At 43.0% G+C, this 142,370-nt stretch overlaps 7 protein-coding genes across 13 annotated transcripts; 2 read left to right on the forward strand and 5 right to left on the reverse strand.

Annotated features, from left to right (window-relative positions):
* Positions 1–1,380: 1,380 nt before the first annotated feature.
* Positions 1,381–44,808, forward strand: LOC131445267 (regulator of G-protein signaling 6-like). 4 transcript variants are annotated; one of them, XM_058616222.1, is made up of 17 exons: positions 1,381–1,804; positions 4,723–4,818; positions 25,569–25,668; positions 26,316–26,366; positions 26,476–26,582; positions 27,883–27,934; positions 28,464–28,528; positions 29,608–29,684; positions 30,404–30,485; positions 31,059–31,133; positions 31,970–32,068; positions 32,232–32,404; positions 32,557–32,682; positions 32,840–33,026; positions 33,570–33,659; positions 43,549–43,605; positions 43,856–44,808. In XM_058616222.1, exons 2-17 carry the CDS (start codon positions 4,735–4,737, stop codon positions 43,904–43,906), a joined length of 1,476 nt encoding a protein of 491 aa, XP_058472205.1. In that variant the 5' UTR covers positions 1,381–1,804; positions 4,723–4,734; the 3' UTR covers positions 43,907–44,808. The 4 variants fall into 4 exon arrangements, with proteins under 4 accessions (XP_058472205.1, XP_058472206.1, XP_058472203.1 ...); XM_058616220.1 differs by having other exon boundaries at positions 1,382–1,804; positions 43,546–43,605; XM_058616221.1 differs by having other exon boundaries at positions 1,803–1,894; positions 43,546–43,605.
* A 1,657-nt stretch (positions 44,809–46,465) lies between these two features.
* On the reverse strand, positions 46,466–64,215 carry LOC131445269 (zinc finger protein DPF3-like). 2 transcript variants are annotated; one of them, XM_058616224.1, is made up of 11 exons: positions 64,117–64,215; positions 56,754–56,914; positions 55,431–55,538; positions 53,534–53,640; positions 52,975–53,070; positions 52,383–52,443; positions 52,037–52,078; positions 51,478–51,618; positions 50,527–50,640; positions 49,641–50,442; positions 46,466–48,500 (listed from the first exon to the last, which is right to left on the reverse strand). In XM_058616224.1, the coding sequence occupies exons 1-10, from the start codon at positions 64,146–64,148 to the stop codon at positions 50,282–50,284; spliced, it is 1,023 nt and encodes a 340-aa protein (XP_058472207.1). In that variant the 5' UTR covers positions 64,149–64,215; the 3' UTR covers positions 46,466–48,500; positions 49,641–50,281. The 2 variants fall into 2 exon arrangements, with proteins under 2 accessions (XP_058472207.1, XP_058472209.1); XM_058616226.1 differs by lacking the exon at positions 52,037–52,078.
* A 469-nt stretch (positions 64,216–64,684) lies between these two features.
* LOC131445266 (zinc finger FYVE domain-containing protein 1-like) lies at positions 64,685–74,474 on the reverse strand. Of its 2 annotated transcripts, none has more exons than XM_058616219.1 (12): positions 74,324–74,474; positions 73,025–73,540; positions 72,041–72,545; positions 71,015–71,229; positions 70,673–70,779; positions 70,459–70,567; positions 70,259–70,356; positions 69,959–70,076; positions 69,231–69,401; positions 68,859–69,039; positions 68,641–68,754; positions 64,685–66,974 (listed from the first exon to the last, which is right to left on the reverse strand). In XM_058616219.1, the coding sequence occupies exons 2-12, from the start codon at positions 73,532–73,534 to the stop codon at positions 66,742–66,744; spliced, it is 2,361 nt and encodes a 786-aa protein (XP_058472202.1). In that variant the 5' UTR covers positions 73,535–73,540; positions 74,324–74,474; the 3' UTR covers positions 64,685–66,741. The 2 variants fall into 2 exon arrangements, with proteins under 2 accessions (XP_058472202.1, XP_058472201.1); XM_058616218.1 differs by having other exon boundaries at positions 74,134–74,470.
* A 511-nt stretch (positions 74,475–74,985) lies between these two features.
* Positions 74,986–76,455, reverse strand: LOC131444932 (rho-related GTP-binding protein RhoV-like). The gene is made up of 3 exons (XM_058615652.1): positions 76,173–76,455; positions 76,026–76,084; positions 74,986–75,936 (listed from the first exon to the last, which is right to left on the reverse strand). The coding sequence occupies exons 1-3, from the start codon at positions 76,336–76,338 to the stop codon at positions 75,484–75,486; spliced, it is 678 nt and encodes a 225-aa protein (XP_058471635.1). The 5' UTR covers positions 76,339–76,455; the 3' UTR covers positions 74,986–75,483.
* Positions 76,456–86,090: 9,635 nt separating this feature from the next.
* On the reverse strand, positions 86,091–87,642 carry LOC131444892 (glutathione-specific gamma-glutamylcyclotransferase 1-like). The gene is made up of 3 exons (XM_058615595.1): positions 87,338–87,642; positions 87,200–87,235; positions 86,091–86,764 (listed from the first exon to the last, which is right to left on the reverse strand). Exons 1-3 carry the CDS (start codon positions 87,470–87,472, stop codon positions 86,348–86,350), a joined length of 588 nt encoding a protein of 195 aa, XP_058471578.1. The 5' UTR covers positions 87,473–87,642; the 3' UTR covers positions 86,091–86,347.
* Positions 87,643–89,078: 1,436 nt separating this feature from the next.
* LOC131444579 (delta-like protein 4) lies at positions 89,079–128,031 on the reverse strand. Its single transcript, XM_058615053.1, has 21 exons — positions 127,859–128,031; positions 121,024–121,114; positions 120,850–120,918; positions 120,075–120,108; positions 119,945–120,009; positions 119,784–119,857; positions 119,570–119,656; positions 119,377–119,481; positions 119,220–119,300; positions 118,926–119,069; positions 118,618–118,809; positions 95,548–95,802; positions 95,204–95,261; positions 94,502–94,765; positions 93,294–93,354; positions 92,510–92,640; positions 92,203–92,372; positions 91,708–91,927; positions 90,862–91,612; positions 90,632–90,740; positions 89,079–90,542 (listed from the first exon to the last, which is right to left on the reverse strand). Exons 1-21 carry the CDS (start codon positions 128,000–128,002, stop codon positions 90,537–90,539), a joined length of 3,111 nt encoding a protein of 1,036 aa, XP_058471036.1. The 5' UTR covers positions 128,003–128,031; the 3' UTR covers positions 89,079–90,536.
* Positions 122,664–137,534, forward strand: LOC131444580 (RAS guanyl-releasing protein 1-like). 2 transcript variants are annotated; one of them, XM_058615054.1, is made up of 17 exons: positions 122,664–124,101; positions 124,712–124,887; positions 129,024–129,129; positions 130,347–130,409; positions 130,512–130,643; positions 130,934–131,087; positions 131,227–131,400; positions 132,203–132,319; positions 132,408–132,683; positions 133,116–133,196; positions 134,073–134,177; positions 134,258–134,367; positions 134,812–134,956; positions 135,084–135,120; positions 135,539–135,694; positions 136,045–136,370; positions 136,481–137,534. In XM_058615054.1, exons 1-17 carry the CDS (start codon positions 123,965–123,967, stop codon positions 136,616–136,618), a joined length of 2,433 nt encoding a protein of 810 aa, XP_058471037.1. In that variant the 5' UTR covers positions 122,664–123,964; the 3' UTR covers positions 136,619–137,534. The 2 variants fall into 2 exon arrangements, with proteins under 2 accessions (XP_058471037.1, XP_058471038.1); XM_058615055.1 differs by having other exon boundaries at positions 124,715–124,887.
* Positions 137,535–142,370: the final 4,836 nt, after the last annotated feature.

A 142,370-nucleotide genomic window follows, 5' to 3' on the forward strand; every position in this document is an offset into this window, starting at 1 on the left:
TATGGCAGCTGTAAGTAAAATAGTAATTGTATAAAACATACACAGTCCTGCTCTCATTCTGCTGAGAGACGTGTCGGCCAAGCAGCGAGCGCGGGCCTCCGGATTGTTTCACACTCTAAGAGGCACGCCACTCACATGGCCGTGTGACCTCGGTTTCCCTTGGTTACCACATTTTAACAGAGGGAAGCAGTTTTGAGTCGCTCAAAAAAAAAAATTGAATTGTTTTTGCCCGAGGAGAAAAAATACAAGTGAGGAAATGGTGCTTTCATTAATGAGAATCAGGCTTTTATTTGTTTTTGGCTTAATTCAAATTTCTGTGTGTGTGTGTGTGTGATGATAAATATTTGAATTCTTTTTTTTCAAAAACAATGAAAGGGAAGTCTGCTTAGAGGACAACATGCGGCTGTGAGAGGATGAAGGTTCTCTGACGAGTGGTGAACTGGTTCTGTCATCACAAACACTGTGTGTGTGTGTGTGTGTGTGTGTTCATGCTGCATGCATGCATGCATTCACAAATTGGCCTTGTCTTGTTTTTCTGTAGTATCTTCCTCGGGGGCTTTTGGGATCTCATTTACTGCAGGAAAAAAAAAAAAAAAAACTTGCTTCGTCTGTGTTGCCATTTAAGCTTCAATGGTCCCAGAGTCTCCACGAGCAGAGAGGAGAGAGAGGGAGAGAGAGAGAGAGAGAGAGCATAGGCATGCACGAGTGGCTGCTGCATGTTTGCCCTCCTCAAATACCACACAGGGAAATATTCAAAGATTCATTACGATGACAAATAACGGCCCGAGAAATACAAATAGTTGAGTTGTGGCGGTGTAATGTGTGAACTGTGGATCAGGGAGACAAGCTACGAGAGAGAGAGAGAGAGAGAGAGAGAGAGAGAGAGAGAGAGAGAGAGAGAGAGAGAGAGAGAGAGCAGCCTCTTGCTCACAAAGCCTTGAATGGAAGTTGACGACGGCTCAGAGAGTGTAATATACTGTGTATTTATAGTCTGTGCGTGTGTGTATGTGTGTGTGTGTGTGTGCTCAGTAGCAGTAACTTGTTTTTAAATTAGCATTTCATTATCCCTCTAATGAAATGTTTCTTATTTTCAGCATCAGTGGGCGCTGCTGCAGTGTGCATCTCTCTCTCTCTCTCTCTCTCTCTGTCCTCCTTTCCTCTTCACTGTGCACTCACAGCTCCCTCTATCTCTCTCTCACACACACACACACACATCCTCTCTGTGCCTGTCTTACTCCTCCTTCTATTTTCCTCTTTATGTTCTCTCTAATTCCTCCATCCCTACTCCTTTCCCAACTTGATCTACCTCTCTCTCTCTCTCTCTCACTCCCCCACCCCTCTCCCTCCCTCCCTCCCTCTCTCTCTCTCTCTGTCTCACACACACTCTCTCCCCACTCTTTTGCTCTCACTCAGACTGAAGCACATGCAGACAGAGGGAGAGGTGGGATGAACGAGGTGCGCACATGTGAGGATCTCCTGAACTGCTGTTGCAAGGCAGGACTGCTGAAGAGAAGAGAAGAAGAGGAGGAGAGGAGGAGGAGGAGGAGGAACAGAGGAATACTGCAGTGACCTGACAGACTCTTTCTCTTTCTCTCTCTGTGCTCCACTGCTTTTCATCCCCCTGTCTTCTTCTTCTTCTTCTTCTTCTTCATCATCCCCTCCTCTACCTCTCCCCCCCCACCCCCTTTTTTGCCAATTACACCATGAACCTGCCTGCTGCTTGTTGCTAAGGGGGAGCCAGCTGGGGGAGCAGAGTGGACCGGCCGTTATTTTTTATTTTATTTTTTGTGTGTGTGTTTCTAAGGTAATGAAGGCCTCAGTGATGACAACCAAAAAAACCGTCAGGTGTCACAGATGTTTGTGCCGCACTCTGCTGCTCTGCTGCCTGCTGAGAGTGAGATTCACATTCTCAGTGTGACTCTGGGTGTGTGTGTGTGTGTGTGTGTGTGTGTGTGTGTGTGTGTGGGGAGCATGCCTTGCTTTGTGTGTGTGTGAACTCTTTGCCAGTTTATTCTGTCTGTTTTAGTTGAATGGGAGCTGGTGCACTTGTTTATTTGGGCCATTGCAGCGTGTATGTGTGTGTGTTTGTGTGTGTGTGTGTGTGTGTGTGTGTGTGTTTGTGCAGTCTCTTCACCTCATAAATTGACATTTGCAGTGTGTGCGTGACGACACGCCGGTCGTCAAGCACACACTGTCCACACTCTGAACTGCTTCACTCTGACACACACACACACGCACACTTTCATGGACAGGGCCATGAGGGGAGAGGAGGTTGTTTTCTAAGACTATAGACCTGTGGCCACTCTATTGTTTCACTTAAAGCCGGTGGTGCTATGTAATCCATGTAGAGCAGTGGCCGTGTGTGGACACAGTGACAAAGATGAGCTGTCTTATGTGCTCAGACTCTCTGCACTTTGCGGTGGCAACAACAAACAGCGAGCCAGGTGGATGATTACTTATTCACCCGCTCGCGCATGCTCGTCGCCATGTGGCGCAAATAGATTTGAGTGTGTGTTCATTCAAACTTGCAACATCGCAGTGCTGCAATTATGTAATTCCCCGCTATTCCCTGCCCTTTGGCGAGATGCAGTGTTACTAATTCATGTATGAAGATTTCATACTGTGCCAGCCTCCTTGTCAAACTCCATCCTCTCTGCCCTCAGAAGCTTCCGTTGTTCTTCCTCAAACACATGTTATCTTTAAAAGTGAATATCGAGGCCCACCGAGCCGTGGCAGCTTTATCCTCCTTACTTTTATAAGTACCAGAACTTATGAACGTGTTGAAGTGTGTAATCCACAGGCCTCACACCCCCTCTTTCCTCCACGCGATTAAAGGCCTAACAAATGCTTTAACCCATTTTATTACACATTGGAACCCCTTAATGGCAAAGGGAAGACAGAACTAAAGGGGGGGGGGGATGCACAGCCAGGAGAAAGTGACGAGGACTGTAAACAAATCCTTTAACAGCAGCTCTTAAAGTATGACGCCGGGCATTAATGTGCCGAGTGCGAGCAGATCAGAGACGGCCATTATATGATTGCAGTTAATGGAGTCGGCATAAAAAAATAAAAAACACAGAGCAAACATAACGTGGCCAGCGGCGCGGTGACCACAGTTAAACCATCACGGCTCAGTGTTTCTGAACATCCGCTTTTATTTGTTAAGGAAGATGAGTCATCGTCAGCCTCGCTGCAGTGATATCCCAATGTTTGTTTTTCTTATTTATTTCTTTTTTAAGTAGCTGTCGTCAGATGAAGGAAACACACAACTCATCACTTATCAAGTGATTTTAAACACTTTCTTTTAGTATTCACTGTTTAGAACGCCTTAGGACAGGCACGTCCAATCATGGCCCTCGGTCAGCATCACTTTTATAATGTATTATAGAGTATTATCAGGGTCAGAGTAGGACAGAGTAATCGGCCCCAGTCACGTGTCCCTAGTGAGGCTGGTAAGGAGTTGTTATTATTATGTTATTTGACTTTGGTTCACGCCTCCGATTCCTGCCTCCAATTCCCGCCTCTGATTCTGATTCCCGGCTCCGATTCTGATTCCCGGCTCCAATTCCCGTCTCCGGTTCCCGTCTCCGATTCCAATTCCCATCTCCGATTCCCGGCTTCGGTTCCTGGCTCCGATTCCCGGCTTCGGTTCCCGGCTCCGATTCCCGGCTCTGGTTCTGATTCCCGGCTCCAATTCCCGTCTCTGGTTCCCGTCTCCAATTCCCATCTCCGATTCCCGGCTCCGGTTCCTGCCTCCGGTTCCTGCCTCCGATTCCAATCTCCGATTCTGATTCCCGGCTCTGGTTCCCGCCTCCGATTCTGATTCCCGGCTCTGGTTCTGATTCCCGGCTCCAATTCCCGTCTCTGGTTCCCGTCTCCAATTCCCATCTCCGATTCCCGGCTCCGGTTCCTGCCTCCGGTTCCTGCCTCCGATTCCAATCTCCGATTCTGATTCCCGGCTCTGGTTCCCGCCTCCGATTCTGATTCCCGGCTCCAATTCCCATCTCCGATTCCCGGCGCTGATTCCCTCCTCTGATACCCGCCTCTGCTAGTTCCTGTCAGCTGTGCCAGGCAGCGTGTGAATGGATTATGAAAGATGAGTGATGGTGAACGGCAAATCTTTAGTGTAAAGCAGCTCAGAGTAGTCGTCAAGACTAAAAAAAGGCGCTATATACTGTAAATATGGACCATTTACCTCTGTTAAATTATATTCGTATGACATTAATTGTCACTTCAGCAGCAAAATGAAAACAATTCAGACGGTTAAAACCAGAGCTTGTTCTATTATTTCATGTAGAAAAATTAACTCACTGGCAGCTTCTAATATATAAGTGTATATTCCAAATGCCAACACACAGAATTTGACCACACGGCTGTTGTCGCCCGGAAACTCGTTGCGCGTTATTGTAAATTGCATCAAACAAAACACAATTAAATTGTCGTGAAACAGACTTAACATCATGTGCATGAGTGGTTACACACTACACAGCAGTGACATACGGTATAATCACTACGTACATTCATGTTTATGATTCAACATTATAGCTAAATGTTGAAATTGCATCCCTTTACCCTGCCTGGGTTCTTTTATCTGCTGCCTCCTTATGGCAGCATAGAAAGGAGACAACGCTGGCTCATGTTTATCAAATTGTCATTTCATGTTCTTCCACTGTCCACAGTGCATGTTGGGTGTTTATGCAGCTCCTCTTGTTTCTTCACCAGGACTGACCGACAATGGCAGAGGGCTCCAGAGACCAGGGAGGCGTGGGCACCACTGATCCTGAGGAGGACTCCCCCAATATGATCGTCTACAGAAAGGCAAGTCTGAGTCTCTGTGTGTGTGTGTGTGTGTCACTGGGGAATAATTTGCTTTTGTGTAACGACCCGCAGACTCCAGCTCCACTGCTCTGTAAACAGTGTGTCTCGACTACAACACACATTTTTCACTGTCAAAATTAAAACTAGTCGTGCACAACTTTTAAATATAAACCAAAGTTTATACACACGGTATATACACAGGTTATAAAGGGTGTGCAATATAGAGTGTCTTATATTCTTTTTTCAGCACAACCTAGGAAATCTGATTAAAAAAAAATCATTTTCACTGAGCAAAAAGTACTCAAAATGTTTAAAATCGGATTAAATTTGTGAAATACGTCGCAGTTCAAAGTTCGCTCGGCTCGTTTTTATGAACAAAAAGAGAAGAAAAACTATTTTATATTTTGTGACTTCTGCACAATTATCGCTACTTTATATCACGACTAAAAATGCGATATAAAATGAATCATAACTTAAATGAATCATAACAATGTGACCTATAAACACACGCCCCCAGGATTTCCATATAAGGAGTTGCGTACTCAGGGTTAAGAAGCTTAAAAATAACTTGTTTTTTACTATTAAAAACACTCCAATGATCAGAATAGTTGACCGTTAGTTTAGTAATTGATGAATCGTCAGAAGTAGGTGACGGCAGCGTCACAGTGAGACAAAGACGCACCACGAAAAGTCTCTGCAGTGATATCTATGGCTCCACCCACTCCTGCACTGCTGCTGTTTACACCATAACGGAATGTTCCGGTTCCCCTCTGTGAAGTCACTCAGAAAGTATAATTCGTGTAATTTAAAAAGCCAGCGAACAAATAGCTAGTTCCCGGTCTCCTTCAATAGCACATGACGTCAGTTTTGTACGTGCTGTATGTTCCCGTTGAGAAGAAAATAGACAAAGGGGCCCATTATGAGTGGACACCGGTGTGATTGACAGCTGCTGTCGTCCAATAAGTGCCTGGATGCAGGTGATGCCACTTAATGATGGCAGTTCAGATTCTTATATAGGTGATGTTACAACCTGTTACCACTTGCAGCCCCATAATCACGCTACAGTTTGTGCTATCTGGAAAATTCCGGCGGTTTCTGAAAGCGGAGAAGTTGCACGTCAAAGTTATTTCACTCGCGATGTCGCAAGAAGCCGGCGAATCGGCGTCTTTGTCGCCAGTGAGAAGAGAGTTGGGAAAAATACGCCTGTACATAGTTTCCATTTTCGAGACATAAACTCAAACAAATGTTGTTTTTAAATATGTTTTATACTGTTCACGTAAAATCTGGTGTTCATTTTGTTTTTCTTAATTTCAAATTGTTGATACACCATTTTAGCATGCGGTAAGTTGTAAATACCTGCCAGACATTGACAGTTGTTCTGGAAAAATGGGCAAAAAGCACTCAGTGACGGGACATTTTTCCTGCAATTTCATGGTTATAATAAGTCTTAGAGTCTAGACGGACATTTTGAGGCCATGGACAATCACCAAAAAGTACGCACTGCAGCTTTAAGTGTCACTGAGCTCGTCATTCAACAATGATGACTACACTGAACTTTCAGTCGTCCTCTACTTGGAGATTCAGAACCCTCTTCTTACCGCCATCTGATCACCATCATCCTGCAGTGTCAGAATAAGCTCTAAATCCCTTCAATGGGGTTTTATTTATTTATTTATTTTGGGGGGGGGGGCAGCGAAGGGGGTCCTCTCAGTGTCAAGGGTGATTACCTTGTATCCATGGCACCTCACTTTGATCGGAGTGGGCTGAGCGGCATCGGTGGCTAATTATGTGGATGTTCATCTGGGAGGAAGTGGCTGATTCTCCGGGGCTATAGGATTTGGAGCAGCCAATGAGGTGCTTATTACTCCTCAGCCTACGAATAGATTGTTATTTCTCCCGCCAGCGCTGTGACAGCCCACTTACAAGGCACAAAAAAGCTTCCACTGATCCGCCGGTAGTCACTGTTACTGCGGCTCCTAGCTCGAGATAAAAACGATAAAATAAAAAGATAAAATATGTCCGTTGTTAACTTGTCTTGCAAAGCGGCGACGAAGTGAGTGTCACGCGTCGGCACGAGGCAGCACAAGAGGCAACAAACCAGCAACAAACCACAGGTGTGGGGTAAATACAGACCCTGTTAGAGCAGCACCTGGCATCTCCAGTCACTCACTGCCTCCGCCAGGGATCCGGAAATGATAATCAATTATGAAATCACCATTCTTTCTCTCTCTGAAGCGCAGATTTCATGACAGATGTCACACCGAATGTCTGAACGATCGTGGTCTATAGGTTACTGTATTCATTATTTATGCAGCCGCAGTATAGGACGTATCAGCGGGTTCCTGTGTGGATTCTCTTCTGTGTTTTTCCCGAGTCGCGGTTACGTAACGCCTCACATGCCTGGAGGCCACACATTTAAGAGGCTCATTTTTGCTTGTCAGGCTGCTGCCGTAGGGAATATTCATCATTTCATGTTTTAGTCATACAAAGTGACAACAAACAGACGACTTAAGAGGCTGACGGGATGTTTCTGCGCTTCCTGCTTTGAGACCGGGCTTTGAAGTGTTTGAGGAAGAAAGCTGCAGATGCAGAGGTTTTTGTTGTTGTTGTTATTGTTGTTATTAGTTTGTGAGCGGGAAATAAGTATTTGTCTTTAGCTGGCTTCACCTCTGAGTTAGACGTGAGCCTGTCAGGCCATCTGTGCCGCAGGTGCACCCATGCTAGATTGCGGTGGGAATAATACACAACTCCTTATATGGACATCCTGGGAGTGTGTGTTTATAGGTCACACATTCAGGCTTTAAAAGTGTGTGTGTGAGTATGTGTGTGTGTGTGTGTGTGTATGGGGGGGTTGTTGAGTCAAAGTTATTTTTAGTCACGATATGAAGTAGCAATAATTGTGCGGAAGTCACAAAATAATGCGTTTGTCTTTTCTTTTTGTTCATAAAAAGCCAAGCAAATTTTTGAACTGTGACGTATTTCACAAATTTCACAAATTCAATCCGATTTTAAACATTTCGAGTTTATATAGAAAGACATTTGTCATCAGTTTGCCTGGGTTGTGCTGTAAGACGCTCTATAGAGCACATTCTTATAGCTCTGTACATGAAATGCTCCGTGTTCTCAGGGTTAACTGCCAATCGAGATCACGTTCTCTGCCCTTTTAAAATAACTTGTACAGTTTGGAATGAAAACTAGTGAACAATTTATACAGATTTGTGATTTCAAATGTTTTTAACCGGAGAGGGCTGACATTAATAACCAACAAAAGAAAAGCAAGCCTGAAAATCGTTTACGCCGAAAATGGAAAGAAGTTCAGAAGTTCAAATCATCCGCTTTCTAGTCCAATCGATACACTTATTGGATCTCTGATAAGAAGATTTACTCAAATCATCTGCACAGTTTCAGCTCTCTTCATTTAAACTGGAGCCTGAGCTCTGCAGAATGACTGAGAACCGTGGCTGCTTATACGGCACCTGAAGATGCAAACAAGGCGAAACAATAGAGAGACGCTGGAGCCTTAAGGGCAGAGCAAACATGGCCTCTGGACTTGGTGGGTGGGCAGCTTGGCACAGCGTGAAGGTGATGCTTGTAGAGAGAGAGAGAGAGGGAGGGAGAGAGAGAGAGAGAGAGAGAGGGAGAGAGGGGCAGATGGCCACAAATATGCTCAGTCACCTGGGAAAACAATGGCAGCTCCTTCCCAAAGGCATGAGCCGCCCCCTGTCAGCTGGACGACCTCAGCGTCTTACAAGAGCAGCTCCGGTGAAGTCAAGTCTTAGAAATGCATTCGAGGTCCACTATGCGTCTATTATGTGTCTCTGATGGACTAAGTTAGTGTGTGGGTGGTTTGACAAAGGTGGACGTGGTGTCTGGAGCCATTAGAGAGGGCGGAGTTGTCTGCAGGTGCCGCGCTGCCATCGTCTTCCGTCTCGCTGCTCCCGTGAAATAATAAAAGCGGCACGTCTAGCTGCCTCAAGAACTTTTGAACTCTGTTCCAAGAGAAGTGGGTCGTGCAGTTATGAATGAGTACACATTCTTAGTGTTGTTGTGATGCAAACCAAGTGGTTTTAGTTATTCTGCTTTGGAACGAGAGACTTTCTGCATGTTCTCCCCGTGTGCACGTGGGTTTTCTCCGGGTTTTCTTCCTCCCACTGTCCAAAAACATGCAATATGGCAATCAGGTAAAATTGGACACTCTAAATTGACCATAGGTGCGATGGACTGGGGAACTTCTGGTGATGTGTGCCAGGGGAACTGGAACACGATGTCCTTTTTTAAATACACAATCTATGGGTAAAGCTGGACCGAGACTTACCTGAGCTGTGACAGAAACAGTCCCTCTACCTTTTTATTCTTTAGTTTGTTTGTATAACTCTTGGCAGGTGGGTGCTCTGCTGCTGCTGCTGCTGCTGCTGCTGCTGCTGCTGCAGTCACCTTACACTTTCATCCAGATGTTTTATTTTTTATTTTTTTTGCAGCCATTGGTGGATAAATATTAATAACGAGCCAAGAAGGAAAGTTGTGCTGGCACGCCATTAGCACAGAGTACAGTTTTGTTGACAATTGCGAGCGTGTTATTTATTGAGCTCGATGCACTCCAAGGATTTTCTCTGCTTGTACTTGGATGTAAATGTGCTGTTTCTCTAAAAGCTCCATCTGTGCAGCGAATCGCTGCAGGAAATCCACGCGCTTAGCCAAGCTGAGAACGTGGCTCCAGGGAGCGAGTGTCAGTTTGTCACTTGACCAGTCCAACACGCTGGTCCAGACTGTCTACTCGCTAACTACTATTGGATGGATTTCATTTATGGTAATTACATGATGAATCCTCCTGACGTTTTCCTCTTTCCCTGCATTTGAGGTCATTTGGTCCCCTTTGTTTTGTTGTTAAGTTCTACTCTGTCGCGAGTGTTTCATTAAATAAGTCCTGCGAGGTGAGTCCATGACACTTTGTTACATCAGTGGCTGCAACGGGATTTGTATTTCCTCTCGCCTCATGATAAAATTGTTGCCACCTTGTTGCTAGTGGAAAGGTGGTTGGCATCCGTACTGTCCTTTCATCTCTTCTCAGTTCCACCTTTTCTGTGCTCCATTGTTGTTGTTTTAATTACATTCCCCAGTTTATTTCTCTCTCTCTCTCTCTCTCTCTCTCTCTCGCTTCTCACTGATTAATAATTGAGGTTCATTTCAAGCATTCCATGTTTGGAAATACAGTATATGTGGACCGCTATCCCCCATCTTTTATTCATATCATCACTTGGTATTTTTTTTTTAAGGAGAAAAGAACACAGGATACAACTTTTTTCCAGACTGGATCAATGGATGTTGAATCTAAGGAGAATTACTGTCGGCGTCCACTTTAATCACCCACACCATTTGTATTAGTGACTGTCTGATGTTTTGGGCGATTAAGAAACAGGAAACAAGGAGTTGAAATATGTACAGAATTACACTGAAATTGTGGTCCTGCAGTTGTGCTGGTCAAAAGAAATCCCGTCTGCCCGTCTTCTCGCTGCTGTCCATGAGTCACACTCTGTTCTCTCTCTCTCTCTCTGAAGGGCCACAGAGGCTCACGGTTCACAGTATCTCTCCTCTTTTATAACCAGCCTCCGTCCGAAAGTGTCCATGGGCTACTATCCTCGGTTTCCCCTGTGCACTTAAGATAGCGCCGCTCAGCCGAGCGCTCTGGATATCACCCCGGCAGCTGCCGGTGCTTTATCACGTATGACTGTTTTAACACGGTCTCCACTTGCAGCCGGGGAGCTGTTATCGGAGGCGCTGGTATGGGCTGAACTGTCAGGGTCACGCTGGAGCTGGTGTGACTGTATTCTAAGTGCCAGTGTGGGTTGCTTTCCCAGTCAGGTCAATAAGCTAAAACAACAGAAACAGTGCGAAACTCCATCTCTTATATAACCAACACTGGTCTGTCTTTTTTTTTTTTTTTTTTCCTTTCTTTTTCTCCCCCCCCAGTTAAGCAGAAGAAACCAACACTGGAAAATCCTGGAAAACCAGGCAAACATAAATCATAATGGGATAATAATTCGCAGTGTTTTGGCAGGCAGAGCAGTGTGTTGACAGGATAATTCACCTCATCCACGGAGAATCACTGTGACTGCAATAAAAGGCTTTTTTTCTCCAGAGAGTAAAAATCCTTCCTGTGCCAGTGCATCTCCTGCTCCCCCCCCCCTGTCTGTTTGCACATTGCTGACACTATGCCCTTAAAGGAGCATATTCAATATAGCAGCCAGTGTTTCCGTACTTCTTATTAAGTCTATGCATGCATGCATGCACAGGGCGATGTTAATAGTGAGCTTGGAGGAGAGGAGGGAAATTGGCCGGCAGCATTGTGTCCAAATTGTAAATACCGTGGAAAGCCCCCTACTTACTGCTTACTGCAAAGATTTTTTTGGAAGTGCACGCATGAAACCTTCAATACCTCCTACTCTACTCTAAAAAAACATCAGAAATGTACAGTATGTATTTGAAATTGGGCCAAATGGAAATCCCACGGACAGTCTTTGGGGCTGATGAATAAACAGTTCAGTCCAGCCTCACTAGCAGTTGTTGGGGATGCTAATGAAGAATAAACTCTCGCATCTCGTGTGCTCGAAATGCTAATGGCTCATTGGAACCGGCTCTGACATTGGTTTGTTGAAAGCCGCTGGTGCCCGGGGGCCTGAGGGCGACTCTGTGACATGTTTGACAGCAGTGATACGCCGGGCAAACCTCAGGCCTGTGGGAGTGCTGACACAGTGAATTAGTGGAAATTGGAATATAACAGAGACAACAAGCGTCCGTGGTCCCCACATGGCTCTGCCACATATTTCTTTTTAGTTTTTGCGAGCTTGGAAAGTGATTAAAAGGAGATTAGAATGTGAATCCCAAAATATGACGTTGACCCTTTAACACCGAGCGTATCGCAAAATGCCTCCGTTTGCGCTATCGGATGAAATCCAACGGTTTCCGAAAGCTGAGAAGTTGCATGTCAAAAGCCCACGTGTGGTTATTACTGTAATTTCACTCATGCTGAAAAAAAAACGCCTGTTACATGCAATAGTTTCCATTTTTTGGCCTGTATTTGGACATTGAGACAATAACTTGTTATGTAAATGTTATTCTAAATATGTTTTATACTGTTCAAATTTCAAATTTAACACACAAAATATAGAGTCCGTGTACAGCTACAGTCTGATGTTTTACTTTTCCTTATTTTGAATTGTTAATACACTATTTTAACATACAGTAAATTGGAAATAACTGCCAGATATTGAAAGTTATTCTGGAACAATGGGCAAAAGCACTTAACTCACAGGACAATTTTCTGGCCTAGGCGTTAAAGGGTTAAATAATGAAAGTAAAATGGCTGAATATTGTTATATAGATACTCATACTGGATCTCAGGCTTGACACATACAGAGCTGAGAAGTCAGCACTGCTTTGAGTTGTCCAGACGGAGACTTTGCTTGTTCAGGAGCGACGTTGCCAAGTCTGAACACTGAGACATGTCGGAGCCCGACAGGTGACATCTGCTGACGTCTGCGGTTCTCCGTGGAATCTATTGATGTGGGATTCGGCCCAAAAATCCACAAGGTAGTCAATTAAAGTTACATCAGCAGCTGTGCCGAATGCGGCGCCACCGATTTGAAAGAAATGTGCTGCTATGAGGAGGAAGTTGTGTGGCGTTTGTGTTACTTGTGCAGCGGAAATCTGCCAACACCACATTGACATATTTCTATCCCGTGAGGTTGATTTGCTTTAAAGTTAGGTTTTACATCCAGCACTTAGAATAGCATTAGCATATAGTGATCATTTAGAGCTCTGTCTACGGGTGTGTCATTACAAATTCACATTATTGATCGGGAAAATATGAATGATAGACACAGCTTTTGCCATTATAAAGCGATGTATCTAAAATAAATGATATATAAGACAGAAATATCTTGAGCAGCTTATTAAATGCCCATTAAATGTGCAGAGATGATGGATTAACTTTGCGATTGAATTCCTCAAGGGTGCAGCAACATGCAAAGCTGATGACCGTCACTCATGAGAACAGCTGACCAGATCATTTATGCTCTTACTCGGTTACGCTGATGAAAATGTCATGGTTGGTTCATCTGTCAACAAATATTTATTAAAAAAAGTTATTCTCAGGATCAAATTCGGAAAAGAGTGGGTGAATTTACCGTAATGTGTGCAAACTGTGACTTTTAAACACAAACAAAGGCCCATTCACTTCAGTTATTGTCACACAAAAAGCTTCAGACGTGAATTCCACAGCTCAGAAAATGCTCAAAATGAGTGTTCAGTGGGTCTTTTTTAGGTTTTAGAATAAAGCATTGTGAATTTAGCTCAGTGCGGCACCACTGTTCCTCTTTTACAACCGTATTCTTCCAAGGTTCTGACGTTTTGACTTGTTCAAACGTCTCCCCGTGCTGGCACAGAATGCTTTCAGTGTGCTGAATGGAGCTGATAAAGTATAATTGCAAATGAACAAAAGCTGCACACATACTCGCCCGATTTACACCATTTTTCCGACTTTCTTTGAATGCTTCATTAGCTCTTTCTCTGCTCGGAGACTTGGAAGCTTGCTTGCTCAGAGTGGGAAGAAATTAAAAAGAAGAATCAAGTCTCACTCAGAGCATAATACAATTACTACAGCTTGTCATACAATGAGGACCGTAAATGAAATATGGTGATCAACAACACTTCCCTCGCAAATGTACTGCCGGCACTTTGTGCTGCTTACATATGATGTTTAACCCTTAGAACATGGAGCATTTCGGCTGCTTCTTTCCATAACTATGTCTTATATAGAGCTGCAACTAACAATTATTTGGTCCATAAAATGTCAGAAAAAATGTCGATCAGTGTTTGTCAAACAACTCAAATGCCTTGTTTTGTCCACAAACCAGAATGATTCGGTTTTTAATGATTTCTTAGTTATCTGGAGAAAATAAATGACGAATATATTCACATTTAAGAGGCTGAAACAATCAGAAATCTTGCTTTAATCATGAAAAAAAAGCTTCAAACCGACTTTCACCAACTATATAAACACACCTGAGCAAAATGTACTCAAAATGTTTAAGATCACAGTTCAAAGTTCACTCGGGTTGTTTTTATAGAAAAAAGGAAGAAAAAAAAAGGCTCTATTTTGTGACTTCTGCACAAATATTGCTACTTTATATCCCTACTAAAAATTTTATATAAAATGAATCATATCTATGACTCAACAACACAGAAGAAGGCGCAAAAACCCCTTGCATTTTTTTAAAACCTGAATATGTGACCAATAAACACCCGCCCCCCCCCCCAGGATGTCCATATAAGGAGTTGTGTATTATTACCATGGGTGCACCTGCGGCACAGATCCGTGCTGCATGAGCACTAAGGGTTAAATATGGAAATGAGTCTGATGAAGAGGAGGAAGAGGGGGGGGAGAGAAAGTGTCTGTCGCTGGAGTGTTGTTACCCCTCTGTAACCCCTCTGTGGTTTTGAGACTGAAGCAGAGATGAGTCACCCAGGTCCCGAATGTTAATCGCCCCGGTCAGCCAGACGATAGAGCCCTCAGGGGGCAGATCAGACCATCTGGCTCCACTCCAGAACGTGAACCTCGTCCCTAAACCGCATCCCCACTCTGGATTCATTTCTGAGCACCCCTGACTTTATTACTGTATCCCTTGTGACGTCTTTGGTTAAGCTTATTACGTTGCACACTTTCACGACACTCAGAAATGGATTGGACCAAATGTCTGCTGCCGTCAAAGAGGTCTGCAGAGCCCATTTGTCAAAATGATGTTGCCGTCCTCTGGCACGCAGGGAGATTTCAAACTGGATTTGGGGTGTTTAGGAGATTGCACGATTTGACGTTACGTGAGTGGGTCAGATAATCACTGGCAGATTTTCTTATTTCTGCCTCTTCAGCTTGAAAATAATAGAATTGTCCTTGTGGGAGACCTTGCCTTGTGCCGACACCCATTTCCACTCCAATTGGTCCATCAATAACTCATATGGTAGAGGCCAAATCCATAACAAAGCCATGATTACTTTCATCAGACTGAGTGGGCGAAAAACCTGAGCAATGGAAAATGCTCAACCTGTGTTGTTGTACTGTCATTCTGAGCTTGCTGCACGACAGTTACACCTGCTTTTACAGCATATTTATTTCTTTTTTGCACTTTCAGATTTCTGGAGAACACGCAGCACACAAAAGAGTCCCCTAAATCCGTATCCTATATCTTTAACTGGAGTGGGAAACATTAAATCATCCCCTCCATCCTCCTGGGCAACCTACACGTTTCAGGCAACATGAGCTTAATCCATTTACACACCTCCAAATACATCCAGCACTGAATCTGACGCCACTGTGTTTGTTTTAAATGGAAACCGGTCCTCGTCAACGGAAAAGAGAATAGGAAGGGAGTGCCCAAGCTTTTAAGCTCGTAATAATCATCAGAATCGACTGAGCCAAGGCCAGAGGGGAGAGCGAGACGGGCAGCGGTGATGCTGTGATAGGGTGGTAACACGAGACAGTGCTTACACGGTTTTTTCCCTGTTCTCTAACGTGACACAGCGAGGAGTGAATGCACATTCATAGATGTGGGACTCTCTTTTCCACAGAGGGGGCGGTGGCTCGGAATAGTGCAGTGAGAGAAGGGTTTGTGAAGTAAAGCTGGTGCTGGTGCTGGGCCTTGGAATCATTAAAGAGGACTAAAACCAGACTTTTAGATCACATGTAAACATGTTTGTCCAAGTGAAATCTTTTGGACTTTTTGGACCCATTCTACGCTCTGTCAGTTTTCACAGTTGGATATTTTTTAAGTTGATTGATGGTTGGAAGCGAGAATGGCTTAAGAATAATCTTAACAACTAGCCGCATGCCTGTAAACATTCCCTTGAGGAGTTAATGGTCTCCATTGCAGTTTTAGGTCTTCTTCAATAGAACATGATGTCAATTTTGTAAATTATGTTTCCATTTACAGCTGCGCGGGTGGTGTAGTGGTTAGCACTCTTGCCTTTGCAGCAAGAAAACCCGGGTTTGAGCCCCGGGTTGGAACAAGGGAACTTTCTGCATAGAGTTTGTATGTTCTCCCCGTGTGTGTGTGTGGGTTTTCTCCGGGTTCTCCAGCTTCATCCCACAGTCCAAAAACAAGGATTAGGTCAACTGGACACTCTAAATTGACCATAGATGTGGTAGAAAATGGATGGCAGTTGATATCAGACAATAGAAGTTTGTTTGCATTCACTTTATAAACTGTCTCTTATATCATTCACCTTCATTTACATTAAAAAACACACTGCAAAATTAACTCGCAGTTAAAGCAAAGCCATGACTTGCAACTCTTTGCTCTTGTTGTGTCTATCCAGAGGGAGAACATATGGTAAATATTGCAAAATAACATATTTTAAAAAAAGCATTTATCATAAACGTTTCGCACATCATGATCCATTAATCATTAATGCACTTAAATAAGAAGAGAAGTCCATTAGCACATGTTAACTCTTTGGATAAAAGAGGCTGGGGCTTTTTAGCAATCAGTGTCTCAGGGCTTGGCAGAGTTTCATTTAAATAATGCAGCGTCATCACATTTTAGAGAAAAGTTTGTAAACTTCGCACTGATGTGATGAGAAAGGCTTTCGTCATTTTCCACTTCTGTCTTTGTTGTAGTTCTTTCTTTCTTTCTGTAATGTTTAATTCAAACATCTGAAGCCGTGGTCAGGACAGTTTTCTCAAACGTGTGTTTGAAAGCAGGTGTGGAAAGAGCGTACGGTCGACACAGACCCTCGCTCAATTACAGCCAGCTGCCGCGCACAGATAACGCACACAGTCTGCGACAAATGCAAAAAACAGACACTCCACTTCATTTTTGAAATATGCTGAGAGGACATTAGATCACAAAACATAGAAGCCTATTCAATAATTCAAGAGGACCTGATGGTTATGTTGCAAATTCAGATGTAATAGACGACGGCCCTTTTTTTTGTCCGGCTCTCCCTGAGGTGAAGGAATAAAAGATTTATGAGCAAATTTTGTCAATGTTATAGCTCTCACTGAAGGTGGCCTGTTGACAAAATAGATAATCAGTCAGCTCTGGGTCTGGATTTGATGTAATAAAACAACTCTACTGGAGCACTCACAGGTTCCATATTGATTCTATCATTCGGTCAGTCATGAGGCCTTTAAGGTAACACGCCCTGAAACATTATCCTGCCATTAAATATGGGTTTTTTTTTTGCCTTTAATGCAACTTGGAGCTTCCCCAGCCTCTTCAGGCCTCATTCAGGTTTATTAAAAAATGATTAGAGACAAGTGTTGTATGATGTAGTGTGATGAAGTGTGATAACGACACGCTGACATCTCTTCTATAGGTTGCTATCAGGAAGAGGAGAAGTCATTTCTTGTGGGACTCGGAGCAAAGAACATTACAGGTTCTAGGTGCCGACTGCTGCCCTGCGGCCGCGCGAGATGAGATTTTCCCCGTCCACCTGTCAGTCCTGCTGCCCCCGAATTTCATTACCCGTACCTGCGAGTTGGAAGTAACACGGCTTTATTGCCAGCATTGGAAATCTGTCAGCCAGCAAGAACAGAGTTGTTTTCATGACACCTCGATGAAAACACACCAAACTACCGCTTGCTCTTGTGAGTTATACCGAGGGTCTAGAGGCTCATTTTTAAACCCCCCCCCACCCCCACACACACACACACAATCTCCTCTACACCTGCTCTCTCTTTCATAACAGGCCCTTTCACTTAGTTTGTCTGTTGTCACACTCCTTTCCCCTTAAAAGCCTGTCAGCATTCTGGCACTTGCAGGGAAAAGCAGCACAGGTAATAGGTATGTCAGGTTTGTGGAACAAGCAATGTGTGACAGTTGTACCATGTTAGTGGGAAAGTGGAGGGGCAGGGTTGGAGCTTAATGATACACAGTGGAGCTATAAGAATACTCTCTTAAAGTAGCCATGGCAGAAAATCTATGCATCTTGAAAGGTCAAGGGCCTCTCTTACTCACTGACTGCATGTGAGCATATGATGAACAGAGCTGAGGACCAGAATAAGAAAGTGCTGGTTTGAAAATGAACTGAAACTCGTAGCAGGTTTAATAGAATTGGGACTTAAAATAAAAAAAAAAAAAATTGTTTAAATTAAAAGTTGGCTAAGCTTATTAGCTGAATGATATGTGTGTCTCTACACACACATGGGAAAGCACATATGTTCCATAATTACTATTACACTACAGCATAAAGTATATGCTCACAGAAATGCATTGCAGCATTTTTTTGGGGAGGACCACACTAATGGTCCTCACAACCAAAAATGTCCCCACAAAGAAGGTTGTTTGTCAATAGTTGGACCTTAAAGGTATAGCAAAAATAGCATTTAATTGTTATTGGTGTAAATATTCAAAGGCAGGTGTTTTCTTGTCAACATCTGAAGCCTGGGATCCAAATTCCACTTCACTCTTCTCCTCTACTTTCTCCCGTGATGACAGAGTTTGTCTCCCGTGTCCCAGACATCAAGAACGGGCTTGTGGGTCCAGTGAGGGCCGAGGCAAACCTGGGCTTGATCGTGCACCTCTCTCTCTCTCTCGTTCTCTAACTAACCTAATTACTGCCGGGCCTCGAGCTATGGGACCGGCAGGAGCAGTGTGTCAGGGGACGATGCCAACCTCTGGACAGATGGTTCCCGAGGTTTAACAACTTCAAACCAATCTCTTGTTGATATTATTACGTGATTGGTTGGTGCAGTGTCCGTGATAGGAAGCCAATATGAAGACACATTGATCCAGACAGTGGAAAAGATTCAGACTCAGAGTATGAATTCACTGCCACTTCTCACACAGATTGCGATGGCGAGTACGAGTCACTTCCATGAGCCACGCGCTCAGCGGCAGTTAGACAGTGTGCCCACATGTAGGGATTAAAAAATGGCATTATTATCTGCCTCTCACCCTACACTGTCTTACCCTTGTTGAGTTCATGTTTTAGTTAGGACGGTGGCTGGTTAAAGAAATAAAAAGCCTTTTGATAGAACTGTAAATCAGACAGTCAGGGAAGGCAGCAGATGTTTTGTCCTCCTCACTGAGCTGTCACATCCAGCTTCTATTGTGACCTATGCTCCCCTCTCCCCCCAGTTAAAAAGTTGTTTCTGTAAGGATACTGAACCTGTCCTGAGGTCCCACAGGAATTCAAAATGCACGTGCCGTGGGAGGTGTTTGCAGCGGACGTTGCCCCCCTGCATGTAAATCGGGGTTAGTGAATGCTTTTGACAGGTAATGAAATAAGCATAGTTATGAATTCACACAGCAGAGTGAAACAACAAACGAAAACAGCCCGTGAAGCAACCTGATGCATTTCATTTCAGACAGCGTCTCTTCCCCTGTATCTGCAAAGGGCACTTTGTTTTAGAGTGGACTATTTATTCAGACGCCTAGTTTGCCGGCACTCAAGCCCTTAGCAACCCGTGGAGTATCTAACAACAGACATTTACAAGAGGGGAGATCTTTTTCTGTCCTCCTTCAGTCTCATCAGCACAGAGGTGACCTGAAGAGTAACTGTGGTGTGTCGCTCATAGTCTCCATATATAACCTGTTGTAGCCTGTAGCTGTGTTTCCAGTTAGAAGCTTCGCTTTCCAAGCATTATGATCAAAAAGGAGCGTTTTTTTTGTTGTTGTTTTCAAGAGAGTCAGAAACTCTGACAGGATTATCCCTTCCTCCTAAAGAGCTCCATCTGTAATTGTAATTTAGTCAAGCTGGCATACCGCCCATGCCAGACCCTGAACTCAACACAAACTTTTAATTGCTTAGCTGCTCATGTCACTGTTGCCATGGAGATGGAGAATCTAAGCTGACACACACACACACACACACACACACACACAAAGACGTGCAGTGACCCATCCCGTTTCCAAAATATCCACATTGCACTTGTGTGGGTTACCATCGGGGATCCTCAACTGGCTCCAACAAGCAACACTCATCGTGTCCCATCATAGGTGTCTGATTGGTTGAAAGTGAAGTGCGGCGTCTCAGTCAAACACTTCTGGATCTCAGCGTGTTTCCCCTGAGGTGCATCAACTCCTCATCCTGCAGCGGCTAATTGAACTCTTTTTTTTTACTGCTGTGTACATACGAGCCTCTTTGTCGGGACGGCCTGTATTGTGTTGTGGCCCGAGCACTTCGGCTAAAAAGGCTGTTGACGCCTCGTGTTTGATTGAATTACACGGGAATCCACAGAATATCTCTGAACAAACTTGACTTGATTTGCAGGAGATGGAGTTGTAGGAATATAGTGAGAGTCTATTGACATAGCCTAGAAATGTAGACGCACCCTAGTGGTAGCACATTTAATTTGCAGCCACGGTTCCGTCTAGAAACTCCTCGTTAGCTCACAAGCTGCAAAATCCAGACTCTGGTTTGGCCAATCACATCGTGTATAGAGCCAGTGGGCGGGCTTAACATAATGACGACAGAGTCCCTGCCGGTGTCTGCTTAGCATACAGTATCTCGGCGATTAGCTCTTCCAGGACTCGCAGGGTTAAGACAGAACTTTTCCAAGACCCAGGGTGGCTTCGACTACGTCACCTTCTCCGGTGTTCTGATTGGTTGTAGCGCAGAGGGAATTTGAAAGACAACCGTTTATCCCGCCCCTTGGATTGAGCCCTGCCCATTGTGTGGGACCAGACCAAACGTCTTGATGTAGATCTGGTTTTGCCAGGCTACCGTTTACATGTTTACTGGATGTTTTACCCCCTTGAGAAAATCTGAAGAAGACATTGAGCAACAGGACAATACAAATACATGTTCTTAACATACAGTTAACCCTCAGCAGGCAGAGTCTACGACTGAAAAGAAAATCCTCTATTCTGCTCAATCAAACAATCAACGCCCACATCTCCAGTGCAAAGCTGCTAATGGTCACTGGAGATTATGTATGAACGGTTATTGGCAAAGGGGGAAAGTGGCTCTGCAGGAGCTGCAGGGCATAGTGGGGAAGAAGAAAATGCTTCTCCTTCCAACGGAGATTGTGATTGTGAAATGGATCAGCTTCATGGAAATGCAGTTTTAAGTGTGGCAATCTTTTATTTATTTATTTATTTGTTTGTTTTTGGTTATGATGAGAATAGCTAAGAGCTGTGAAGCAACAACGTCTTTCTTTATGTAGTATGTGCAAACAAAGCTGAAAATGGCACACACACATAAATACAAGACATAGACAGGTTATGTAAAGCAGGACGAAATAAAACGAAGCAAGGCAGAGCAAGAATTCATGCTGTTTTATTTTTCTTTCTTTCAATTTACTAATTCTCTTCCATAGAAACTGTCATTAATTCACATATCATCTCCAAAGTGGTACAAAGTTTTCCATCCATTGGTTACTGCTGCGGTTGCTGTGTTGCTCCCCGTGTGGCTGTCAGTGTCTCTCTCCCCCCCCCTCCCCCGGTGTGTCACATCCAGCTGAGAAGTTCTCACAGCTCCCTCATCATGACTTGGCATTCCAAGAGAGTTGTTTGGAGGTGGCAATGGGGGAGATGAGACTGGAGAAAGAGAGAGGGGAGGGAGATCCTCTCGCTCTGCAGCAGGCTTTATTCTCACCTCATTCCCCACGGCTCCACGCGCCAGCTGGAACTCACTTTATTATGCACCCAGTTTGGCACAAAGGTCAAAGTGGCACTCAAACAAAGTATTGTGTGACAGGTTGTGTACTTGGGTAAAAGTTACTTACTGGACTGACTCGTCACAGTGGATATACACAGTATTAGGGATGGGACCATACCACTTTCTTTGGGGCCAGTACCGATATCACAAACCTGAGTCTCTACCGATACCGATATTAGTCCGATTCGATCATTTTAGACCATTTATGAACACATGAAGCTGTTAACAACACATTTGTGTGCCGACAAAGACATACAGTAGTTCTCCAACTGTGTAACAAATACTGTTCTCCCAAAAAGAAGAAATAAGTAGCCCAAGCATGACTCATTTTGACCAGTATCGGACCGATACCGATTCCCATCCCTACACAGTACATACATGTATTACGCGGTGTTACTTACAACACGAAAAGTTTGGTACATTTGCAGTTGTGCACTGTGAAGGAAGAGATGAGCTTCTAATCAGATTCAGTCAAGTGAATCTGGTTAGAGAGATATTCATTTTTGTTTTCACCCATTTGAAGGTAGAAGTTGAATTCAGCTGAATATTCACACTTGGCAAACTTCATCATCAGCAGGCACGATTTTGTCTCCACGCTGACGCACCATAATCATCTCTACCTGCCCGACGTCTGTCCTCTTCCCTCGCTGTTGTGAACGTCTTCCAACAATGTCAAACGACGACTGATGAATCATTAATGATGCTATTACCGCCTGATCCATCTTTTTTAGAAGCAGCGTTTCTCTCATTTCTGAAGACTGGGCCAGTTTTTCACAGCTTCATCTCGGGCCATCGTTGGGGGGGGAATATAACGCCAGTTTGTCGTTGGAGAGCGTTTATTTTTACATGCCAATCACACAAAAAAAACAGGAAGTCATCGACAGATTAAGCATTTCAGGTTCCCAGGCTTGTCCTGACATTAACGTTGAGTTACTGCTTGGCGAGTGGCCTTTGTTGCGTGCACATGTGCGTCACCTTGAGCTGCTGCCTCAAATTATCCTCAGACCTTTACCCTCCTTCATGTGTCATACAGAAGGCTAGTGCTGCCCTCAGAGCTATAAAAGATAAGAGGGACAGATGACACACGCACACAGACCAGGAGTGTGTGTGTGTGTGTGTGTGTGTGTGTGCGCTGCAACTGCAAACATACATGCATGGTAGCAAAGACACACAAGTGTTCCCCTGATAATCATTTATAGAGCAAAGTGCCGTTATCGTGGGCCGGCGGTGACGCTCGGCTCTCCAAAAAAACCCTTCACACCAAGTTGCGAACGCCATTAACTTGTACGTCCCGGAGATAGGACGTGCACTTTCTATAGCTGTTTCCGAAAACACTTCTTGTCTGCTGTCAACCTATAGGGAGATACTGAGTTCTCCTTGTTACCCAGGCCAAGGTACATTATTACAGGAGAACACAAAGGACCTAAACCTTCCCATGTTGCTATTGTTGTGTCCCTGCGGATTTGAGGAGGTGGACCCAAATGCTGCTGATTCCAGAGCTTTGTCTGCATTGTTTTATGAAATATCACAGCTCTGATCGCTCATCTCTCTCTCTCTTTGCCCTCCTGTGAGACATTTATCAACAAAGTTGAAGCAGTATTTTCTTCTTAGTGAATGTTCAATAATTCATACCGAGACTCTTTATGGTGAGAGATTGGTAATTGTTGTGCCACGTTCGTGCTTTCCGTCTCCTCTTTGCGCCGCATTACCGTGTTATTAAATCCACGTATACATCTGTTGAGTGCTTTGTTGTAGATTTATGGGGCGCCCGTATGAATCATCCTTTGAATGCTTTGCCAGGTAGAATGATTACATTTGATTGTTGTGGGGGCTGAGCTGAGTAAATGTGCTGCACTTACTGCACCTTTTCTTCCAAATAGTTTTTTTTTGCCGAGTTTTGGCCACACAATCCTGAGGATAAAAATAAAAGTGCAGTTGGCAGAGGGAGGATATTTTGTTCACGTGGAAGTACAAGTGCAGGAATAAAGCTTTGAGCCTTAAAAACCATGATTTGACTGTAGGTATGTTGGTCAGTACACAGCGGCTCATTAACCCTTTATTTACACGTACAGTATATACAGAGGCTATAACAATGTGCAATTTAAAGTGTCTTATATCCTGTTTTTTCAGCACAACCTGATGAATCACCAGTTGTATAAACACACCTGTGCAAAAAGTACTAAATAGTTTTAAATAAGTTTAAATTCGGATTGAATTTGTGAAATTTGCGAAATACGTCACAGTTCACTCGGCTCGTTTTTATGAAAAAAAAGAAAAAGGAAAAAACAACTCTATTTTGTGACTTCTGCTCAATTCTTGCTACTTTATATCACGACTAAAAATGCGATGTAAAATTAATCAGAACTTTGACTCAACAACACATAAGAAGACATTTTTTTCAAAGCCTGAATATGTGACCTATAAACACACCCGCCCAGGATGTCCATATAAGGAGTTGTGTATTATTCCCACATCAAATTAACGTGGGTGCACCTGCGGCACAGATCTGTGTCTTTTTTTTTTTAGCTTTTTATAGTCTTATTGTCAATATTTTTCTTTATTGTACATTCAAAGATGTGAAAATGCACGTTATTATTTATTATTTATTACCCTTTATGTTAACGGTCTTTGCTGCTGAGACACTGTACAGTTCCCCAATGTGGGACTAATAAAGGACTGTCTTATCTTATCTTTAATTAGTTAACTTTAGGTTCTAGGCGCTATATTTATAGATTTTTAGACGCTATAAAAACATAATTACATTGGGTGACCACACTGAACATATAGTCATTATGCCTATGTCATCTTTAGACTGAGTACAGCAGAGAAGGTGCGATTATTATTGACAAACAAGTGATTTTGAACTTGTAATAGGATTCTTTTGACTATAAGAAGAACAAAATGACTTATTAAAGGTACTTTTACATGCTGGATGACAGAGGATGAACATATTAAGATTAATCAGTGAAAACCACATTAATTTTTTTCCCCAGTGCATTAGAGTGTGTATTCTTGCCACAGTAGAAGGAGTTCCTCCACAGATATGCTGTGCTAAATGATGAATGAATTGAGGAAGGAAGGAGGAACGTGAGGAGAAGCAGAGAGAGAGAGAGAGAGAGGGCCCACAAGGATGCTGGAGTGGCACGAACTGGAGCGCGGCGTGATGCCGAGTGCCTCTGATTGTGATATGAAGTCAACTGTGTGAGTGTGGTGGGAGAAAGGCGGCGCTACAGCCAGCCTGCTCTGGGATGAGAGGAAACAGACATGGCTTATTTAAATGCACAGTGTTGAGCACGGGAGGTGAACCCTTGAAATTCACCCCCATCACCTTTGCCATGCGGTAGCAGGCCACGTGTGATCGTGTGCATGTGCTCGCGCGTGTGTGTGTGTGTGTGTGTGCGCTTACTTCCTAGACATCTGCTGAGGGGTGCCATAAAGAATTTAATAGCCAGCGCAACAACCTTAGCAGCCACTGCGCTGAATGTGGTTGGCTGCTGACGATACAGCACGGTGTGCAAAATCAGACTCTTTTTGATGTGGATTGATTTCTACCGAGACTCCACCACACACACATCAATATTTGACCTGAGCCAAGCTGAGTGCGCTTTATGTCTTTACAAGTGTGTATATACTGTATGTATATAGGTGCCTCGTGTATGTGTGTGTGTGTTTGCATACATGTGTGTGCCCACGTCCTTGAGTGACTGGATGTTGACTCCACTGTATGTATGTATGTATGTATGTGTCGTATAACATTTCTGTGATATGTTGTGATGTGCAGTGTAGTTACATTACCTAAACTTCAACTCTTAATGTATTAGATCATCAGTGGTTCTCAAACTCAAAGTACAACCTGAGAAAACATGGAGCTCTTTCAAATGTTAAAACACAGTGGTGTAAAAAGGCTGAGCAGACTCTAATTATTATTTAATGTATTATTAAACCTTTATTTAAGCTCTCGTACCACTGGTGCTACACGTACCACAGCTTGAGAACCATGCTAACAGCTCACTTGAACATGTGAATGAAGTGCTAAACACTTCACTGCATAAGACTGACCTTCACACGTGACCTTACCTCCGTCCTCCTCATAGATTGAAGACATTGTTACACGAATACAAGATGAGAAAGCGGGAGGCGTGGCCATCCGGACCGTCAAAAGCTTCCTCTCCAAGATCCCCAGTGTGGTATCAGGTCAGTATTCGAGTGTTTAATGTGTGTTCCTGTTCATTCATCATCTTACGTCGTCTGCTTATAACAGTATGAATATGTGTTGAGTTTTGTTGCCTTTTGGACGAGTGGGATTTGTTAAAGCCAGTATGACCTTTTGGGCTCATTTAAATTGCTGCCACCACAGTTAGAAGCAGATGATGCATTTGCAGTGAAGCCCTCAGCCAGTGAGGCCGCAGAAAGGCTCCTTCCTCTTTTCCGTCTGAACCCATCTGTGTGCGCACACACTGCACTCCTCCGTGCGTTTGTGTGCTTGTGTATAAAATGAGTCACCAGCGTTGGACGAGGGAGTCTCTCTCTCTCTCTCTCACCCTCACCCTCACCCAGAGGCTGCTTCTGAGTCACTCCTTTACATGGCTCCTTCAGGCCTCACGCTTTCACTCAGGCGCAAAGGATGCGCCAAATCGTGTGCTTTCCAGGAGCACAGAGATAGAGAGAGTGTGTGTAAACCTGTTAAAATTGTCTTGACACTTACTCAGATTTGACAGTGACAGCTCCGGCACAATGACTTCCTCAAAGCTTGTTTGTGTTCTGTGGATTGTGGCTTTTGTGACCAGTCTGTGACGCCACTGGTGACCAGTGTCCCCCTCTCTCTCTCTCTCTAACACCAGGGGCAGATATTGTTCAGTGGCTGATGAAAAACCTCTCCGTTGAGGACCCAGGTACGTACGCCCGCTGAGAACCTCGTCGCACAAAAAGAGTCTCAGTTGAAGTGACGGGCAATTTTCAACTCGACCCCTCTAACCTCTGTCCCTGCTCTCACGTCACCAGCTGAAGCCATCCACCTTGGGAGTCTGGTCGCTGCACACGGCTACATATTCCCCATCTCTGACCACGTCCTGACTCTGAAAGACGACGGCACCCTTTATCGCTTTCAGGTACACAGAGAGTGTCCTTTATGTGAACTCGGGGTGAATAATAGAGAGAATACTAAGTTGATGGTCGTTTATCACGGGGATGTGTCGCGCGATGCTAATGAGAGCAATCCTTTCTAAGCCTATTACTCGTCTCTGCAAGGTCGAGCGATGTGCGCCCTCGCTGCATCAGAGCAGGAGGAAGGCAACAGGAGAAGGCCTGTGGGTCAACAGCAGCATGCTCCGTGGGGAGGAGGGGGGGGGGGGGTTGTATTTTCTCCACTTGATCGGATCCAGCATGAACTTTGGCAGGTCCCTCTCTCATGGCCACGGGCTGCATGATGACTCATTACTGTGACTGAGCCTTTAGCATCTTAATCCAACCAGCTACAGTAGTAAGGCTCCCCTATGAGTAGGTGTGAGCCGGCTGCACGCTGGCTCTGCACTTTCCCGCCGTCATAAGCCTTCCCCCGCTCCTCCTCCTCCACAAACCTACCTCTGTATGCATTTATCGTCACCTCAATTGCTCAAGATTAAAAGCCATTATTGTGCCTGTGCAGGGAGGGCAGCCTGTGTCGCACATGCTCATTCAGCTAAGGGCTAAAAATATCCCCTCTGATGTTGTGGCGCTGCAACAGGCCCACGTCACCAGAAACCTCTAAAAAAAACAAAAAGTGTGTGCTGTGCATTGAAATGTGTTTGGCTCCGCTCCACAGCTGTACTGTAAGGAACAGTAACAAGGGGATTTTCATCTCCTGCTCTAAAAATATACACTATTGGTAGAGGACCCAGATTTAATGACTGCCTTCAGCTGTTTGTCACCATATTTTTTTGTGTGTGCATGATTTGTAGTCTGATTTGAATCACAGGAGCGTGTTAACCTCTCTGCTCATTAAACAAGCACCTTCATGACCCTCTGACCTTTTTTTTTTTAATTACCGCGATGAAAGATCGTGGAAAAGAAAAAAAATGTGCGGATTGAGTATCACCAAGTTCTAATTCTAATTCTGCCCCACTATTAAGAATGCATGATAAATGTGAGTAATCTATTATTAATGGACTCGGAAATGAACTTTGAATGTGTAATATCAGCTGCAATAGACACTTAAATATGGATAGGGAGAATATAGCTCCCCGTCGCTCCCTAGGAAGTTATATGCGGCACATGGACGTCGAGGATCATTATCAAACAAAGAGTCATCGTATAGTCAGAGTGTGTGTGTGTGTGTGGTAGTATTATTATAACTCTGCAGTCTCGTGGAAGGAAAATAATGTACAAGTGATTATAGAAGTGAATAAACCAAATCTGTTTCTGTTTCATCAGTCTCCATACTTCTGGCCTTCAAACTGTTGGGAGCCTGAGAATACAGACTATGGTGAGTCACACGCTGTCTGTCAAGTTTGTGCCTCCTTCTCCGAAACCAGTGTGATCTCGCCAACGCCTTCAGCTGTCAGTCTCCCTCTCGAGCCGCAGCAGCAGCTTATACTATAGATCTGGTGTTGACACTGCCTCGCTATTGATCCACACACGGGACCGTTTCCCCCCCCCAACGATGATGTGGCGTATATGTGGCCCCCTGTGAGGAGCCCTGCCCGGGGAGAATCCTTTGGGATATAATTAGTTTAACAAAGTAGGGACAGTCACTGATACGGCCACAGCCCCCCCCCCCCCCCCCTGCTCTCTGTATGACATTTATTTGAAGCTTCAGAAGACAAAAAAAACGATTGCCTGCTCCAGTATAGCATTCATTAGCGTTTGGTTCACACAGCTGAGACCGCACTAAATAAAGGGCACCAGCCATTGAGAGACTTCTTTTTTGTTTGTTTTGTACAAAACAGATGATCCACACCTCCCTTAGTGTGTTCTCTTCCTCTCTCTCTCTCTCTCTCTCTCTCTCCCTCCAGCCATTTACCTGTGCAAGCGCACCATGCAGAATAAAGCTCGCCTTGAACTGGCTGATTATGAGGCCGTAAGTATGTGCTGTCGTTTTATTGCCAGACAACTCTCAGTGTAGTGCTTTGACCGTACGATGATGACACCCTGAGAACAAAGAGATAATGCCGTTTTCTTCTTCATCTCCTCCCGCAGAATGTCACACAGTCATTGGACCTAAAATGTAAACTAAATATCCGTAGATCTCCTCTGCATCAGTAAATTCGATACAGTCTTACGTGATGCAACACTGCAGTGGTGATCGCTTGCCATCACACATTATATCAGTCCCACTGTACTTTCATATTCTAAATTACTCTGCAACGACTGCTCCTTTCCTCTCCTATTCAGGTCACTTAATGCCTCCAGACCTTTGGCTCTTACTGTTACATGCCAGCTAATTTTCTCTCCCTCTCTCTCTCCCTCTCTCTGTAATGAGTCCGTATGTCGTCTCTTGGACATATGCTTCTGTAGCTTTGTTACTAATCACAAACATTTTAATATGTTATTTTTATGTCCTTAAAAAAAAAGCAAAAATGTACACCCCTTCTTCATCCCTTGCTGGTCTCAAATGGGAGATGACATTCTAAACAAACGTAACCTGAATGATCACGGTTTAAAAATAGTTTTTACTCCATTTTTTGTTATTTTAGGTCATATATTTAAAAGGATATTGTTTGACAATTTCAGAAATCAGTTGATCCACAACCTTGTACCTATATTACCTCCATATCTGTAAGCTCTATACTAAATAACTAAATAAAATGTTATATCTCCATCTGTCAAAGAGCCAAAACTCCAATGAAATAGTAGAAAGAAACAAAAAGATGTTACTTTATCATGGATTTCTTGGATTAAACAAGCAAGATATAACATGTCGATGTTATAAAGTGAACTATTTGTGCTAATCTAATCTAACAGGGTCATCTTTATATTTAGTGCACGGAAATGAGAGTGGAATAAATCGACTTCACTCGCTCACAGACGTGAAAGATGTTAATTAACAAGTTTTTTTTTTAGTTTTTTAAGTTCATCAGAGTCGGTTCCATCTCGGCGGCAGTGATCCAACTTTACCCAACTTTCTCCTCTAACTCTGAGTCTGACTGGTTCCTCCAGGAGAACCTCGCCCGGCTGCAGAGAGCCTTCGCCCGGAAGTGGGAATTCATCTTTATGCAAGCTGAGGCTCAAGTGAAGTGAGTCACGCGCACATGTCGACCACAACATATGCAGACGTATAGTAGAAGGGGTATTTTGTGGAGGAGAGCTCAGGTTTGTGCATTCAGGTGCATATTTCCCCCCGTGGAAGAAGAGATGCAGTCGTGCGAAATGTCAGATGGGCATTAAGCCAGTTTTTCTTTAATGCTCTGTGCTGACTGAAGGGCTGCAAACATTAAATACACTAAGTGTTTCCCCATGGAATTAAACATACACACAAATAACACTTCATATAAGACTGCCATCTGGTGGCTGCCTTATGTAAAATAAGGCAACCTTTGTATATTAGAAACACACGTATATTTGTATACGGACGAATCTTGAGACTTTTCATTTTTTGAATCGCAGTTCAAAAGGTCAGTGAAATAACATCCGCTAGTAACGTGATGTTTTATAGCGGTGGGGTTGATAAGGAGAGCGGCACACCTGCTCACATCGGGAGAGAATACACTGACGAACAAGGGCCAGTGGGTAAAAGTCAGTTACGTAAGAGTCTGACCCCACCAGTGGCTACACGAGGCACGGCCCGGGTGAAGTGAGCAGACGGGTTAAGACCCGCACTCATCAGCTTTTTACTCTGTAGTCTGACCTGAATGTGTCCGTGCCTCCGTTCTGGGACATGATATATTGAGTCGACGCTGTTTGACCTGATATTTCAGAGTTCTGAGTTCTCTCTCTGTGTGTCCTCTGTTCACAGAATAGACAGAAAGAAGGACAAGGCGGAGAGGAAGATCCTGGACAGCCAGGAGAGGGCCTTCTGGGATGTCCATCGGCCAGTGGTGAGTCAGTTAAAGCTGCGGTAGAGAAACGGGGGGTTGCTTAAAACCAGTGGATTCTTTGTGTCATGAGCTCCTTTAACCAGATGAGCACAACAGAATCTGTGAAACTTGACTGCGTCAATATCTGCCAGTCTGCTGGAGATATCGATTGTCTGACACTGTCACTGTTAAGTTGAGAGGTTTTTCTGATGACTCTGAAAAACAGTCAGTTTAAGTCTTTTAAAAAGAGGAGAGTGGGAAAAAAACATTGGCTGCTGCAACTATAAAAATGTAAATGAACAAAAAAAAAAGAAAAGAATGGTTATGTCAGTCGTCAGTTTTAGCAGCTAAAGCCCGAAGAACCGCAGACTCAGCTCCCGCGCACTGTTCCGCTCGGAGTTGGCTTTGTTGCTGGTAGCAGAATCAGATTCGGTGCCAGTCACTTTGCATACGAGCCTTTGTGAGCAACGACAGCGCTGAATGGAGAAGCGGCGTCTTATTGTTTGAGGAGAACACAATGCGTGCCGGAGAATGGAGAACCTCATGTATCTGACCCAGAAACACACGCTGCCTGTCTCCTGCTGCCTCCTACAGCCGGGCTGTGTCAACACCACGGAGATGGACATACGCAAGTGCAGAAGAGAGAGGAACCCACACAGGGTGAAAAAGGTGAGCAGCAGAATTCAAGTGTGACTTTACTGAAAACAAAGGCATACGAGGTCAATTTGCCCGATATGTTGTATGGAATCGACTCATGGATCTTGGGGAGTGGAGACATTTTGGGGACAACACAAAAAAGCCTGTGTGAGTGTATGAAGACTTCAGGTTAGGGTTGGGCGTTAAGTCAAGTCAACTTTATTTCTCGAGCACATTTCAAAAACAACCAAGGTTGACCAAAGTGCTTTACAGATTTAAAGGCACAGCGACACAAAAGGTATACAACATAAAAAAAATCAATAACAATAGAAAAACAATTGCATGTTTTTGGACCGTGGGAGGAAATCAGAGAACCCGCAGAAAACCCACACACACACACGGGGAAAACACGCAGGTCTTCTTGCTGCAAAGGCAAGAGTGCTAACCACTACTAATCCCAATCCAATGACAGAATTATTTGATATAATCCTAGAAAATTGTGTTAAAAAGTGTTGCACTTACCAGTCTCTTATACCTATTTTGTGTATTTGAAATTTGGCTTACCGTCAGTGGGTGTGGGATGTATTAAGTAATCTTAAATTAGGATTTAAATTTTTTTTTATCTTTTATGTTGTTTTCTTTGTTATTGTCTTTGCTTTTCTTTGTATTCAGTTGCTGTAAAAACTTGGACAGCGGAACAAACACACCACTAACCATATGTGCACAAAAGGAAGAGAAATAAAAGACAAAAGGAATGGAAAACAAAAAAAAACAAAAAACACTTTTTGATGGTAGCACACTCAGTAGGTTTTCACACAAAAAATATTCTCTATAAAAATAAAGCATGTCTCTTTCTTGACACTCTCCAGTCGGTGTACGGAGTACCGGATGACGGCCAGAGTCAGCCGAGCCCCATCCACAGCAGCTCTCAGCCCAGGAAGCCGACCAAAGAGGACGTACAGAAGGAGGTAATTCTCTGAGTTACAGTTTCCTCCTCAGGTCATTACCAGCTGCCTTCCTCACGCATCCGTCATCATCCATCAACGGCAGTCAAGGTGGGAGACCGATGAGCTGCCACCGTATTTAGCCTCCTCATCACTCTCTCTGTCCCTCTCTGTCCCTCTCCACCAGATTACCTTCTTGAACATCCAGCTGGACAGACACTGTATGAAGGTCTCCAAAGTAGCCGACAGTCTCATGAGCTACACAGAGCAGTTTATGGAGTACGACCCTTTTGTGTCGGCCACAGAGCCATCCAACCCCTGGATAGGTGACGACACGTCCTTCTGGGACTTAGAGGCAAGGTGAGGTCAGAGGAGCCGTGGTGGGATGTGAGCTTGAGAATGTATAAACCAATTGTTGAGGACTATAAAGGATGATATTGGACATTTCAATGTACACGCTCTGTGTATTTTATTCAGTTCTATTCTTGTCTTATGTGTTGTTTTGTGGGCAGTCGTGAGCCCAGTCAGCAGCGTGTGAAGAGATGGGGCTTCTCTCTGGACGAGGCATTGAAGGACCCTGTGGGACGTGACCAGTTCCTGAAGTTCCTGGAGTCAGAGTTCAGCTCAGAGAACCTGAGGTGAGACTCTATATATAGATCTCTTTTGAGCATTTTTATTTCACAAATTATTAAGAGTGTTACATTTATAAGGATTTACAACTTGTAAATATTTTTAGAAACACAGATAGTACTGATTGAATTTGCTGATGCTGACGACACACGTTACTGTTTGTAGGTTCTGGTTGGCAGTGCAGGATCTGAAGCGACGGCCACTCCAGGACGTGTCCGCCAGGGCGCAGGAGATCTGGCAGGAGTTTCTGGCCGAGGGAGCACCAAGCTCCATCAACCTGGACTCTCACAGCTACGAGCGCACCAGCCAGAACCTTAAAGACCCGGGAAGATACAGCTACGAGGACGCGCAGGTGGGCTATGTTGTTTCTTTGCAACCAGGCTAAACAGCCACCAAGCACATACAGTGTCAGTGGTGCATGTCTAGGCTTAAAATTCATTATTCAAAATTCAAAATTTGACTGTCCTTGGACTGGGTTCAGATGGGTTTATCCACAACACTCCACTCCAACACACACACACACACACATACACTGAACCCTCACATCCCTCTCATGTTACACAAATGAATGAATGAGAAAGCATGAAAGAATAGAAGGAGAGAAGAATGAGGGAGTGTGTTTGTGCCAGGATCTAATGAGGCTGCTAACGCCATGAATAGGTTGTCCGGTTGGTTCACCATGGATTCCTCTGGTTTCAAAGTGGGTAGGTGGTGTGTGACGTGGAACGCCTCCCACTGGCAAGACATTACTCAGCTCTGTCTCATACTCATGTCAACACGCTCAGCTTTCACTATTACACTGTGCATTCAGTGCGTTACCACAATTAGAGCTCTCTTCATATCATGTTAATACACTTCTCTTATCTAAATTGATCACTTTCTCCTCCTCCTGCAGGAGCACATATTCCAACTAATGAAAAGTGACAGCTATGCACGCTTTTTGCGATCCAACATCTACCAGGACCTCCTGTTTGCCAGAAAGAAGGTGATCCTGAAATCACTTTTTCTTTTCTTTTTTTATATAAACCTTCACAGCTGCATCTCTCATCATTGTTTTGGTTATTTTTATGATTTGAAAATACACAGCTGCTACATTGCATTATTACAGTATCAAAAACTAGATGCTGTTAGTGACAGTAGTGGAATTAAGTACCCATACTTTGGCTTATAGTATGTAGTGTAATTTAGTATGTAGTTGTGCATGACTTTATTGTTATAGTTTTATAGCATACACATCTGTAATAGAGCATGACACCAAAATCCTACAAAAATTTCATAGTATAGTAAAATGTCCGAAAATTCTCTATGACTTTTAGGTGTCATTTTGGACAACATACTATACTATGACTTTTTCTAGGTCACTTTGGACGACATACTATAATATGACTTTTTTGACAGTTTTTGGACGACATGCTAACCTATGACTTTTTTGACTGATTTTGGACGACATACTAACCTATGACTTTTTGCACTCATTTTGGACGACATACTAACCTATGTCTTTTTTGACTGATTTTGGACGACATACTATACTATGACTTTTTTTGACAGATTTTGGACGACATACAATACTATGACTTTTTTGACTGATTTTGGACGACATACTAACCTATGACTTTTTGGACAGTTTTTGGACGACATACTAACCTATGACTTTTTTTGGCTGATTTTGGATGACATACAATACTATGACTTTTTTGACTGATTTTGGACGACATGCTAACCTATGACTTTTTTGACTGATTTTGGACGACATACTAACCCATGACTTTTTTGACAGTTTTTGGACGACATAGTATACTATGACTTTTTTGACTGATTTTGGACGACATACTAACCTATGACTTTTTTGACAGTTTTTGGACGACATAGTATACTATGACTTTTTTGACTGATTTTGGACGACATACTATACTATGACTTTTTTTGACTGATTTTGGACAACATACAATACTATGACTTTTTTGACTGATTTTGGACTTCATACTAACCTATGACTTTTTTGACAGTTTTTGGACGACATACTAACCTATGACTTTTTTGACTGATTTTGGACGACATACTAACCTATGACTTTTTTGACTGATTTTGGACGACATACTAACCTATGACTTTTTTGACTGATTTTGGACGACATGCTAACCTATGACTTTTTTGACTGATTTTGGACTACATACTAACCTATGACTTTTTGCACTCACTTTGGACGACAAACTATACTATGACTTTTTTGACTGATTTTGGACGACATACTATACTATGACTTTTTTGACGGATTTTGGACAACATACTATACTATGACTTTTTTGACTGATTTTGAACGAAATACTAACATATGACTTTTTTGACTGATTTTGGACGACATACTAACCTATGACTTTTTTGACTGATTTTGGACGACATACTAACCTATGACTTTTTTGACTGATTTTGGACGACATACCAACCTATGACATTTCATGTGATTTCTGAGTTTATAAGGTGTTTTTTTCAGTTGGCTGTGTGGTTTGTGACGCTCCTCTTACAATACTGTCCTTTAGGGAATACTGGTTCGAATCCCATCAGTGAAAAATACCCGAGACGTTTTTGGATGACATGCTAACCTATGACTTTTTTGACTGATTTTGGACGATATACTAACCCATGACTTTTTTGACTGATTTTGGACGACATACTAACCTATGACTGTTTTGACTTATTTTGGACGACATACTAACCTATGACTTTTTTGACTGATTTTGGAAGACATGCTAACCTATGACTTTTTTTTGACTGATTTTGGACAACATACAATACTATGACTTTTTTGACTGATTTTGGACTACATACTAACCTATGACTTTTTTGACTGATTTTGGAGGACATACAATACTATGACTTTTTTGACTGATTTTGGACGACATACTAACCTATGACTGTTTTGACTTATTTTGGACGACATACTAACCTATGACTTTTTTGACTGATTTTGGACTACATACTAACCCATGACTTTTTGCACTCATTTTGGACGACATACTAACCTATGACTTTTTTGACTGTTGTTGGACAACATACTAACATATGACTTTTTTGACTGATTTTGGACGACATACTAACCTATGACTTTTTTGACTGATTTTGGACGACATACTATACTTTGACTTTTTTGACAGATTTTGGACAACATACTATACTATGACTTTTTTGACAGATTTTGGACAACATACTATACTATGACTTTTTTGACTGATTTTGAACGACATACTAACCTATGACTTTTTTGACTGATTTTGGACGACATACTAACCTATGACTTTTTGGACTGATTTTGGACGACATGCTAACCTATGACTTTTTTGACTGATATTGGACGACATGCTAACCTATGACTTTTTTGACTGATTTTGGACGACATACTAACCTATGACTTTTTGACTGATTTTGGACTACATACTAACCCATGACTTTTTGCACTCATTTTGGACGACATACTAACATATGACTTTTTTGACTGTTGTTGGACAACATACTAACATATGACTTTTTTGACTGATTTTGGACGACATACTAACCTATGACTTTTTTGACTGATTTTGGACGACATACTATACTTTGACTTTTTGGACAGATTTTGGACAACATACTATACTATGACTTTTTTGACAGATTTTGGACAACATACTGTACTATGACTTTTTTGACTGATTTTGAACGACATACTAACCTATGACTTTTTTGACTGATTTTGGACGACTTACTAACCTATGACTTTTTGGACTGATTTTGGACGACATGCTAACCTATGACTTTTTTGACTGATTTTGGACGACATACTAACCTATGTTGTTTTTGACTGATTTTGGACAACATACTAACCTATGACTTTTTTGACTGATTTTGGACGACATGCTAACCTATGACTTTTTTGACTGATTTTGGACGACATACTATACTATGACTTTAGCATGTCATCCAAAAACGTCTCAGGTATTTGTCACTAATGGGATTCGAACCAGTGTTTCCTAAAGGACAATATTGTAACAGTAGCGTCACAAACCACACAGCCAACTGAAAAAAACGGTGTTTCATACTCAAAAATCACCTGAAATGTCATAGGTTAGTATGTCGTCCAAAATCAGTCAAAAAAGTCATAGGTTAGTATGTCGTCCAAAATCAGTCAAAAAAAAGTCATATGTTAGTATGTCGTCCAACAACAGTCAAAAAAGTCATAGGTTAGCATGTCATCCAAAAACGTCTCAGGTATTTGTCACTGATGTGATTCGAACCAGTGTTTCCTAAAGGACAGTATTGTAACAGTAGCGTCACAAACCACACAGCCAACTGAAAAAAACAGTATTTCTTACTCAAAAATCACCTGAAATGTCATAGATTAGTATGTCGTCCAAAATCAGTCAAAAAAGTAATAGGTTAGTATGTCGTCCAAAATCAGTCAAAAAAAGTCATATGTTAGTATGTCGTCCAACAACAGTCAAAAAAGTCATAGGTTAGCATGTCATCCAAAAACGTCTCAGGTATTTGTCACTGATGTGATTCGAACCAGTGTTTCCTAAAGGACAGTATTGTAACAGTAGCGTCACAAACCACACAGCCAACTGAAAAAAACAGTATTTCTTACTCAAAAATCACCTCAAATGTCATAGATTAGTATGTCGTCCAAAATCAGTCAAAAAAGTAATAGGTTAGTATGTCGTCCAAAATCAGTCAAAAAAGTCATATGTTAGTATGTCGTCCAACAACAGTCAAAAAAGTCATGGGTTAGCATGTCATCCAAAAACTTCTCAGGTATTTGTCACTGATGGGATTCGAACCAGTGTTTCCTGTAGGACAGTATCTTGACAGTAGCGTCACAAACCACACAGCCAACTGAAAAAAACAGTGTTTCAAACTCAAAAATCACGTAAAATGTCATAGGTTAGTATGTCGTCCAAAATCAGTCCAAAAAGTCATAGGTTAGTATGTCATCCAAAATCAGTCAAGAAAGTCATAGGTTAGTATGTCGTCCAAAATCAATCCAAAAAGTCATAGGTTAGTATGTCGTCAAAAATTTGTCCAAAAAGTCATAGGTTAGTATGTCGTCAAAAATCGGTCAAAAAAGTCACAGTATAGTATGTCGTCAAAAATTAGTCCAAAAAGTCATAGGTTAGTATGTCATCCAGAATCAGTCCAAAAAGTCATAGTATAGTATGTCGTCCAAAATGAGTCCAAAAAGTCATGGGTTAGCATGTCATCCAAAACGTCTCAGGTATTTGTCACTGATGGGATTCGAACCAGTGTTTCCTAAAGGACAGTATCTTGACAGTAGCGTCACAAACCACACAGCCAACTGAAAAAAACAGTGTTTCAAACTCAAAAATCACGTAAAATGTCATAGGTTAGTATGTCGTCCAAAATCAGTCAAAAAAGTCATAGGTTAGTATGTCGTCCAGAATCAGTCCAAAAAGTCATAGTATAGTATGTCGTCCAAAATGAGTGCAAAAAGTCATAGGTTAGCATGTCGTCCAAAATCAGTCAAAAAAGTCATAGGTTAGCATGTCGTCCAAAATGAGTGTAAAAAGTCATAGTATAGTATGTCGTCCAAAATCAGTCCAAATAGTCATAGGTTAGTATGTCGTCCAAAATCAGTCCAAAAAGTCATAGGTTAGCATGTCGTCAAAAATGAGTCCAAAAAGTCATAGGTTATGACTTTTATGTTTTGGACGTATGTCGTCCAAAATCAGTCAAAAAAGTCACAGTATAGTATGTCGTCCAAAATGAGTGCAAAAAGTCATAGGTTAGTATGTCGTCAAAAATGAGTCCAAAAAGTCATAGGTTAGCATGTCGTCCAAAATCAGTCAAAAAAGTCATAGGTTAGCATGTCATCCAAAATCAGTCAAAAAAGTCAAAGTATAGTATGTCGTCCAAAATTAGTGCAAAAAGTCATAGTATAGTATGTCGTCCAAAATGAGTGCAAAAGTCATAGGTTAGTATGTCATCCAGAATCAGTCCAAAAAGTCATAGTATAGTATGTCGTCCAAAATGAGTGCAAAAAGTCATAGGTTAGCATGTCGTCCAAAATGAGTGTAAAAAGTCATAGTATAGTATGTCGTCCAAAATCAGTCCAAATAGTCATAGGTTAGTATGTCGTCCAAAATCAGTCCAAAAAGTCATAGGTTAGTATGTCATCCAAAATCAGTCAAAAAAGTCATAGGTTAGCATGTCGTCCAAAATCAGTCAAAAATGTCATAGTATAGTATGTCGTCCAGAATCAGTCAAAAAAGTCATAGGTTAGTATGTCGTCAAAAATGAGTCCAAAAAGTCATGGGTTAGTATGTCGTCCAAAATCAGTCAAAAAAGTCATAGTATAGTATGTCGTCCAAAATGAGTGCTAAAAGTCATAGGTTAGTATGTCGTCACAAATTAGTCCAAAAAGTCATAGGTTAGTATGTCGTTCAAAATCAGTCAAAAAAGTCATAGCATAGTATGTCGTCCAAAATCGGTCAAAAAAGTCATAGTATAGTATGTCGTCCAAAATTGGTCAAAAAGGTCATAGTATAGTATGTCGTCCAAAATCGGTCAAAAAAGTCATAGGTTAGTATGTCGTCCAAAATGAGTGCAAAAAGTCATAGGTTAGCATGTCGTCCAAAATCAGTCAAAAAAGTCATAGGTTAGCATGTCGTCCAAAATGAGTGTAAAAAGTCATAGTATAGTATGTCGTCCAAAATCAGTCCAAATAGTCATAGGTTAGTATGTCGTCCAAAATCAGTCCAAAAAGTCATAGGTTAGTATGTCATCCAAAATCAGTCAAAAAAGTCATAGGTTAGCATGTCGTCCAAAATCAGTCAAAAATGTCATAGTATAGTATGTCGTCCAGAATCAGTCAAAAAAGTCATAGGTTAGTATGTCGTCAAAAATGAGTCCAAAAAGTCATGGGTTAGTATGTCGTCCAAAATCAGTCAAAAAAGTCATAGTATAGTATGTCGTCCAAAATGAGTGCTAAAAGTCATAGGTTAGTATGTCGTCACAAATTAGTCCAAAAAGTCATAGCATAGTATGTCGTCCAAAATCGGTCAAAAAAGTCATAGTATAGTATGTCGTCCAAAATTGGTCAAAAAGGTCATAGTATAGTATGTCGTCCAAAATCGGTTGAAAAAGTCATAGTATAGTATGTCGTCCAAAATGAGTGCAAAAAGTCATAGGTTAGTATGTCGTCACAAATTAGTCCAAAAAGTCATAGGTTAGTATGTCGTCCAAAATCAGTCAAAAAAGTCATAGCATAGTATGTCGTCCAAAATCGGTCAAAAAAGTCATAGGTTAGTATGTCGTCCAAAATGAGTGCAAAAAGTCATAGGTTAGCATGTCGTCCAAAATGAGTGCAAAAGTCATAGGTTAGTATGTCGTCCAAAATCAGTCAAAAAAGTCATAGGTCAGTATGTCGTCCAAAATGAGTGCAAAAAAGTCATAGTATAGTATGTCGCCCAAAATGAGTGCAAAAAGTCATAGGTTAGTATGTAGTCCAAAATCAGTCAAAAAAGTCATAGGTTAGTATGTCGTCAAAAATGAGTCCAAAAAGTCATGGGTTAGTATGTCGTCCAAAATCTGTCAAAAAAGTCATAGGTTAGTATGTCGTCCAAAATCAGTCAAAAAAGTCATAGCATAGTATGTCGTCCAAAATCGGTTAAAAAAGTCATAGTATAGTATGTCGTCCAAAATCGGTCAGAAAAGTCATAGCATAGTATGTCGTCCAAAATTGGTCAAAAAAGTCACAGTATAGTATGTCGTCCAAAATGAGTGCAAAAAGTCATAGGTTAGTATGTTGTCAAAAATTAGTCCAAAAAGTCATAGGTTAGTATGTCGTCCAAAATTGGTCAAAAAAGTCATAGTATAGTATGTCGTCCAAAATCGGTCAAAAAAGTCATAGGTTAGTATGTCATCCAAAATCAGTCAAAAAAGTCATAGGTTAGCATGTCGTCCAAAATCAGTCAAAAATGTCATAGTATAGTATGTCGTCCAGAATCAGTCAAAAAAGTCATAGGTTAGTATGTCGTCAAAAATTAGTCCAAAAAGTCATGGGTTAGTATGTCGTCCAAAATCAGTCAAAAAAGTCATCGTATAGTATGTCATCCAAAATGAGTGCAAAAAGTCATAGGTTAGTATGTCGTCACAAATTAGTCCAAAAAGTCATAGGTTAGTATGTCGTCCAAAATCAGTCAAAAAAGTCATAGCATAGTATGTCGTCCAAAATCGGTCAAAAAAGTCATAGTATAGTATGTTCTAAAATTGGTCAAAAAGGTCATAGTATAGTATGTCGTCCAAAATCGGTTGAAAAAGTCATAGTATAGTATGTCGTCCAAAATTGGTCAAAAAAGTCACAGTATAGTATGTCGTCCAAAATGAGTGCAAAAAGTCATAGGTTAGTATGTCGTCAAAAATGAGTCCAAAAAGTCATAGGTTAGTATGTCGTCCAAAATGAGTGCAAAGAGTCATAGGTTAGTATGTCGTCACAAATTAGTCCAAAAAGTCATAGGTTAGCATGTCGTCCAAAATCAGTCAAAAAAGTCATAGGTTAGCATGTCGTCCAAAATCAGTCAAAAAAAGTCATAAGTTAGTATGTCGTCAAAAATGAGTGCAAAAAGTCATAGTATAGTATGTCGTCCAAAATCAGTCCAAAAAGTCATAGCATAGTATGTCGTCCAAAATCAGTCAAAAAAGTTATAGTATAGTATGTCGTCCAAAATTGGTCAAAAAAGTCATCGTATAGTATGTCGTCCAAAATCGGTCAAAAAAGTCATAGGTTAGCATGTCGTCCAAAATCAGTCAAAAATGTCATAGTATAGTATGTCGTCCAGAATCAGTCAAAAAAGTCATAGGTTAGTATGTCGTCAAAAATGAGTCCAAAAAGTCATGGGTTAGTATGTCGTCCAAAATCAGTCAAAAAAGTCATAGTATAGTATGTCGTCCAAAATGAGTGCAAAAAGTCATAGGTTAGTATGTCGTCACAAATTAGTCCAAAAAGTCATAGGTTAGTATGTCGTCCAAAATCAGTCAAAAAAGTCATAGCATAGTATGTCGTCCAAAATCGGTCAAAAAAGTCATAGTATAGTATGTCGTCCAAAATTGGTCAAAAAGGTCATAGTATAGTATGTCGTCCAAAATCGGTTGAAAAAGTCATAGTATAGTATGTCGTCCAAAATTGGTCAAAAAAGTCACAGTATAGTATGTCGTCCAAAATGAGTGCAAAAAGTCACAGGTTAGTATGTCGTCACAAATTAGTCCAAAAAGTCATAGGTTAGTATGTCGTCAAAAATGAGTCCAAAAAGTCATAGGTTAGTATGTCGTCCAAAATGAGTGCAAAGAGTCATAGGTTAGTATGTCGTCACAAATTAGTCCAAAAAGTCATAGGTTAGTATGTCGTCCAAAATGAGTGCAAAAAGTCATAGGTTAGTATGTCGTCACAAATTAGTCCAAAAAGTCATAGGTTAGTATGTCGTCCAAAATCAGTCAAAAAAGTCATAGCATAGTATGTCGTCCAAAATCGGTCAAAAAAGTCATAGTATTGTATGTCGTCGAAAATCAGTCAAAAAAGTCATAGGTTAGTATGTCGTCCAAAATCAGTCAAAAAAGTCATAGGTTAGTATGTTGTCCAAAATCGGTCAAAAAAGTCATAGTATAGTATGTCGTCCAAAATCGGTCAAAAAAGTCATAGTATAGTATGTCGTCCAAAATCGGTCAAAAAAGTCATAGGTTAGTATGTCGTCCAAAATCGGTCAAGAAGTCATAGTATAGTATGTCGTCCAAAATCGGTCAAAAAAATCATAGGTTAGTATGTAGTCCAAAATCGGTCAAAAAAGTCATAGTATAGTATGTTGTCCAAAAGTGGTCAAAAAAGTCATAGTATAGTATGTCGTCCAAAATCGGTCAAAAAAGTCATAGGTTAGTATGTAGTCCAAAATCGGTCAAAAAAGTCATAGTATAGTATGTTGTCCAAAAGTGGTCAAAAAAGTCATAGCATAGTATGTAGTCCAAAATCGGTCAAAAAAGTCATAGTATAGTATGTCGTCCAAAATCGGTCAAAAAAGAAGAAGTATAAGAACGATTATTCTGTCAAAAGAACAACGTAGTATATGTGCATACATTGTACAACTGAGCACTTAAGCGTAAAAGTGGTTTTCAGAACCAAGCTTGATGGTATAGCACTGTCATGCCCAGAGAGTGGGTTGATGTATTTTGAGTCGTTTCCAGCCATTTACACAAGATTTATGTGTATATATTTTAACGAGGCTATGATTTATTTATCAAATATATGAACATCAGAATATGATATTATGTGTCACAGACAAGGCAGTAAAAATAGTCATTATATTATGCATAAATTTGCTCTTGTGAATTGTCTCACAGTAGACTTTTACAAAGTGTTTCCCCATATAAAGTTTCATACTGATTTATTAAGAATGTGTATTCCCCTTAAGGTTGATTTTTTTTTTTCTATGTCATTCACTTCATCATGCAGGTTTTTAATGCCATCATCATAAGACATGCACAGCCAAACACTCATGTAGCTTTTATTGTGTAATATGGAGCGTGTCAGCCAATCACAGCTGCCTTTGTTCATGCTCGCTTTCTGCCCCTCTCCCTGTTTGGACACTGCTCCCTCTGCTGGCCTGTCACTGACACTCTTCCATTTCTTAAAATGCAACCCCCACCTCCCCACCCCACTGTCCTTGGCCCTCATTTCTGCAATGCCTGGTCTCCCCCCCCCCCCCTTTTTCCCCCCTTCTTCCTCTTCACTAACAACCTCACTCTCAACTCCCCGGTCAAAACACCCATACCTGACCCTAACACTCACCCTGCTCCCCCCCCCCCCACCCCACCCCACCCCCCTCCCAAAACAGCAGCCAGCAGACACTGAGCAGGGCCGACGCACCTCCTTGGAGAAGTTCACCCGCAGTGTGGTAAGTCATTTGGAGCTGGGGCTGTTCATATCACAAACCACACTCTGGCTGCCTCACTATCAGTGGCTTTTTTTTTGCAGTTGTAACCATATTACACTCGGCTGTGGCTAACCTGTGAATGAGAGAATAAGATAACACGATATAACGTCACGTGAATGGGTTGAATTTGCATTCTGTGGGATTTGCAAGGCGCTTGTACAGTCAGCAACCCAGTCTGGTCATTTGCTCTCGTTTCGAATTGGTGTTCCAGGGCAAGTCTTTGACGGGAAAGCGCCTGACGGGCCTGATGCAGTCGTCCTGACACAGCCTGTGCCGGAGAAGCTCAGCCAGACCCTGTCGGAAGGGTGACCGCCACAGAGCGGCGGAGGCAGAGCCACAGACAGTGAAGCTGGGCTGGACACAGCCGCTGCGGTGGCGGCTCTCAGACACTGTGCTCCGAGGACTGCTGCCACACGGGCACCGCAGCTTTGGGCCTCGCTGGCGTCAACGACCCGAACAGATCCACTGAGGAAAGGACAATGCTCTCAAGCGGGGACCTCGACAAATGCAACACATGGCATGCAGAATAACAGTATAAGCACATCCAGAGTAGGGCTGCCCTCATTTCACCACTTAGTCGCCGGGCTTTTTGTCAACTAAACTGGTTTTAAGTTAAATTATTGACATTTAAAGCAACATTATTCTCTCATTTCGAAAAAAACAACCAAAAACTGTTTTAATTGATCAACAGTTGGGGCCCAGAGTCCTAACTCAGATATTCCTGCAACATCAACAGACATGAATCTATTTTAAATATTTCTCTGTACTCACAAGACAGTTAGCAATAAATAAAGCATGAGACCACTTTTTCTTTTTTTTTTAAAGAAATATAAATATATATATCCAACCTCTTTTTAATAACGTTGAAATTTATATCAGTTTCTTATAAAGCTCACGATATTATGTGACCATGCCTGTGTTTTTTTTTTTTTCATTTGAATTTTACGTCCCATATTTACATCTACAAAAGTGACTTTGTTTGAAGTGATAATGTTCCATGCTTCATTACATTCCAAAAATCTGGCGTAAAAAAAGGGCTTAATGTAGCATCCGCGCAGCACGGTCGCATGTTTCTTCACAAATAGACAAATAGTTATGAACACACACTCCTTTAACAACTTCCAGACATCACACACAGTCAAATGTCCCCCTCTCTCTGTGTGTGTGTGTCCATGTTTCCAGTGCCATGGGTCCATCTAGTGGTGGTAAAACCACGGGACAACGACAGAGTGTCACATGACACATGTGAGGCCTGCTGCCCGATATGGGATCATTTGTGTTATGTTGTTGTTTTTTTGTACTGCATGATTATTCATCCCCATCTTATTTTTTTTTTTTTATTTCCAACAAACAATGAAAAATCTGCTCAATTTGTTTGTGTGTTTTTTAAATGTACGCCACTTTTGTGTTAACTTCTCCGAGGGCACTCGCTGAACTGGAGCAACACTCTTCAGTGAAGCAACTGACAACCACATTTGAGCCATCATGGCTGCCAAACACTGAACATTAATGGGGGGGGGACGTCTCGGCCTCCTTCTTCTACTGACTTCACGTCATCATTTTCAGTCTCACAGCTCCCCCTTGAGGCCAGTGACTGTTACGGCGACAGACTCCACTGCACAACCATGCCACTCGTCTATCTATCCTTTAAAATGCACTGTACAGGTCGTATTAGTAACTATCACGGTTATCATAAACCAGTAACCGCTTCACTATAAGGTAGAGAGAACTCACAATGACACGATACTATACGTACAGAGTGCATTGTCGGTGTAAATTGGCGACGTTTTCATTATCCAAAAAAAAAAAAAAAAAGCACACTTTATTATGATATGGGCACATAACTATGCATGTAACATAATCAGGGGCATTTTTGTGCTTTTAGTTTCTCAATCAGCAAGATGACTACTGGCACACAGTAACACTCGAGCACCTGTTATTTATTCATGGGTACCAAATAATAATAAAAAGCTCTGGGCCTGTCTGTCTGCTGTGTCCTCTGTGTCCACTCTGCGTCCACTCTGCGTCATTAGGAGTCTTGGATTAGAGGAATATTTATCTCTGGCTGATGAGAGCAAAAAAAAAATGATAGGTTATTTGAATTAAACTGGAGGGAGAGTTTTCTATAGAATTTACAGTATCTTAAATTTCAAGTCGAGTGGTTGATGATGCTATACAATTTAATCTGGATTGGGATTTCAGATGAAAGAAATAGCAAGGAAATTGGACGGAAATGTCATTTAAAACCTTAAAGGCCTTAAAAAAGGGTGATTTGTATTATGGGATGTATAGATTCAGCAATTTGACAGATTTATAGATCAATAAGAGATGAAATGTCAGGATAACTTCAGGCTTCTATGGCATCAGTTTTGACATTTTTGACCTCAGCCATCTAAAACATTATGGGATGGATTATGATAGACATTTCCAGAGGATGTGGCTATGGCTCAAAGGGGAAAACAATTTCTTTGGTTTTTAATTTGTCTTTATGTGGATTATTAAACCAGATGAGAAAAGAAAACGCACTCAAAATAAAACCTAAGACTCTAAACTTTACTACTTTGAGATGATAAATAATCTTATTCTTCAGTCAAACTCTGCCGCTCTGGTACAACTTCTACAGACTTACTGTTCATTTCTCAAACACACCGATCAATATGAGCTTTTCCTATTCCTGAGCGACCACTGTTTCCTCTGTGTTTTTCCCCTCCGCGTCTGCTCAGAGTCTAAGGGTCGGTTCCACCGCATCGATCCAGTCGAGACCGTCCTCCGAGACGACCCCGCAGCCCTCTTTGAGAAAAACAGCAAGCGAGCGTCACCGTTCATTCTCTATTTTCTCCTTTATTTTATTCAGAACAATAAAAATAGTTAAACAAAACGAAGACTTCTTCATTCTCTCAATTTCATTTCAACTCGTGTTCATAGCTGAAGATGAGACAAATGCCCAGTCGTGTCCGTTTCATCTCTTCTTGGCTCTGTTCCCTCCCCGATCCTCTCCTCCCCTCCGCTCACCCAACAGGTTTGAAAAGAGAGTACCGGGGCCTATTGCTGTGTCTTTGACGAGGTATACAGGCTATTTAATGATTGGTGACACGTTATTATAAGCACACATCACTGACACTTGCAGTTAAGGGGCTTTTTTTTTGTTCAGAGCTGCGCCAACGCTAAGCCCGTTCGTATACAGTTGGTAACATTGAGCAGGTTATGACTGACGACACAGGTTATTTCTTCTTCTTTTTTTACTTACTTAGCGCGACTTGAGATAAAAAGACACAGCGTTACTGTAGAGACACACACAGACTGGTACAAGAGCAGAAGACAAGATGGTTTGTCCAGAGAGGGCGATAAACTGCGACGTGAAGGCTCCCTGAGGGAAGTGAACAGAGTTGGTTTTGAATGGACAAGCAAAGTCATCACAAACACATCATTTTGTTAATGTTTAGCTTCAAAAACGGAGCAGCTGTCGTTACATTGCAGTGATACTGGATAATTACATGGAAGGACGAGGACTTCTTGCGCAGCATGTGCAACGTATGGACCTAAAAAGGCTTCTTTTTCTTTCTTTTTCTTTCTTACAGTACTTCAAGCACCTTCTAAATGTCACAAACAACCAGGCTCACTAAAGCACTCAGCGGAAATGTCACATAATTTGGATTTCTTTACAGTTTTCACTCCTCTATGAGCAACAACGTGTTTTTTCAGCTGCATCTGAGATGAATATCACTCTCGGTTCAATTTTTTTACTAAAAGGACGTAGATTTGAAAACACGAGTGGGCAGCGAGCGCGACACCGGCTCAAATCAATGGTTGTTTTTCCTTTAAGCGCGAGACTGAAAAAAAAAATCCTTTGCGTGGCCGCCTCCTCACCGACGGAAAACAACGGCATGAATCGCGGCTAAGAGCGGCCGAAACAATCAACAGCGGAGGAAATTAAAAAGATGCCTGAGTAGTTGTGGCTATTGTGCACCTGATCAGGACAGAGGTATCGATACAGTCTGAACAAACCCCAAGAAGTCGTACTAATTCCACTTTGAAAGAGTTTAAAACATAGAAATATTATACAACAGAGAAAAAGATGCAAAAAAAAAAAAGAAAAAAAAAGCACTTAATTACTGCAACCCATGAGAGATGGGCGGGGCATAAAATATATAGCAAAAAAAAAACAAAAAAAACAGACAGAGGGACCGAAGCAGAAAACCTTTGTGTCCATGTCAGTAATAATACAGTAGTCCAGAGGTCTGCAAGTAAGAGGGGCGGGGTTTGAGCACCATCTCTATGGCTAGGGGGGCCGTGTAGGGGAGGGGTCAGAGGGGTCACTGATCCAATCAGGTTGGAGGGGGTCATGGCTGTCAGAGCTGGTTTCCAGTGCAGAGCGGCAGGCTGGCACAGTGATGAGGATAATGACGTCTTAGTGTCACATCGGATCACACAGCAGACACACAGTCACAGAGCAGGAGCGGGAGCAGGAGCGGGGGCAGACTCGAGCACGAGGGCCCCCCCCCGTCCCCGCCCCCAAATGCACCTGACGGGGCATAAAACAAGTCCAAAGGCCCGGCCTTTAGTGTTCCCATAGTTCAGTGGAGCTCCGGCACATTGCAGCGAGGATACGCGACGAAGCTGGATGTAGCCGCATATCAAATGTTCAGAGGGGGATCGATACGCGCCGTCAAGGGAGCGGTTGCTTCAATTAGGCCACGCGTGGCCTGTAGGATAGCTGGACATCTATTCATCCATTTCAGTTATTTCAGGCCCAAGTCAGGAGGGATATGAAGGATAATTAGTTGGTTCGGGTTAAATCCGCTTCTTCACTGGTCACCCCCCCCGCCGCCACTTCCGGGCTGCTGTGCCGAGTCCTTCTGCACCACACAGAACATTAGGGTTAGACTTAATAATAGCATAATTCATTAGCATAAATAATGAGCATAATTAAAACACAATGCTTAGGTTAATATTAATATGCAAACCTGGTGTCAATAAAGTGTCAATAAAAATGGACGTCGTATTCCGGTTTGAAAAGGAAATAGGACAGATGTAATAAAAAGAACTCGAATTGTGGTCTATGGGAATATGAGCCTCATTCTTACTTGGTTTGTGGTAGTTTTATAGTCTCAATCACTCGTTTCAGCTCCTCTTCAATAGAACATTATGTCTATTATCTTTGTGTTAAGAGGAAAATGGACGATAAAGCACAGCATATATGAGAGGACACCAGCGTAATTGACAGCTGGTGTCATCCCATACAGGGTTCCTGCAGTTCAAGGCAAGTTTAAATTTAGAGCTGAAATTACTAAATTAATCGTCAACTATTTTGATAATCGATTAATCTGTTTGAAGCTTTTTATCTTTTCTGATTTCTGATTGTTTCAGCTTCTTAAATGTGAATATTTACTTAATTTCTTTGCTCCAAATAACAAAGAAATCATTTAAACTGAATCGTTTTGTGTTTGTGGACAAATCAAGACATTTGAGAACATCATCATTTCCACGTGGGACAAACACTGATCTAACATTTCATAGACCAAGCGATGACTCGATTAATCGAGAAAATAATTGACAGATTAATCGGTTGTGAAAATAATCGTTAGTTCCCAATCAGAATCAGAATACTTTATTAATCCCCGGGGGGGAATTGTTTTTGTTCCAGATGCTCCGTGCAAAGTGAAATACAAATACAGCATGAGTGGAAACAAGGGCTTAAGATATAGATATAAATAAAACAGTAAAATAGGCAATAAAATGCAATGAAATCAAATAGACAATCTGGAAATATATACAATATACAAATAGTTAACAATGAAATGAGGATGAGTAATTAGCATAGTTTGTTTTAGCTTGTTTGTTTTTATAGAGTCCGATCATCAGAGGGAGGCGTTGTACAGTTTAATTTAACATTTTATGATGTTAACGACAGCGGGATTAGTTCAATTCACCCTTAAAGCACTGAGCTCAGAAGAAGAATACATTATAAATGCTGCTTTTGAAAACACTTTCCTTACCTTTCATTTGTTTAAGTCCTCCTGACTCTGTCTATAATATTTATAGACAAAATGTTTCCAGTGGCCTGTGGTCGTCCTTCCATTGGTTCCTTCATTTCCATACAAGTTTAATCCAAAGTTAGAGCAGAAAAAAAGAGGCCTTCATAGTAATATCCACTACTGATTTAAAAAAAAAAAAAAAAAAAAAAACACGCAGTAGCTCAAGTAAGGTTTAACAGTGACATTCAATCGACCCTCGAATGCATCATTCTTGCCTTCAAAATTTTAAATTGTTCAATTTTCTGATTTGTCCAGTGTTTTTTTTTGCTCCATCTGCTCCAGTGAGGGGGGGGAACAAAAATCCTTCTGTTTTGCATGAAGTCACAAACGCCGAGTCGTCCGCCGCCGCCTTTAACGTTAATATATATATTTATATATAAAAAAGGTTCATAAATTATTCAACAATGTTCAGTAGATAAAATACCACTCGCATTTTTCTGTCCTGAAATTATCACTTTGTGCTTTCCGCAAACAAACAAACAAACAAAATAAAACAAAACAAAAAAAAACATTGGAAAAAAGAAGCAGCAAATGTTGTTTTTTGCCAGAGGTTAATCCATATAAAAAAAACAGTCTCTTGAAATCTAAAAAGGGCTTCCGCTCTATCTGTGTCGACTGGTTATCCCGTTGCCGTTGGCGGCGGGTTCTTCTAGGTCGTCGTCCTCGAAGCCGTGAAAGGTGGACGTGTCGCTTTCCGAGGTGGTGCCGAACAACTCCTCCGCGCCGGTGAAAGCCCCGTCGTCCTTCTCTTCCCGGCGCTCGGCTGGGACACGGGAAACAGTCGGTGAACAGTCGAGTCATGAGCAGAGTATCCACACACACAAAAAACAAAAAACACACAACTCACTTGTGCATCGGCAGCCGGAGCAGGGAGGCCCGGATTTACCCATTTTCTTGTTTGAGCCCTGGCATTTATTACAGTAGTTACTGGGAATGCTGGCCCCACCTGGACCCTTTGAACCTGTGGGGAATTTCCAGAGAAACAACAACATGAGGGCCAGAAAACCTGTTACATGTTTTTGAACTTGTTAGGAGCTGATTCTAAACGTTGCGTCACATTTATGTGCTGCGCGATTGTCGGTCACTTTCTTTTAAAGCGCGGCAATAACGGGATAATAAATCAAACTAACGACTAATTTCAAATCGCTACAACGTCGTTACCGTTACTGAAAATGAGCTCAATGAAGCCAAAAGTAATGATGATTGGCTGAAGTAGAGGCTAAAAAATCCTGGTAAGCCAATCAGAAGCAGAGTTGGACGGGCATTCTAACTTTTCCCTCATTAAGATAAAAAAAGGCAAGAATTATGTATCAAAAGTTCTATTATAGACCTAAAATGATAATATCTGAGCTAATGTGTTAAATCTGATAGGCGTCTGGTCTCACACTGTCCCACAGCAACATTAAAACAGTAAAGATTAGTGGCGGCAATGGTTTCTGTTACTCATTTAGTGCCCGTTTCATTCATTAAACACATTCAATATTGAGTTTTAATATAAATAACTGAACATTTAACTGCGCGACATATTTAAACATCATCACAATTACTTGTAACAATGCAGTAACTCGTGTTGGGAGTAGTCGCTCAAAACAAAAGCCAAAAAAATATCGCATATTTAGTGGAAAAACACGACCCTTTTACAAAACAGCGAAATAAGATACGCAGACGTGTCCATTTCAAGCTTCTTGTACATGACACGACAAGACACGACATGGCGGTTTGTTTGTTTGGTTAAGAAAATCCCGACGCTTTGGTGATGCAACACGATGAGAGGAGGAGGAGGAGGAGGAGCAGTTACGTTTGTGTCTGTCAGTCTGTGGTGCGGAGGGAGACCGGGACGCCACCGTGTTCCTCTCTCCAGCTCGGTCCTCCTGCGCCAGGTGGGAATGGGTGTAGTGGTAGCTTAGTCCCGTGCGGTTCCTGTAGCGCTTTGCACAAACTACAACAAAGAGCAGGAAAGAAGTTCAGTCGCACGTTATCTAGAGAGTTTTTTTTCTCTTTCAGACCACTGGGGTTTAAACGCCTGAATGTTCTTCGTTTTTATTTTATTTGCTGCTCAGGATGAGAGTTTGTTAAAGCATCCGATGAAGGTCAGTATTAAATTTCTGGCTCCAAAAGGGAGGAAAAAAAAAACCCAAACAATAAGTGTTTTCGGATCTGATTGCAATCGTCAGTCAAATAAAAACGAACCCCCCAGACGTAATAACCACGTCTCCATTTCACAGCAGTAAGTGCACTTTAGAGGAAAGTAAGATAATATAGGGGCTGAATCAATAATCACAGTAGTTGCAACACGTCTACACAACAGTCTGTCAAAATAAATGTCATTAAAAAGGAGAGGCAACACGTCAAGGTACCTGCAGTCGAGGACTTTGAGTTCTGCTTTTGTTTGTATCGGTCTGAAAGAGAAGAATTTGTTATTATGTATTAAAAAAATAAATAAATAAATAAAGAAAAGAGTTGAATCCAATCCATGTGCACATATAGGAATAGTTAAGACGACAGAAACGCTCCTCCTGCCTTCTTTCTCTGCTTTTATTAAAAATGATTTTTGCAGATAATGGAAATGAAACTGCTCTCAAATATGTAAAATATTCCCCACAAATGTGTTTGTGTTACAGACACAACATCGAGTGACCTAACCTGAATAATTCATAGTGTTTTGTCTGGTCATAATCAACTCCATATTCTAATATCACTTACTGTCACAGACATATGGCTTATCATCGTCCAGGTCTGTCTTCCTGCGCCCTGAACCCCGACCCTGAGGAAAAACAAAACCAACTCCATTCACTGTTTGCAATAAAACGCGCACATGATTTTAAATAAGGGGATAAACAACGTAAGATGGTCTTGGACTCATTAGAGAGCGCTGGCTGCTGCACAACTCGACTGCTGGAGTCCATTTTGCTTAATTTTCACTTAATTTCGATTGTTATTCTCCACGAGGGGCGACTCGGGTCGTATGTGCCTGCGTTTCTGCATCGAGATGGACAATCTCAACTTTGTGGAACGCGTGCGAGCACATTCGCCACGGGGGCCAAAGAGAGTCAAGTCAAACTGGTCTCTGTTGACTCTGAGATAAACCTCTGCTCATGCAGGAAACGCTCCAGAATCAGTTGGTGAAGGAGAGGGTACATGTGAGGGAACAATCCTTGGTTCTAGTTTTTATTATTATTATAATAATTCTTTTTGTTTTGTTTTGGTTTCTTTGGCGACAACAGGAGAGCGAACCTCCTGTGTGTGTGTGTGTGTGTATCGGTTAAAGATAACAAAAACAACAACGGCCCCTTACTCTGCCTTTGCCCCGGTGTCTCCTCTTGGGAGTGTCCACCTCGTAGTCGTCGTCCTCGTTGAAGGCGTCCTCGGCCGCGTCGGCCTCCAGAACCCTCTGTGTGCGAGAGCGAGCGTTACGGCAGAGATAAAGCGTGACATTCAACAAGCTGCTTCGTTCCTCCTGCACGACGTACTGTGCGCTTGGTGGAATGTGTGATGTGGTGATATGATATGAGGATCACATAACATTTAGACTAAAGTCATTTTCAAGATTTTATTTTACTCTCTTTTGCATATATATATACACACAAAAGTCAGTAAATGGGAAATCAGAGTTGAAGTAGTTCATTTGTACAAACTGCCTCTGAGTGAGACAGCAGTCGGCTAATGAGCCCTGCAGGTCAGCTGGGAAAACTTGGCAGGTTGCCTTGACAACCAGTGCAACACTCAACTATCGGTGCCAGGGCCCCCTCAGCCATTTTGACTGATATCAGTGAACATTTGACAGCATTTGGCTTATCCATTTAGCCAGAGAATCTCACACACACACACACACACACACACACACTGAAACCGACCTGGATCTCCAGCAGACTCTCCTCGTCGTTCTTAGCGTCTCCTCGCAGCAGAGCCTCCAGCGTGGTGCTCTGAGTGGGCAGGGCGTCTTTGGACATGAGGCCGCCGTCTGCACAAAGACGAGAACTCGTCATGACTCATCCCAAACATTATCCAAGTGTTTTTGTTGTTCTTGTTCACTTCATAGAGGAAATGGACCACAGGTGTATGATCAGTGTTCCTCGTCGAAAACTTGTGTTTTTATTTTATTACAGAAAGTGAAAACATGTCATTAGTTTGCCGCGGTTATCGCTTAAAAGGTGGACACATGACGCAGATATCGCCTCCTGCAGCGAGCTGAAGAAGACCGAAGCACACAGTGTAGGAGGCGAGCACGTTGTGCAGACAATGCAGAACAAATAAAAGCTTTCGACAGTCGGTCGGATCCGCAGGTCTTATTCACAAAGTCTCTCCTTGGAGAGCTTCGCGATCATCCAACTGCTCAATGGCTGTTTGAAAAGGAGGACACACTTCAAAGCCCCCCCCCCCTAAATCCAGCTTTCCATCAGCCCTTTATCTCGCACACTGCGCCCACTGGAAAGACTTTAGCAGAATACTGAAGTGTAGAAACAACAGAGGGCTGCATAGGTAAGAGGCGGATAGAAGCAGGAGGCGTGACGAGCAGATAAAAAAAACGGGCCCCCTCCACCATGTGGCAGCAGCCCCTCACTATTGTGTCTGCGCGCGTTGACTTTCAACTCTCCGCGACGAGACAGACCCTCAAACACACACCTCCCCTCCCTCCTAACCCATAGGAGGCTGGGGGGGCTAAAAATAGAGGCAGCAGCAGCAGCCTGCAGCAGGGAGCTGATTCTGCATGCAGCCCCAGTCTCTAGCACACCACGAGTTAGAGAGGCAGCGAGACAGACGGTGGCTGCTCCCCTGTGCCGGCCACCACCTCTGGCCAGCTGCACAACGTGCTCTGTATAAGAGACACCAGGTTAAATTAGGGTGCACGTCCCCAGTGTCTGGCTCAGTGTGTACGATCTAGTGTTGTAGGAGAAGGGAAGGGACAGCAGAGGGTGGGTGGGTTAGTGGGTGGCGGTGGCGTGCCATCTCACTGGAAAACAATAGGTTACAATGGGATGTGTTTGGGGAAACAAAGGCTCGGTTCTATCTCTCCCTCAGTGCTATCACTCCATCTTGCTTTCTTTCCAGGCTATCTTCCTTTGTTATTTGTTCAACTTCCTGCACATTTGTCCTAGCACCGTGAAGACAAAGGAGATTTCAATCAAAACATGAAGGGAAAAAAAAAAATGTTGTCATTGTTCATTAGGACACTGAAACATTCCAATGTGAACGTAAACCACGGAGGGAACTTTTAACTTAGACGAAGGAGACGAGAGAGAGAGCGAGACAAAAGCAATCATCGAGGGAGAAGCAGAAAACAGGACGGAGGGAGCGCAGAGCGATGTGGAGGACTGCAGACGCTCTGAGTGAGCCGTTTCAAGTGGCAACTCGAGAAAGCCAAACTACATCCAATAACGTTTATTAAATACTGTCTGCAGCGGCCGAACTCTGTCTCGCTGCTCCCAGCAGTGGGAAATCTAATTACATGTTCTACTTCTCACAAAACAAGTTTACCAGCCGGGGCCGAACACAGCCACATTTCATCCACGGAAAAAACATGACTGGCAGTCTGTTCCGCTCAGTGTGCGGAGACGGAGTGATATGCTTTTAGTGAGATTATTCCAGATCATCACCAGTAATCACATGAGGAGGAGGTGGGTGGGAGAAGGGGGTAGGATGGGGGTAGGATGGAGGGGTGGGGAGGGTGAGACAGCTTAGCGGGAAGAGAAAGTGAGAGGAGCAGGAAGCGGTGTGCAGGTAGCTTAAGGACAACAGGCGGCAGGGTCTTACCGAGCTGCAGGCCGTAGATGCCCAGAGGAGGATCTGTGGCGTTATGCAGCCGTCTCTTCTTCCTCCAGCAGCGGGCAGGGTATGTGTACATCTGCCCGGCTGAAACCCCTGTGTGAGAAACAACTGTTTTATCCCTTGAAACAAACACTTTTTTTTTATTTTTTTTTCCAGGATGTACAGTTTTGTATTTTACCCAAATACACACATTATTTGTTTTATCTGACCAACAGTCCAATACCACTATTGTATTTCAATGCTGTGAAAACCTCACCATGTCACACAATAATGTCACTTTTAGCTTCAAATAAGTCCACACAGCAGTGTGCATATGGTTAATGAAGCATTACTGTGTAGTATTTCTGAAAAGTTGTGCTTCCCAACCTCAGTTTCCCCTGAGTTACAAAATATCTTCATTCTTTTTTTGTTACATAGCAAATACAAAGCTAAATGCAAATTGGTGAAGTATTTCTTTAACAGTTTACAGATCATAATACATTTTAAGAAATGTTCCCACCCAACATAACATCTTTTTACTCTAGCCTTCCACTAGCTCCTTTTCATTCCACCCTGCGTTGTGTTTTATTTGCATTTTTAGTTTATTTTAAGAGTTAAAACAGGGTTTTAACATATTTTATTCCACCCTGTGTTGTATTTTACTAGTTTATTTTCTTTTTAAATTTTATTTTTCTGAATCACTTTGAGCTGCAATCCTTGTATGAAAGGTGCTATACAAATACAGTTTATTATTACTATTACTTCTACTATTATTATTATCATCCAATCCAATTATTTTTTCCATTATTAGAATGATACTGACACTCGTCCTTTTTTGAGGAAGATTTGAATTGGTAAAAGTCAGGGTTAACTGGTTATGGTTAAAGGAATACTTCACCGATTAGCATTTAGCTTTGTATTACTAGAATAGGGTTAGTATTTTTGAAAAATTGTGCTTCCCAACCTCAGTTTCCCCTGAGTTGAGAAATATCTTCATTCTTTTCTTTATTCGTGTCCACCAGTGACACTTGGTCCTGTTAGCGTAACTGTTAGCAAAGATGGCGGACAATGTTTACATTCTGGGAATGAGGTCCCGCCCCCTTACGAGTGGGTCTAAAAAGTGCAGAATTAGCGTCACAGTGTCACTGGTGGATGTAAGAAAAACAAGAATGAAGATGTTTCTCGACTCAGGGGAAACTGAGGTCGGGAACGAAATTTTTCAAAAATACTACCCCTAGTATTAGGGGTAATATTAGCTAAATGCTAATCGGTGTAGTATTCCTTTAAGATTAGTGATAGATGTGTGTGTGTGTGTGTGTGTTTGCCCACCGGGGCTGCGGTGGTGCCGCTCCATCCAGATGTAGCAGTTGTTCTGGGCCACGCCTGTCTGTGAGTCCAGGAATGGCAGGCGGACGCTGCGCTCCGCACACAGACGGGCATTGTAGCTGCGGCACTGCTCAATGGCGTCCTTATAGAACTGGTCGCCCAACCTGCAGGGGAATAGCGTTAGCGTTAGCGGTCAGTGACACTGACTGATGGCGGCCGACTCGACACCTGTTCACTCACATACGTGGCAGCCGGTTTGACGAGCTCGTCCAGAGCAGACGCGGCGCTCGTGGTACTTTTGACTATTTGCAGAATCGGATTAGACTCTGTGATAAGAGCCTGTTGCTTCACAGGCTACATTTCATTTACATTTAAATAGCGAGCTGAGGCAGCGACGCCATGATGGAATGGCAGATCAATAGAGGCAGATGGCTGCTGCTGCACATCCTTGAGTCTGGTTCTGTCAGGGATTTTGTCTCTCTCCACTGATGCCGAGTGCTTGCTCATTGTGTGAATTGTTGGGTTTCTGTGCTCTCGGTGATGTTGTCTATGTACAGTGCCTTGAGATAGTGTGTGTTGTGATTCGGAGCTATACAAATAAAACCAAGACAAGATGTTACCCATATAAAATGGGAGTAATCCTTCTCCATCCTGTAAGTATCAAACTGATGACTAAAGCCCCTTCTCCACCTACGGTACCAGCTCACCTCGGCTCGATACGGCACGGCACGGTTTAGGTTCCACTACAAAATAGTAACGGTAATTGCTGGAGGTAAACTCACATTTTTTAGGATTTTTAAGTCTTTTTAACTGAGCTACAGTTCGGCATTGTTTGGCTTGATTCTTGATTCTGGCGAGGGCCGGTACTAAAAAAGTACCAGGTACTATCGCTAGTGGAAACACAACTTCACCAGGCCGTGCCGAGCCGGTGGAAACATGCCATAACACTCTGTCCTCTTTCTAGCATCGTTGGGGAGAATGGAGAATGAAAGAGAAAGAGAAAATGCAACCCAGTGCATTTCCCAGTGCTGCTCCCTCTCCTAAGGTCAGTCGTGTTCATTACCTGTGTGGCCTCTTTGTCAGGTCGGACTGCAGATGAGTTAGACTATCATCACAACGCTGGAAATAATCACTCCTGTGACCAGCAGAGACTCTCCCACTTTAGTTCCACTTTTCTTGGTGCCACTGAGATTTTGGCAGTCCCTCAGGGTGTCAAGAGTTAATATTCAGAGTGAAATGGGGGGGGAGGATATTTAACATTCAATCGCTGCCACACGCCTTGTATGGTAATTAGCCTACTTAATTAATCTCAGCAGAGTGTCTAGCACAAGGGCAGGTTCTAATTTGCCTTATACATCAAATACGGGGGTAAATGCTGCGACTTTGTGGTAAGGTGCGTCGCTCACGTGTGTATGTGTGTGTGTGTGTGTGTGTGTGATTCTGACAGAGGCAGACGAGAGCAAATGCGATGGAAGTGACTGGTTCTTCAAGTGTGAGCATCTCCACACATGTAAAAATTAAGTTCCACCACATGTTCTGCATTACAACATTAGGACGACAGCCATTTTGAAGTGAAACTAATGAGCTGCGGGCTGCAAGTCAAGCTTGGAATCTTAAACTAGAGGTGGGGGAGGTGGAGGCGGTGGAGGAGGTGAGAGGCTGATTTGTCAGCGTCTTCCAGATCCTGCTCTCTCTCTCTCCCTCTCTGACTCTCTTTACCAATATCCCCTCTACAAGACAACATCCAGCAGATGAACAGCCGTGTTAGGAATGCTGTCCCGCACAAAGCCCAGACAAAGCCACAGTGTGCGAGGTGTCCTGGGAAAGGGAGGCTTCGTGTCCGTGTGACTGAGAAGAGCAAACAGTCACAGGTACAGAGCGAGCGCAGGGAGGGGTGTATATAGAGGAGGAGGAGGACGACGAGCTGAAGTGAAAAATAAAAACAGCAAGACAGGAGGGGGGTTCACAGGGCTAGACAGCCAGAACTGAGGTTAAGAGGCACAGAGCAGATTATGACTCGCAACTATGGGACTTTTCGCTTCAGCGTGTCCCTGTCATACTGAGATGTTGGCTTTACTGTAGTTTATAATCATATCACTACTTCCCTCTACCTTATAAAGACGTCATACAGTGTCATAAAGCGGAGAGGGACTTTCTCAGGGTCTAAGACGTGCAAAGTTTCACAAGAGCAATAACACAGCGGTTCAATCAAAACTGATTTTGACTTGAGGGTTTTTTTTTTTCTTAAAAAACACAAAAAATGCCTGTCAAACTAACCAGTCTGCCCCGGTGTCATTCCTCGTCATCGACACACATTAGCGCCACTGGGATGCAACCGTGTGACGTACGGTATCAGCTTACTAACGGCAGAGAGGTCGTCCCTGAAGCCTGCTACATGAGCGCGCTCGTCACAGAGAGCAAAGACACTCGTGAGATCACTCCAGTTGTGATGCGACACAGGCCGCTCTCATCAGTCTCAAGTTAAAAGTGCAAGGGGTGAGGCGGGGTGCGACAACACACACACACACACACACACACACACACGCGCGCGCGCTCGCCATCAGAGCATCCACTGCCCCGAGCAGCAGGTGTGGTGGATTAGCTGAGGGGTGGAGTCATGTAAGATACACTGTATATCACACATACACTATCTCTGCAGGTACAACTTTTCTTTGTTTTTCCACTGTGTCCTACGACTTACAGTAAATGCATCGTTTGGTTTGTTGTAAACATCCCTCACAGATTTACAGACTTCAACTTTGACCTGCCATACTTGCAATAGTTTTCCCTGTCAGATGAAGGCCTTTTACTAACATGTTGACAACGTCCACATTCAGTTTCTCTCATAAACAGAGCAGTTTCCAACCTCTCGTGACCCCAGCCGTGAGCTGTAACCCGTAACCCTGTCCAAAATGATAGTTAGTTATTAGTTTTGATCTGGATTCTTCTAATAACCCCCACTTTCCGATATTTTCTATTCCCGTCTTTCTCCAGCATCTGAAATGTTGCGTCACTCCCTCTCCTCTCATTCGTATCTAAAAACCCTGCCATTCACCCTGTGACCCCGGTGTTTGTTTGTTTACGGACAGTGTAATATATGAGAAACAAGATTATTTGGTCACAGAATAATTCTTTTGAATGCACAACGTGTAATAATCTCTCCATTAAAACAACAACAAAACACAGAGTTGTCATGTTGTCACTGCACTTAGCTTCTCACAGTTAAAGGAATACTTCACCGATTAGCATTTACCTCATTATTACTAGGTGATATGTGGCCAGTGCTAACACTGAATAAATCAATTTCTGGTTTAAACAACGTTTGCTCACCTATGATCCAAACGTGTGACGCCTAGAAATCCTTCATCTGGTTAAAACATACAATTAACATCAAGATGAAACATGAGAACGTGGTCATAAAACTGGATTTAATCCAACTGAATCTAATTATAGCCGTTTCTGGTGGACGACAAGCAGAAACAGATATGAGGCTTTTGACAGGGGGACCAATGTAACGCGACGGACACAAATGAAATAAAGATTAAAGACCTTAGTGTGTAACTCTGATTTAACACCGTTTTCATGTTTTTCAGGGAATAAAGAACACGTTAGTATGTGCCCCCTCATCCTCAGTATCTTCCAGTTGAGTAAATAAAGCGAGTGTGTGCATGAGTCAGGAGTAAAATGCAAATCTTGCTGGCCACAAGATTTGCCTTTTACTCCCGACTCTGGGGCCTCCGTTATCAGCGTGCTGCTGTCAACGGTCCCTCACGTCACATGCTTCGGCCGTAACGCGAGCATGTGTCAACACTTGTTTTGCATCTCTAATGGCAAACTTTATTTTGCAGGAGAGCGACTCAAAGGGGAAGTGATGTGGAGCCACGAGAAGAAGAGGAAAAAACAACAACTTTAACAGAGCTTTCAAGATACGTGATTTATTTTTGGTTTTTTACCCCTTCTCAAGAGCATGTAAGGACAATCCACAAACATGACTTCAGCCTCAGCAGTTCTGTTCAGGGGGTATTTCAAATGTGCAGGTGCACTGCTGTTTTACAGGAAGCTACAGCAACCACATAAAAAGAGAGGGGGAGGAAGAGGAGGAGGTCACGCAGAGCGACTGCATCGTCACAACCACCTCTCATTACACCAATCAGAAGCGCACAGTCTGGGTGGGAGTGAGCAGATCGTACACCTCCACACTCAAGTGCAAGTAAAAAAGCACCCTGACTCACTCGAAGTCGACTCAACTCCTCGACGAACAAACCGATGTGTCAAACCTGTAGAGAACTCCAGCGGTGGCTGAAATTTTAATGAGCGGCTTTATTAATTAAATATCCCCAGACTTCCATTTTAATCAGCAGATCTGCAGATTACCCATCCTCCCGCGCTCAGACAAGGTGACGGACTCCACACAGATGTGCACAAACCTGCACACGGACTGCAGCTCCATGTGCTGCCACATCTCCACAACAACACACACACACACACACAAAAGGAAAATCAGTCCAGTGTTTTTAATTTCCCTTAAGTGACTCGAGTTAATATGAAAAAAAAGGTCAAACTGGTCCACGGGAGCGACATCCAATTAGTGTCAAGTGTGTATAATTAAAATCTGACAAACTTGTGAAATGAAGTCAGAAACCCGAGACACAGGCTAATTATAGCGGACGGCAACACTTCATTAAGCACAGCTTATAGCGGGGAGACAATTCACATCAGAATGCTAAAACGTCTCCGAGATGAAACGGCAGCTTGACAGCAGACGGAGCTCGTTGGGACAAAAGGAGGAGGGAAAGGAGAGTCCAACGAGGTAATAATATAAAATGTGCGTTCCAATAATTGCAATGAAAAAGTGCACGACTTACATACAAAAGGCAGCAGAGCAGAAACAGAACTGCACTCTTTTAACATGAACATGGAACACTTAAAAACATGAGCCGCTTCACTGAGCTGTGCTTATGCCAGCAGAGGGAGGCCGAGATTTCATCCAGCGACTCCCCGGTGGCTTAAAAAGGAGAGAACGCATGAGAGCACGCGCTCGCTAAACATCATGTGTTCATACAGATTGAGGCGATATTGTTTTGTTTAGCAAGCAACCTTTTCCACAGAATCACGCAATGACTGTGCAGGTGGAGGTGGAGGAGGAGGAGGAGGAGGAGGAAAGTGGGGGGTGTCTTGCTAAAGGCCACTTTGGCAGGACACGCAGCCTCCGTGATTGTTCACTCATCTGCAAAAAGCAACTATTATTTGTTTAAAAAATAAAAAGGTGTAAGATTTAAACGGTTTTATCTAACGGTGAGAGTGCAGAATGTAACAAACGGAAGAATCCTCCATTTACCCTTCGCTTCCTCAAGCGTGTCAGGGAATTACAGTGGCCTAAGCATGTCCTTCTTCCTTGTTTGCAGAGCAAGCTTCCGCTTCAAAACACACAAGATGGTGGCCTCTGCAAAGCAAGACCCTCCTCTTAAGTACATATAAAAGGCTGTTTTTCTAAGGCCACCAAAAGCAAACATAAACATAACAAATAGTGATAACACATACTGTCCCATTTCTTATCCATTTATCTAGTTTTTTTTTATTATTGTTTGTATACTTGCACTACACTACACTGCACTAGGGCTGAACGATTCTGAACAAATATAATTAATTGTGATTATTTTGACAGGAATTGCAATTGCGATATGCTTCGCGATCTCAGTGAGAATTTTCACATCGTTATTATCGTTTTAATTTGAAAAACTGTGTGATATTGGTGCAGATGTGTGAGAAACCAAGATGTTCTCTTCCGTCCGTAGAATAAGTGTTGTATAGATCGAGACAATAATTAATCAACGATGATATTTTGACACACTTTGGCTTTAAAAAAAACAAATTGAAAATTGCAGTAGGCCATATTGTGATTTCGATAAAATTCCGATTAATTGCTCAGCCCTAAATAAAAGGATCTGGTTTTCTATAGAGAGAAGAGGAGAAGAGCGTTTGACAGATTAAAACACAAAACCCACTGTCAGAAAACCAATGTCAAGACTATTTACAACGTATCAATACAGCACTTCAAAGAGTCAATACAGTAGCTTGCCGTGAAATATCGTGCTATTTCAGTGTATCGATATTTCCTCACAGTGGGTGATAACAACAAGACTAGTTGATGAGATGCAAGGGTGCAGCGTATTGTTGTGTGTGGTCCGGTCCACGGAGGTGCCAGTGTACCTCTGTGGAGGAGCAGATGGTTCTCCTGCTCATGCCTAACACTTCCTCTCAGTCGGAGCATCTCACTGACAGATGGGCCCAGGATCCTGGTCCAAGCTAATCTCCAGCACTCCTCCACTTAAAGGCACAGCGGAGCGCCTACTCTACTCTACTCTACTCTTCCTTCCTTCCACAGGAGCCACCATCATCATCACCATCACCATCATCATCACCACCACCAGCACAGGCTGATTGCCTCCTGCTGCTGTTGTCACGTCCAACCTGGACGCATGCGTTTGCAGACATGCTCAATTCTGGTCTGGATTTCGTGCAGAACAGAAAGGAGGGCAGGGTGGGGGTGTGTGTGTGTGTGTAGGGTGGGGGGAACTGGCTGTGTCTAACTTACAGTGACATGGTCTACCAGTGGAATTGGTGAAACAATACAGAACAAAGGAGAAATTGGGAGAGAGAAAGGGGAGGGGGGGGGAGACAAAAAAAGGTGAAGCATTTCCTTTCAAGTTGGGGGACAGGAGTGAGCGCTGCACGGCCCCAATTCGAGCACAGAGTGTCAGTCTATTTCCAACAGTCGACTCAAATTGCTGACACTTTGGTCGATTTCGCCAGCAAGCATGCAAATACAAAATGCCTCCTCCCTTCGCTTCACCGGGTCCTCCTCACCACGTCTGCGTAAGCAGGAGCCAAAGTTGACATGTCGACAATTCACACCAACTACAAGCGACTTTCGGAATGTCACACGATATGTCCGCCACTGTGTCCGGTCGGACACGGGCGAGAAAATGGGCTTTTTTTTCTTTTTTATTATTCGGCGCGGCGCAGGGGCACGCGCTGTCGACAGTTTCCAAATAAATTTCCAGCCACAGGGAAGACGACACTCCGCCGTGTTGAGTGCAAAACCCGTGCGGAAGCTCCCGCCTTGTCGTCAAAATGTCAGGCGGCCGAAAGCACATGTTTAAGACTAAATGACAAAACCGTGCGGGATAAAAAAAGAAGTGTACGAGGCTACTTTGACATGCAAGAAGTACACAAAATACATCTGGACAGCTTCATGCGTCGTGTGCACACGACAGGAAATCACATGCACGAGCAGCCAGTCGCAATGTGCGACTTGGCAACAAAGTAATCACACACAATTTCCTAAATGTCTTAAATTACTTACGCTTTTAGTGGATTCTGAATGACAGCCGCCATTTTGCCACAATGTAACGCAATATCGGCGTCTTGCAGTTCTGAGGGAAACCTAGGGAGATGGACCAATCACAGCTCAGGGCGAAATCCGGGGCCAATGGGGGCGCAGCACAGCCGGACAGGGCGTGGCCTGATGGGGGTAAACTGTCAAAATTATTTTAAAGGGTTTTCCCTTGTATTTAAATTGTGCAGAGCAAAATAACAGCACTTTTTTTTAAAGAGACTCTTACTGTAGCTTTGGATACAAACCAAGAGCAATCCCCCTCTGTGGCGAGTCAGCGCAGTGCATGTGGCACAGGATATCAACATGGAAGCCAGGTTTAATTATTTATTAGAAAAAAAAAAGAAAAAAGAAAATGTATTGCCATTGATAAGCACCATGCAAACAGTGTCTCACTCCCCCCCCTCAACTTTATCTGAAGGAGTGGAAAGCAAGGTTCATAACACAAAGGCATGCACACGATCCATCCCCCTCCCACACTCAGAACACTAAAGATTTAAAACACATTCACACACACACTTAAAAACAGGAAGGCAACTCCAGATACACCTTTAATCATATGCAAATCTTCCATCAGTTTCAGCCACATATCCACACACCAACATTTCAAGTCAGTTTTCAAGTTTTTTCTTTAAAAACACCAGTCGGTCGATCCTGTTAGATTTATAGTGTGTAGGTGAGGAGTGTTCATATTGGCACGCGGCCTAGAAAGAAAGGAAAAGAAAGGAAAAGAAAGGACACCACCACCACCACACAGCAGAATATTAGGATCAACAGACCGCACGTACTCGCATGAGAATGGAGTCCTGTACAAGTGATCTGACATGATGTATTCCCTAATCTATCCTGTGCAACATTAGTATTTCAGAGGACGGCGTGTGTGTGTGTGTGTGTGTGTGTGTGTGGGTGATGCAACATTCATACAGATAAATCTATTTTGAGATAGGCAGACAACAACATCTCCTCTCAGCAGAACCAAAAAGTTCCAGGTAAGGAGCAAAAGATTAGTGTTCACTTTATCTACAAAGCTTACAATCATTAACAACATAAGACCCTTTTTTTTTTTTTTACCCTTATTTTTAAAAATAAAATACAACCATGTGTGTTTCAAAGGCATCACTTTGTGCTTTGTATGATATCCATCATGTGACTTGCTACTCAATCAAGCCAAAAAACAACAACAAAAAAACAGACAAGTTAAATCTCAAGTCACTTGACATGGGTCCGGTATTCTGTCATTGCTATGTTTGAGCATCTGTTTTTTAATGTGTACGTTGACAGACAGAAAAAAAACTAAATATGGGGGGGAAAGGTTTCCGTTCACATGTGGTAACTACAAAAGAATATAAATATCCGTACAGTACAACTAATGTAAAAAAAAAAAAACAACAAAAAAAATGATACAATATTATAACAACTCAAATGAGCTGTGAGCTTTGTTATCATCCTGTCAGACGGACGACCTGGAGGCATGAACGTAGTAACACATCAAACTGGTTTGAAGACTAATTTAGATATTTCACATTTAGCAAAACCATATCCATACATATGATAACATAAAATAACATAAAAAAAACAATTGAAACATGAGACATAGGTTTTTTGAGAATGTGTACACACTTAAAAATGCTGCTTGGTATAATAATAATAATAATAATAGTAGTAATAATAATAATAATAATAATAATAATAACAATAATAAAAAGTGAGGTTTATTCGGAGTCTGTGCTCTGAACAAATAAAAGGCCATGGATCTCTCAAAGGCTATCATGCATACCACGAGTAAGTAATTTTCTTTCTTCGGAACATAAATAGTTTTAAACATATGAAATTTACACTCCTCTAACATTGCTTCTATGCTTTTTTTTTTTTTTTTAACGACCACAAATGACATGATTTAAACAAAAAATAAAATAAAGACATTACACTAGCACAGACACATTGACCTGAATGACTTTTGGCACACCAGATATCCACTCACTCTCTTCCAGACCTTAGATATGAGTTAGGGACAGAAATTCTTGATAATCTGGACATCTGGGTTTTAGCCATGGTACGCTACAGCCTATAACAGCTGAAAAAAAGGCTTAGTGCAAAAACAAAAATGTTGCAATACAGCATGCAATGGAGCCTGCAGATATAGATTCCCTCGCCATTACACGCACTACGTCAGAGAAACTGCTGGAAACTAATCACGCCAAACTCCCATGGGGTTCTCAACTATCTAGCATTCTTTAAATGATACACTTTTCGTTAAAATATTTTCTGAGAGTAGAAAAATAGCTGAATGGCTGTATTGAACGTAAAAATGTGGGATTTGTGTCATTAAGAGTCACCGCGGAGTGGAAAGGATAGGTTTCACACTCGACTCGTGTGTTCTGGCTGCTCTACAAAGGCCACAGGAAACGCTGAAATCCCAAGTCTGCTAAATGTCCTATATATGCGACTAAAAACTTCCTTGCCACAGATACGAGGCAGAACCACTGGTGTAACGGAGGTAAAGCAGTGATAAGACTGCGAGCTGTGTGAGTGGTCGGTTCTCTCTCTCTCTCTCTCTCTCTCTCTGGCTCTCTGAGGAAAGGAAGGCCATCCCTGTTAAAGTTCTCCCGCTTTCTGGTTGCAGCTGGTGCACACGCGCACGGGATGATCCCAGCCCCGCGACGGAACCGGCCGGCGCTCTGGGGAGCAGTCGTCGCACACTCCCTGGCCACAGGCGCGGCAGTGATGCTTGGACAGTTTGGCAGTGAACTCGCGCTGGCAGTTGTGGCAGGACAGGATGTCCTGGTCCGGCACCCAGTAAGCAGGACGGGCCGCGTCTTTCACCAGACCTACGGGTGGAACCCAGCACATTACAATGTAATGTCCGGTACACACATGTACACACAGTTAGTGCCCGTTCAGACCTGGTATTAACATCCATACCGCATCCCCCTCAGATCCAATCACAGAAAAATGTGCTACAGACCAAGGGTTCAAAACCTTGGGCTACATTCTAAATTGCCCTGCGATGGACTGGTGACATGTCCACGCTGTGCCCCACCTTTCACCCTATGTCAGCTGGGACCCTCACATGGAGGATAAAGGTTAAAAGCTTTCCTGACAACCATACTGACAGTAAACGGATTCTTTAAAAACATCATTTTGATGTCATTGTGTATTTAACTACACTCAGTTCTCGTGTGATTGGATCACTGAGGACAGTTAATATCAGGTCTGAACAGGGGCCTTATTAGTTTGAACACAAAGTAACACTTTGCATGTTTACATTTACAACACACTGTAGCCACTTTTTTTAAAAGGAAGCTTGCCTGAGTCTGTGCAAAGTAAATCTTATTCTCTTTGCATGCCTCTGAAGCTCCCATATTATTAGCATGTCATATCTTATTTATTTAAATCTATCTAATACCTGGACCTTAGTTCCTGTTTCCTGTGTTTGCCTGGTAAACAAACCTTCGTAAAACCTGTATTGTAAAACCCTGACATGCTGAGATATTCCTTTAATATAGAGGCGGATACCACTCACTCAAATGTTTGCTTTCATTGGAATTGGTGCAGCAGTACCAATGATTAGTTACCGTTGCTTTAACTTAGCTTTGCTGCCATGCATGCAGTGGAACTCAGCTCCAGTTACCGTGCAAGAATAAGAAAGCTAATTTTGTCTTGATTCGAGCAAACCTTGATATGGGGGTATTTTTGGAGGGTGTTTTTTTTTTTTGGAAAACGTCAGCAGCATATCAGGTTATCAAAAACACGCTCATCTAGCATGTGCTTTACCACTATATATAGATCTACAGTAAGCTTATGTGACAGTATAATACCTAGTATTAACAATAATGAATAAAGATTGACAAAAACAAACTGAAGTGAGCTAAAGAAGCACATAAAATAATGACCGATATATAAAATATGGGTTATAACTTATAACCGGGGGTGTTGACATTTAAAAACTCCTTCCACACCACAGAGCCTGAATTATAGGATAGAGCTGTGTCATGTGAGCGGTTATAAAAACAAAAGGTATTTTTGTGTCCTAGATGTTGTGCGCGAATGTCATGTCAGCAACTTGTAAACGTCAATACCACTGATGAGCTGACAGCGGTGAAAAGGACAGTTAGTGGTAAGACGTTTAAAAAAGGTACAATTTGCGTTTAAACGTCTGCTTAGTGAAATATACTTAAATATTTAAATGACATTCGTGTGGGGGATACTTCCCTGACAATCTATTTACAAGTCTGCATCACTCAACAGGAGATAAGTAAGATTTTGTTTTTAGTTATGGTAACAATTTGCTTGAGGTCTATATCAAGTAGGCCATAAGGGCATTCCATTTTCCTGCATTACATGTTTGAGAGGTCAAAAATACTTCTTTTCATTTCAGCTATAAATAGGTACAATGCACTTCGGCCACAAGAGGGCAACGTATGCATACACTCACATTTACTGTCATTTATTCCATAACAACACCCTTGTGCTCTGATGCGGGTAAACACTCACCGAGTGGGATGTCAATCGCAGTCACGACAACCCCTATGGTATTAGTGACCACCTCTCCAACCTTCCTGGCCAGGATTCCACCTTCCTCCTCCTCAGGCTCTGTTTCAAGCCGCTCTGCAAAAGAAAATATAAAAAATAAATATAAAGTTGAACCCACAGATGGTTGAAAGATGAAAAAACGGGAGGCCATTTGAGATCGCATCAGAGAGCGTATATACCTTCGCATGAGGCTCTCTGCTCGAAGCAGGCGTCACAGACTCTGACAGGGTCAAGACCCCAGCCTCTCTCGGGGACGGGCGCGGCTTTGGAAGAGCAGCCATCGCATAAGCCTTCCCCACAGGCACGGCAGTGATGCTTGGTGTCGTTGTCCTGGAAGACTGCGTGACACTGGTGACACACCTTGTACCAAGATAAAAAAGGAAATAAATAAGAGAAGCTGCGGACGACCACTAGAGGATACAGTCAAAGTCTATCCATGTTTTGTCTTGTGACCTGCATGCACCGACACGCCACACACAGTAAACATCCCTCTGCACTCAGAAGTGTCGACTTGGCTGTTACAGGCGGGTGTGGGACTGTGTGTCACTTACCAAGATGAGGGAGTTGGGTTTCCAGTAGGCTGGAGCGATCTGATCCGTCAGCCAAGAGGTGACGGCCTTGGCAGGCTTGACGCTGAGCTCTGTCACAGACTGAGCCACTAGGTTGACTCCGTCCAGAAGACGCTGTGCTGCGTTGTTATTGTCCTTTAAGAAGCCGTCCGACTGCACAAAGATGAAGAAGATGAATGTTTATGGAAAAATGAAGGTTGTTTTATATTAATCCAGACCAGAGCTATCGTGAGGCTAACAACGATTATCACATATTCTGGCCTTTCTGGTGGGAGGGGCATAAAGTTTGGGACCAAAAGTGTTTCAAATGGATATTCTATCCAAACTGGAGACTTTGTATTTTGGCACCCTGCCCACAGGAAATGTGACAGGATGGACATTTGTTTTGGGATTTAAGCAATGCCAGCAGGAAAGTCATGACTAAAACCTGAAATGAAGAATAACTTTGCAAAAGGACAACGTTTGGAAAGTATGGACATGTGTGTGTGTGTTAAACCTATACAGCCGTCATTTGTTTGAAAAAGTACATATATTTTAAGTTTTATTTATTTATGCACCCCCCCGACTTTCTGTGTTTTGTATTTTGGTTTTATGCTACGGGGAAATACTGTTATTGTTTTTTAAGGCTATGTACTTGGAAAATCACAAAGAGAAAAAAAAAGGATTTCAGAGAGACAAACACAAGAATTGTTATAGCTTATTCCACTTACTCCTGGCCATACGTGCTGGATCTCAGTGCGCACGACTGTATCCACAGGATCCTGGTTCCCATACCAGTACTGGCGACTCCGATAGATCACTCCACAGTTGGGGCATTCGATAACATACCTGAACGCACACACAAATAAGCAAAACTAAGTCTCTGTGAAAACATTTAAGGTATTATTTGCTGCTGAATATATAGGTCAGTGTGATTAGATAGATTTTAGCTCAGAGTCCAGAACACCAGTGCTAAAAATTAAGCTCTGTAAAAGGTAACATAATCCTAACCCAATTCTCCTGCTACTCACCCGGACCAAGCGTATTTGGCGAGGCCCATCCACGGAGAGTCTGAGGAAGCCGAGGTCTTAGGGACGACTACCACTTCCTTTCCTCCCTCGTAGCAAGCCTGAGGAGAAAACCCATGCAGTTAGAGTGATTAATAAAAGTCAGTTGTGTAGAGAGAATTCTCAGGTGTGTCTGAGTCACACAAGTGAACGACTCTTCTTACCTTGCAGGTGTAAATGCGGTTATCATACTGAGGAGAGTAACGGCAGCGATGCTTTGCCTTGTGGCACACGCCCTCTGCGATGTGGTTCATGCTGTTCTTGCAGCCAGACCTACGTTATAGTAAGGAAAAAAAAATTAAAATTAAAATAAGCAAGAGGATAAAATTATGATTAGGACAATTATGGATATATTGTTACATGAGGGCAAGTACTGACCCACAGCTGAGGCACAGGATGGAGCAGGTGAAGTATTCATCAGGAAAGAAGCAGCTATGGGACACCAGCTCACCAGATACTTCGCCACTGAAACGCTCACTCAGTGCCTGCAAGAGAGAACCAGCAGATAAAAACAAATCTTATACAGTTGTCTCACAACCAGAAGGTTAGTTGTTCAGTCCCCCGCTCCAATGTGAACCTGAGTGAGACACTTAACCCCTTAAGTGGTAGTTATGTGGTATAAAAACAACGCATATACATGCGATTTACGAATGTGTGTGAGTGAATGGCAAAACTGCAGCGTAAAGCTACAAATTCAATGCAGAATCCATACAGCCCTACCTGCAGTGCTTTGAAGATAACCACAGGAGTGCGTGGGGAACGGGTAGCGTTGTTATCCAGGAGCTGCGCCAGTTTGTTCTGTAGGCCATGGAAGTCGGTAGGTGGGTTGAGAGTCTGCGTGCCACAGTAATGGACTGAGCTGAAGGCCTCGGGAAAACGGGAAACCTTCCTGAAGCGCTCCAACAGCAGCCGGTCTACTGACTCTGACGACTTACCTATGACAGTGCAAAGATAAAGGGGTGCAGATAGAACATATTTGTTAGAATAATGTGCTTCAATGTACCTATTTATTTATTTTTTTAGAACAAGAGAAAAAAAAACTGCTGTGTTCATGAAATACCAAAGTGTTGGGAATGTTGTATAGTCAGCCATCCAACATATAATCTGCATACTCAGGAGCCAACACATGCAGCTTGTTACTACATCTGTTGTGCAACTCATCACATAAGTGTATTTGGTTTGTAACATATCTTCCATAGTTCCATACTTCTTTTTGCACCCTTATAAGCACTGAATTAGTTCTAAATATGTTATTTAATTGTTGTTTACTGTTATTAAAGCAGTAATTCTGTTGTACTAGTAGACATGTAGTCACTCAGGGGAATTTACCAAATTGCACGGATCTCTCCAAATTGATAACCATATCACTGCAACCAGTATATCACAAGAAACCAGTGGCTGCATGGAAGTTATAAGGTAAATTTTAAGTCATAATTTATAACTGGTTGACGTGCGAGTTCTGCCAACTGGACTAAAACTTCACTGACAACATTTTCTGTTTAGACCAAACTTCACGTTCAATCTTCTTCACATTTGGAATTCTGACTGTTCCCTCTGGTGATGAAGAACAAAGAGAAACCCTGCATGCTAATGTTTACTTTAGCCTGTAATTATCTGCACTGTTTAACCAGCGGTCAAAACTTGAAAGACACCTGTAGTTTACTCTCATTCCAAGCATTGACAATGTGCTATGCTGCTGCTTAACCACACATTAGTATCAGCAAATTAGATGTTTAGATTCTTTACCTGAGCCAAGCAACTTAGTGTGAACCGTTTCATGGAAGATAACAACTGCAGGACCCAGGGTCGACAGAGGAACATCCAGCCCACAGCGTGCTGTCGTGGCCTTCAGCTCCTTGGTGAAATGCTTCAAGTAGGCATCCGAGGCGTCGCCGAGGAACTTGAAGAGATCATCGTGAAGCCGGTCGGCATGGGTGCGGTAGATAATAAAATCAGAGATGGCTAGCACCTTCAGTAAGAGACGGGTCCTCTGGCCCTGTTTCGAACTGTTTCCAAGCAGGCCCTCCGTATCGATGACCACTACTTTGTGGATGGGGTCAAAGGCTGTCCACACGCCCACCGTACACGATTCTTGTGTTGGAGAAGTCTTGAACACCTCTCTCCCCAAAAAGAATGTGTGGTTGAGGGTGTGAGATTTGCCCTCTCCCGTGTTACCAAAGATGGACACCACCTTCAGCAGCTGGTCTGGGATACAGCTCAGGGTATTCAAAAATGAAGCTTCATCTTTTACCTTTGGAGAAAATGTGGAGAATTTTCAACTGAAAAGTCACTTTACTCTTCAAATAACACACAGACAAGGTACTGTGCAAACTTCTTAGGCCACCTCAATCACTTTATTGGAACAAGTCCAGAAATAACGGGAAATAACTCGTTAAAAATAACTACGTTTTCAGAAACAGCTTCTACAGGTTAAATTAACAGTTCTAGTTAACACTAGAACAACAACAACCCTGACTCTCCTAAAACTGGAATGGAACTCTAATAAAGGTCACTGGTAAAACCTGAAAATGATCTGCTGTGAAAAAGGTCTATTCCGCTAGGTTTATTCAACACATTCTTGGACACATGTTGTGTGTCACATCATTCCAATTCAAATGCCAATGATCACAGAATTTGACAGGCATAAAAACAAGAAAGCCTTAAGAATTTTGCACAGCACTGTATATGACACATTTGGTATTTTGATGGTAAAAACTTTGTACAACTCACCTGCATTTCCTCATTCTCATCGACCAAGAGAAAACTGGACACCTTCTCCAGTAGTTTTGCCCTCTGAGATTTGATTTCATCGACTATTTCAACAGCAGGCTGAATGGATGCTTGGACAGTGTTGACCTCTGCAGGTTTAGGTGGTGGAGGAAAAGATGTTAGCTGGTGTTTCTTCCTGCTGCTTCCACTGTGGGTGCGTTTCTGGCATTCTTGGCACAAGTTAAGTTTGCAGTTCTGGCAGCGGACCACAGCTCTGTGGCGTTTGCCATTGTCTCCATTGGCTCCTTTGCAATTGTCACACAGGGGGACATGCCCGGGGCTTATCTGAAACCGCGTATGGTTCTTCAAGTCTTCCTGTTTGTGGACCTCAAGCTCACAACGAACACACTGCAGGCTTTTGCAGTCATCGCACTCAAACGCAGCCTCCTCAGAGCCACCACAGGCATAACTTTCTTGACATATTAGATTAGTGTTTACTCCTTTTTCTGAAGATGAGCCATGCCCATTCATCGTTTCCTACCAGGTTAAGTGAAATACAGAGCAGAGCTTAATGGAACAGCTTTGACAACAACACCAGCTATTTCCAGTTAGGAATCAAGGAAACTGCACAACATATGGTTATACCGGTACCTGAAATGCTAAATTACAAAATTAAATGACTGAAACATTAACTATATGTCTAAATTATGAAATATAAATTTTAAACCTTATTACAGTTCAAGTAATGTCTTATTAAAATACGTATATTATAATATAACATATAATAATATATACAATACTACGGCAATTAACTTGGAAAAGACGTCTTACAACTGATATCTTCTTATTTTTTTTACTATTAACAGTTAGCTTGTTGGTGTATTGTTGTTGTTGTAAGTTAGCAGTTAGCTGCAATGTCACCAAAAACAAATCTAAGTTTAGCTTAGCGATTAAATCTATTATAGAACACGACATAAACCTGGGCAGATGGCACCAACCAAAACGATTAACTCTCCCTGGAGGAGATGAATGTGCAACTATTGATGCTAACAACAGGCTAACTAGCAAACTGACCCTCACAAGCTCGCTAGCAAACTCTTAAGACATCCAAGCAGCAATACTTAGCTTACAGCTAGCTGGTTCTGACGGACACTTTCAACTTTTTTTCCAAATAAAAGCTGTAATTACAGAGGCAGTGAGCCTTGTAGATGCATAGCCGTCCAAACAGGCAGCTAGCCTCCTGCGGGTCTGTTAAATGAGCTGCCACAACATATCAACAAAAACAAAATGTAGTCGACGTCACAAGGTTTGAGGACATACGTGGACTCTTTGACTTTGATGAATCCGTGTTGTCCGGTTTAAAAGTCCTTTTTCTGACAGTGTCACTTATATTTGAATCCGTCCGAGCCGTGTCATTGTTTTGTTCTTCAGCCCCCCCTCCCTGACAGATTTCGTCTCTAGCTACGTTATTTTGTTGCCAGGTCAGATCAGCTGATCAGATTATTTTCAGTCACAGGGTCAAAAGAGGGTGGAGTGCAGTTGCATGATGGGAAACGTAGTTCTGCGACCCTTGGTTTGTATTCGCTACAGGGTTTTTTTCCACAAATGTTTTTGCTGTTAATATAATATAAAATAATATGATAAATTATAATATAATACAAATACTTTATATTATATTATTATATAATACTTCTTAAATGTGAATATGTTGCTCCATATAACAAAGAAATCATTAAAAACTGAATCATTTTGGTCTGTGGACTCAATTTAAAAAATAATCGCCAGATAAATCGATCACGAAAATAATCGTTACAAATCGTTACAGCCCGAAAGGCACTTGAAAGGCACTATATAAATGTATGCTATTATAATAATAATAATTATTATTATTATTATTATTATTATTGTTAATAATATTATTATCATTGTGTAAGTGTAAGCTGTTCAGAAAACTCAAATAAATTCAGATGAATACATTCAGGTGTAATAAATGGAGTTTATTTTGAAATGACTTCATATCAGTAATTAAACTGTATCTCACCATTGTATCTACTGTATCTCAGTATCTCATTTGTGATTGGTTTGTGGTTTTAAAGGTAATTGTAAATGCTTCAGGATGAGCTTACACTCTGCAAGCCAGATTAAATGGCTTTTGTGTTGTAAACACAGCACTTCAAAGCATCAGCAGGTGACCATTTGTCCCAAATGGCACTTTGTGTTTTCCCTCCATTTCCTCACTGACAGTTATCTTCCAGTGCGGCACTAAAAGTGACTGTTTTACATTTATCCAGCCACTAACAGTGCCTTTATTTCAAAAACCTTGACTCATACACAAAAATATGAACAACACAACAACAACAACAACAGACAAAAACAACACATAAAGGAAAGGATTGAGAGGAAAAGAGCAGAATAGGTTACATTTCTCACAGGGTCCCAGAGATTGTAGGGTCTGTAAAAAAATGCATGATACAACTACATCAGATGTATCTAAAGAGTTTCCTCCATCCAGAAACACAAAACACCTTGAGTCCTTTGAGCAGACTTTGCTTTTTAGATCGAGTGTCAGTGCGCTTGTGCATGATGGCGGCGGACACAGCACAGTCAAACACATCTTTGAGGTTGTGCTGTGTCAGCGCCGAACACTCCACATAGTCGTGAGCTCGGATCCTGCGAGCCAGGCCTCTAGCTCGGCGGAAGTGCACTGGTTTGGTGCCTCGCTGCTGGTGCAGGTGAATCAGGACCTCCACGTCGTGCCTGAGGTCACACTGCGTTCCCACCAGAACTATTGGAGAGGTTTGGTTGCCTGCGCGGATCTGTGGGATCCATTTGGAGGCGACGTTATCAAAGGAGCGAGGGTTGACGAGGCTGAAGCAGAGGATGAAGACGTCCACGTGGGCATAGCACAGAGACCGTAGATGACCAAACTCCTCCTGACAGAGCACACAATCACAGATGAGGATCAGGAGGACTAAAGCTTGGGTGTTGAATAAATCATAATATGATGGCGTGGAACATGTACCTGTCCAGCTGTGTCGATCAGTTTGATTCGTGTTGGGACGCCGTTCACGTGAACCAAACCTTGGGAGACAAGCAGGAATATGAAATGTTTTCATGTTTGAAAGCAGCTGCTGATCGTTAACAAGAAAACAAAGTAACCTTTACTCACCGGTGAAGACGTCGAAAGCCGTTTGCCTGTACTCGCTGTTGTATCCGTTGAAGATGTAGCTAATAATCATGCTGCTTTTCCCCACAGCTCCATCACCCACCAGCATGCAACTCAGTTCCTCCCTCGGCCTGTGGGCTTTGTCTCGTCTCTGACAAGCCTGCTCCATATTATTTGCTCACGTTATTTCTCCTCCATCGTCCCAGTGAATCCATGCAGGAGAGCAGCTCTACTGTAAAAGATGTCCTCACTCCCCCCGCCCGAGGGCCCCTTGGTGCCAATAAAGAGCGGAAGGACACCTCGATTTGAAAGAACAAAGGCAGCCAATGGGATGAGTGATCCCTCCAACACTTTGATTGTTTCCTTTTGATGCACATTTGCATGGTCACTCCCACCAAGAGAGAGAGAGAGTGGACGACCACTGTGAAAGGTCAGCTCCTCTGGCTTTAGAGAACTTACAGTGTGGCATTAAAGTAACTTTATAGTGATTTGGGAAGTCAAAATACCTTTTGTTACTGTAGTTAAGTAGGGTTTTCCGGTATCTTTACTTCTTTCTGAAGACGTTTTACTTTTACTCAGTACTTTCTACTCCTAAAAAGTTGAATCAATACTTGTGCTTCTGAAGTCCTGCTTCTTCTCTCCCGCTTCAGCTTCAATCTTCTTGTTTCTATTCAGTAAAAATACTAAGACCAACAGCCTTTTGACACTAATAGATGTGTAGACATTGTGTTGCTGTTGACATATCTTCAAGACTTTACCACTTTAACCACTTAACCCTAACCCTGAAACCATGATTACTTACTGCAGCTTTTTCTTAAATTCTTCAATAATCATCTTAGTTATCAGTTCATTCTTGTCTTCTAAATGCACACTTTTATCTCTCATCATTTTAATGACTATTTCAATTGTAATGTTTAATGATTTTCCTCATGTATTTCTACAGTATGCCATTGTGAAGCACTTTGACTTGCCCTGTGTATGAACAGTGCTATACAAATAAGCCTGCCTTGTCTTGCCTCAGATTGCACTTAAATCAATGGGAAATTTGCAAAAACAAAAGTACTGCATTTACAGTATTTTTTTCCTGCAGTACATTGAAACTGCAGCACTGCTGATGAATAAATGGCAGTAAAACCGCTGCCGGCCAACAGAGGGGGGCCTTGTTCCAGCATCCTCTTCTGCAGAGTTGCAGAGGCAATTTTTCATACCTTCGTTTAACCTGGTGTCAGCACAGCTTTGTCAGGTCCGTTTAACTCTGACCATGTAAAAGGTCACAGGGCAAAGCTGAGGGGTCACTGTGTTGTTGTTTTTTAAAGATGATGAGTTGGTCTCATCGACTACATATAGAACCAAACCCGCTGATATTATCTGGAGATCAAGAACCCACAATCCACGTGGCGTTGCACAGCTGTTTTGTACGAGCATTATATAAGACATGGTTTTGCAGAGTGGGAAAACGTTTGGGGGTAAAAAAGGCAGCTTTAAACAAAGTGTTGTTCCTTATCTGTCTCGGGCCTGCAGGAAACTCGGCAAGCATTGTGTTGTAAGGTCTCCACTTCCTGTTTGCCGTTGTTTCTCACTCACTCACTCACTCGTTCTCTTCTTCCCTTCTCTCTCTCCCTCCTTTTTTCCCACCACCTGCAGTGTGAGTGATGGAGTTTATTCCCCACAGTAAGAGGACAACATCTGTTCCCGCCCCCCCCCTAATGAAAGTTGTGTTGCCACCTCGCCTCCCGTGCAAGCTTCACCTCTGACAGAGGATTGTGAGTCACAATGCTGTTCCTTAATCCAAGGTAAATGTCAAACACAGGAAGTCGTCTTTAAATATCTCGGCGTGCCAAAATCACTTTCCTGTTTCATCATCACAGAATGATTGACCAGCAAATGCAAATACAGACATAATTGTGCAACTGCTTGTAAGGTATGCACATGCCTTTACACTGATGACTTAAACATGTGACCGTAAACATGTTTTGCGTGTGCATTTTCACTCCCTGCATGCAGAAATGTATCCTGACACAGATTCACGAGGGTAATCTGCTTAGTAAGGGTCTCCCACTGCGCTCGGCCCCTAATAATATATATATAATAATATCACACAGTGTTTGAAATAGTCATTCAGTCATGTTGACTTGACCGCTATGGGATCAATGTTCAATACACCAAAACTGTTCTTTTCTTTTCGCAAATATTCAAAGTTTCAACCCATAGCAACAATAGCAACAATCTCTCAGAGAGGTGATAAAAGATTACGACCCCCTCCCTAAGCCAAACATCAACACGGGACATGATAGACAATGCACAAAACAAGTGGCCGACACATAGACGAGGCGATAAACAACCGATTTGCATAACATTTCCGGCATAATGTCACTTTAAGTAGATACTGCCTGGGGTCTTAAGTGGTGAGGATTAGAGCGGGACAGGCGCCACATAATGGGAACACTATTAACTCTCTCCTGTAAAGGTCCTCGGAGGTGGTTGAAAGTCACACAGCCAGGACACACCGGGTATTTTGCTTTACATACAATAGCCATCCTTTTTTTTTTTTTTTTACCACTTTATCCTCCATATGAGGGTCGGGGTGCGGGGGGAGCTGGAGCTGACACAGGGAGAAAGGCTGGGTACAAGCGATAGATTCATCCTAATCTTTTGACACTGTTTCCAGCCTGGTGTCAAAGGTTGTGTGACCTGCTTACATGAATTTGACACAGAACATAGATTGTGGCGGATTAATTTGAAGCCTTTACTGTGTCCATTGATTGTCCGCGCAGCCCAGGGCTTTCAGCTGTGAACCAGACGTGTCTGAGGGAGCTGTGGCATTGTTCTCTTCTTCTTTGGTAGGAATGTGTCCTGTTCCCTGCGTGCGGACTTGTACCGCCGCCCGATGTTGAAGCGGGATACTACAGGATCCTGACGCACGAGTATACCAGGGTGCACCAGCTGCACATGAACCTGTCTGTGTTTATGAGCGCAGAAGTGTTTGCTCGCTCAGGCAGGTCTGATAGTATTGCCTGACAGAGCCCATTATCCCCAGATGAAGGGTGCATGTTACAAACGTAGTTCCTGCTCACGAAGACCAAACAAAGGCAGGATAAACATCATCAGCAACAAAAGTTACGCAGTGTTTAGCCTTGTTATTGGTGCACCACATCGCTACCATCGAAACAACATCGAAACAAGCATCTAATTTTAGATTATTGTTGTACAGCCCATGACAATAGCAGCACGGCAGCTGAACACTGAAGTGACAAGGATTCATCCTCTGTAACAATTCATTTCTACCCCAATTATCGTGAGTTGGTATAACCTGCGGTATAACTGCTTCCCAGGTCAACTTGAGTTCCAGCACCTTACTGGTCATGCTCCCAGTGATTCATGGGAATTCAGATGTGTGCGACTCTCCGCCACCTCTGCCCTACCTCCCATCCAAACCCCCTGTTGTTCACATTCTTGACTCGCAGCCAGCAGTTATTGCAGGAAAGCATAAACTCTGACCGTGAATACATTGTGATCGTGTGAATCAGGATATACTTCCTTGCCTTTTTTATGTTTTGTTTTTTTTGTGTTGTGGATCAGAGCATTTGCAGTTAATCTGAATTAAATTCATAACTGTTATTGCATCGTTTGAGATCTGAACCAGCTTAGGGTAAACCAGCCTGTCCCAGTTTTTAAGTAAAGCTGGAGCGTTTTTGGGGGCCTTTTGTTGGTCGGCGAGCGTCGCTGTCAGTTTAGTTACTGCTCCATTAAACCCTGGCAGGAGTCCAGGAGCGGCACACTAATCTCCCTCTACCCTCCAGAGACCTTTGCAGTGGGGTCAGGAACAAGCTCTCGTATTGGGATACAAATACAAATATGCATTTGCAGCAAAACTGTCCGACAAGAGTGAATTTAGAAGGAATTTACAAATGATTTGATTAAACACACATTTAGAGGTGCTTAAACTTTGCCTCTCAGTCAGCACATGAACATAAAGCACTTTTGTGTCTCAGTGCGAGAGACTTTAATAAAGTACAAATAGATAAGTACACTTCTTATTTAAAGTGATTTTTTTGTCTTTATGAGTGCCACATGAGGCTAATGTTTCACACACTCATGTAAGGAAAACCAGATGTTGCTCAGATGCGATGGCACAGATTTTGTAATGGGTGAGATTAGGACTATAAGTGCAGAATTATCATTTCAATTAAAGACTATTTACACAAAATACACGAGACAAGAAGCCCCCGGTCCCTTGTCGACAACATACAAATGAAAACAAACTACTGCGACTAAACATCTGAATGTTTGATCCGTTGCATCACAGGGAGCTAATAACAATATCAACAGGGATCTCACCCTTTGGCCTTTGATGCATCTGTGTGTGTGTGTGTTGTTGTTTTTTTTTAAATTTTTAGTTTCAATTGGCTCCACATCAATCCACGCCGCACCAAACGTTCTTACAGAGCGCGATTAGAATCTGTTCAAACAGGAAACTCCGTCGCAATTGGCTGATTAACATGAGAACGTGATCTTTTCAAAGGGGGAAAACAACTTCCAAACAAACACAAAGCATCATTCCCCGCCATTACACACACAAAGGGGAATATTTGATTCATGTTGGCAGTGAAGCAGGTGTTAACTGGAGCCTGTTGATGATGATTTTTGTCGTTGCTTGAAATAAAAAGGAACGTGAAGGTGAAGAATACGCATAATGCTCACAATTTGTTCCCCAAGACCAAACAGAGGCAGAATAACAACATCAACGGCGAGAAAAACTCACTAAAACTGACACGCAGAAGCTTCAACTATCAGCATTGTTTGGCTGCACAGGCATTGTGGCACACAACGAGCATCACAATGCCCGTGCAGCTGCTTCACTGCGGGCCTGCAGTCTCTAAAATGACATTGATATTGAACCTCTGCGAGTGTGTGGGAAAAACCGAACTCCCTTTCCTGTTCTTTGAGAGAGAAAAAAACAAAACAAAAACACTCCAGAGGAAAATGGCAGGAAAAACCTCCAGGGCCTTTTGATTCTGGCTAAGAAAGTGAGTCAGAATACCTGAGAATAATCTCAGAGTCCTCGCAATGTCAGGGCCATCTTTAAAGTCACAGCGGGTGAGGAAAATCCAACAGGGATTCATAAATCACAAGGTCTCATTGTTATGTGGAAAAGTCCCTGGAATTTATCATAAACCATGATGCCTGTCAGCTATTTTACAATAATTATGTTTTATCTTTGGTACTGGTGGCACTCAGACTTAGTTTTCCTTTCCACTTCTTTGAAACAGACACCTTCTTCTAAGTCATATGTGTTGTTGTCACAACCTTGAGCCAGGCTGTGGCAGTCTGCAATACGCAACTTCACCACTAGATGCCAGTGATTCCTAAAAACAAATGCTATGCTATGGCAGTTCCCAGTGTTGTGTTTTATTTGCATGTTTAGTTTATTTTAGAGTTAAAACCAGGTTTTAACCTGTTGATTTGAGCCTGTTCCTATTTCATTCCACCCTGTGCTGTATTTTACTGGTTTATTTGCTTTTTAAATTGTATTTTCCTTTTCATTGTGTCCGCCAAGATAATTCTCAACTCAGGGGAAACTGAGGTTGGGAAGCACAATTTTTTCAAAAATACTACCTCTATTCTAGTAACAAAAGCTAAATGCAAATAACTTATCTATAGTCAATAGTGAGGTGAACGCTAACTCAGACATGGTTTGTCTTTATGAGTGCCACGTGAGGCTAATGTATATTTGTGTTGTATTTTACTGGTTTATTTGCTTTTTAAGTTTCTAAATCAGGGGTCTCAAACTCAAATGACCTGTGGGCCAGTGACTGTCTCGTCTGGTCAGTCGGGGGCCGGTCAAGTAAAAAAAAAAAGCACAACTTTTTTGGGAAAAGCAACAGTTGCGGTTGACGTTATGAGCTCAAAATTACATATCAATATGCCGTATTAATTACTAATTAATTTTTTTTAATGTATTTTTGCCTCGTGTGAGCTTTTCTGTCTTTTAACCATTATTCTGTACAGCACTTTGTTTGTTTTGTGCTTTACAAATAAAGTTGGATTGGATAATTTCAAAATAAGTGCTTGTTTTAATATGCAACAATTAAAAAAAAAAAACATTTATGATGCAAAATGAATCTATTAATTTAAAAGTAAAAACAGAAAATGAATTGGACTCAGAAATGACTCGTTACAACTTGATATTGTTTGGAGGGCCACATGAAATCGATTGGACGGCCACATGTGGCCCCCGGGGCCGCCAGTTTGAGACCCCTGTTCTAAAACACTTGTTAGTTAATGGAACTTATGTTTTCTAAAGCATCTTTTTAAAAAGTCTGCCACCTCCTGTTGCCCCTCAGGTTTCACCGTCTATATTCAGCAGTTGTTCTGGTGTGGCATGCTCCTTCGGAGGAGGGGAAATGTTGTGTAGGCATTTTATTTTTAACACTAGGTGCTGACATCCAGAGGGAAAAGGTTAAAGACACCATTTGCCGAGTCACCTGATCAGCGTGTAGTGCAGCCTGCTAAACAAACGCAGTGGGGTTGTTTTGACCAAAACAAATGCCCCATTTTCTTTGGACAGGGTGTGAGTACTATACACTTAAAGCTGGCTAATGTAAAAAAAAAAAAAAAAAGCCTTATTTAAGGACATTCAGACCAAAGGGAAGCAAGTGATTGATCGGTAAACAGAGTGTCACAAGAGCAGTGTGAGTGTGTTTGTGTTGCCAAAGCAGTGTGCGCTTCCATTGAACAACACACGCTGACACTCTCTGCTTTACTCACTTGGATACAGACGTTTCTTGGGAGGAGGAGGCGGCACATGCTACACACACCCACTCACCTCTTCATCACGATCACTAGCGTCCCATATTCACTGTTATCGCGATCCAAAACATAACAACATCAGAGGAGCACGCCCTGGATGTCACAGGACGACTCGCCGTCGCACGTCACTGTGACTCTTCGTCACGCCACCAAGATTCAGTTCACGTCCAGAGCGACATAGCTCACATAGCACATTAAAAACACACCCTTTTACTAACTTCATCCCATATTTCTGAAGTTTGTATACATCAATAAAAAAAAACGTTCTATGCTTTCCTGCCTCCACCTGAGACCCTTTCTTCATGACATCCTGATGACGTGGGACCTTCTCTCTGGGACCTCCGTGAGGTCACACAGTAAATTTACACCGTAAGCTGTTGTTTTTCAAGCAAAACAGACACAAAAGGTCACATTTTGCGCTCCTCACTCCAAGCCAAGCCCCGGCTCGGGCAGCTGTGGTTGGGTTTGAGTGTAAATGAGATTAGGGAGATAAAATTAAGAGCCACAAAAGTGCCATTCCTGGGGGACAAAACATGCTAATGAAGCAGGAGGAGGCCACTCTCTCTCTCTCTGGCTGGAGCTTTCATTTTGTCAAGCCCCGGTTCAGTTTCAGCTCAGTCCTGCTCCAACCAGATTGGATTAAGAGATCCAGTGGAACGTGAGTCACGTCTCTGTTTGAACGAGAAGAAAGAGTTGACACATCAACTGGGAATTGATGAAATAATAGTGTGTTTATCATTGCACAATGACGAATGAGATGAGTCTGCGTCGTGTGAAACCAGATCCAGTCTCTCGATGCAACTACTGGGAAACCTGTCGTAACATCTGGAGCATCAGTTTCAGCTTTTGTAGTAGGCCTGGGCTTCACTGCCAAATCATTATCCACTGGCAGGAGCTCGGCCACAGAAGGGTGAGGTGAGGTGACCCTCACACGGGCCGAGCTAAGGCACAAGGTCAGGGTTCAAGCTGGGTACACATGAGCATGCAGGCGGAGGCTTTGCGACGCATTAGTAGGGGGTAATGTTTTTGGCGTGTGTGTGACCGCTATTGTGGGCGGTGACAGGCCAAACGCTAGCCCCACTTTGCGGTATTGTGCGATCCTCATAGTCAGTTGCGATAACAGCGACTGACATCTTCTTCTGGAGAGTAATGATATTGATTAGGGGATCCGAGTGCACAAGGGTCACAGTCTATCCCTGTCAGTCAATGTTTTTACTCCATTTTTCAGCATACCTGCTGAATATGCACACAAGCTAGCTCTCCAAGGTATTTGGAGAGGTTTGTTTGTGTCAATATCTGCTTACTCGGCGACGTCAGTGCCTCATACGTCCCTCCAAGAAGCCCCAACAGTGTGTGTGTGTGTGTGGGGGGGCGTATATTGATTGGATTCTCTTTACTGTTATAGCTCTAACGAGAGCGGATCGTAAATCAGGAAGCTTTCACCCGCGGCGACGTGAAAGCTCTATGACTTACAGCGCGGCAGGTAGATCTGTAGATACATATACATAAATAAACACACACGTGTTTGCAGTGTCATTAAACCGGGAGCAAATATTTGAAAACAAACTCAACGTGGGCTTGTGTGGGACACAGAGTTCCCCGTGTAGTCATGTTTGTTGTTGTTGTTGTTGTTGTGGGAGCACTTGTGATGACATCTTGCCGTGATGTGTCGTAATAAGCAACAGACAAATAACTGTGGTGTTGACTCATGGCATAAGTCATTGAGTAGTAAGCAGTTTCCCGCCCCTCATGTGTCAGTTTTACAGTTTCCTGCAGCCAGAGATAGCTGTGCGGTTGCAGGGCGACAGATCACACTTTGTGCAATGTGTACACTTTGTGCATGTACGTACAGTGTGTGCACACTGTACGTACACTGTATGGACACCGCACACGTGAGCTTGTCTCCCGCTGCTTCCACAGCTCAGACCTTTGGCCTAGTTTTCTGCTGAGTTATACGACGGCAGCATGTGCTCGTTTATGTATGGATACAACTCCCTTTTTTTAAGAAAAAAAGTGTTCCCCGCACATGGTATAGCCATGTGATGATGGAATGAAACCCTATCTTCTCCCACCCCCCTGACCTTAAGCCCCAATAAACTCGGAGCAGGCAGTCAGTCATCTTTGGTCTGCTCTTTCCCTCTATAGCTGACATTAAACGCTCTGAGCACCAAGTGGATCATCTAGACACATTTTTGTGTTTTTGGCTTTTCATTTCTAGAATATTTTATCCTTTTTTCCCATGCATATTGTTAAAGATGTATGCTAGGTTGTGCATTTTTGAGTGTTCTCAATTTTGATTTTATATTTTTAGTCTCTTGTAAACAACGTTAACTAAAATACTCACACTAACACACCTTGGGGACAAAAATGTCCTAATTGAAACTCATTCAAATCACAGTTTTATATGCATTGTGGCAAAATCTTGGCACTTTAAGGGTAACTTTTAATTATTTCAGACATTCATTAATGTTTGATATGTATGATGAGGACTAATAATATATAATATCTGGTAACAACTATTTTTGGTGCTCTAGGTGTGTTAACGTGAGTATTTTATTAAATGATGAGACTGCAAAAAAATGCAGATGTTGATTTAAAACAATAAAAATAATTTTTTTAGCTCCATTTTTAATGAACACAACTTATTTGAAGGCGCATTTAAGGGTGGGTTAATGATTAAATGACCGATGGCTGAGTTCCATTACCTGCCTCATCGCGGTCACACTCTCCTGACTTCTGACTGAACCTCAGTGGAGCCGTCATCGGTGGGATCGGGAACACCTGTGTGTTGGTCCTGCCAAAAAGCATGTGAAAATGGCTGCTGTGCAAAAAAAGGCCCACAGCTCTTTTGAATTTTTAACAAGATGTTTTAAAAGGGATCACCGCTGTGTCTGGCAGAACTTTAACACCCTGGCAACGTAAAAAAACATGCTGTGTTTGTAACCTGAAAAACTTGATGACACTGCTGTTGTGTGCACACAAAGTCAAGCGTGCACCAGTTGTGTCACCTTTTCTTTGCTACTTGTCGAGCACCCGGTGTTTATGGAAACTGGACATGCATGGCTGTGCAAAGGGCGTGGGGCCTCTGCTTGTCATTGAGCTGCAACAAAATCCATTAAAATAGATTTTTTATTGTAGCATATTGTTAGAAAATGTACCCAGTGTACAACAAAGCTTGTGTACGTGTATTAGAGCTTTTGTATATGAGACATGCTGCAAATTAAAAGCACAGCACTGAGAAACCTGAGCTAAGTAGAGGTAAAAACACCGGATACCTCTCAACATGTGCTGTGGGCATAATTTTCCCCTTTCACCCAGTAAAACCCGGATCCCTGTATAATGTGGAATGTCTTGTGGAGGCTTTTTAATCACGCTTTCAGCAGTACGGCATTTTGTTTGGGGGACTCGATGCCGCCAGAGTCGCTGAAAATGTTCAAAACTTCCGCCTCAATGGAAAAAAGGTGTTCATCGTCCACCTCTGGGCAGAAGAGCCTCATAAACTCGGCCAGACGCACCACGTACTCAACATTGGGGCCCGTTTTGCCGCTGCAGACGGCGACCTGGGCAGCAATGTCTTTGTCCGAGGCCGGGCCGAGGTAGATGGGGTTGCTGGCCGTGGCGATGTAGACGAGGGCCAGCAGCGGAGCCTGGTCGGCGTCCTTTGGCGTGAACTCCACCGTCTGCGTTACGTAGCCTCCCAACACGACCTCTCTCATGTTCAGGTACTGCAGCGACTCCTCGGCGTGGGTGTCGGTCACCTCGTAGGCCACGCCCCATGTGTGAGCCTGCGTGGAAAAACAAACACGCGGTGCTTTTGGCGTGGCCTTTTGCATAATATGAGATAGAAGATAAGTTATGGCTGAAGAGGCGCTCACAGAAGCAGAAATGCAGACTGTTCTGCTCTATCATTATCTACAAAGTTAGAGGGGCCTGATTAAAGGGCGGTTTCACGCATTTTTTTCTAAAATAAACTTAAGATGCTGCTGTGTTTGTTTACTTCACATTCTCTTACATTCTTATTGAAGATCCTTTACTCATAACACTTGTTATAATTTAATTATAACTTGAAAATTAGTTAAAAACTGTATTTTTTTTGGTTCCTTTAAGGAAAAGAAGGAACACACACACACACACACAAAAAAAAACAACAACTAAATATTGGATTTGTTATTCATACATTTAAGTTATTGTTTGTCAACCCACACTGAGCACATACTTACATCCCAGTCCTCTACAAGTGTGGCCACTCTGGCTGGCTGCAGGGAGCAAAGACACAATCAGACAAGAAACAGAAGAACAAGTGTTGTGACCTGACAATGATGCAGATATTTCAGAATGTGCACGTGAACGCATCTCACCCTCTCTTTATCCCCTCGGTAGAAATCGTCTCCGTGCCAAAAGCGTCTCTTGTATCCTCTGATGAAGCCGATTTTGCTGCTCTGGAAAGCAAAGCCAGGTTTCCACACCAAGGAGCCATATCCAAAAACCCACATGCTGCTCTTTTCCTTGACCCTGTCTTTGAAAGACTCTACTGCACTTTGTGTGAAGCCTCAGAGCATTTTTCTTCTTTTTACCCCCAAGCCCCTTTTTTTTAACATTCCACTGTAACTCACTGTCACTGTGACGAAAATGACTCTCCTGTCTAATGAAGTCGACACAGAGAATCAGACTTAAGACGCAAACATCGTCCCGTGTGTCCTGTGTATCGATCCCATCGTAATATCGCGTTACTCTCTCTCTCTCTCTCTCGCGCGCACACACACACACACACACATTAAATAGTTGCTGCAGTTTGCTGCTGCTGGTTACAACAGTTTCAAAACACGTGCATTTGTTTTCCAGCACACGTCACAGCAACGCGGCTGTCCACCAATCACACCGCAGAGGGGGCGGTGCCCGGACAATGGATAAACCAATCAGGGCCATTCCACTCTGGTGACGTAGTATTGTTATTATTAGTGGTGAGGCGAGGTGAAGGAAAAGATGTTGCAATAAGGTCTTTATTAATAAACCAGAAGGTTGACCAGATGGTTTTTAGACTCTTGTTTTTGATTGAAGATGTATTCAAATGTATTTATTATTCGCCAATGTGTGTATATTTGAACTTATTACTGATTTGTATCTAATATTTGGTTATTTACATCATGTTTCTAGTATTTCAAACAAATAACTCATTGATCTTTCTTTGTTTCTTTGTTTTTTTGTTTCTTTCTCGTGTCAGTCAGTCGCAGTGCTGCTGCAGCTATAATCACATTAACCTCTAAAGAGCTCGGACTGTTTATATCTGTTCTCTCATAAGCTCATTACCGCAGGTGTCTCTGCACAGGTGTACAGTACCACACAGCTCGAGCTCTGCTGGTGCCCATCAGAAACTTTTGAGAGGAACATTCTTTCCTTTTCTTCCCCCCCCCCCCTGCAACTTCACACACAGCTTGCTGCCCCCGTGTGGCAGTAAAAGGACATAAAGGGGGGGGGGGGGGGGGGGGAGAAAAAATACCACAGGGCTCTGAACTGGTGTGTGTGCATTGAGAGTCTTTCTCCTCTTCATGGAGACTCTACACTGGCAGCAGCACAAACTGTTCACTGCAGTAATAACTGTTCAGATACAGGGTTTATACTGCACCACCAACCCTCATAGCTAATCTAGAATGCTTTTTAAAGTAATGTTTATGATGTTCTCTTTGCATGGAGTTTTACGTGTTTTACAGGTTCTCCGGTTTCCTCCCCGCAGTCCAAAAACATGCAGATTTAGGCTAATTGGACACTCTAAATTGACCTTTCACCCCATGTGAGCTGGGATCGGCACCAGCGAAGCCTGTGGATAAAGCACTAGAAGACGAATCAATGTGACGCTGACAGACATCTCACTATCTCTCGAGTGGACACAGCAGTGACGTGTACTTTCTGGTTGATTTAAAGTGAATTATCTGCACTTTAAAAAGCGGATATGTAATAAATAAAGATTTTTTTATGACACTTTCCGAGTTAAAACTGAAAGAATATTGAATTCAACACCTTGTGCGTCAGTAATACACTAAAATAAGTGGATCGTGGTCAAACCCGGCACTTAGATGTTGCAGAAGCACGTGAGAGAAGCAGTACAGTAGAAAGATCACAAGGACTCTTTATTTTCCACATACAGTTACTTTCTTAAATATAGATTCCTTGGTGTGTTTTCCCCCCTACATTGCTGCCGAATTACAATACTGTCCACTGATTGATTGATTGATTGATTGATTGATTGCTAGCACACTGATTTCACATCACACGGACACAGTTGTCGTGGACATACACGGGAAAAAATAGGACTATTCTAGAATCACTATGCGACCCACACATGTACACGCGACCACCGACGACCAAATAAACAAACAGTGTACCAGATATGTATTCATTGTTTTTATATATATATATATATATATATATTTATATATACTGTAAAACAAAAAAAACCCTGACAACACTTGAAAAATAAATTCCCCTTTTTTGGAGGGGCGGGGGGGAGGGGCATCCACTTAATAAAAACAGATTCATCATACTTCTAATCTGAACATATAAATATACAGTATATACAAAATAATCTTATAAAACAACAAAAGACAAAGGGTCAGTGCTTCACTTTCTTAAATTACTAACAGAATACTAATCTTACGACGTAACAATTATTGGTTTAGTAATTTCCTCTGAAGGCGTCCTTGGTATGATAGTCACTCTTTGAGTTTCTTTGTCTTGTCTATCGAAGCTCTTGCATAAAAAGTTAAAAACAAGGCCCTGTCGATGATCGCTTTGATCCTACAGTTGTTGTTTTTGTTGTTGTTTTTTTTTTTTTTTGCTGTGCAAAGGAATCAAAGATAAGGCGGGAAAAACCATGGATTTAAGGCTGTCTGATTAAGGCTGCATACATTCCTTATATTCAAAGAAACAACAGTTGACTTGTAACAATTATTCTTCCAAAACAAATGAACCGTTTTCAGTAGTTTGTTATCCCTTTTTTTTTTTTGATTGAGCACAATGCTGATTCTTTTGTTTCTCTTGCATAGCGCGTCACAGGCCACTGAAAAAGGACAAAATAAAAAAAAAATAAAGGCTCCTTCCACCGGGGGGAGGGGGAGGGGCCTGGTTGGCAGCCGGTTGATTTGTCGATTGCTGATTACTGCAATAACACGGAGACACAGAGAGAGACAGAGAGTACGTGAAGACAGTTCCTCTTCTTTCTAACCGACCGTATCCGTCTTGGATGAACTCGGGCGGGGATTTTTTTTGATTCGGAAAAAAAAACGTCAGTGAATCGCAATAAAGTCGTTATTTGCTGCAGTTCTTGTCTCGTTCGTCAGTCTTTACATTCTCACAAAGTTTTAGTCGCTTCAGTACTATTGCATTCGACGAGTGCACCGGCTCCATCCAGTTATCAAGTTTTTTTTTTTATTTTCAAGAGCAGCAACTTTCATTTAAATAAATCCCAGTCCCTCCACACATGTAAACAGTCCAGAAGAAATCCAATGACGACGATGAATAATAACAATAATAATAATAATAATAATAATAATCTTCCTTGTATTATACCTGAAAGAGAAGACGAGACACAGATTCAGGATAAAGTCAAGTATGCAGGTCACACACACACACACACACAGATGAATTCAATCACTTACCTCAGTTGCAATGATGCATTCGTTTTTCTCCTCCGCTATTACAAACACAGACTGGTACACCGAGTCTCTGGGAGAACATATCGTCGATATTCTGCACTCTGGCCTTTCACTGAGAATCAAAAAGGAGTTTTCACGTCAGCGACCGAGCAACAAAAGGCCGTATTGACTCTTCTGCTCCAATCATTTGAAAAACACAATCGTCCATTTAGTACATTTCACGTTGCACTCACCTGTACTCTTTACTCAAATGCTTTTTGTCTCCCGTCGTCTTTTCACAGTTTTCGTCTTTGTCCAGAAGGGACAGCTCGTCCTTGTACCCTGTGGAGGTTTTATAGTCTCGGTGGTAGTGGTTGATGTGTTTGTGATTGGACTTTTCCCTGGGACAGTCCGCCTCCATGTCTATCTTTTTATTGGTGTTCTTGAGCTCCATCGTGGAGAGGAGGTTCTCCTTCTGGAAGTCGACCTTGGAGATGTTGTTCATCGTCTCCGAGTCACGCCCCTCGTCCCGCTGCTTCCTCGCGTGGCGGATCAGCGCCGCCGCCATGCAGATCAGCACCAGGACGGCGACCAGGCCTGCTCCCATGCTGATGGCGACCAAGCTCAGCTTATCACTCGACTCCCAGCCCTCGTCGGGGCGGGGCGTGTTGGCGGAGGGCACGACGTCGTCGTCGTCAGACTGGCACTGGGGTCCGGTGAAATGGGCGGGGCAGACGCAGGTGGGTTGGCCTTTATCTCCCACGACGCAAGTCCCGCCGTTCAGGCAGCGGAGAGAAGCACAGAGGTCCGTCGGCCTGTCGCAGTGACGGCCCGTGTACCCGGGCGGGCACGTGCACGTGTAGTCATTCATGCGGTCTACGCACGTGGAGCCGTTGGCGCAGGGGTTCCTGGCGCACTCGTCGACGTTGATTTCGCAGCGCAGTCCCGTGAAGCCCGAGCGACAGCTGCACAGTCGGAGGTTGCCGCGCACCACGCAGTGTCCGCCTGCACAAAAGCAACACAAAACAACGTTTCCTCACACGAGCATGGAGAAACAACACGGCACTATTTGGTTTCTATATACATCCATGATGAATTACCGTTGGTGCATTTCAGTGAGGTACATTTGTCCACCTTCTTCTCGCAGTTGAGTCCAGTGTATCCTGCTGGACACTCACATATGTAACTGTTGCCGTTATTCCTCTCGATGCACTTGCCGCGCTGGAAGCAGGGCGCGTCGGCGCAGGTCAGCACCTTGTTTTCACAGCGCGTGCCTTCGAACCCTGGCGGGCAAACACACCCGTAACCGTTCTCCGAGTCCTGCAGAGAAAGAGAGAGAGAGAGAAAAGATATAAACCTTATCAAAAAAGCTCCCTGTCAGATGTTTTTTTTATTCGTATCCTGTCCGAGACTGCCCCAGCGAACCCTATTATCCCAGTTTGGCTTCTATTTACAGTGTGTGGCCTGTGAACTGGGTCACGTACTGACTTGACAATCGATAGCATCCTCCTGGAGCGGCAGATAGACGGGGGGAAAAAACAAAAACAGGAAGGCCTGTGTTGTGGGAAAGGAGAGCGAGAGACTTCCGCACTCACCACGCAGTGGCCTCCGTTGTGACAGGGCTGGCTGTCACACTCCCTGACCTCTGAGTCACAGTTAACCCCGGTGAAACCTGGCAGGCAGGTGCAGGTGTAGCTGCCGTGGCCTGTGTTCAAGCACGTGGCCCCGTTGGCACAGGGTTTATGATGAGTGCAGTAGTTAAGGTCTGCAAACAAGAGGGAAAACCAGAGAGAGGCGGCAGGTTTTTATTTACACTGCTAACATTTCACACCACTCACACTGTTTTGCTTTTTCACCTTCTCGCCGCTTATGGAGGGGGGGGGGGGGGAAATTGTTACACACCTTGGTCACAGAAGATGCCTCCCCAGCCTTCTTTGCAGGTGCACTGCCACGGCTCTGCACAGGTACCATGTTTACAGGACGGATGGAGTTTACACACATCACAGAAGAGTCCCTGCCAGCCCTCTCTGCACCTGTTCACACACACAACACAGCACAAACATGACTGCCGGCTCACACTCTGCTGCTTATAGAAGTCATTTCATGACAGTGATCCATCGGTTTTATCTGTAATAGAGTCTTTGTAAGAAGAGCCCACTGAACAATATTAAGTGTTCTTGTTTGTTGTGGCACAAACAGAGGTGAAAGGTTTTATTGTGCAACATTAATAACGTGATTTAAAAATGATTGTGTCACTTTAGTTTGCCATTGTTTCATGGAATGACTAAAAAAAGCAGAATTAGGGCCACATGTGAAGACATTTAAAGGAAAAAATAAATAGAACAGCATGAATCTCAGAATTCTGATTTTTTCTTTAATCTCAGAATTCTGACTTTCTTTAATCTCAGAATTCTGACTTTTTCTTTAATCTCAGAATTCTGACTTCAATCTCAGAATTCTGACTTTAATCTCAGAATGTTTTACATGTTGCCCTAATCCTCTTCCATAAACCAGTTTTAACACAAACTTGAGTGTATGGTTATCTTAGTAAATAAACAAGCACACTAGCACAAAAATTGCCACTCTAACATGTTTTTCTCCACATTAATAATAAGTGGAGGTGCCCCCTTTCCACTTGCCCCCCTGAAATATCTATGAACACTCCTGCTGATTGTTAAATACTTACTTGCACTCTCCAGGCAAAGTGCAGTTTCCATGCCTTTCACTGCAGCCATCAAGGCAGATTGCTAAAAAAAAAAAGAAAGAAAGAAAGAAAAAAAACATGTTTAATGTTAAAATTCCTTATAAAACATTTATATAACACCATTTGTTGCCCTCTGTGTGACTCTGTGTGCTTGTGAAACGAGTGGTTAGCGCGCGCGCGCGCAGCAGCAGCAGATGCTCGTCTTCAGAAAAAGCGGGACAGCTGCCCCATTGTTATCGGCGGCGCTGCTCGAGCTCCGTTTGCAGCTGCTGCTGCTTCTGCGCTGCACCTTAACAATAGAGGGCCGCAATTTAGTGGCGCGTGGCGGGCGATAATGCCGCGATTAACCCCGGCGCGTGCTGCTGGGCGACCGCAGCCCTGGATTAAACTGTTGGCGCCCGCAGAGAGAGTGCGACAGGCGGCGTGTGTATCTTCAAATTTCACCTCATGTCTTAGTGTGCCTTTGCCCAGCAGCCATTTTGGCAGGTGGGCAGCAGGAGAGTCACAGGTGTAAATGATCAAATGAAGGAGCTTCCTCACTTTCATGTGATCATTAACACCTGTGTTTTCCTGTTAACACCTGAGGTTCAGAAACAGGTAAAACAACTATAAATGTCGTATAAGCGTCTCATTCTCACTATTTACAAAATATTTTAAAAAAAGTCAGGTTGCAAGCTCATTTGCTGGTTTCTATCTATCAACACATAGGCTCATACAATAGGCTTTTCTCACAATTCTGACTTTAATCTCACAATTCATGCTGTTTTATTATTTATTTATTTTTTTTACATGTGACCCTAATAGCATAGCTTTAACACAAACTTGAGTGTATGGTTATTAAAATAAATGATTAACTATAAATTCCTCTCATACTCATATTTTCAAAATAAAGTTACATTGTTGAAATATCATTTTCTGGTTTCTATCCATCAACACTTCCTCAGAATTCTGACTTTAATCTCAGAATTCCTGCTTCTTCTTTTTTTTTTTTCTACATGTGACCCTAATACTCTTCCGTAAACCACAGTTTTAGCACAAACTTAAGTGTATGGTTATTTATTCTTTCCACATTAACAGGCTGTGCTCTGTTAGGTGTAACCGACTTCGTTCAGGGCCAGTGCAGACAGACCCACGTGACCTTTAATCACAAAAGAAAAGTGTCCATATGGTGTCTTTACTCTGGTGCTTACGTTCTTGGCAGTATTCTCCCTTCCATCCCGGGCGACAGGCTTTTTGCCCGTCGGGGCTGCAGGTGTAGTGGCCAAAATGGTCGTCTCTTGGAGTGCATTTTATGGAACAAGTGTCCCCGTAGTAATTGTCATTGCAGATGAAGCGGTATGAGTACCTTAGCTCCGTCTGCGTCCCGCTCGGCACATCCTGGGACCACTCAAGCCCTATTCCCAACTGTCTTTGGATGGCAAAAGAGCTAATCAAGAAATCGGGGTTGGTGGTGTCTGTGGAGGACAATTAAACAAAAAAAAAAGTTTATTATCATGAGACGTCCTGACGAAAAAGGTGTAAAACCCAGGAAAAGGCTGTCATGAGATTTTTTTTTTTTTTTGGCAAGGCTCCATGTTCTCACTAAGGCCCCCGCACACACTTTCCCATGATGCATGCCAAAAATAAAAACAAGGGGAAGTGCAATTGTTGTTTGACGCTAAAGAATCGCCTTGTGACTCATAAACACGCAGATCCATGATGCTGAGAATCCCAGGTGCATTTGGCAGCTCTTACCGCTTTAAGTCATTGTTGTTGTTATTATTAGTGCACAGCACAGGGTTACAATAAGGTGACAAGCAAGGGGAAGAAGAAGCAGCCATGTTACTGTATGTAGGTGTATACGTGCGGCATATCGCCCTCTAGTGGTGAATAAATAGAGTGCATGTCCTCACCTCCAGGTGGGTCCGCTGCAGGAGAATACCAAGCTTCAATGACTAACGAGAAAGCACCCTGTTGGACACAGACAGGAAATAAACATTTCAACATTTCATCTTATATAGAAAATATAAAATGCAGTTATTATTTTCCACTTATTTTCAAATGTAGAAGATAAGAAACCACTTAATGTTTGATTTACAACTTGATATCATCTAATATCACCACTTCTGTGCTATCTAGTTAATTCAAATGAATGAATGAGGTGTGTCATTTGACAGATTTTGATTGAATTAAGAAGAATAAATGATTTTCCCCTGTAAGGAAGTGTGATTTTCCTGGAGAGGACAGGTGCTCTTACCGGCCAGGCGCCGTTGAGCGGCAGACGCAGCCTGGCGTCCCGCTGCTGGATGCTGAAGGTGTCGCTGCCCAGAACAGGTGTGGCGACCTCGCCAAATATGCAGTCTCCGGGCGACACCACCTTCTGGAAGTTCTTCAAGCAAACCCTGAAATAAGTCCTGCAGCCGCTCATGCTGCACCGGAGTCCGTTCGCCAGCAAACCTCGCGTATTCTGAAAGTGATGGAGATCGAGCTCGAACACACCTGATCCCAGAACCTACAAGGATACAAAGAGTGAGCAACACAGGACAGTGGAGTAAAAGTAAAGCCAGTGATTTCCCTTCATTGAGGAAGAAAAAGGAGGGGTGAAAATACCTGAGTAAATAATAATATAACTATTGTGAAGACAGACGTGAACCAAACGGCCATCCTTTAGGGTTTAATGTGCGTATCCTTAAAAAACTGTCCTCCCTCAAAAAAACGCTCCTAATCCAAAAGTGACAGCAAATGAAAATTGTCAGAATAAATATAATCCTCAGCAGCGTGCGGGACAAAAAATCCAGCTCCACGATCCGTATCCAGGGAGAAGAAGAAGGAGAAGGGAGAAAAAAAAGTTGCAAAAGACCCGAGTTATCCAGTGATGGCGAGAGGTTAGACAAATATCAGTAACGTCAATATCCACAAGTGAGTCATTCTGCGGTCTTTGTGTTGCCCATCCATCGTGCCGGTCACAGTTGGATTGAGTTCGCTGTGCTGATGCGAGGCTCGTGCTGCCGGCGGTGATGCGAGCGTGTGTCGGAGCATCAGCGCACAGTGACTCCCAGTGAGGGGGGCTTGACGTCCCTCCCTGGTTATATACCGCAGTGTGGTGGTGTCACTACAGACACTGTCCGTCAGTAAACACCGCCCACCCTCCTCCTCCTCCTCCTCCTCCTCCCCACCCACCTTATCTCTGCTTTGGACTAAAGCATCAGCAGCACTCATCATTTTTGGAGGAGATGGTCTTTTTTTATATATATACCTGGTTCACAAAAAACACTTTTCTGTTGCTTCTATGCAGATTTTTATCATTGATTATAGATTAAAAACATTGTGTTAAATGCAGTAACAATAACTGGAATATAAAAAAAAAAAAACAATCAGGAGTTGGTGCCAAAGCTTTGTGCGCGTCTTTACGCGCCTTTTACGCGCTCCATTTTACAGCCTCTCTGTTGTTTATTTTAGATGGAGAAGATAAAAATGAAGATAACCTAACAGCTGTATGCTAATGCTCACACTGGAGCCCACAAAAAGACTGACTGTATAAAAATAGACCGTTTTAGGAGGAAAAGCTTGTGCCTTTTATACAGAAACACACATACACATGATGTGCAGTACATGCATTCTGTGTTGCACACATGGTGGAGAATGGCCCATTATTTTTAGTTTAAATTACTGTTTATTATTCTTGAGTATAATACCATAACAAGTGAAGGCGCCCAGCTGTTCAGGCACTCTAATCCTAATCATAACTCATAATACCCTCAATTGAAAGCCCATTTGTATGAATTAAAGTCAAGATCGTATCCCTCATGTGGCCGTAACCGTGTTTGTTGAACTAGCGTCCACTCGGGTCAGTTGGAATAACTTTCTTCTCCTTTCATGTGCAAGAATTATTGTTCCAGGAGAGGGGAAAAGACAAATGGACTGGAAACAGTATATAAAATCTGCTGTGCAAATAAATTCAAATGCCATATGCTGGGCACAGGCATTGTTGCCTTTATCAGCGCTGCAGCAGGCCAACTTGTCTGGGAGGATTTACAGTGAGGGAACAGGATTTAGGACGTGTTCCCTGGCCATGAAGGTGTGTGTGGCTGTGCTGCTCTCCTGCCGAGATGACTTCATATCCAACATCCCCCCCCCCCCCCCCCCCCCCCCAAACCTTTTGACTTTTAGGTTTGAGGTTCCATATTAGAGCAGAGACAATGGACTATTGAGTCTGGAGCAGTGTGAGTAAGAGGCCCGGACATCTCACAGCTCTGCTCTCTGTTCCCACCATTGAATCACACAGATATTGTGGAGGATCAATGCAGCCTTGTTACAATGATTTAACCCTGTATTACTAAAATCACTTTTATGAGGCATATATGGACTTTGTAGCTCCATCAATCTTAAGAGAGAGAGGAGTAATGGTGCTCCTGCCATTCCACATCAAAAACATCCATACACTTTAATATTTGATGGACTATGGTTAAGGTTTCCCAACTGCAGCTCAGGTTACAATTCCTTGTAAAGCCTGGGACTGAGCTAAACAAGCAGCAATGCTCGAATTGGACCGTCTTGAAGATCCAGCGAAGGAAAACATTGGCTTGGTTCAGATGTGGTGATGCACGCAAGAGGCATTCTTAATATTTACATATCAATCTCCTGATTTTATAGGGTTTTTTGTTTTATTTTATTATTATTTTTTTGCATATAAATACCCAGAAGACCTGGCCCGAATTAACATTTCAGTCCTGAGCTTAGTATGAGTTATTTACTCTTGGCCAACTCAAACACTAATACTCTTTTTCTGCTGCACGGCTGTAGAATAAACACACGCAGCCTTGGAAACAAACACCGGCCCCAGCACAGCTTTCTTTTGTTTGCAGTCTTGTGTAGAGAGCATCATTTTTCTTTGTGACAGTGTTTTGTGAAGCTGATTTCTGATTGCAAACCCTAATAATAACATTTTTACTGGAAAATGAAGAAGTATGACTGGAGCTGTCTGCAATTGTTCTTTTTCTATGGTTTTTATTCCCAGGATAAAGTTATTGCATTTTAGCTGCAGAATCATCAAGAAACTTTTGGACTCCGTGCTTCTCTCCTGAGCCACTGAATCACTCACTCACACATTTACTCAAAATACACTCCACCGACATATTGTTGACACTCTTGTTTTTCCAAAACACACATCTCTGTCCCTCATCAATTCACCAGGGACCAAAGAACATTATAATGAAGTTGTCCTCTGCTAAATGTCAATATCTATTTACTGTTCACGTACAGTGGAGAGTAAAATACTAAAACATTGACATAAGAACACAACGAGTGTGGGTTATTTTACGGAGGATAGTATAGTCCTTCTTCTCAGTAGTATTTTTGTGTTTCCTTCGATTCACTTATTTGTCCCTCAGGCTTTATCTCGGTTTGGTCCTGCTCTGGCCACTGTTTCACTATGACCAACAATGTGGGGAAGTGTAGTAGGAAATTAGCCACAAAGCTAACAGATGGCACTTTTTTTTTTTTTTGTGCCGAAATCTGTGCCGTTTAATGCGCGGCAGTTTAACACTCCTTTACAGCACAATTGATCTCTATGCCTCAATCTGTCAGGCCAATCAATGGGTCTTTTGATGGTCACTTCCAATGGATGCGAGGCGTCTGAGCACGTCGCCCTCAGAGGGGCCTGCGTCAATTCTCATCACTCACAGCACCATGTACAGTCAGACGAAGAGAAACCTGTCCTCAGACTTTTAAGTGATATCCAGAGATCATTTTTAAAGGATTAAATTCCAAATTCTACAGACAAAACATGACATGGCATATAGCTCAGTTAATGTGTCCCTCTTGTTCCTAAAAGTGATTGCTAATCGGCGTATGTTTGCAAGCTTTCCAACATGTGCGATACATTAGCTAAATGTAACCAAGGACGTCTGCTTTCACTCATTTCAAGCCCCTAAAACTTCAGCTGACATTGGGTGGGATTCTGTGCTCCTGACATTCGACGTTACATGTGTAATAAGAGCCCTGTGGCCTGTTGTGGAACTTTCCAGCCACCCTGTTGTTAAACTGTTGACAAAACACCGCCGTGTCAGCACTCCTCTACCCTTACAGTGCAACCAACAACACACTTAGGTTACTGGCATCACGTCGTGATGCGTGCAGGTGTCACTTCACCGGAGTAAAGACGCTGGGTCACTGAAAAGACGTATGACGGACGGCTGAGCCCTGACATCATTTGCGCCCTGGGCCGTAATTTATGGCTCAACAGCATAGTTTTTTTTTTTAAATGGTCTGATTAGGCTGCAGTGCATAAATTGTCAGGTTGTGCTGAGGCCATGTGTGTCACAGCTGTCTGTGTGCCGGTGTGCCAAGACGCAGCAGTGTCTATGTCCCTCCCAAACAGACGAAACAACTACTTGTTCAGTGATCAATATTGATCCCAACAGACGAGCTCCACCTTTGACACATGGACTGTGGCATCGCCACATCTGTCGCCGTACCCTTTGCCCCATCCGACGCATTTCCACTTTTTAGTGTCCTTTTCTGTCATTGTCCTCCTGTTACTGCACATTGTTTTGCACTCGGTGAGAAAATAAATATGTGAAGGACACTCCCAGGCACGGCACACGAAAAAGACAAACACGTTACAAGGGTTTCTTGAATGATTACCAGCACAGGGTCTGATTGTGTGTGTGTGTGTGTGTTTGGAAGAAGCCTTAAGGAAATCCTCCCCTCGCCAGAGTCAAAGCATCATCGCTTTTTTACGCAAGACAAAACCTCCCGGCAGGAAAAGGAAAGAGATAAATGGAAGAGAGGGAAGAGCGTGCTGGTGTGAAGAGGGCTGTTAAAACCCCACCAGTCCAGCCAATCAGGAAAAACATCCTGAGACGATGGGTCCTCGGGCTTCACTTGCTCCCCTAAGTCACCCACTAATCTACCTGTTAATGTGAGGTGTGAACAGGTGCACGGCTTTTTATGTGCTGCACAGTGAAAGTGGTTGTGGCAGCACGGACAAAGACGCGCGTTTAAACAGCTCCTGTTACTCGCCCTGCTTTGTGAACCGTGTGTGTGTGTGGGGGGGGGGGGGAAACTCCATCAAAGTAACAGCCAATACTGTATTAATCTTCAAGGTCGCAAGGGTCTCGGCCTCGGTGTCTCCATACAGGAAACTCAGCAAATCACGGAACACCATCAGCGTCATTAACGTCTTGTAATTCCACCTTGGCATGCCAAGCCGTTAGATGCTGTGGTTTGGTTTGATAAGAGCCTGTGATCCAGAGACTTAATGATCTCTTATCTGCGGTTCCTCCTCCACTTCCTGAGCGGGGCCACATGACCTGGAGTACACAACACTTTTCTTACTGTTTATTTATACAGACAAACAGAATTATTTTAGGAAGGCATTTTGTTTTTTCCCCCCTACAGACGCTTTGAAATTCCTCTAAATCCGTCTCCTGTTTTAGTTTATGCACGAGCAGACGTCCCACCTGAATATTCAGTTAAATGGTTCTTGTGGTTATGTTTGAGAAAATTGCTCACGGATTTGAAGGGAACATGAAAACTCTCAGAAATCCAACTTTTCTGTACCTGTGCCAGGACCCCCCCCCCCCACACCTTTCCGCAGCAATCACGGCAAAACGTGACCGAGTGTCTCAACTCCACGTCGTCCCATGAACTGTGTCTGACCCCATAACTGCTCGCTGTGTACATACAACACAAACCCATCTCCACTCTGCAGGACAAACAACAGATTCAAACCCTTTTGTGTGGAGTGATTGTTATCCAAGTCAGCAAACATAAGGCCTGCGCGTCGCGTTAACACAAGTGTTGTGCACAGATGGAACATGTATACACTTCCACGGCCAGTTTGTGTTCCTGTGGCTAATGACTTAGTGGGCTTCACGCCATGTTTGACATCATTCAGACCTCTGTCCATCCCTCAGCCAACCTCGCACAGAGACAACGGCACGGGGGCTGACCGGGCGCCGGGTGATTAATTCGCTCAGCGATGAGGAGTTGTGGACGCAGCCTGTTTCTCTAGTAAAGGCTCATTTAGGCGGGATCCTCACAGAAGCGACCGTGTCAAAGGGCTTAGTGTATACAGTGATGAATATGTTTTCACAGGGCCTATAGTGGGCTGCAGCGGTGATGCCTGAGGCCTGAGGCCTGAAATCAGGCCTGCGGCACAGGAGGAGATGGCCTAATGGCTGCAGAGTGTTGTTCCAGCGTAACCCCTCGTCCGTCCGTCCCCCGATTCCCAAGTTGCCGTAAATCCTTACCCCTCTGATTTGGCTCTCATAGGCAATTTTCATGTCTCCAATATTTGACATCTTTCACAAGAACTCTGCGTTCTTTTCACATCCAATCATTTTTGAAATGGTCGCATTTTGACAAGAGATTTCTCCCATTTGTGGGAAAATGGCAGCGCGTCAGAGGAACGATTCTTCATCACGCGTGAATATTTTTTTCATCAAAGCGGGAGCGTTTGTAATGGATGTATATGACCAGTTAAATATGCCAGGAAAATTAATCTCTCTCTTCAGGGTCTGTGTTTCTCGCCGCGATGATTTATTAGCTAAAGTGATGGATGACGCTGATAATATGAGTGCAGACACAGCACATTTGAGAGGCTGTAATTTGTTTGTACTGCAGCCCTGTGCTCTATGAGATGGACTAAATGCTGTGATGGCAACCATTTTACATATGGGTCTCATGACACAGCTATACTTAGCCAAAAAAAGGGAAAACATTTCTCATAATAACTCCTTTGCTGGGAAAATTTAAAGCATGTGCAAAGGGATACGAAAGTCTTCAGTGTGTTACGAACCACCTTGCCAAATTTAAATGATTAAAAAAGTACCTTAAGATACAGTGAGGACAAAATAATAAATAATAGAAATAGTAAATAACTATGGCTAGTTCCACAAACATGTAAGAGAAGTTGCTGTGGTCCCCACCGAGGTTATTATAGTATATACGAAAACTAATGAAATAATAAAACTAAAGTTGAGATACTGAAAATGTGCTTAGTTTTTGTCTTTGTAAATTAATTCGATACCCTAACCCTTTTAGGTTCTTATGAAGTGTATTTTTTTTTTTTGTGTTTGAGACGCGATACTTATCACCTTTTTGAACCTCGCACCTGGCAAATACTCCATATCACAAAAAAACTAGCACTAAAAACTAGCAAACCCGCTCTAAAAACAAACTCAAACTGACTCATTTCAAAAACAAAAAGTCAAAACTAAATCAAAATCTAAAACTAATGAAAAATCCAAAACTATTAGAACCTTGGTCCCCACTAAAGTATGTTTGTATGTAACTTCCTGATGCACCACACACACACTTACAATACACGCTTTACTGCAGATCAAAGCAAGTGAACGTCACTGTTCTCCAGTGTTTGTACAGAATATAAACGCAAATACTAAATGCAAAAAAGTGCAGCGTTACTATCCGATTTCCAAGTCAGCGTTACTAGCCTTTTTAATAGCAGCCATTTACACACAAATAATCAAATTGGGCACAGGTGTCACTGACGACCTTAACGATGCCTCTGTTTCAGGAAGTTTAAAATTGGACGACGTCATCAACATCTTTGCTTTTCCACATCTGTGCAAATCTTCAATGAAATGACCAGAAATATGAAATACAGTCATCTGTACGAAGCCGAGAAGAATTTGACATCATTTGCAATATTGTAACGCCATTAAAGTGCTCACAAGCGCTGTATAATATGTTGGAGCCGATAAGGGTCTGAGAGAGCAGCAGTGTGTACCCTCTCACGGTAATTACAATCACGGCACTTTGAGAAGCTTTAGCCCCCGAGGAGCATTCAGCCGACCTGTCACACAATACAACTCGCCTAGTCTTTCATCCGTGTGGCCAAATGCTGGCTCCACACCACATGGTACAGTCCGGCGAGGTGTGGTATGGTCACTTATGGAGGAGAATTGATTTGTGCATGTGGGTGGGATGAGGGTTTTATTTTTTTTTTAAGGCTTTGTTTGCTTTTGTTGACAGTTAGGCCTCTGGTTGCAGCAGTGACAAGTGCCCATTGGTCACTGTGTGTCACCCACTCAGCAAACAGCCGTTACCCTCCGCCCTCCACCTCCCGAACCTCTCACCCTCACCCCCATCCTCGGCCTTACCCCAAGCCTGGGAGCGGAATTCTGGGAACGTTTTTCCATGTGAAATGCCGAGGTCCAGTCGAGGGGTGTGACGCCAGTGCATTGTTCGGACGGCAAAAAGAGGAACTGCTTGTGATGAGGCCAATTCCTGTTGGTCCCAAAAAAACAGGCACTTTCTCACACCAACTTCCTTCCTCATTGGACAGCACAAAGCAATCCCAGACCAACCAGCAAAGAGAAAAAGAAAGAGAAGGGAAAAAAGAGCAGGAGGAGAGTTGTGGATAACCTGCATGTGCAGGTTTTGTGTCTGCAGTTGCAAACAGATTTTTTTTCTGCAGTCTCCAGAATTCACCCGACTGTCGCTTTAAAAGGTTTAAAAGGTCCTTTATCTACAACCACAGGTCCTTGCAAAAAAATGCATTATGCACCATTATGCATGTTATCTAGTGACAAACAAGCAACACGGTCTCATCTTTACTGCCCGTTTGACCGTCATCACGCGGCGTTTTTACTGAAAAGCAGCGGCGACTGTGGGTCAGACTCTGCACGCTTTGGCTGCGGATGATACTTTTTACGAAAGCTGCTGGAGACAGATGGATAAAACAGAGAAGGAAAGCATGTGAGGAGGCCGGCGAGGCTCGACAAGTTGAGAGAGCAGGACTCAGGAAGCACCTGTCCGCGTGGAGAGCTGCGCATTTATCTGACCCCACTCACATCAGGTGGTTTCCTTGTTTACAGTATCTCCCCCTCTGCTCTCTGTGGCCCCGCCCCTATTGGCTGAGCTTGGCCACTCCTTTTCCCACCACATCCATTGATCTTAAGAAGGCTTGCAACTCGGGAGGTTTGCTGGCAAATGTTGGGACTCATTCAATGAGCTAAAACGTCCAAGCACTGTCTGACCTCTCACCTCTGTCCTCACAACACAAACACTGCAGCCTTGACGACTACCTTCCTTTTCCTCCTCGTGCCTATACTTGGAAAACAAGTAGGCTCGTCAATTAGCCTGACCGATAACCTTGATCCCGCTGGCCTGCGTGTCACCTGTATTGCTCAACTCTAACCCAGCTGGCAAGATTTAAACCCTGTTCTGGCTGCAGAATGTCAGGGTTTTCAAAAATGTTTTCATGCACTGGTTTCTGGTTATTTGTTCTTCCAGGAATCCTACTGGGACGGTGTTTTTCCTCTTGCTGCAAAAAAGCATTTTAAATCACAATGTCACCGCGTTGTTCTGCTGAATGCTGAATGTTTCCCTTACCCCCGATGATATAATTATAGTTAAAAAGCTGCTTAGCATGCATGGTGATAACCGCAGGTGGGCCAAGCACAGGTGCTGCCTGTAATTACACCACGCGTGAGGTCGAGATAACGATTATCTGGGCTAAATACATGTAATCAACAGCTACAGATGCAAATTCAATGTTTTAATCAAATGCTTTTTTTCCCCCCCTCACTATAGGACACAGAGGAAGAGAGGGAATATTCTCCAAGTGTCCGAGTCTTATTCCAGCTGCCCCATCACGTCAGTAGACATGTGTTTGTCCTGGCACAGATCTGGCTGGTCTGACATCACACACTAACGTCCAGCCAAGTAGATCGCAGACTTTTAAAAACAGGATCCCGAATTTCACGTCAGCCAGCTGAGTTATGACTCAGTGAAATTGTCCCCGGCAGAAGACGACAGTCGGTTATGGAGCATTTCCATAAACAAAGAGAAGACACTTGAGGTTTAAAGGAATACTTCACCGATTTCCCAACCTCAGTTTCCCGTGAGTTGAGAAACATCTTCATTCTTTTCTTTCAGTTTTACTTTAACTTAAATAATGCACAATAGCATTAAGCGCCCCCCCCCCCTTTCTTTTGTACTGCAGCCCTCTGTGTGGCCTTTCAGTGGCCCTACTGTCCTTACTATCTTGTTATCTCAGCGAGTGTTTCCTGCGAGCACCTCACTCTTCTCTAGGACATGTGGTAGAGCTTGCGCTGCGCTACGTCCGCGGGGCATTGTTCTCCCACAGTTTGACCACCGTAAATTAGCTGGAAACGATTTGTCAGACATAAGAAGGGGGGTGGGAGGGGGAGCCAGGAAAGGGGGGGGGGGGACCAACAACAACTAAAAATCAGGGCCCTGATGTGGCCCCTGCACTGAACCATACATTGAACAGATAAGTTAATGGTCTCTATAATTGCTGCAATTCAAGCTATTTAGAAAAATATTATCCAGAGCACTCGGCAATCGGCTAACTGGAAGAAATATTTGAATTTTTTCCTTCAGGCATGTTTCCATATTTATCACTTTTTTGGTGACTAGTTAGTGAGAAAGGTAAACTGAAAAAATAACAAAGGCATTTACCGCTATGATTCAAATGGAAACCAACAATTTGTCGAGAGGAAGTGGCACGATTAGGAAATGTATATATTTGCCAGCAACACTTCCCTGTTGACGAAATGAAAAGTGTGTTTATTTGAAACTGTTGGACGACCCGCCCCTGTTTATTCCGCAGGCCGATTCCGACTGAACATCAGCACGACCCCCTTTTTCTTTCTTTTTTTTTAATGAGGGAATTCCTGAACATCAGAGGATGTCTCACGCACATCCTGGCCCTTAATCAGCCGCCGCGCTCTCACCTATATCACCAAGGTCACGCAACGGTGACCCTCTCCTGCGAGAGGTGACACATCCTTTTACTCCTTATGGGTCTCAGGGAAGCCACAGAAATACACCCCACACACACACACACACACACACACACACACTGCAACCCCAGACTCAAACGTCCTTAGTGAGAAATTTTATAAAACTATGCCTTTCCATCACGTTCCTCCCTATACCATCTCCTTAGGGGATCCTGCTGTCACAACCAATGTTCCCATGGATTGAAATGACCCCCGGGGACGCTGAGATTGACAGTGAGCAGAGGGGGACCAGGAATTAAAAGTCTCTAAAGAGTCAAGAGGCTCGTCAGAGGAGCAAGAATAAAAAAAAAAACATGCCGTAAAGTAAGCTCATAACATCAGCATGGCCTTCACTGTGACGTGGGAACCCCTCACCCCTCTGGACAGGGACAGTAGGGATGCGTCACCCGTGGGGCAGCTGGGTCACTCACTGCTACCTCATGCCAGGCAGAGTTATGCCTGGGAACCGACGACGGCGAGCTCACAAGCTCAAGATCAGCCGACGCGGAACCTCACGCGGCTTTTGATACGAGGCCAAATAAGTAACCGTTTTGCAATAAGTGCTTTGATAAGGAAATGCTTCAAGGCGAGGGAAAGGGGACGCTGGCAGTCATCAGGGGCATGAAAAATGACTGTGATTCAGTATGAAAACAACTTCCCCCCCCCCTCTGTAAAATAACAGTATTCCTCCTGAAGTGTAGGGGAAATCAGAAGGAAGTTCCTCCCTTAACGCAGAGAGCAGCGTAGATTATTTATGCAAAGCTAAGCATGTTTGCTTTAAATTATGTCACAATGCTACCTCTCTAATTTGGGATGATTGTGCATTTGTTAAGCTCTGCATCGCTTGATTTTCTTATCAGCAGAGATTTAGCCTTGGGGACCAGAAAAAAAAAACACAACTTCAAATTGTAGATAATCAACAGAACAAATGGCATGCTGTATTTAAGGTCGAGTAGCATATCATTTAACTCTTTTACTTAAGCTTTTGAAAGCAGGGTGTGTCCTGTGTGGACAGCAGAATAAAGCTTACTATTAAAACAAGTGTTTCGCACCAGGTGCGTCTGCTGAAGAGACAGAGATTCAGGGGACATTGACGACTACAGTGACTCAGGGCTCTTGAGACATGGTCAGATGCCAAAACAAAGATTAAAAGACGATGAAGGGCAGTCTTTTTGTTTAGTTTTTCCCTGGTTTCACAGGTTATAATACTTTTTTTTTGAATGTGCGCTTATGACGTCTTGTAAATGAACCTCTACTACTATACAATAAATCTGCATCATACACTTTGTTTGCATTATTATGCGACGGTTTGTGCTATCGGACAAATTGCAATGGTTTGTGAGAGCTGAGACAGCTAAGCCAACGTGTTTGGGTTATTACGGTAATATTACGGTAAATAAAAACCTGTCCATAGTTTCCATCTTTTTGGCCTTTTTTTGCACATTGAGAGACAAAGACTTCTACATTTCTTTTTCTTCATTTTAAATTGCAGTAAATTGTCAGTTAATGCCAGATATTGAAAGTTATTCTAGAAAAAGGGGCAAAAGCACTTAGTTACAGGGCATTTTCCCGGCCCTATTTATGGTTAAAATAAGCCGTAAAAGGTCGAGACAGACATCTTGAGGTTTAGGTTTTAAAGGGTTAAAATACATATTGTATCAATAAAGTGCAGAGTCAGCGCCGACTACAGTGGTTTCCAGTCACGACACACACTGCGTGTGTAAATCTAAAACATGATCCGACGTATAGTCTGACCTGACGGACGTGTCAGAGGAGCATTAGTGTCATTTAACTTCCAAAGCGCAGACAGCATGTCATGGGAGCAACAGATAAGCATTCAGGTTGGTTCCTGTTTGTCCTGTGGGAAAGTGTGGCTCCTGATTCCTTGCCGTGGCTGCTGGTAAACCTATCAGGGCACAAAGGAGAACAGGACCCTCTGTAGACAATATGGCTCCTCCTCAGACAATAAGGCTCTCCTCTGGACAGGGGACATTGTGTGGGAATGCTGAGAAGTGCTGATTTTTGAGTCAGCTCGTTGGGACGCGCTTAACACCGGATGCGATCATTCAAACACACCTTTTAAACATATGTTTAATACTGTTTGAGTAAAAAGGCACAAGAGAAGAAAACAGCACTTTGCATGTAACGGTGTCACGCGGCTATAAAAATCCTGCTGACATGAGACTTACTGAAACTCAAGACCCCCGCTGTCATTTTGTCTGTGACACAAAAGCGATTTGGAAATTGTGTCATTTCCCTTCCAATTCTACACCCATTCCCCCCCCCCCCCCCCCCCCCCCCCCCACACACATACACACTCACATATGGGTGTCATCGCCCGGTGTGGCTCAGAGAATTGCAGGGGTTTGTTGCTATCAGACATCACAATGCTCATTGTTCTACTGACAGCCGGGAAATAATGCATGAAAGACTGATATATGAGTGATATTAACAGTGAGTTATGGTTGTGTGTGTGTGTGTGTGAGGTAGGGAAGAGCTCTTTCTGTTTCGCGTCATGATGTCACTGTGACCCACTCCACTACAGTACTCTGTTTCCCACAGCCGCGAGCCTCTGCACAAGTTGACACAGCTACCTGTGACCAATCCACCTCCCTCCCTCCCTCCCTCCCTCTTCAGATTAAAGTCAAACCTGGAAACCATTTTGCCTCCCTCTCTCTCTCTTTTCCTTTTTTTTCCCCTTCCCCTCTGAAGCCCTCATAATGACAGGAAAGTGCTCTGGCCCTGCTGCCACAGAGAGTGAAGGCACAAGCTTGATGGGAAACTGTGAGCCTTGACAAAAATGTCTCCTTTTAGGGCTCTGCGAGCTCCGCTACACCCACACACTGCAACCATAAATTAAAAAATACACGAAAAAGCATGTGGCCCTTATCTGTATTTACACAATATAAAGTATTTTTGTTTCGCGAGGAAGAATGAGAACGAGTCTCTCTGGAGCCTCGAGTGGAAGTCAACTTGAACTTGTTTTCTAATTTGTTTCTTCAAATTGTGCATTTAAATCATTACTGTGATAAAAAAAATGGATGGAAGCGAGGATAAGATTCTTGTTTTTTTCACTGTGTCAGTGTCTTTGCACTTGAAACATGTTTCCAAAAATTCTACTTCGATGGCCTCTCTTGTCTATAAATGAGCCGTTTGTGCTGTTGCAGCCACTCTACAAGGGCAATCAACCGCCGGTTTGACTGCGCCTGGGCACTGGCAGAGCAATCACCGCGAGCTTATCCCTGATGAGGAGAGTGCACGCTGCTTATCCAAGTATATAAACCACTCTGTAATCAACCTATCGTCAAATGTCCTGGAAACAAAATCCCACTCATTATCAGAAATCATTACAGAGTAATTACTGTGAAATAGTGTCATTCATCACAGAATGAAAATAAAATTTCCTGGATAAGATATTCAAACTACAATGATCCATGGTGGGTTCAATATTCGTCCATGATGTTGGTTAGAAAATCAAATGATTACTATTATGGGCCTTCAGAAAGATATAGACTGTATCTGACAATAGATAGTCTTCTGGTTTCTAAGGTCAAACCTAAGAAGAAGGATGGAAGTAGCCGTTAGCCACCGGGGGGGCAAAAAGAACTCTGAATGGAAGGTAAAAATGAGCCAACTTCTCCCTTTGCATATAAATTATATAAAGGTAAAAGTATCAAAAACAATCACTGCATTACACAAAACAAAGAATTTGTGAAATAATAAAGCACTGTTATGGTTATATAGCACTATGATTGATCCATGTTGACCTGTTGTGTTGAAGTCCAATAAATCCAGTTAAAATTGTTGAAATTCAATTTATCTTCATCTTTAAAGCTCATTTAAAAAAGACTTTACCAATCAACCTCGAGAAAAAAAGAGAAAATCACTATAATTTAAATCTAATCTAAATCTAGTGTTGCATTCAAAACATTATTAAAGGACGCATGTTAAAGAAATATAATTTAGTCAGAATTTTGAGATTAAATCTGAATTTTTTCTCAGAATTCATGCCGTTTTATTTTTATTTTTTGTACATGTGGCCCTAATACTCTTCCATAGATATTTGATGCTCTTTGTAAAGTATTTATTGCGACAAAGGGGGCAGATTTAATACAATTATTCTTCTTTCTCCTCCCTTTCATTCAGAATATGGAAATGTTGTGTTATTTTCCTGAATAGCTAAAGGTCTCAATCACTAGGAATGAGCTCTTCTTCAGTGGCAGATAATGTTATTATTATTTATTTTTTTAAATGATCTTCCCATTTGAAAAGAAAACAGACAAATTAAGCACGGCACATATGAGTGGACTGGTCTGTGAATTCCTGGTTTCAAAGTGGAAGTTTGTTTTGCAACCAGAAGACTATATGTCCACTTTATATACAGTCACAGGTGTTACTGATAACACTAAGAAAGGTTCTGCTCTGTTCGTGTATGACAGTGTATGGACAGTGTGAAAATGAGCCAGAATGCACAGCTGCGACTGGGGAAGCGAACCCAAATATAGCCGTCATTAAATTGCTCATTTTCACCCGTTACCTGTAAAACTGGCTTGAAGACTCTCGTCAAGGGTCCAGGTGCGGGTGAGTGAAGGACACCGGTTTTAACAGAAGAGGAACACCCACACACACCATTTCCTCCATAAATCACCAGGACATCACCCTGCAGACAAATATGGCTGCCATGGAGATCTTCACCTGTAGGTCTCAGAGCTCTCACTGCGTGTGGCTTTTACAGCTGGTGTTATTGTGGTTGGTTATTAGTTATTGTGTTGGCCTGACAGATTCTCAGGGTTAAAGAGTGACCCGACAGCAGATAAGAGCTGCAGAACTCCTACCTGAACAAACACACCGTAATACACCGTATGCTTTTTACGGTCCTGTAATTGATGCTTATTTACTGATAAGATAGCGCTTTCTGTTTCACGTCGCTAAACAAGCGCATCTGTCCTCGCAATTTTCCTCCTCCGCGCGTTAAAATGAATCCGTGCCGAATTCAAAGACGCTTCACGAACGCCTACTTTCTGAAAATAAAAGTGTTTTAACAATTGAATCACTTGTGATTTATTGTGGTGGAAACAAATTATAGACTCATCTGGCTCCGGTGCCTTTAGATGGTTGCAATAATTAGCTTCCCCACTTCATCCTCATTATACAAGAAGCACCAAAACACTTTGCTCTCATTAAGGCCGAGCCATTGTGCGCCAGCAGTTAGCAACCATTTTGCCTTTCCCCATTACAACACAAAGAGAGGGGAGGTAAAAAAAAAACAAAAAACAGTTTGCCCACAAATTTCCCTCTGTGTGCCCACTGGTTTGATCCATTCATTCAAGCAGGGAAGTAAAGACCATCTGCTCATTTTATACAACTAAAAAAACCAACAACAACAAAAACCACTCACTGGTTGTATTGTCACAAGTGCCAGTGGATTATTTGACTCAACTAAACTCCCTCCAAAACAAACCTCAAAGAAGCCCAAGGTTGGTGAAGCCACAGCTTTGCACAAAGACTTTGAATGTGAACGTGTGAACGGGTGGATGTTTGTTAAGATGAATGGAAACCGAAGGAAAAGTTGGATTTAGGTAATAATGAAACTGAGGCATTACAGCCTCTCCCCGGGGCATCCCACTCTAACAATGCCAGAAACTGTGTTAATAATATGTGTCGTTTTGCTGCTCACAGATTAACACACGTAGTTCTTCAACTTCTGACTTATTTCGGCACGTTCAGACTTGGGGGGCCAATACGACGGCACACTGTGTGTGTGTGTGGGGGCCAAACAAACACACATTAATCTGCACTTTGTATGAATATTCAGACACAGCTGTCTGTGACACAGAGATAGCAGCTGGTGTGCTTGGGCCCCAGAGATATCCCGGTGCCATGCCTAGAAAGAAGACGCTGCATCTGGGCCAAAGAGGGCCCAGCCAGGCCAAGCCAGGCCCGGCCAGGCCCAGAGTCTCCCAGCAATCACACCCTCTGCTACTCAAGGGTGTCCGAAGACTTAATAAACACTTTTGTGCAGACTACAGCCGATACATGGTGACATATTTATTATGTCACTGTTATAATAATAGACACAGTGTCCTACGGTAGAAATGGCAGGCTGCTGTGTGGTAATTGTGTTTTAACTATCCAACTGTTTTACTTAAGTGCACAGTATGTAACGTCTCCCACTGGACGACTCTCCATCAAAACATTAACAGAAAACCTACTCTGATGAAGTTAGGGAGCAGCATTGTTATCCAGATATATGAATGCACATATGTTACCTGTTATATCTTTAAACAGAACTTCAATTTGAACATGATATAAATGTTTAAAAAGCTGGTTTCATTCCTATTTGTGTATCAAATTGAATTTATTGCAGTTAGCAATGCTGACAAAGCACTTTAAATGAATCTGAATTGCACTCACATCTATCATTCAGACACACTTTTCTTTTACTTGGCGCAGTGAATGTGGCACCTGACTGTTGTGGAACCAAGAGCTGCTTTACACACATAATGGTCACATTTTCATTAAGATTAAATGTCATAACTGGCTTAGTGTGGCACTTAGATTTTCCCCCCACAGACACCATTTTAATTTGTCCCGTTTTAATTACCCAACCTAATCTCATACTAATCCAGCGATATTGCCCGTAACAAGTCACACAAGTATGACTGGTTGCAACACAAAGAACCTGTGATGGTGAAAGAGTTTGTGTTTGGTAGTGGCCTGGCATTGCCACCACCAGTCTACCGGTTGGCCCTGACAACACAATGCCACAGTGCCAGGCTGTCAACACGCCAAGCTCAGAGCGCAGCTGCCAGGCCAAACCAGCAGGCACTAATTCAGACAGCCACAGGATCCCCCTGCACCCCTGCACCCCTTCATCTTCCTCCTCCTCCTCCTCCACACCGCCTCATCTCTGTGGCTACAACTCTCATCCATGCACTCGCATACATGAACACATGCAGGCCTTTATTAAGGCTAACTTGCCAAAAAGCTAATCTTCCATCTTTTTTGTCAAAGATATTTGTAGCAGAGGATGTTGCCAGTGTTCTCATGACAGATTACCAGTAATTCTAGTCGTTTCCCTTTGACCAGTGGTGACCTCTGTCTATCAAGCGACGCCAGAAAAGCCTCTTCTTCACTGCTACATCATACATGTGGCCAAAATATCATGTCACCTACAAAATGAGGAAAGAGGAGAGATGTTACTCGACGTTACAAGCTCAGTGGGAGTCTTGTGTCGTCCATTTGCATGCTTGCCACTGACACTCTGATGTTAAATCCTGCCGTGTTTTCAGCCTTCGGGAGAACAGACTTGTTTCTCCGGAGAGAGAAAATTGATCACAGTATTTTTGAAAGACAAAAATGTCTTTAATGGGATCTTCCTCGCATACCATCTGAACATATTTCTAACCCTCCTTCTAGGACTTAAGCAGCTGTATTGAGCACACAAAAGCAGACTAACAGCGCAGCTGAAAAGCTGACTTTCCTGACATCATTCAAACACACTCTCATCTGCTCCCTCGCCTGTCACTCATCCTCCCGGCAGAAGGCCCCATAATGGCTGATTCCTTTAGAGAGGCCCTTGAGGTCCTGATGCCTGAGTAAACATGGCACAGCAGTTCATAAAGATCCATATTGTGTGACTGCATCTGTGTGTGTGTTTAAATGAATGAGTGTATATATATGTATATATATATATATATATGTATATGGGTTTCCTGACTGCATGCATGGACACAGAACATACCAATGTTGAGAGTGGCTGAAATATTGATGATTTTTCATTTTTTGCGATACTTGACTGGCCGTCTGGATAGGACTTGTTGAATATAACCAGAGGACACTACAAGAGAATGTAGAAATGAAATGTGAGAGACGGGGGTTAGAGGTGGTGGTTGTGGGAGATGGCTACAGACAGATGGAAGCTTGGCTGCAGGGATATACTGTAGCTCAGCATTGTAGTGGAACCTGATATCAGACTAAATTCCTCCCTCCTCAAAAACACACAGGGATTACATGTGGTTACATTAATAATGGAAAATTACTTTACATACTTTGTTGACATGCATCGAATTTGTTGTGCCACAGTTGTGAACTGCTGATAAATCTGTATCTTTTGTGCCACACTTGTCAGGTAAGATCGTGTTCTTTCAACAAGCCAATCAAAGACATCTCTTCCAGCCAATTGTGCCACCCAAGGCTCATTTCAAAGCCCACACGGAATAACTGGCTGAACAAAATTGTCTACGTGACAGTGTGCAATCACAAGCACAAACAGTCCGATTACTGACAGTCCAGCAGTTCCAACTCTGCGATGGACTTTTCCTGTCCCTTCAGCATTATTAAAGGACCGCACCATAATCTAAACGTGCACTTAGTCAGCAAACGAAGCGATGAATTTTAATGACGTGCTTAGCGGTGCAAACCAACATGACCACGCTAACAAGGTGCCATTTAAAGGGAGGGGTTTGTTTTTTTGTAAATCATCCCTTTGCTCTTAATAATTAAAGACAGCTGATTAATTATGAACAAATCTGTAGCCCAACACGCATCCCAGAGGAAGGGTTGCCTAGGAGCACTGGCCTGTTCCGAATACCTTGTCACTTTGGCGTCGTCGGTAACTGGAGCACCTGCAGCACGCTAGTAAAATGGCGGAAAAGTAAATAAGATGGGAGGAGTAGAGTGGGGGGACACAATACCTTTGTTTTGGGTGCCGTCAAAAGGTGCCAGACGGTCAATAATTAACTTCATCATGTGGTTCAATAACTGTACAGGGGAAAAACTATTTGCAGGTTTAAATATAGTTGAAATTATACAGAGAACTGCTAATGAATCCTCATGTGTGTGGCCGTCTTCCATGACACCCTGAGCAAACAGCACGCCTCGTGATTACCACCGCTCAGTCACAACAATAACTGGCCTCACACATTCAACGACCATTTTCGGATGCTAAATCAACACAGCTGGTGAACATCCTAAAGTTTGTGTTTATGTCTGTGTGCTACCTTTCCGACTTGAGTCTAAAAATAGTTTGGCTGCATCCTGCTATGATGCTGGGGTGCAGTCATCTTTCCTCTGTGAAGGACACAACAGTGTCTGAAGTTTGGGAGCAGGAGGGGGGGGGGGGGGGGAGGAAGCCGTGACTACTGTGTGACAAGCGCCCTGTTCCTTCCTCCCAGGCCTGAGAAACAGGAAGTACCGCACATAAGGCATTATTGTGACGGACAGGAAATGCAAGGTCCTCTAAAATAAGAGCCCAAATCTGGTTGTCAATGACAGGAGCTTGTCCTCCACAGCCCCACAGAGACCCGAAAGCCCCGGACACATCACCTCCCCTCTCACAACCGCAGATTCATTGTCAAGAGATCCAGATTTATAAAAACAAGTTTTCCATTCTGCACCCACACAGATCTGCCGTGTGTACGGAAGACTTAAATGAAAAACATGCAGGTTGTGCTCACTTGGTGACACAACATTAACTTTTGAAGGATTTGAAAGGAGGAATTTAAAGATTATATAAAAAGAAAAGCAGCTTCGGGACGTGTTGAACCTTGTGTTCCACATTTAACCACACGACAGCTTTTAAAAGAATTAACTGCATGTGGGCATGATCCACTGTGCTTGTGTTTAGCAGAAGCTGAGGAGGAGCTGGTTGCTAAGAGAGATTCAAGGCTTTGTACCGGGCTCCCTCCCAGTTAATTAAAATCCTACTTTATCTGTTTCATGCTTTCAATTAGAAAGCTCTGGAAAGGGCCCAAGCTCTTGCATGTAGATAACCGTAGCAATAAGATGTGATTAATAAAAGGAGGGAGGGGCACTGGCACTGCAGGTTGCAGCAATGCCCTGCTGCCATGTTCCTGTCTTGCAGAGCACTCTCTGCAGAGTCCACACATCAAATTACATAAATGAGATGGGCTTTTGTGGGACATGACAGGTGCTGGCCACCTGTGATCATGTACATCTGACTGGCAGTGATGACTGAAACAGCAGAGTCAGCATCACTGTTCAGCTGGTGCCAAGTCTATTGGGTTTGGGTTGTTTTTTTTTTTTCTAGTCACCAGTAAATCAAAAGGAGTGTCTGCTAGCAGTGTTGTTGCTCAATTAACAGCAGATCCATCAATGCCCGCCTCTGCTTTTCACAATCAATTAACTGCAACACAGAAGCCAAGCTGTATGGATAATCAATCATGTTAAGCTTAGCACATTATGGTTTAATGTGCATGTGGTGCCTTTTCTGATTTTAGTTTAGTGTTCCACAAGCCAAAAGCTATTATTTCTTGGCACACTGAAGCACTGTGGTGTTCTGTATCAAAACACATTCACTATGATAAAACTGCAAACATGTCAGACTAAATCAGTGTTATTTATGTGGCCAACATTCACAAAACAGTTTGCCTCCGTGGGTTTTAAAATCTAACATGATCCAACATATTCTTTTCTTAGACCCTCAGGTTTGGGTTAGAAATGACTGTCCAAACAAATAGTTTACATTGTTTTCCCCTAAGCATATCATAATCAATTATCTTGGTATGAACGTTAAGGCTGTAATAATTTACTCTCAATCTAAAGCAAAAAGGATAAATATTTTAAGTAAATGTCAAAATGGTAAAAGAAAAAATAATAGTATAGACATAGAATCATTTACACACAAACAATAGGACTTTATTTGAGTCAACTGGCAAAACAAGTCCAAAAAACTAATCGTTTCACGTCTATTTTTCATATATGACTTTTCATTAACACCTGAGATGAAAACAAACACAGGGTATTTACTGCCATCTACTGGTCACTCTCGGAAAACACAAAGTCTGGAACGGTAAACATTTTTTTAAACCCTGCTTCTTTATGACACTTCCTCTAATGTCGGAATGACCTGAATGACTGTGTCAGTGAAGATAAGAGGGACTCAGTGGTGGCTGGAGAAAGGTCTTCTCTCAAGCCAAACGTGTCCTTGGGCAGGTCAGTGGCACAAGCACCAGTGTCTGGCTGAGGCATCGTCTTCAGGGAGGGTGTGAGGCTGGGGCATGAAGGAGTCATCTCCATCAAGCCTAGACTTTTTATGCACCCGGCACTCTCTCTGGGGATCTGGGCTGGTGGCATCTGGAAGAGAAAGCCTCTTCCTATACCAGGTAAGGCACATGGGGTTGACTGCTCTTTTCCAAAGGGCTTTCCTCTACCTATTGTGTTCATCAGTTCCTCAGTGCATCCCATGCCTACAGACAGAGTACTGACAGAGGGCAGTGTTCTCCCAAATGCTGCCACTGTGGGTGCAACTGGTGCATGAGCTGCTGGGTCAGGAGAGGCACAGACATCCAAAGAAGAAACACTGGCGAGTTGCTGGTTAAGTCTGGGGTGTTGTTCTTGTTGTGCTGATGAAGGTAACTCCACAGTGGCAGGTTCAAAGGATTCTGCTTGAGCTTGACTTTTCTCTTCTGGTGAGGGTGAGGGCTGGGGTGGAGACTTGGTTCGGGGTTTGAAGCGAGCCAGCAGACCCTCCTCTGTGACAGGGTAGTGGTTAGTTGCCCTCTCCTGGCGCTCAGCATGCATTTGCTGCAGCTGCCTGAGCTCTTTGGGCAACGCCAACACACTCTTCTGTGTATGTAAATAGGTAAACAGCAGGTTTAACCACTAACCTGGAGAGCATTATAATTCAATATTAAGGAGCTAACTGTAAATGTTCTTTTTTTTTTTTTTAAATGTTTTAATTAAATTATAGTTGAAGTACAAAAACTGATCTAATAGGGGCTTTTTTAAAATATATAAAAACAATATATATTATAATCTCTCACCAGCAGTACCAGTTGGAGAACATCATTTACAAAACTGACATCATGTTCTATTGAAGAAGATCTGAAACTAGCAGTTGAAGCCAGTGTTTCCCACTGACCAGCCAGCAAAACTGTGGCAGTGGAGGGCGATTCCCCGCACATAGACCACGACAACATTGACACTCCAGATTTCGCTCACTGACTTCTCTTTGCCAAATATCCCGCTTCCTCGTGTCACCGCTTGATATTGGCTACATGCACTTTGTGTGGAGAGGATGGGAGGAAGAATCAGCCGTCAGTCTGTGTGTGTGTACATGGCTGAATGTGTGCATCTCCATGTGTGTGGTGTGTGAGAGAGTGGGAGAGCGAGAGAGCTGCGCAGGCATGGAGATAAATTCACAAAATGGTGCGTTGTGTTTTTAGCAGTCACTGGGGATTCTGTAGTGGCACAAATTGGTCCTTGTATTGGACCCCCTGGAGACCATTAACTAATCAGCTAAGTAAGAAGGAGGCTCATATTTCCATAGACTTCCGTTTAAACTGGGCTCTTTGAAACCAGTGGAGTGGTAGCTAACTGCTACTTCTGTTTTATGGGTCCGATATTCGACCCAGTGATTTCCAATACCGATTGCCATACCTAGCACATGTATCACATCTCATTTTAACGTCTCTTTACTTTCCATGATTATAGAAAGACTATTGGGCATGAAGTAACAGAATGACAAAACACCTTGATACACCTTGTTTTTGAGGCAGGGCTGAAAATTAAATGTATAAATTACTCACCTTGCCGACATTCTCCAAATCCTCAGGATCAAAGTGGCTGTTGGTGATGTATGAATCCACCAGAGTCATGTAGTCTGTCATAAGAGTATCCAAGAGCACCAGTCTGAGAGGCTGCAGGTGGATCACTGACAGAGCCATTACCTTCAGCAGGGCTACAGGACACGGGCGCACGTACCACATCTCATTTTCCTCCTGTAAAAAACACACACACACACCTCTGATTATAGTGAATACAGATCCATTACTCTAGTCACATTTTTGCTACTGTGCAGCTAGAATGTCTAGTTACTGTGCGTGCTGTTCTGTACCTTGGTGAGCTGTGACTGGATCTGAAGGGATACAAGCTGGGAGGGGGGCACCTTCAGGTGGAGACTAACCACTTCCTGCAGAGTAGAGACTCTGTCGGGAAGAAACCCGCCTGTTTCTGTGTGGAAGCACATGACATCTGCCACCTTGACACATGCAGAAAAAACATATGAATATCAGACAAAAAAAAACCACACTGAAAAAAACTGAGTAAACTCATAGTCGGTAAAGAATTAACATCACTGTCATGTTTACCATTTACAGAAAAGTGTAGGCTACTGTGTGCAGGTCCTTACCTGTGTGTCAAAGACATTGGTTAGCTTTACTCCAAATTGAGCAACCAGACATCCAGCAATGGCTCGGCAGTCATGCATCACCTGTAGCGGACCAAACAGCACAGACGTTATGACAATAATCATCACTGTGACTGAACATGGCTTCTATGCTGCTTACCTTTAATATGCCTTCACTTTCCAGAATGCTAGAGAGACCATTCTTAAAGGCCCGGCCTCCAAGTAACAGAACGTCAAACAGATACACCTGGTTTTTAGTGGCAATCTACAAAAAAATTAAAACGAGCAAATGTTGTGAACTGAAAATGGAAAGTAAAAAGGAATACGTTTGCATAGCAGAAAGGAGTTCTCACCTGCAGCCAACACAGTCTCCCATGCTTAAACACCTCAACTCCATTACCTCCTACACCAATCACGTGTTGCTTCTTGATGTGTATCACCTACAGAGAGGCAACTCAAGATATTACATGCTTTTTTAAAGACAACTGTCTCACTATACTAGTGCCTTTGCAATTGTTTACTATCCATATAAGTCTGCAGTTTAAAAAAAAAGTTATTTGTGCTTACAGCAGGCGCAAACTTCTCATGAAACTCATCAATGACAATAAAGTCGATGCACTCTTCCTCACCTTCATCGTGATCTGCAAAGAAGCAAAGTCCTCTCAAATGTGATGCTTGAATGCACCTTCCAAAAATCTCTACCCCTGTGACATACATATTGGACTCACCGATTGTCATTGTCTTCCTGTACGGCTGAAACTCTTCCACTTCCAAGTGGTGGTCAATAACGTTTCTGTACACCACATAACATCATCATCACAAAGGATCATCATCACCACCACGTTATTGCTTACTCACCCACTGTCACTGTTTGCTTCACTGGTGAATTCCACTGTGAATGAATGAATAAGACTTCATTTCATTGTTGTTTCAGTGTTTACATTTTATTATATTTCCTTCAAGAAGCAAACCATTTTCTGTCAATTCTTTAAATGTAAGATAAGGTTGTTGTCGGGTGTTGTTCAGAGACATTTCATGAGTTGAAAGTGAATTTTTTGCAATGATTGCAATAATATTATGAATCACAATACAATTGAGACACCGGGAGGCTGTTGAAATAAAAGATTTCATCATGTTCCATCGATAATAACAGGTTGTTGCTGGACACATTTTTTAATGTTGATGTCTCATGCCAGGTTCTGAATTTTTAAATCACCATGTCGCCAGTGTATATGGCAAGCCTTTCTAACGGCCAAGTTTGACTATCTGGAATTACCATTAAAGTTATCGTGTATGGGGTTTGTCATTATAGATATGTACAGTTCTGCAACTGAAATGTAGATATCTCTAATTCCAGTTTTCTTAACTTAATTCAAGATGTCTAAAAAGGACAATGTAGATATCTTTAATTGAGAATATTGAGCTTGGAATGGTGACTAGTCATGTTGACGTTGTAGATACGACCTATAGTGATGACAAACCCTATACACATGAATGGCATAGGTGACGTCAATGTGACGCAGAAACTGAATTATCCATATCTGAAAGTGTAGTTTTGACGAGTAAGAATGACGTGGCAGGTGTCGCTGTCTACCAATTAAATGTTTAAACCGCTTGCTATGAGCGTACTCACCATTGAGAATCTCATGCCCAAAGAACAGTTTTGAGCCCGGGATTTTACAGCCATTACTAGCATTAGCAACTGAAAGCACACACAAAAAAATAACGGTCAATTATACTGTTTACAGTGAAATAATCTTGAGAACACCTCTGAACGACAAAAACAAACGTAAAACTCTTAACTCACCGTCCGCCAACACCAGCGTTTTGTTGGGGTTTATGCGTTGCACGACCCCAAGGTAGGAGGACGTCTTGAGGGTCAGCTTGATGCGTTTCCCCTTGAAGATATTAATAAACTGAGCGTCGTCGACAACCATTGTGAGACCACAAGTCTTTCAAGTGTCACCTTTAAGCTACGGTAAGCTTTTCAAAGCGTTTCCCTCGGTCGTTGGGGAACAACTGGGATTTTAGCTACTTAGCTTAGCTACATGTCAGAGCACTTGCTGCGTTGCGTCGTTGCGTAAATTAACGATGCGTTCACAAGCTCCCCGTTTTTTTTACAAACACATTTTTGGTGCCTGGTAAATGCAAATTAACATCGACCACATGCCATATTTAATGTTATAATACAGGTTTATTGATTACGTAATTGAATTTACGATGTACAAGCAACATAGAATATAAGAATATAGGTATTAATGCACACATTCATATCGATTATAAGAAAACTTTCCAACCAACTGGTGTTATATTAGAATGTTATTAGAATGTATTGCATTGGTGAAATTGTTTTGTAAAATAAGGGTAATATGTAAAAGTGGTGCCAAATAGCTCAGTAGCGCCCCCAAAGGTGAAATCCGGTAGTACAAAGGCGAAACTTAGTTGCACCAAATTTCACAAAAGTTGGTGGAAATATGTCACAACTCAACGGGAAACCGAGAATCAATTTGGCGTCCATCTTGGCAATGTGCACGTTTCGTAAACGAATGAACTCGTCTGAGCACGACAATATTACCAACATAAAAAATTTCGACCATCCGCTGCAAAACAATACAGGAAGTGCCCCTGTACCTTCGTCATACATTGACCGATCTGCTTGAAACTTCATATGTGACACAAGAGAAAGACCCTGAACACGTCTACGCACATGAACTTCACCCAAAAGGAGGTCTGCCATTTGGAATTTAGCAGTTGTTTTGCCACAAAACAGGAAGTGGCCTGTAACTTTGCCACACGTTGATAAATCTGCTCAAAACTTCACATGAGAGAGAAGAGACTCTAAATTAAGCCAAAGGGCATAGCGCCACCTGCTTGTAAAAGTCTGGACGTAACGCTAAATGGATAGATGCAATGAAAAATGAAGTTGTGTTGTTCTTTTTTTCCCAACAATATCTCACATCATCATTAAAGGGGTAGGTCAGTTTTTTTGAAGTGTCATTGTATGAGGCAGTGACTCATTATCAACACTGACATTATTGAGCGCCGCCACAACACACTGATAACTTGGCTGCCATCAGGGGCAAAGGGGGAAAATAGATAGTAGGGACTTAACTAAATGGTTGCTGAAAAACAAAATCTGAGCCTGCCTAAGTCTACAATATTTTTTAAAATTTGCTTGTCACTGAAGTTTGGAAAGAGCTCACTCCAAAAGAAAAGGATACATGTAAGTGAAACAAATTCACCAAAGGAGGCAGCAGTGGACCAGCAGCTCAGTGACACACACAGAAAATAAATAAATAAATAAATAAAATCAGATTTCTACAGACTTTGATGTAGGAGAGTGAGATAGTTTATAAGCTTCACCTGCTTGTGGAAAAATTGCTGTGATCCACAAGCAGTGCATTTCTTATCGAGCATTTCAAGCTCAGTGTGATGGAAATTTAATTCAAGTATGCATTTAGCCACATGGGGGCAGGCTTAAAGCATACTGTATAGCTTGCAGGTCTGATCAGAGTAGAGCAGAAGGGTATAAAAACAAGCTATCTTATCAGAAGAAGCCAGCTGCTAATATACACAGGTTCTTTGCCTTCACTCTTGCCTATGGAAACACATGGATTCAAATCAAATCTGTAGACGGGGAGACACCAAATGAAAATACAGAGGATGCTCTGGAGTGTAGGAGGCACAGAGACGCAGCACTGTGCCTTTTGTCATCACCAAGCGTATTCCTTATTCCCCAGAGTGGATATTATGTGATCAAGGACAAGTTGTGATGATGAAAAGGGAGAAAAATAATTAAATTTGAAATGATTCAATTTCATTAGATGTGTTTGTAATTCATTTTCAAGCCCTAAATCCCACTGTATAAATCAATAGCTCTCATGTTCTCTGCATGTTCAACAAATCAAACGTTAAGCACGGTTTCACACTGGCACACACACACACACACGCTGTCTTATCACAGAGCTCAGTCCTCCAGCAGCAGGCGCGTGTGATAAGAAAGCAGCAGGCTCCTTAAAGCAGTCGAAAAAGAGGCTTCAGGAAACATCTTCTCTGGACCACCTACAGCACGGTACCACAATGTTGTCCCTCACACAACACGAGCCATAATGGAACCTCTGCTATCTCTGGAGGAAGGTCCACCCTTTCCTGTTCAGCACACTGAACAAACAAAAGTTTCAGCAAACTATGAGAGGGATCACATCTCTTTTTCCAAATGTAAGTGATGTTAAAGGATGCCACTCAAAACATGTTCCAAGAGGCCTTGTGATGAGCTTTTTGTTAAGTGAATGGATGATTGACAGCTCCCTCATTTGTCACTCACTGAAGATGCTTCATTCAAAAACAGAAAATAACAGCCAAACAGCCATGGACAGCCTAAACAAAGGCTTATCCCAAACCTTAACCATATCAAGTTATGACTAACCCTCACCTTAACCTAACCACAATTCAAATCTTAGCTCTAAACCAGTTCCTCAAACAAAAACAATGAGGCTCTGTCTTATTAGGACCAGGTTTTGGTCCAAAAAGTTGTTGTTTTTCCCCTCTGCCATGAGGACTACTGGTTCTTACAAGGTCGGTGTTTATAAAAGCAAAGGTCCTGGAAAGGTAACACATACAAGCACACGGACGCACGCACGCGCGCGCGCGCACGCACACACCGAATCCTCATAGTGTAACGTTCATTGACGACTCAGCACAATGCTGCTGAGACCGCGGAGGCGCACAGAGGCGAGCAGAGCGATGAGATGCTCCCATCGAGGAGGACACAGATGGACAGCCTAGTTCAGCCGCTCGTTGCCCAGTACCTCGCCATGGGATGTCAGTCGAAAGAAAACAACCAAAACGAAAGTGTCCCGTCGGACGAGAAAGGAAAGGACGACGCGTAAGTTATCTTCTCACCTTTTGTCTTTTGCTTAATTCAGGTGCGGGTTTTTTTTGGGGCGAAACTGCGCGCAGCCTTATTTGATCATTTCATTTGTCACATATGTTTTATTTTTATTTTTGTATGTTTGTTTGTTTTAAAACCGGAGCTGTAACACATAGGTGTTATGTCTTCATTTTGTGGTAAAGCTGTACCGATAGCATCCATGGCTTTTACGCACAAGAGCGCCACAGGCTCTTTTACCGCAACTTTCTGACGTGCCACATGCTTCAAGTGAATTCCTCCTTGTTTACCAGTCACTTTAAAGTTTCAACTGGATGTCCGCTCTAATCAACTGGTATTTCCCCAAGTTAAAGGAAGGAAATGAGAACAATGAATAGCAAATACAGATGTAAGGGGGGGGCTATTTCAAACAATAGCTTACACTCACACAATCATTTCATACAGTATGTGTGTTAACCCATCTGTAGTCTCATAAGGGCATGGTTTATAACACAAATACACCCCCTCTATACATCCTCATACGCACACAGAGAAGCACACTGCCTACAACAAGCCTCACTGTCCCTCCCCCCCTCTCCTCCCTCTTCTTGTGCTGCTGTTTCTCAAGTAGAGTGACTCCAAGATGCAGCTCCAGGTCTAGAGTTTCTCCTCCAGGCCGCCCTCACAGGTTCCACAAACCCAGCCCGACCCAGACCGTCCCGGCCAAACCCATGACACCCTTGGGACACCTCACCAAGGGGGGAAGCTGGGAGGAGCTCATCCAGGCCTGTCTGCAGTGCTTCGGTAAGTCCTGTCACCCGGCACTTTGGCTGATTTAGTTTTGACGACGACGAGGAATTAAAAAAATAGTACTGCAGTGAACTGTGCAGCAGATGCAGGGTTTGGGTGTTCTCTTGTAGTTTCATATATTCTTGTATCACTAGATTTTTTTCTTTTTATTGATTGCTCTGTTGTGCAGTGAAGTATTTGTCTCTGACACTGGGAAACAATAAGACTGTGCACCCAGACATTGTTAATAAGGGTTTATTGTGAGACGTTTTTCACCAGTTTTTCCTCACATTGTGCTGGAAACACTGGCTATTTCCAATTTTTCTCTTAATACAGCTGTTCATGTTTGATGTAGCAGTGTTTGCTTGGAAGATGGAATCCTGCCCACTGATGCTCGCCAATATTTGATACTGTGATTTTTTTTAACACCAGATTAAAAAGGAGGCTTTTTTTTTTTAAATGTATGTGTGAGGAGGAAAAAAAAAAGAAGCACCACATTGATTGAGTAGGCTGTAGTTGGATCAATCAAGCAAAGATCATTGGCTTCATCAAGTTGTCTGGAGTGCTCTCAGAGTTAGTATGGTGATTGTGTGACAAGCTTTCAAATTGCTGTTGCCTGGTTACACAAATGGAGCAGGAGCGGTGGAGAGGTGTTACAATGGGCTGCAAATAAAATGACATCCCCATAACTCCGTTTATCTGTCGAGAGGTAGAGCGGCAGTAACAGCCCGCCGCTCGTTTTTTGATTTTCACGAAGGAAAATGTTAAGGAACAAAAAAGAAAGTTACGCTGCTCCATGACACAATGTCGTGTCGTACAGTGCTGCCATCACTATGCAAATGAGCACCATGCACACATGTGCTTAAGATATTATCAGCGAGGACAGTGTGTTTTTTTTACTTGAATGGCTCCTCCTGATGAAAAATGGAGCCCAGTCCTGGCCCACATCACAGACGAACCCCCCCGAAGGCCCGCTGCTCTCCTGCTACCTTTTTCAAATGTGAGAGTGCACGTAAGCGCTATTTGAAGGATTACCTGATTGCGGCTTGGAGCTCTTGCTGAGCTCAAAGGTCAGCTCCCCAAACAGTGGTCCTCAGATGCTGACCGGCCTTTGAATCGCAGAACACTATGAGGTGTGGATCAATAGCTGTTGACATCATCATCACTCACTCTCTCTCTCTCTCTAGACCACAGCACTCTGAACATGCCCAGTGTCAAGCCGGTTTGTTTTTCAGTTCAATTTAATATGTGTTAAACAGATTGTTACCAGTTTTAATCTATAAAATCGAACAGTAATGTTATTTAAGCACCTTTAACTTACAAAGGTTTTTTACTGCAGGTTTTCTATTGGCCTGAGACACAAAATGGTTCCATGTACACTTTTAAGAAAATGTGTGTTAGACCAACTCACCTACATCACCTGTCGTGTAACACGCGTGTACATTTGAACTGGTATTCATAATAGGCATTATTTGTATCAATGGAATAAATATTGACATATTTAAGAGCTTTATACAGCCAAAATTTGACAGATGTAGGTCATCTTTATTAACTGACAATTTTGTCTATTTTAGAATTTAATTCCGGTTTTTATTCACTTGACTTTACTACTTTCTTACCAGTAAAAAAAGAAGAAGAATTTCTGTATCACGGAGAACTCCAAAAGTACTCAGAGTTCATATAAACACTGTGATTTATGATGGAGAACTCTGCAGAGCGCTCCGAGCGATAACCATCATCCTGCGTTTAACTTTGAGTCCTCTAAAACAAAGGGACCATCCAGTCGGGCAGCTTCTGTCAAAACAAGGAAACACGCGCGAGCCAAACCGAGCCTGCGTGTTTCTGATTAATGTCGGAGATAACCTGAAAAGTAGGCCAGGCGCTGTGTGTGTGTGTGTGTGTGTGTGTACCCACGGCGGTGTTTGTAACCATACAGTATCATATAGTTCCAGTGTGACGGGCAGCAACTTTCCTAATTTTCCAGTCACTAACAGACAGCCCGGAGGGGATTTCCTCCTGCAATTAACCCCGGGAGGGTTAGTGGTTGGAAAGTTGTGAAAAAAAAAGAAGAAGGATGGAGCAATTGTTTATGTGACAGGGAGTCGTGGCTTCCTGTTGTGCTTTTGCCATCGTTCTGCGTTTCTCACCTGATTGTTGGGTTATAAACTCCCGACAGAGGTGGAAACCGATGAGTCATGTCCACTAAGCAGGCGGGTATTGTTTCGTACATGTCTTAACTGCACTGACGCTTTGCTACTCCAACAGCCATTTGAGTTTGAGCTGGATTCAGCCGTGCCTGTGCCTGTGCCTGTGTGTGTGTGTGTTACAAACAGAAACACACCCCTTGCAGGATATGAGGGCTGGATTAGTCAGCTGCGGCTGGAGTTGTGAGTTGCTTACAGATAACAAAGATTAGAAAACATGTTGCCATGGTGGCTGAGGTATTTCCAAGGTGATGCGGTTTAAAAGTGGGCCCTCAGACGCCTGGTGTCCTTGATGGTGTCGAGATTCTGTTAAAATCTTAAAGTGATATTCAGCGATGCTGCTTCTGCAGTGTTGCAGCTCTCTACTAGCTGAGCGTCAAATCACTGTCATTTATCTTACACGTTCTTCCATTTAATTGTCTTTTTTTTTTTGGCTTTTCGGTTCAGGTTAGCACGGTTGTCACGGTGGTGGAAGATAAACCAGGTTTTTGGGCTGAAATCTGACGTGCTGTGGCTGTGTCTCTACATGTAGGACAGATGTTCACTTGGATGCAAGGATGAACTGATTAGATCTCAGTGGTTAATGGTCAACAACATTATTGTGACCTAACCGAGGGCTGTTTTTGCCCTTGTGGGTGCAAATAAACTGAATTTCTTCAGTTTTCTTTCCACATAACATAACTCACTCACTCACTCACTCACTCACTCACTCACTCACTCACTCACTCACTCACTCACTCACTCACTCACTCACTCACTCACTCACTCACTCACTCACTCACCCATCTTCCACCAACACATGAGGGTCGCGGCGGGGCGCTGGTGCCACTCCCAGCTGACATAGGGCGAAAGGCAGGGTCACACCCCGGACATGTCGCCAGTCCATCGCCGTAGGGGGACTCGATCAATTGAAGAAGTGATGACATGCACAAAAAGGGAGAGATGAACTCCAGTATGACATCATCATGTTGTACAAAAAACACATCATCATCATTAGTCAATACGATTGTGACTGCACTTCCCGTAGACTTGACCCGCTGGAGGAGGCACACGACCGCAAGGGCCACACCGCGTAGCATCGCGTCACATGAGATAAATAAGGAAATACGGTCAGGTCACAGAGAGAGGAACCAAGATATACAATGTTGGGAGAAAGGAAGTGAAACCAATTCTGAGACAAATGAGCTGCGTGGGGCTGTTGCCATGGTCAGAGCACAACACAAACGTTCACAGACGGGGGCCCGGTCAGTCTTTAGTCAGGAACTGGAACATAAAGATCACTTCCTACAGTTATATCTCCGCTTGCATGTTGTCGTGTCAGTGCAGAGTCGAGTCACATTTGTAAACTTTTGACCACTGAAACAATATATGTACAACAAAATGGGCTTGTGTACAAAACCTGTGCACAGAAATGATGTTTTTACCATCCAATAACAGATGAACTATTTCTATTAGTCATCTAAAATGTTACAACCAAATAGCAGACATTTATTTTTTAATGATAGCTACATTTTAGAGAATGGAACGTAGGGAGATTTGTGCATTTTCACTTCAAAACCGTGATGTATTGGCTCTCAGAATAATAGATCATTCATTTTCATCTATTCCTCAGCTCCTCTTTCTTTTCTCTGGTGTTTTTTAAGACCAGTCAGTATCCAGCATCACTCTTTCCTTTGCACACCTTACTTACAGTATACCTCGGCCTCTTCTCAAACCTCTGAATGAGTTGTGAATGAGTCCACTTTACAACCCATTTGCTGATCTACTGACTATCCGCGTGTGTGGACATGCACACGCGTCGTGACCCGTTTTGAAACCAGGGGGAGGGAAACCACATGATGTCACAGACATCAGCGTTTGTTTGTTTGCTTTAAGGCGATGACGTGACGTCCTGTGATTGCTGCTCACTTTGACGCTTCACTCGAGTGTGCGCTCTTTGTCTTGCAGACCCCGACGGCTGTGTGTGCGGGAGCAGCCACCTGTTGAACATCACCCTGACCATGCACCGGCTCCTCACCTCATCCAGCGAGCTGCTGGACAAGCTAATGGCTCTATATCCTTCATGAACATGAACATGAACACAGTGAGGTCTTTGGAGGTGTTTTTTTGAGTGACAAATATAATATGGGTCAGATCACTGGCCTTTTGTGTGTTCTGCTCATGTTTTCGTTGTCGATAGCAACGGGCAATCTGTCGCAAAATCTGATGGGCAAGTGGTGGTTTGCGTTCACTCCTGCTGCCAGATATTGTAAACATGTTACGTCCATGTCATTCGACTATTTTTAGTCATCATTTAACAGCCCCCCCCCCCCCCCCCCCCAACTTGTCATCAAGTCTTAAGTGGACATTCAATAATCTCACTTCCATTCAGGAAAAAGCGATGGCGTCATGAAGCCTCTCAGAGGAGATTACTGGCCCCGGCGAGCGGCCTTGAGGTTTCAGGTGTTAATTACCTTTGCCTCTTTCACATACGAGTCCTCTTCAGTTATATATAAACACACACCCTGTATTGCTTAAAGAGGGCCCCCGCTCACGTGTGTCCACGTCAGAGCGCGCGGCACTGAATGGTCCCTCTGCTATTTTTAAGCCCTCTCGTTCTCAGCCGAAAGCCCCAGAAGGATGCTGGATCAAATGAATGCAGTGTGTGTGTGTGGGGAGGGGGGGGCTCAGGGAACAGACACAGGGGCCATCAACAGCCTTTCATCACAGTCTGGCCTTGAGATTGCGTGGGCAATTCTTCTGCTCCCGTGACGCAATTAGCCTTTTTATGTACATGTACACTTCCAACTGATTTCTGTCAATCAGGAGCCGCCGCGTTGGTCTGCGCTGTAAAAAGCACAGCAGCAAATCGTGATGGCACCGCGGGCAGAAGACGCTGTGACTAAAACACCAAACAATGCATATTAATCAACAGTTGTGTGTATTTTCTTCCACATTTTGTTATTCACTTACCTCTGTATGCCAGAATGATTCACTCTGTGAGGCTCTTCAGAGTTTGTTGCTTCATGCAGCTGCCTCCTCCCACATTTCCAAATGTCACTTCTATTTGCCTTTTAGTTGAGTCGCTTTAGTTTTTGTTTTTTTTATTAAGTCGCTGTTCGACTGTGGGAAAGTGTCCGGACCATATGTTCGGTATTTACTCACAAACACAACATGCAGCGAACAATGTCGAAGATCAGCAGATTTTCTGGTGAGATATTCTCCCCCGCCCCACCCCACCCCCCCACCAAAAAACAGGCACAAGGTGAATTCCTTAACCGGCGTCCTCACATTCAAAACAGCGCTGGACAATGAGCAGCCAGCAGAGTGCCAGAGGATATGCTACCTCATCAGGTCAGCTCACCGTCACATTTGAGTCTAGTGTTATTGTTTTTTTCCCCATCTTCTTTTCTTTTTTTTTTTTTTTTTTAACACTGTACCGTCTCTGACCTCCAGGCATTGGATCCAAGAGTTCTGGATGATGTTCCGGCTGGACCGCAGTTTGTCGGACAGCCTGGACCAGTTCCGGGAGCTGATCAGAGAGCAGGGACAGGAGCATCTTTGCTCTCTCCTAGAGACCAAGTGGATGTAAGTGTTAATCTGCAACCAGCTGGCAACTGAGACACGAGGCCAACACGACTCTCGGTGGTCTGTCCAACTCCTGAAATCAGTCACGATCGAGCATGCAGACTGTGGACAGTTTTAACTTTAGGCTGCTTACGTACATGTTCTGATTTTTCTGTCCTGGTTCTGCTTTTGCGTTGAGGGGAATAATAGTAAAATAGTAACTCAATTAACTGGAAACAATGTGCTTTAACAGCCTCGTTTTATTCACATCGGCGCTGATTGTGTCACGGTGCTTGCGTTGTTGCTTCCAGAAGCGAGCGGGACTGGTCGTGGAAGGCCAGCCATAAGATCAAACCCCACAGCAGCAAAAAGAGGAAGGTCTCGCTACTCTTCGACCACCTGGAGCCCATTGAGTTGGCCGAGCATCTCACCTTCTTGGAGTTTAAGTCTTTCTGCAGGATATCAGTGAGTATGACACTAGCTCTAAAATGTCTATATTTTCCACCTCTTGGTATTTCCTCCTCGCGAGAAACGCTTTGCAGTTTCCGTGCAGCACTTCTCACACCCCAACCTCCCTCCCTCCCTCCCGCTCTCTCTCTGTCAGTTTGTAGACTATCTGAACTACATCCGCAGCTGCTGCATGAAGGACATCCCTGTGATGGAGCGTTCCATTGCGTTGTGTAATGGTGTCTCCCAGTGGGTTCAGTTGATGGTGCTGAGTCGGCCAACTGCTCAGCTGAGGGCTGAGGTTTTCACCAAGTTTATCCACGTGGCACAGGTAGTGGTTAACTCAGCCTCGCACTACAATACTTAAAAAAAAAAGAAAGAAAAGGGAACAATATATAACCCATTCCTCTTGCATGTACTGTATATGCCATTGTTCTAACACAGTATCTAACTAATGACGCTCTCTCCTCACACTGTAGACACTAAACACTATAGATGCTACATAATTGGTGGTTGCGTAATGCTCATTCAGACAGCTGGTAATGATTCTCAAGAGCTCTGCTGCAGGCTTTTAGCATATCCAAGGATTTCACCAGTAGAGAAAACATTATCTGAGTGCAAGCTAATGGAGTCTTCATGTAGAGCAGACTTGCACATTGAGGAGAGAGAGGGAGAGAGAGCCGATCAGACCTTGTTTGTTAAAACCACTTCAATGTGAAGCGCCGCGCAACCCGCTGAGAAATGATGTGCTAGCTTCGGGGAGCGGACGGCGGGCTCTGCAAGGGCCTCAGATTGCACTCAAACACTAATGCACTGTAGTCTACTGTCGCACACTGCTGTCGACCTCAAATCTCACGGGTGTGGAAACGAATTTCACACCATGATGCTCCAATGACAGCACGAATTAGAACTGAAAAGAGAGGGAAAAGCATGGCCACAGAAAGAGAAAAAAAAAAAAAAAAAAGGTGAGACATTAGAGCCCAGCAAGAAAAGCAAACAATATAAGTGGCTTATGTAATGACACTGTTGTGAGTTATATAACCAGGGATACCTGGAACAAATTTAATTGTGCGTGTTTATGTGTGTGCACACGGATGGACTGATATGTGTGTTCTTGTGTGCACGTCCACCAGAGTCTACATGTCATGCACAACTACAACACACTAATGGCAGTGGTTGGAGGTCTTTGTCACAGCTCCATCTCCAGACTAAAAGACACCACCTCGCATGTTTCCAGTGAGGTCACTAAGGTACAGGACGACGACACACAAAGATCCAGGACTCAAAAACACCCTTGTATTAATCATTACATATCGTTCTCTTCATTCGTCCCCGTAGGCACTTAATGAGATGACGGACCTGCTGTCCTCGTGCAGAAATTTCGACAACTACAGGCAAGCTTACAGCAGGTGCACAGGATTTAAAATCCCCATCGTGGGCGTCCACCTCAAAGACCTGATTTCGGTCAACGAAGCCATGTCAGACTACGTGGAGGACAACAAGGTCAACGTCCAGAAGCTCCAGGCGCTCTACAGCCACATCAACGAGCTGATCCAGCTGCAGCACATCCCGCCTCGGCTGGACGCCAACAAGGACCTGGTCCATCTGCTGACGGTATGGTTGCACCCTTCGTTCCCTGCCGAAAATGTGTTGTGTTGTGTTGTGTTGCGTCCGCGTGAATCACTGCATTGTGTCGAGCGCGGGCACAGATGCAAATGAGTGCGTTGCAGCATGTGGATTGTGTGGCACTTGTGTGGGTGTGATGAGAGACTATGATCTACGAGTGTGTGGGTGACGGACTGGAGTGTGAATGAGAGTGAGTTTGAGATTGCTGTATTGTTGCGTTATCTGTGTGCGGCGCATTTAATTGTACTCCAACAACAGAATGCCCATGAAGAGATAATAGTTAGCCTGTGACCCACGTCGGCCCTCACTGCGACATGTTTCAAGGAGAAATGTGGCGACACACAAAGGGCTTTTTTTTTTTTTTTTTTCTCTTTCTGTTTACAAGCCGTGTGCTGATATCTGGTCGCTCTCTGCCCACAGCTCTCCCTGGACCTTTACTACACCGAGGACGAGATCTATGAACTGTCTTACGCCAGGGAGCCCAAGAACTGCAAAGCACCTGTGAGTGATGGAAGCAGCTGTTTAAACAACAGCTGACTCAAAAACCACACAAACGTGTTAAAAGTGTTAAATACAGAAGCAGGTAAACGTTAGTTTGGCTTTAAGAACGGCAAACTAGGTTGGAAACATGTAACTAAATCGTCTCGTGTTATTTGACTTCAGTGGATTATATTCTTCCTGAGAAGATCAATAGCACTCATAATAATAACAATAACAATAATAGCAAAACTACAACCGGAAGCCAGCAGCTTAGATGTAAGAGCTGATACGGGGAAGAAACAGCCAAGCCTTTGAGAAAAGCGTCTAAATGCCTGGTGATTAAAGATTGATTTATGATAGTTCAAGCGAATTGTGGTTTTGAACTTCAAACTCAAAGCGATTGTGCCTTACATACACTCGAGCTGTGTTAGTATAACGTGTGACTGATTTTACAGCCACGCTGTATATGGAACCATTGAATATAACTCTATTATGCAAATGATTGTTAATTATTTTCTCTGCAGGCGTTGGATGTTGCCGATACAACTCTCGTTTCATTCATTCAACACCAAATAGATAGTTTGGCACAGCAGTCAGACTAGAACATAGATCAAAAACCTCTGCAGTTCATGTGTCGCAACAAGTCGTTCAAAAGACCAAAGTGTAAAAGCCTTTGATTGATCGAGAAGAAAAGACAATAGTTTCCTGCTGTTTTTCTGTCTTGTTCTTTAAGGTAAACAGCTGCTTAATGTGTATCCAAATGATTAAAACTGAGCAAAAAACACTGAGGTGCTTAAATGTCCTCGACTCCAAAGAATTTCTCAGAGCATATTTTATAAATTGCATTGACACTGCCTGGCCAGGCTTGTTTTTAATGACTGATTCATTTTCTACCAGCCAGCCACCCCCTCTAGACCTCCAGTGGTTGTGGACTGGGCATCAGGAGTGGCCCCCAAACCTGATCCCCGAACCATCAGCAAACACGTGCAGCGAATGGTGGATGTAAGTGCTTTAAAGTCACGCTTATATTTCAGCTGTTCCTTCTCCATGTTATAACACTTTCTGCCTCTTGACTTTCACAGTCCGTGTTCAAAAACTACGATCACGACGAGAACGGCTTCATCTCTCAAGAGGACTTTGAGAAAATTGCCGTCAGCTTTCCTTTCTCCTTCTGTGTCATGGACAAAGAGAAGTGAGTGTCTCGGCAGGTCACGCCGTTTCCCAGCGCTTATTTGTTACTTCAGTGGAGAGGAAGCCAAAAGTGGTATTTGTTGTGACGAGTGTAGCAACAGGAAACAAAAAATAGCTGCAGAAACTAACCATGAAACCCACCGCTAAATATTCACTTCACTCTTTTTGTTTCTCACACACACACACACACACACACACACGCCCTGCGAAGCACGTGATTGCTCAAGTTCTAAACCCCGTAAAAACCAGCTCAGATAATGTTACTGTGTTTACACAACACACAGTGACAATGAACTGTAAACTGTATTTAGCACACGGTTGCAGATGTGTGGGTTGTTGTCATAAATACACGATCAGGGCAAACACTGAACCATCAAGTTAATGTTTACTTTCTTATTAATGCGCCGTTTAATCGACGACATCATACTGTGTGCGTGTCTTCCAGGGAAGGCCTCGTCAGCAGAGAGGAGATCACGGCCTATTTCATGCGCGCGAGTGTCATCTGCTCCAAACTGGGCCTCGGGTTTGTCCACAACTTCCAGGAGACCACGTACATGAAACCCACGTTCTGTGACAACTGCTCAGGCTTTGTAAGTCGGCACACACACACAAAAAAAAAACGGTTTCAGTGCCGCTGTACGTAGCAAAAACAGGTTTTAACTCGCATTGTGCTTGTGGATATTTTCACATATTTCTTCTTCTTCTTCTTCTTCACAGCTGTGGGGTGTCATCAAACAAGGCTACAGGTGCAAAGGTGATTATTGTATTCTACATTGTTGTGAGACATGCAGCGTGTCGGTCTGTGGTCAACATTTAATACCGAGAGGTACACACAGTGTCACGTTGATAGCAGGTGAAGTGAAGTCACCTCACCTTGAGGTGTACTGTGGTTTTTCTGTGTTGCATATTGCGAGCTGAAGCTTGCAAGACATCAAAAAAAAGACACAGTCTGCAGTCAGAACCACAGTTTATCCCCCTCCCCCTGCCCCCCCGCGCCCGCCCGTCATCCTTCAAGAGACATGAGAACTATTTTGTTTGCCTGACATTAAGCATGCAAAGGTCTGAGAGTTGCATTTTGCAGAACAGATAGTGTTCATAGAGAAGTTCAAGTCAAAGTAAGACTGATGCCAGTTCCTGTTCTGACATGTTGTTGCATTCTTTGGTCTGCGCAGACTGCGGGATGAACTGCCACAAGCTGTGCAAGGACCAGGTGGCGTTTGAGTGCAAGAAGAACGCCAAAGCAGGCAGCGCCATCGACAGTCCCACGCCGAGCTTCACGCCGAGCTCCACGCCGAGCTCCACGCCCGTCACCATGAGCACCTCAGATGGTGCGTTGGGGAGGGGGGGGGGTCTTTAGAAGCATTTAAGTCATCAGTAAATCAAAAACACACATGTCACTTGGTGGTTAAGTCAGAATTACCATCATTTCACATTAGTTTGCAGCAGCAGCTAAAGGTTTCACAATGCTCCAGTGCAAGGTCTAGTGCCTGGGTGGTTTCCCCCGCAACTGTTTCACTTACAGTAATAGTGAAATGCCCACCTGCTGCAGGAAAGTGACTATAATTAGATCAGAGGACTTTCAATTTTAGTTTTCACAAAAATATCAGAAGTTAACACAGTTATACGGCTTATTTTAGAGGGACAATTGTGATTCACAATTCCTTGATTTTGTGTCCAGGTTCAGAGGAATGTCCCTTCCCTTATCCACCAGATGACAACAAAGACTGGAGCCCAGACTCCCCAGTCATCCCCACCTCAAGGCCTCGGAAGGTTGACAGTGGCACTCAGACAGAGGGACCTCAATTATTCGCTGCGGCCCCCGAGGCCGGCCGCCTTCAGCCATGCCTGATAGTCCCCACGGCGCCCACCTTGACCTCGTGTCCCAGCCCGGTGCCCCAGAGAAAACAGCGGCACTGCGTCAAGTGGGAAAACAGAGCGTCTGTCGTGCAAAAGCCTAAAGAGCCAGAGGAAGACAACAAACCTTCCTATGAATCTCTGGAATCAGTGCGTAACAACAACAACAACCTGTTGACTTTCTTTCTTTTTTTTTTACCCACACCCTTTTCTACACGCTGTTCTGTCAATAATAAACCTTCTTCCTGTGTGTTTTCTAGGAAAACCAGAGGCTGCAGAAAGTCAATGAGACACTACGTAGGAAGCTGAAGGAGACAGAGCGGGAGGTGGAGATACTAAAGACACTGCTGAAGAGACACGCTCTCCACCCCGTGGAGGAGGACGACTCCTCCTCTTAGACATGTATTGACAGAATACTGCAGCTTCTCTAGGGAGACTGCTGCTGCCTCCCTCTGGCAGCACATAGAAATGAATTCAGTAGTTAACTTATTTGGTCACGATGGACGGTGCAGGTCAAATCATCAGTATAACTTTATGTTATAAAGTAGGAGACAATAGAAATAGCCAGTGGGGGGGTTTAATGCAGTAATGGTACACAGCCATTCAGTTTAAATATTATTAACTTTACAGTATGAATATGCTACAAAGGCTGTAGTGTTTTACAGGAACTAAATAACAAATTATCTTAAGAGTTCAATGAAGGAGTGCAGTATTTTAGAGTGACAAAAATAGCAGAAAGTGATCAATCTTTGGTCAGTTAATGGCCTGAGATATTTATGTTAAACATAAAGTGGAAATCGGAGGCCACAGTAAATGTATGCAGCTTAGTATTTTTTTAAAAAAAGGAAAAGACGTTTGTGGCACGAGTGACAGGTCTTCTTTGTTTTCTTCTTCTTCTCATTATTATTATTATTATTATTGTTATCATCATTAATAGTACAGCAGCAGATTAACAGTTCATCACAGCGTGAATGGCCTCACATATACGCGGTCGATGTCATAAACCTGTAGGCGCACATGCTGTGAATATTTATTGTCTGAAACACTAACCATAATGATATGTGACGAGTGGGATAAATTAACATTTTTGTACAGTTTGCTGGTACCTTCAGTGAATTACTGTATTTATGCTTGTGTGTTGGCATCATATTGATACTTTCTATCGTGCAGCCGTCAGTTTATTATCATTATTATTATTATTATTATTATTATTGAGTCGTCCACTGTAGCAGTGTTGTACTATGAGCGGAAGTCAGTATGGGTGTGTTTGTACTATGTACTGTAAATACAAAGTATACATGGTGTCGTCTTATAGTGCGTCCCCCGTCTCTCAGTATTGTTTCTCTCATTGTTAGAATAAACCACATCCTGTGCAAAGAAAAAGCCAGTTGCCTGCGATGCTTGACTTGACCACTGGAGGTCACCAAAGCCACATAGTGTCCCTTCTGATGACTGACTCTCAGTTTTCAGATGAACTTGCACTATTGTGTTGTTATCTGTATGTTTCTGGCTATTTTAAAAGAGAGAATATACAGGTGTACTGGAGTTTAGTGAATATGATATATGGAATGTGAGACATCAACCTACAAAGACAGGGTTAAGCTGCACATAATGAGTCCAACTCCATTCTTAACCCTTAGAACACGGAGCATTTCGGCTGTTTTTTCCATTAATAAGTTTAAACATACAGTATATACACGGGCTATAAGAATGTGCAATATAGACTGTCTTATATCCTTTTTTTCAAGGACAACTAAAGACTCTGATGAAAAACTACTATATAAACACACCTGAGCAAAAAGTATGTTTAAAATCGGATTGAATTAGTGAAAATCTGTGAAATACGGCACAGTTCAAAGTTCACTTGACTCGTTTTTATGAACAAAAAGAGAAGAAAAACACTATATTTTGTGACTCCTGCACAATTATTGCTGCTTTTTGACTCAACAACACATAAGAAGATGAAAAAAAACGCTTACCCCTTAGCCGTGGGAGCACTAAGGGTTAACATTGGCCCGTCAATAATGAGAAACAACCGTCTGCTGCCACACAATTTAAACCAAGTGCCTAATCCTCCGTATTCCATACATTTCGATTTTTAAGCCGTTGTACAATTACCAGGTGCTTTCACACTTGCTATTCTTGGCACTGTTTGCTCAACGCGCACATTTCTACAGAGGCAGAAAGTCATTTGACACAAATTATTATTTTGTGCTTCTTCATTTCCCGCAGCCCATAATGACTTGTTGCCTCACAATGGCCTGGGCAGTGAGCAGAAACCCGGGGAATAAAGGATCGTCTCTGAGGCATAGCAGCAGCTCCTAAGCCTGGCCTTGGTGACAGCTAATTTATTTCTATTTGAATGTGACACCCAGCTGCAGGGAAGGAACACCCCGAGCCTAGCGGGCTCCATGCACACGATAATGCAGAATAATTTCCAATATCATGGCCGGCTAGAGAAACTGACAGAAAGAACATGTGTTAGACTAACAGGGTGACACCCCTGATAAGTTTTTTTTTTTTTTTTTTTTACCTCCTCCCATTGTAGCTGGAGAAATGTATTTACCCTGACACATTAAAGTAATCACTATGAAGATAAATATCATCAGTCTACAACACATTTACAAACCCAACAGAGAACGTAAACATAGCTAATTGTAGCGTGATTAAGCCTGAAGAGATTTCAAGAAGACGTGTGTTAGGGAAACTGAGGCAGTGGTGCGCAATCATTGAAAGCGAAAAGATGGCACTTCAGAAGTCAGTCTAATTACAGTGGGCAGACAGCTATGATTTATCACCCAGACATCAGTGTACTTGAGGGAATTGGACCGTTGTGAGATACCCCATATTTAACAAAATCTAGCTAAGTCCAATGAACATGCTCCAATTAGGGGGGAGAGATGTGGAGCATCCTATTGTGTCCTCCTGAAAGCACGAGTGTAAGGCACAAAAAGGAACACAATACATACGCAGCAAGCAGGACCAAACACGACCGCCTGTAGGAGACAGCAAGGCTAATCCCCATGATTATAAAACTGAGTTCATTAACTTCTAATGATGGCCATGGGATGTTTGTGGAGGAGGCGAGGAGGGAAGAGAGGAAAAGACACATTTTGCGGAAATCTTCTGGAGGTGATTTGATGATAATGATGTAATGGTGAACTTTTTTAATTAACCTGGATGATAGAAACCAAAAAAAAATAAAGCACTATACAGAAGAAACACCATCAGTTCATGCAGAAGGCAGAAATAAAAGCGATTTTAGACCACATACTAACAAAGAAACGTGGCAGGAAAAGGTGAAAAGTCTTCACTTGTATCATGCAACGCTTTCTCCAGAACTGACGTCACCACAGGAAGGATCATATGCTGTAAACGCTACACAGCAAAATGTACGTCAACCATTAATAACCATAGGGAGAGTCAGCTTTCTTTTATAGAAAACAAAGATTATGTTTTTAAAAAGGCAATGTAGATGTTATAGGACTTACATTTACATTTGAGCATTTAGCAGGTGCTTTTATCCAAAGTGACTTACAAAAGAGGAATAAGCTACATAGAAGAAAGTCTTGGAAATAAATCCACTAGATGGGAACAATGGACTGATAGAGGGTAAGTGCTAGGACAGAAGATGTTCTTGGAAGAGCTGGGTCTTCCAGAGCTTCTTGAAGATAGACAGGGACGCCCCATGTTCTGGTAGCACTCAGGTCAGAGTCTGGATTGTCTTGAAGACAATCCTTTGCACGGAGTAGTCATGGGGTAACTCAAGCCTTTAGGAGAGCATTTAAGGAGGTGGGAGCAGACCCATGAAGCGCTTTGTAGGCTAGCTAGCCAAGGGTGGCCAGTGCAGCTCAATGAACAGACAGTGGCCTGGTACAGATGCTTGGATCAAGTGTGAGTGGTCACTGAATTATAGGGAAAGCAGACTTACTTCAATGTATACATAACAAACAATCTAGCCTTGCTAACAGCATGCTAGCCACAGTCATTACCAACACTCAAAACAGTCAAAGAATACAAATGCACGTCATAAAAGCATGTCAAACAATCGCCTGAACTACTAGTTAACTCAAAAGAGCATAAAATGACAACAATGGGTCGTTTAAACACATATAATGAACGAAATACGGGACATGGCTCACAATGCTTACCTTGAGCCAAAATGGCGCCCGCACGGCCTACGCTGTAAAATTACGGCGTCCTGCGAGAAGGTTTTTCCTGCCACACAGATAATACAACAGCGACGCCTTGTGTTACAAATAGGTAACTGTCTTACATAAGCTTAAGCTAAGCATAACCTAACCTGACATTGCTGCTGGGTTTGTGTGTGGGTGCAGAAATAATTGTGACACAGTGTTTTTCTATCTGGTGTGTAAAGACAACACAACCTCTCGTCCTGTAGTAATGGCACAAGCTGACACTGTAAAGAATCACATACACAAACATACAGGAGGATAGAACCATTAAACAGAGCTTTATTTAGGTTATGCATAATATTATAATAATATATAATAATAACTGGAGAGAAATGGGAATACGGCGTGCAGTTACATGTTGTTCTGGTAATGTGAGATTTATGTTAATGCACAATTCGCCAGCGCAGCAGCCAGAATGATTTATGATTGATTTGCATTTCTCTGTTATTGCTTCTCAAGGTGAACTTTGGTGCAGCAGCAGCACCACAATGGTGGAGCAATCCGACAGCAGATCTAATTGCTAGAAATAAGTGCAGGATCCCATTTGAGCTGATATAAAGAGCAGACAGTTAGAGAGCCCGTGTCTCTGCTTCATGCTTTTATTAAGTGCATTTGAGTAGCCAAGAAGTTGAACATCATAATACGGCTTCCATAATCCCAGAATCGCGTCTGATGTAAAGTGATTCAACCACAGCCAAGAACTGAAGGCCGCGTGGCACCCCGGAGACACACACTGTAAAAAGCAGGAGAGAGAAAAGATTTATTGATATAAAAAAATAAAGCAGCGCTGGTGAGACTCTGCAGCGTTTGGAACATAAGAAAGAACCCGTCTGAAACAACACACTGCCAAGATCAGGAAAAAGTGAAGCAAAACAGTGATGCAGCAAAGGGACAGATACAGGGAGGAGAAGAAGAAGAAGAAGAAGAGGAGGAGGAAGTCGTGGGAGGAGAGTGAGTTTCACCCCTCACTGAGTATTCGGCAATGACGGTGAGTAACACAGAGCAAATCAAGTGCTTGTCTGTGTCTGAACCCTCAGAAATTCACTCTCTCCTGTTTCCACTGAGCAGTGCGAGCACAGTTGGACTCCGTGTTCCGCCAAACAGGAGCCACAGTCTCACAATACAGTCACATAAGAGACAGACTGTGCAGCACAGACGACTGGAGTCAGGAATTGACACCTTGAGAGGATTTCTTTGGACCTAATTTCTTGATTTTTGACACATTCCTGGAGTTTCCCGCCTCTTCGATCACCTGCACCTGCCCTAATAATTAAGTCACACAAGCTTTAGGGTGACGTGGCCTGTCTCACTGGTTCAGTGTGTCTTTGCGTTGCAAGTCTATAGATTTTCTGTTTCACTTCGCTGCCGAGCAAGACAAAGCACAAAAGCACAGAGAACATTAATGTCACATTAATTTCTCTTCTCACATTGCAGGACTTTGTTGTTCTTTCCTTGAGGCAAGACCTCTACAGCTGCTGTGCCTCATTTGCATACAGCAGCCAGCAGACAGTGCATTCTGCACAGTATTATCACCAAATAATCTGAGTTTGCTTCAGTGTGTGTGTGTGGCAGGAGTTTACATTTATACACGTGTACAGTGCCACGGCACAGAGAACGAGTCATATGCGGTTAGTGCTGTACATGTACTGTGTATGTACTGTATGTAAAAGTGAAAATACAAATGAGATGTAACACTATATCTGCTATCTATGGAGCATTAGGGCCACATATAATAACATGTCAGAATTCTGAGAGTAAAATCAGTGAGATTAAAGTCAGAATTCTGAGCATACAATCAGTGAGGTTAAAGTAAGTATTCTGAGAGTAAAATCACTTAGGTTAAAGTCAGAATTATGAGATTAAAGTCAGAATTATGAGATTAAAGTTAGAAATCTGAGAAAAAAAGTCTGAATTCTGACATTAAAGAATTCTGAGAATAAAGTCACAATTCTGA

Source organism: Solea solea, chromosome 18 (assembly GCF_958295425.1).
Source record: "Solea solea chromosome 18, fSolSol10.1, whole genome shotgun sequence".
NCBI lineage: Eukaryota > Metazoa > Chordata > Actinopteri > Pleuronectiformes > Soleidae > Solea > Solea solea.

What these genes read in the sequence shown, in the direction of transcription:
- LOC131444892 (XM_058615595.1), bottom strand. Translation starts at nt 87,472, where the DNA reads ATGTGGGTTTTTGGATATGGCTCCTTGGTGTGGAAACCTGGCTTTGCT. An exon ending in ACCGAGGGGATAAAGAGAGG is followed by an intron (nt 87,236 to 87,337) that starts GTGAGATGCGTT and finishes TGCTCCCTGCAG; the next exon opens with CCAGCCAGAGTGGCCACACT. An exon ending in CACTTGTAGAGGACTGGGAT is followed by an intron (nt 86,765 to 87,199) that starts GTAAGTATGTGC and finishes TTTTCCACGCAG; the next exon opens with GCTCACACATGGGGCGTGGC.
- LOC131444579 (XM_058615053.1), bottom strand. Translation starts at nt 128,002, where the DNA reads ATGTCATCACTTCTTCAATTGATCGAGTCCCCCTACGGCGATGGACTG. An exon ending in ATGAGAAGTTTGCGCCTGCT is followed by an intron (nt 119,657 to 119,783) that starts GTAAGCACAAAT and finishes GCCTCTCTGTAG; the next exon opens with GTGATACACATCAAGAAGCA. An exon ending in AAAGTGAAGGCATATTAAAG is followed by an intron (nt 119,301 to 119,376) that starts GTAAGCAGCATA and finishes GGTCCGCTACAG; the next exon opens with GTGATGCATGACTGCCGAGC.
- LOC131445266 (XM_058616219.1), bottom strand. Translation starts at nt 73,534, where the DNA reads ATGAATGGGCATGGCTCATCTTCAGAAAAAGGAGTAAACACTAATCTA. An exon ending in GCCAAATACGCTTGGTCCGG is followed by an intron (nt 70,077 to 70,258) that starts GTGAGTAGCAGG and finishes GTGTGCGTTCAG; the next exon opens with GTATGTTATCGAATGCCCCA. An exon ending in GCAGAGAGCCTCATGCGAAG is followed by an intron (nt 68,755 to 68,858) that starts GTATATACGCTC and finishes TTTCTTTTGCAG; the next exon opens with AGCGGCTTGAAACAGAGCCT.
- LOC131444932 (XM_058615652.1), bottom strand. Translation starts at nt 76,338, where the DNA reads ATGGAGCAGGCTTGTCAGAGACGAGACAAAGCCCACAGGCCGAGGGAG. An exon ending in GGCTTTCGACGTCTTCACCG is followed by an intron (nt 76,085 to 76,172) that starts GTGAGTAAAGGT and finishes TTGTCTCCCAAG; the next exon opens with GTTTGGTTCACGTGAACGGC. An exon ending in TGATCGACACAGCTGGACAG is followed by an intron (nt 75,937 to 76,025) that starts GTACATGTTCCA and finishes GTGCTCTGTCAG; the next exon opens with GAGGAGTTTGGTCATCTACG.
- LOC131445267 (XM_058616220.1), top strand. Translation starts at nt 4,735, where the DNA reads ATGGCAGAGGGCTCCAGAGACCAGGGAGGCGTGGGCACCACTGATCCT. An exon ending in CCTCTCCGTTGAGGACCCAG is followed by an intron (nt 26,367 to 26,475) that starts GTACGTACGCCC and finishes TCACGTCACCAG; the next exon opens with CTGAAGCCATCCACCTTGGG. An exon ending in ACAGCTACGAGGACGCGCAG is followed by an intron (nt 33,027 to 33,569) that starts GTGGGCTATGTT and finishes CTCCTCCTGCAG; the next exon opens with GAGCACATATTCCAACTAAT.
- LOC131444580 (XM_058615054.1), top strand. Translation starts at nt 123,965, where the DNA reads ATGCTCCCATCGAGGAGGACACAGATGGACAGCCTAGTTCAGCCGCTC. An exon ending in TGTGTCATGGACAAAGAGAA is followed by an intron (nt 134,368 to 134,811) that starts GTGAGTGTCTCG and finishes CGTGTCTTCCAG; the next exon opens with GGAAGGCCTCGTCAGCAGAG. An exon ending in CCTATGAATCTCTGGAATCA is followed by an intron (nt 136,371 to 136,480) that starts GTGCGTAACAAC and finishes TGTGTTTTCTAG; the next exon opens with GAAAACCAGAGGCTGCAGAA.
- LOC131445269 (XM_058616224.1), bottom strand. Translation starts at nt 64,148, where the DNA reads ATGGCGGCTGTCATTCAGAATCCACTAAAAGC. An exon ending in GACACCGGGGCAAAGGCAGA is followed by an intron (nt 52,444 to 52,974) that starts GTAAGGGGCCGT and finishes GTTTTTCCTCAG; the next exon opens with GGTCGGGGTTCAGGGCGCAG. An exon ending in ACAGACTGACAGACACAAAC is followed by an intron (nt 50,641 to 51,477) that starts GTAACTGCTCCT and finishes AATTCCCCACAG; the next exon opens with GTTCAAAGGGTCCAGGTGGG.